Source organism: Xenopus laevis, chromosome 8S, assembly GCF_017654675.1.
Source record: "Xenopus laevis strain J_2021 chromosome 8S, Xenopus_laevis_v10.1, whole genome shotgun sequence".
NCBI lineage: Eukaryota > Metazoa > Chordata > Amphibia > Anura > Pipidae > Xenopus > Xenopus laevis.
This window is the reverse complement of record NC_054386.1, coordinates 75721190-75865368: the sequence shown is the minus strand read 5'-3', so window position 1 is coordinate 75865368 and position 144179 is coordinate 75721190. Positions and strand designations below refer to the sequence as shown.

General features: G+C 38.1%; 1 protein-coding gene and 1 pseudogene across 4 annotated transcripts; both read left to right on the top strand.

Moving 5' to 3' along the window:
- The first annotated feature begins 27427 nt into the window (after window positions 1–27427).
- Window positions 27428–83515, top strand: klhl13.S (kelch like family member 13 S homeolog). 4 transcript variants are annotated; one of them, XM_018233111.2, is made up of 7 exons: window positions 27428–27723; window positions 57028–57169; window positions 58468–58600; window positions 64920–65116; window positions 68193–68988; window positions 79067–79180; window positions 82013–83515. In XM_018233111.2, exons 1-7 carry the CDS (start codon window positions 27686–27688, stop codon window positions 82498–82500), a joined length of 1908 nt encoding a protein of 635 aa, XP_018088600.1. In that variant the 5' UTR covers window positions 27428–27685; the 3' UTR covers window positions 82501–83515. The 4 variants fall into 4 exon arrangements, with proteins under 4 accessions (XP_018088600.1, XP_041431033.1, XP_041431032.1 ...); XM_041575099.1 differs by having other exon boundaries at window positions 27428–27781; XM_041575098.1 differs by lacking the exon at window positions 27428–27723 and adding an exon at window positions 44358–45071.
- A 21548-nt stretch (window positions 83516–105063) lies between these two features.
- LOC121397628 lies at window positions 105064–105893 on the top strand (annotated as a pseudogene).
- Window positions 105894–144179: the final 38286 nt, after the last annotated feature.

The window sequence follows — 144179 nt, the reverse complement described above, 5'->3', positions numbered from 1 at the left end:
TTTTCATTAGCTGAAGTTACCCACGGGACTGTTTGTATGCGCTAACTTCATTTTGGGGCCTCTAAATGCCAGATACTTTGGTAAGCCTATGAACAATGGCCACCAAACTGTTCGGAGGAACCCTGGCAATCATATTTAGGGTGCTTTTTCTTGGTGCATAACGATACATGGGTGATATGGTGCTGAGAAGTTGAAGCTTTGAGGCAATTTTCAGATATTTCACCAAAACCGACAATTGTGGGAAAGCCTTGCGACTCAGTAGTTTGGAGCAGAAAGGCATGGGTACCCATTTTAGATTCTGTAGAATGTGTACTTTCCAAAAATATATGGGTTTTGGGGGGTAAACATATATTTCTGTGTTTTTACCCCACAAAAATGCAGTCAATGTGTTGATTTTTCATTAGCTGAAGTTACCCACGGGACTGTTTATATGCGCTAACATCATTTTGGGGCCTCTAAATGCCAGATACTTTGGTAAACTTATGAACAATGGCCACCAAAATGTTCAGAGGAACCCTGGCAATCATATTTAGGGTGCTTTTTCTTAGTACGTAATGACACATGGGTGATATGGTGCTGGGAAGTTGAAGCTTTGAGGCAATTTTCAGATATTTCACCAAAACCGACAACTTTGGGAAAGCCTTGCGACTCAGTAGTTTGGAGCAGAAAGGCATGGGTACCCATTTTAGATTCAGTAGAATGTGTACTTTCCAAAAATATATGGGTTTGGGGGGTAAACATATATTTCTGTGTTTTTACCCCACAAAAATGCAGTCAATGTGTTGATTTTTCATTAGATGAAGTTACCCACAGGACTATTTGTATGCGCTAACTTCATTTTGAGGCCTCTAAATGCCAGATACTTTGGTAAACCTATGAACAATGGCCACCAAACTGTTTGGAGGAACCCTGGCAATCATATTTAGGGTGCTTTTTCTTGGTGCGTAACGATACATGGGTGATATGGTGCTGGGAAGTTGAAGCTTTGAGGCAATTTTCAGATATTTCACCAAAACCGACAATTGTGGGAAAGCCTTGCGACTCAGTAGTTTGGAGCAGAAAGGCATGGGTACCCATTTTAGATTCGGTAGAATGTGTACTTTCCAAAAATATATGGGTTTTGGGGGGTAAACATATATTTCTGTGTTTTTACCCCACAAAAATGCAGTCAATGTGTTGATCTTTCATTAGCTGAAGTTACCCACGGGACTGCTTGTATGCGCTAACTTCATTTTGGGGCCTCTAAATGCCAGATACTTTGGTAAACTTATGAACAATGACCACCAAAATGTTCAGAGGAACCCTGGCAATCATATTTAGGGTGCTTTTTCTTAGTACGTAATGATACATGGGCGATATGGTGCTGGGAAGTTGAAGCTTTGAGGAAATTTTCAGATATTTCACCAAAACCGACAATTGTGGGAAAGCCTTGCGACTCAGTAGTTTGGAGCAGAAAGGCATGGGTACCCATTTTAGATTCAGTAGAATGTGTACTTTCCAAAAATATATGGGTTTGGGGGGTAAACATATATTTCTGTGTTTTTACCCCACAAAAAATGCAGTCAATGTGTTGATTTCTCAGTAGCTGAAGTAAAGTCCTGAACAATTTGGATGTGCTAACTTCATATTGGTGTCTCTAAATGCCAGATACTTTGGTAAACCTATGCATAATGGGTATCAAATTGTTCAGTGGACCCCTGGCAATCATATTTCAGGTGCTTTTTCTTGGTACCTAATATAGTTTGGGATATGCGGAGCAGCAAAATAAAACCTTTGAAATGATTTTTCAGAATTTTGAATTTTTTGTTGAAAAACCGCTATGTTCAGACAAGCTTTTATGTTTGGTAGTTGGGAGTAGAGAGACATAGTTACCCATTTTGTAATCGGCAGAATGTGTACTTTTCAAAAATGTATGGTTTTCTGGGGTAAACCTACGGTTTCAGGATTTTTTTGCCTTGGAATCTAAAGCATGCCGTTTTCTGCCTTAGTGCTTTCAAAATTCGGTAATATACTGCCGGGAGTTTTTGCTGTACAGAAATCCTAAATCTCCCTAAAACTATACATATCTGGTATTGGCACGTTCGAGAGACATAAGGCTTTCCAAATCAGTTGGATTTTCATCCGTAAAATGAAATATTTTTCTGGTATAAATTGATATACGATGAAAAATGGTAATTTTTCATTTTTTTTTGGTATTTAGCACTATAAATTTTTTTGCACAGGTGGAAATACATGAAAACTCAGGCAGATTTAGAAAGCTCAGTTTCTACCGAAAAAAACAATGTATAGTTTTCCTAGGTAAACTATAGGTTTCCCCTCAGAAAATGCCCCTAAAGTGAGAGAGCACAAAATGTTTCAAAAACGGCTGGCATTTCGCGTAACCAAAATGTGAAATTCTGCTGGCACTTAAAGGGTTAAAAAATAGTTATTGCAAAATGAACTTTCACTCTCTCTATTTTGAGTTCCATTTCATGTACGCCTGCTTAACATTCCTTACCGAGTGGACCCAAAATAAGTGGACCGGTTGTGTAGACAGAAGGCAAGTGTGATATTTCGAATACATAACAAACAGAAAAGCCAGCTGCAGACATATGACCTGAAATCAAATGATTTTCAGATGCCTTTGAGAAAGGAAACTTCTGCATATGACTTTCAGTTTGCAGAAACAATTAACCTTGTTACTTCTGCTAAAATCTTTTGCAGCATTTGTACTAACAAGATTTTACATAGCACAGAGACCACTTTAATTCCCAGGATCGTCTGTAAGCTTGGAAATAAACCTAATAATATCCAAGTTAATCAGGGACTTTATAAAAAAAGATCATTTATTGTGAGTACTCTGGTAAATATTGGCAGGTTGAAGAACTCTGTCAATTAACTTACACTGAAGTAAGGTCGGTGCTGCTGATCTTCCTAGTGCTCCATTTAAATATATACTTAAACTCATGGAGAACCTGTCAGGGTTGCTGGCTATTTGATTGGATGAGCAGACTGAGGAGGAAGTAGGAAGGCAGGACAGGTACAGGCAAACAGGTAATTATTTTAGTAGGCACAGTTATGGGATCCCATATCCAGAAAGCTCTGAAATATGGAAAAATCATCTCCCATAAAGTCAATTTTTAACAAATAATTCTAGTTTTTAAAAGTGATTTCCTATTTCTCTGTATTAATTATAAAACAGTACCTTGTACTTCATCCCAACTAATATATAATTGGTACAGGTATGGGATCCGTTATCTAGAAAGATCCAGATTTTCATAGCACTCCTGGCTCAATGGGACAAGATCCCCCAAAAGATATTATTGCAGATGCAATCTAATCACACTGACCCACAAAATCTTATCATGCAATAGCACAAGATTTTGTAGGATCCCACAAAATCTGATCCCCACAGCTGTAATGTAAGTTTGATCAGATAGAAGTCAGATGGTGTGTTTTTTTCTTTTGCATTGAAATCCAAAAGTCGGGGGCTGATTCACTAAGGGTCGAATATCGAGGGTTAATTAACCCTCGATATTCGACTAGGAATTGAAATCCTTCGACTTCGAATATCGAAGTCGAAGGATTTAGCGCAAATACTGCGATCGTACGATCGAAGGATTATTCCTTCGATCGAACGATTAAATCCTTCGAATCGAACAATTCGAAGGATTTAAATCCAATGATCGAAGGAATATCCTTCGAAGACACCTTCAGATTTTATTTTGTCAGATGCAGACATAGCGTTCCCATAGTATGTTGGATGGTGACTATCAGATGTTTCTATATATCCCATTATATTTTGACATGTGCAACTTTGACAGTTACAGAAGAGTTACGTCTTGATTACTGCTCTTATCTTATTGCAGAGACAACAACACACCTATTTGACTCTGATGCACAAGCCATGCAATGAAATGATTCCAAATCAATTGCTATGAGTAGCTGCACTAGTGTAGTAGTAAGTAAGCCCCTTTCACTTTTTGTTACCATCATTATGTATCCTATATATGTTAGGGCAGAGACACACACTCAGATTCGGGGGGGATTAGTCGCCCGGCGACAAATCTCCTCTTCTTCGGGGTGACTAATCCACCGAACTGCCTTCCACCGGCTAGAATGTAAATCGATGGCAGGATGGCACTCAAAACACTTCATTTTCCAAAGTTGCGTCACGAGAAAGCTGCGGGCGACTTCGGAAAAAGGAAGCGCCCCGAGTGCTATCCAGCCGGCGATTTACATTCTAGCCGGCGCCAGTTCGGAGAGATTAGTCGCCCCGAAGAAGAGGAGATTTGTCGCCGGGCAACTAATCTCCCCGAATCTGAGCATGTGTCTCTGCCTTTAAGGTAGGACTACATGGATGTTTTCAGCGCGATCCGATGCTCTGTAACAAAACGCCGGTGTCAAATCGCATGCGGCGGAAATAAGGTAAGTAATCGAAATGTCGGATGAAGTCTTGCCATTGATCCGACGTGACACGACTGTCGGATGCAAACACAGCTATTTTCGGGTACCTCGACTAGGGAATAGTCCAAATTCGACTCGAATTTGGAAAAAAATAGAAAATTTTACTATTTCAATTTATAATGTACTATCTCTTTAAAAATTTGACTTCGACCATTCACCATCTAAAACCTGCCGAATTGCTGTTCAGGCCTATGGGGGACCTCCTAGAACCTATTTGGAGTCAATTGGTGGACTTTGAAAAATCAAAGTTTTTTGGGGGGAAAAACTTTGAATCGAATTCGAACGAATGCGCTGTTAATTCGATTCGTACAATTCTAATTTGGCCGAACATGGACCTATTAGATCGAAAACAGACCTATTCAGCCAAAACAAACTTTGACTTAATTTCGGTTGGTCTTTTTGAATTCGAATTTTGAAGTTTTTAAAATTCAAAATTCGACCCTTGATAAATATGCCCCTTACTGTTGCATGGACTCACACAGTAAAATAACTTTTGCCAACTTTCTTTCCAGCAGTTTGTTTTCCCTCCAGGCTGTAGAGAGTGAGTATGTTCTCTCTCCCAGGCTGCCTTTGGGTGACGTCTAATGAGCTGCACCTGTGACTGTGCTACTAGAATCCCCTTAGCACCCCTCCTGTCACTTGTGATGCTATCATAGCTAGCAATTGAATATATTATGTATTATATTATGTACATAAAGGGACCTTTATCAAAGGTTTAAAATAGAGCTCACCACAGTCCAACAGAGGGATTTTTTTTAGCTCTATATTCACTTGTACAGACGTATTACTGACAAAATTGGTCATTTTATAGCTTAGTTTTTTTTGCTGGGGGATTCAGTGTACAGCTATTGGATCTATTATCCAGAATGCTTGGGACCTTGTATTTTCCAGATAAGGGTTTTTTCCATTATTTGAGTAACCATACATTAAAGGCAAACTATACCCTCAAAATGAATACCTAAGCAACAAATAGTTTATATCAAAGTAAGGGTCAGATTTATTAAGGTTCGAATTGTAAATTCGAATTTGAAAATTTTGTTTTGGTCAAAATTTACAAATTCGAATTTTAAATCACCAACTGGAATTTGAATACGAATGTGAGATTTATCACACCTCGACCCTGGAAGCAGTTCCAATTTGCCACCGAAAACCTGGAGAGTTCATTTACAAGTCAGGTCTGTTGAACCAATCGAAGATTTTAATTGGCTTCATGACATTCGAGTTTTTTTTTCAGAGGAAAACTCGATTCGAATTTTCAGGTCGTTCGTATTCGATTGAATATTAGGAGTTCAAGTTCACTCATAAATAACCTCCCATTAGTGTTGTTAGTATTGTTGTTAATTAAAGTTAAAAAAAATTCACATAACTTCAAATTCAACCTTTGATAAATCTGCCTCTATGTGGCATATTAAAGAATCTGGTATATATATTTAAGTAAATCTTGCCTTTTTAGATCTCTTGCTTTGAACCACCATTTTGTGATGGTCTGTGTGCTGTCTCAGAGATCACCTGACCAGAAATACTGCAGCTCTAACTGTAACAGGAAGAAGTGCTGAAGCAAAAGACACAACTCTGTTTGTTAACCTAACACTTATGTGACCTAACACTTATGGTTTGTTGGTATGTTTGTGTGCACAATGAATCCTAGGATCCCAGGGGGCGGCCCTTATTTTTTAAAATGACAGTTTTCTATTCAAGATTACCCAATAGCACATACTACTAAAAAAGTATATTATTATAAAAATGGTTTATTTACATGAAGCGGGGTTTTGCATATGAGCTGTTTTATGCAATATCTTTTTATAGAGACCTACACTGTCTCTAGAAGGAGGGTATCATTTTCATTTAAGTTTGGTAAAAATCATTTAAACAAGGGTTATTTATGAAAGTCCAATTTTTTTTTTTCAATGGTCCTTTTAAAGGGGAAAAAACATTTTTTTGGGAAAAACACTTGAATAGTCAGAATAAAAAAGTACTTCAGCTCAGACCTGCCAAGTTTATATAGAAGTCAGTGGGAGATGTCCCGAAGATATCCTGATCTGCGATGGGTTCCCAAAAATGTTGCGGTATTCCGGCGTCAAATCCAAAAAAGTCACAGTATTTAGATTTTTTTCATGATTGGTAAATAAGGGAAAAAAATCTGTGGATTTGTTCTGCGTAGTTGCCAGAAAATTGAGAAATTGTCCGATTTTGATAAATAACCCCTAAATAAACACAGTAGGATTGTTTTGCCACCATGATGATTTCCTGCAGCTTCATTACCATGCCTAAATGTTTATAAAAAGTAATCTGGAGCACAAAACACTGGGATAACACTGAAAAATCCATGCACATAAAATGCAGTGGTCAGAATTAACCCATGCCCCTAGGTCTATTAACCACTGGGTTAATTGTCTATCCACTGCAATTTCCACTTATCTAAAGAATAACCTGCTCCTATTTATATCTGTACAAACCCATTAAGTTTGTAATCTCCACTGGGAAGGCATCTCCTTCCGCTTGCGTTAGCTCAAAAAACTATCGCAAAGACCATTGGGAATGTTTGGAACCATGTTTTCATCCATTTGGACTGACCTCAACGACTTCCTTGCAACCAAATGAATTTTGCAAACATCTGTATGAGTGTATATAATAAAAGTTTGCAATCACAAAGCGTATTTTGCATCTAAATATTTAAGGAAACTCCAGGGCAGGTGGTAACGCTAACCTTTGCTTAGCCTTGTCATTTTACATTGCGTGTATCAATCGCATTCTTGCCATTTTTATACAATTTCCCTTGATGAGGCTTATTTATTAAAGGTCGGATTTTAGTGGTTTTTGTGGTTTTGGAAACCACCGCTTAACTCACAAACTCTAAAACCACGATTATCATCGGATTTATAAATAGTGCAAACAAAAAAATTGCTCAACGATGTGCTAAAAAATATGAATACCTCATAAACCTCTAAAAATTCGATCTTTTCAGACAATTCCTAACAAAAACAATCTGAAAACCTCTACAAGTCCGAATTGATTAAAAGCGACCTAATAAGGTAAGCTCAGCTCCCATTGACTTCTAAAGGACCTCAACAACTTTTACTTGGTAAAGTTTTCCATTAGCGGTTTTCATGGTTCTTACACTTCATAGATTTCTCATTTTTAGAAATATAGGAAAACCACAAATTTCTAAATTAAATTGTTAGTAAATGGGCCACCAGAGACTTGTGGAGGAATGTAATATAGGTGGCTAACAGAAACATTCTGAACAATGTTGCCTTTGTGCAAATGTAATGAACATTTTGCAACTCTTTGCCCCTCACGTGACAGTAGGAAAGTGATTGTGAATTTTATAGTTTGCAATGGTGCACCAACTTCCTACTGAAAAAGTTACTTTTGTGCCAAAAGTTTACGTCACATTCAAGCACCTTAAAAGCGCACAACGTGCAATTAAGATTCGCAATGCAGTAAAAGTCTAATGAAGCATATTACATTGCGCCATGCAAAGTTGTATTCTTATTTGTGCGCAAATCAGAAAAAAAGTAAATTTTTTAAATAAATTTCGGTTGGTCTTTTTTTTATTCGAATTTCGAAGTTATGGGAGTTCAAAAAACTCCCATTACTTCTAAATTCGACCCTTGATAAATCTGCCCCGATGTGTTACCATAAACATTTTTACCTCATTGGGTATAAAATACCCTATTATCCAACAGCATTTAAATGCAGGGTTTAAAAAATAAATTAATAAAAATATTTCTTCAAATTACAATTCACCACCTGTATTTTATTGCTTGTAGAAATAAAATTTACTGATACTAAGCATGAATAATATATGGCTATGCTCACAGCACAATGCTATTTACAGTTTCATATACGTTTTTCATTTCCAACCATATTAAAAGTGGAATGGAGAAAATACAAAAAGAATATTTATATTAAAAATGACAGCTTGCTGAGGGTTCCTGGTAAACTTTAGTGATGCTATATGCAGATGAGAGCTTGTTGCTTTATGATCAAACTACCAACTTACTTTGTTGTACAAAAGAAGTGTCCTGCCTTTATGATAATGTTGTCTGTTGATTGTAAATAATCCTTACTGCTAACACATGGCATTAGTGTCTCAAGAGCATGAACCTACATTCCCCAAAGCTAATTTCCCTTCTAATACAGCATATGTTTATACTGTATATAGTAACCTTTGGGGAAAATGGGATTATAGAGATAATGCTTGTGCACGTCTCAGTAATCGTAATGAGATTATATTCATATAATATAGGTATAGGACCTATTATCCAGAATGCTCGGGAGCTGGGGTTTTCCAAATAACTGTCTTTCCATAATTTGGAACTTCACACCTAAAAACTACTAGAAAATCATGTAAACATTAAAGGATTGTATTTACTTACCTGAAACCCCGGACCAGTGCTCCTATCAGCAGAAAACTGCACCGGCCCAGGTTTATACCAGTGAGCACCATGGATCGATCCTCTTCTGGCTTTTTCTTTCTTCAAATTTCCCAGGGCAGACACATGTGCAGTTATACGAAATTGCCTACTTTTTAGTTAAAGTTCGTCTTTTCGCTCTACTGCTCATGTGCAGTTGCGCAAAGGAAAGAGGAAGCCGGAAGAGGATCGCTCCGTGGTGCTCACTGGTATAACCCTGGTCCGGTGCAGTTTTCTGCTCATAGGAACACCGGCCCTGGGTTTCAGGTAAGTAAATACAAGATGTGGCACCCCCAAGTGCAAGAAGACTTTCCTTCTCCTTAAATAAACCCAATAAGATGCTTTTCTTTCCAATACGAATTAATGATATCTTAGTTTGGATCAAGTACAAAGTACAGTTTTATTATTACAGAGAAAAAGGAAATAATTTTTAAAAATGTGGATTATTTGATTATAATGGAGTCTATGGGAGATGGCCTTTCCGTAATTCGTAATGGGTTTCCGGATAACAGATCCCATACCTGTACACAAAAGCTACGATTATCCTGTAAATGATATCCTTATAAATGCTGTCTAGTGATGTCAACAGTTATAAATGGTGTGATGTCATTTTGGTCACATGACTCACTAAAACTTGTGTATTATATTAAATAAAGTACCCCTTGTTGGAAAATATGAGAATATTAGAAGTTACCTTGGAGTTCCATGATGTGTATAAAATGGTCATGTAACTGCTCAATGACTTTTAATAACCTTATATTTTACAATAAGGGGCACTTTATTCACTATATATAATTTCTGCTGTTCATTGAATTCAGCCTTAGCTAATTCACATGGATCCATTCATTTAGCTAATGGCAAACCAAGTGGAACTAAATTAAGTGAGGTATTTCCAGGTTTTTATGACCATAATTGCAGTGTTCAAATTGCAATTTTGGATGTAATCTGACATATTTTTTACCCATAATGCTGTGTTTTCCACATAATTGTGGCTGCATAAGAAGTTGTGCATTTTTGCAACTATAAAAAAAGGAAAGAATTTGAATATATGACTAGTGTCAATAATTTGCCTCGATTGTTGTATGAGCGCACTTGTGGTTGCATTTGAGCAAATGAGCCCTTTCTTATTTTCAAATAGTCTCATTCATGTGATGACCTCAAGAATCAGAAGATCAAAATTACTTGGATCTTAAAGCTGGCAATTTTGCTCTAAACAAGTCACACTCCAAGTATGCTACGTTCATTTCACTGCTATAAAGGGTGTAATGATCAGACACTGAAGTAAAACAATCAGATGGGAGCCTGTATGGTGGGAGAGTCATGGTGAAGTAAATACAGGATTTAATCAGACAAAGTAACTAAACAGGAGCACAATGCAAATATAAAGAAATATGCAAGCCAGAGACAGAAGGAATCGGCAGGCATAAACTCCAGTCCAGTGATCAGGCCAAAAAGTTGGGTCAGGGAGCAGGCAAACAGAGTCCAAGGACAGGCCAAAGGTCGCAACTGGGAAATTCAATAAGGCAGGCTAGGAGGGGACAGGAGCACAGGAACAAGGCTGGAAATCACGGACTGAGGGAGGGTCTCAGGAACAGGAATCAGAACAGCAAGATCTGGTATATGAAGCACATTGACCAAGTCATGAGCAATGGTTAGGGACAGGTTTCTAAAGGGTCTTGATTAGGAGATGAGGAACACATGGAACAAATGAGGTGGGTGGAGACAAAAGAGCAGATAAAAAGAACACAATGAAGACATGAGTAGGAGGACTGGTCAGAAGCAGGTGTGAGAGCTTCCAGTGACTTAATTGGTAAGTGCACAGTCCCAGGATTGCACAATCTCAGAGTTTGAATCTTGGCTGGTTTTCACCATGCATGCCATAAGTTATTATTATTATTATTTATTATTAACATGTATTTATATAGCGCCAACATATTGCGTAGCACTGTAAAGTAAATGTGATTATACAACTACATCACATGAATTACATACATAGAATATATGGAGTGACAAACATCACAATCAATACAGGTACAAAAAGGTGAGGAAGGCCCTATGCATAGGCATACAGTCTAAAGGGAAGGGAGTAATACACAAGGTGTGGGAGTGGGCAAGATCGAATTAAGTGGGTGAGAAATGTGGTATTGTATGTGATGTTGCGTTTGGTAGTTAAGCAGAGTGAGGGTAGGCTTCTCAAAAGAAGTGCATTTTCAGAGATTTTTTGAAAGCAGAAAGGTTGGGAGAAAGTCGGACAGACCGTGGGAGATAGTTTCATCAAATCTATCCAAACGTGTAGCTCCAATTTACTGATCCCCATAGCAAAAGGATTTTGGAGCTCCTACCTGTTTGAGAAATGTATATATTAATTACACACAGAGCATATACATAATAAAACTGAGCATCAGACTAGAACCCCCCTGTCACTGTTGTAATGCCTGGGCAGTATATAGAGATAAGTACATAGATGTGATATTATGTCAACATCTAAAAGCTGACAAGTCCATGTAGAATTCAATGTGAGCTGTCCTAGCAAAATGTTCTATTTTTCAACTTGAGTTTTCTATGTGACTCATTGCAAATGATCTATAGATCTATAGACCTGCTGTATTTTTTCATTTTTTTAATCAAGTTTTCAAAATTCCAGTTTTTAACTAAAAGTTTTCACGTTTTTATTTATTAAAAGGAAAACTATACCCCCAAACAATGTAGGTCTCTATAAAAATATATTGCATAAAACAGATCATATGTAAAACCCTTTTTCAAGTAAATAAACCATTTTTATAATAATGTTCTTTTTAGTAGTATGTGCCATTGGGTAATCTGAAATAGAAAATTGCCGTTTTAAAAAATAAGGATTCACGGTGTACACAAACAAACCATACATGTTAGGTCACATGAGCCAATTAACAGACAGAGTTGTGTCTTTTGCTTCCACACTTCTTCCTGTTACAGTTAGAGCTGCAGTATTTCTGGTCAGGTGATCTCTGAGGCAGCATACAGACCATCATAAAAAAGTGGTTCAAGGCAAGAGATGTAAAAGGACAATATTTACTTAAACATATATCCCAGTTTGGTAAGATTGTTTAATATGCCACTTAATATGATATAAAATGTCTGTAGCTTAAGTATTCATTCTGGGGGTATAGTTTTCCTTTAATAAAAATTCACAAATTCAAATTTTTACAAATGTGCGTCTAATGGGTTCACTAAGTAAGCACCGTATCGGAGAAAATTTACGTGAATATATAGAGCATTTCTTGCAACCTCTAGTACTAAGATTACCTAGTTATCTAAAAGATAGTGGCCATGTAATACATGCTTTAAGTACATTTCACTGGAATAGAAATTTTAAATGGGCATCTATTGATATTGTCTCCCTGTACTCATGCATTCCACATAATCTTGGTTTATGGGCTATTGAACACCATCTTGTACATTACAGCACTTATAACTCCAACTTTATTTTTTTCATATTGTAAGCCATTCACTTTTTGCTTACACATAATTTTTTTCTTTTTAATAATTAATATTATTTACAATGCTGTGGGACGGCTATGGGAGCCAAATTTGCACCCTCATATGCAAACATTTTTCTAGGTTGGTGGGAGGAGCTTTATATGTTTTCTGAATATATACAATATTATGGTTCTTTCATCAATGACATTTTAATTATTTGGTCAGGGACTCACGAACAATTTAAAGATTTTTTTCCCATTTAAATCTAAATAATCTTAACTTAAAAGTCACTTTTGAAATGAACGCACTATCCATACATTTTTTTAAATATCACTTTCTATATTGAAAATAATTTCATTATCACTACTATTTATAAGAAAAAATGTTCAGTCAATACAATACTTAATGTCAAATCTTGTCACACCAAACACTTAACTGAGAATATTCCTTATAGTCAATGTTTGTGACTACGTTGCATTTGCACAAAACATGATGGGGCCGATTCACCAAGGGTCGAATATCGAGGGTTAATTAACCCTCGATATTCGACTGGGAATTAAAATCCTTGGACTTTGAATCTCGAAGTCGAAGGATTTTAGCGCAAATAGATCGATAGTTCGATCAAAGGAATAATCCTTCGATCGAACGATTAAATCCTTCGAATCGAACGATTTGAAGGATTTTAATCCAACGATCGAAGGATTATCCTTCGACCAAAAAAATTTAGGCAAGCCAATGGGGACCTTCCCCAAAGGCTAACATTGAGTTCGATAGGTTTTAGATGGCGAACTAGGGGGTCGAAGTTTTTTCTTAAAGAGACAGTACTTCGACTATCGAATAGTCGAACGTTTTTTAGTTCGAATGCTTCGAAGTCGAAGGTCGAAGTAGCCCATTCGATGGTCGAAGTAGCCCAAAAAACACTTCGAAATTTGAAGTTTTTTTAATTCGAATCCTTCACTCGAGCTTAGTAAATGTGCCTCGATGAGTTTCTTGCCAAATCCAAGGAGTTACATAAAAATCTGCTACAGAGGGGATATGAATCCAGTATTTGGAATAGAGTATTTGAGAGGGCAGTAAAGATAGACAGAGGTGATCAGTTTAAAAGATATAGAACTAATTATGATAATGCTAATTCCCACAGAAATGGTTTTAAGAATAAGGATAGTAATATCCTGACTAAAAAGAATGACTCAGATATTGTATCTTGCATATTAACATATATGGTCCCCAGTTAAAACAAATAAAAAATATTATCAATAGGAATTTAGTTATCCTAGAAACAGATCCTACATTGAAGCAAGTCCTTAATAAAGGATATACATTTATCTCACAAACTTTGGGAAACCAACTTATACCCAGTTTTATTCAAAGTAAAGAAAAACAGGACACTTGGTTTCATGTAAAAGGCAATTTTCCAATGTGGTTCAAATACAGTAGGTGCATTACTTGCAGATATATGAAAAAAACAAGTCTTTTCTTCTAGTACCACCAATAAGACCCATCAAATTCTACACTACATTAATTGCAATACTAAAAATGTTATTTACCTACCAACAAATGTATGAAGCAATATGTAGGTCAAACTGGTTGTAAACTGAAAGATAGAATCAGGGAGCTTATATTGAACATTACAAAAGAAAACTCCAGTTGCTAAACACTTTGCAGAATGTAACAGTAGGACAGTATCTTTTCTGAGTGTAATAGGGATTGATAAAATTGTTCATACTATTAGAGGAGGCAATAGAACTACTGATTTGTTAAAAAAGAAGCTAGATGGATTTTTCACTTAGGGACCAGACAAGCACTCGGTTGGACTTTGAATTTGATGTCTCTAGCTTTACCCAATGAAATCTCTAAAATTAACTTGTAAAATGTTTTATAATTGTTGCAGTATTTTATGTATTACTATTCATTATGTATGTTTACATAGCATTTAAATAGAGGTAATGATAGAAGGCCATTGGTTAGTTGTATAAACTCACCCATCCAGTTGCCCGTCATTGGTTAGTTGTATAAACTCACCCATCCAGTTTCTAATTGGTGACACTAAGGGGCAAATTCACCAAGGGTCGAATATCGAGGGTTAATTAACCCTCGATATTCGACTGGGAATTAAAATCCTTCGACTTCGAAGTCGAAGGATTTTGCGCAAAATAGTTTGATCGAAGGAATAATCGTTCGATCGAACCATTAAATCCTTTGAATTGAATGATTCGAAGGATTTTAATCCAACGATCGAAGGAATATCCTTCGACCAAAAAAACGTAGCCAGGCCTAGGTGGACCTTCTCCATAGGCTAACATTGGGTTCGGTAGCTTTTAGGTGGCGAACTAGGGGGTCGAAGTTTTTTCTTAAAGAGACAGTACTTCGACTATCGAATGGTCGAATAGTCGAACGATTTTTAGTTTGAATCCTTCGATACGAAGTCGTGGTCGAAGTAGCCCATTCGATGGTCGAAGTAGCCCAAAAAACACTTTGAAATTCAAAGTTTTTTTACTTCGAATCCTTCACTCGAGCTTGGTGAATTGGCCCCTAAGCCTGTAAGGCTTTTTTTGCTTTTATAATGTAAAATATTTTGTATTATTTAAACTTTGGTTTCATGAATTCAACTCTCTGGTGTTCCTGATGATGGCTGCCTGTTACTACATTTTCTATTGTATGGGGATTCTTCAGAACTTATCTATCTACTGTTTATCCTGTGTTTGAATGGCTGCCCTCATGACTACATAGCAGCTTGTACATATAAACTATATTAGTCTTTCTACACCTTTTTTACCAGTGCAAGGAAACACTACATTATATTGACATTCCTTTAAAACACTTTCACTTTTTGGTGTTACTGTTCCTTTAGGGTCTGCCATTGAACATGACCCATCTGTCAGAAGGAAAAAAAAACAAATGTTGGACAGACTTTTGTTTCTCATTAAAATATATTGACTGTCCAACAGAAACAAGAAATGGCCCAGCTTTATCTGATCAGATTTTAGATCACCAACATACAGAATCAGATTTTGTAGCATCCCACAAAAAGATAAGATTTTTGGCATGACACAAGTCAATTCTATAAAAATATTTAATGTAGTTCAGTATAATAGTAAATCATGCTATGAATAAAATAGAGATAAAACTTTTTGCACAGGTTAAAATAATGTAATTTTGCAGACAACCAGTGTAATAACTTACTGCCCTGTTGGTCCAGCGGTGCGGCGGGGATGCCCTTCACGCTGCTCCTCTTCAGTATGCGGTAACTAGGGCGCGCGTGGCGCACCTCTTCTGTATTTATAGGCGCATGTGCGCTAGCGTGATGATGCCAGCGCGAAAGTTAAATGTATTTAAAGGGACACTTTGGATTTTTTTCACTGCCTGTTATAGGATCATTCTTTTGAGTTCCTGGTGCTTCTGATCTGTGATTCTGTCTGTTATCTGATACCTGTTGTGACCCTTGCCTGTTTTGACGATTCTGATCTCTGAAATCTTGACCATGCCTGGTAACCGACTCTTCTATATCCGTATCCCTCCTGATTGATCTCCTGGTTTGACCCTTGTCTGTCTGACTCCGCTTGTACTCTGCCTGTCCCGACCCAGCCTGATTTGACTACGCTTCTGCCTACGCCTTGTACTGTGACCTTCTGCTCAAAAGACTTTTGCTTTACCGTCGTGCCCCTTTGCTCGTCCAGAACCCTTCGTTTGACACCTCTCCTTATAAGACCTGGCAGAATCTGATTAGCCGAGGGCTCCTCCCGAGGTGAAAGGCGGCTGTTAAAAGCGGAAGCAAGAGCTGAGAACAGGGTGCTTAGCATTGGTTCTGGATTTAGGGTGCCGACTTTGACAACCAGGTATTACATGAGAAGCACTGAGGGAAAGAGAAGGGATCCGATGTATGCAAGGTCATGTCTTTAATATTGTTTTTTGCTTTTTAATCAGGCTCACTCTAGAGAAAACAAGAGTTTAAAGTTGTGCTATTTCTGCCATGCCTTTACTTTGCAGTTCTCCCCTTGCTACACTGTAAAGAAAGACAATTGCAATGTGTGAGCTAATAATGCTTTCCTGGTGTCCATTTTAAGTCATTGGTTTCTTCATTTAACCTCCTCCTTTTATCTCAAGCAGTGCATAGCTACCCATAAGAATAGCTACTTCCTTACACTTTTCAAACACTTAGGGGCAGATTTATCAATGGTCAAATTTCGAAGTGAAAAAAACTTCGAAATTCGACCATCGAATAGGGTAGTCCGACATTCGAAGTCGAAGGATTTTTAAGATCGTACGATCGTATTTCCATTTAACCGTACGATCATACCATTTTACAAAAAAATCCTTAGACTTCTCAAAACGTAGCCAAATGTTGGCTAACATAGCAATTCGGCAGGTTTAAGGTGTCGAAGTCGAAGTTTTTTAAAGAGACAGTACTTCGATTTTCAAATGGTCGAATTTTTGAAGTATTTTCAATTCAAATTGAAGTTGAAGTCGAATTTGGCCTATTCGATGGTCAAAGTACCCAAAAATTACTTCGAAATTCGAAGTTTTTTAATTCGAAAATTCACTTTGACCCTTAGGGGCCGATTCATCAAGGGTCGAATATCCAGGGTTAATTAACCCTCGATATTCGACTAGGAACTAAAATCCTTCGACTTCGAATATCAAAGTCGAAGGATTTAGCGCAAATGCTACGATCGAACGATCGAAGGATTATTCCTTCGATCGAACAATTCGAAGGATTTAAATCCAACGATCGAAGGAATATCCTTTGATCAAAAAAACTTAGGCAAGCCTATGGGGACCTTCCCCATAGGCTAACATTGACTTCGGTAGCTTTTAGCTGCCGAAGTAGGGGGTCGAATTTTTTTTAAAGAGGCAGTACTTCGACTATCGAATGGTCGAATAGTCGAACGATTTTTAGTTAGAATCCTTCGATTCGAAGTCGTAGTCGAAGGTCGAAGTAGCCCATTCGATGGTCGAAGTAGCCCAAAAAACACTTCGAAATTCGAAGTTTTTTTACTTCGAATCCTTCACTCGAGCTTGATGAATCGGCCCCTTAGTAAATGGGCCCCTTACACTTCCATTACACTTTCCATATTTAGCAGTGAATCATATTTGCTTTTAGATTATTATTGTCCATCACTAGCTTAGCCAAAACACCTTATTCAATAAGGACAGAATTATTTACATTGTTGACCAACCTGGTTTAGCTAACATACTTGGTTTCTCTGTCTGCAGCTCTCTTCATATGCTCATAGTTGTTTTCTATATTCCTCTCGCAGCCACCTTATTTTCCCATCTCTCACATCCACTGCCATCTCCAGTTATAAATGTTTCTCCAGCCGAGTTCCCCTGTGAGGAAACTAAACTCTAAACCTACCCCTTGGAGTACTAGCACAGTAGTTGAATCAGTCTTGGCACTTATGGGTCAATGCCTCCACAATTCTGAAAAGTAGTCTCCTCTGGAGAAAAAGTCTAATCATCTTAAAGCCTGATAAATACAGAATCTATTATCTAATAGGCCCAGTGAAACGATTGTATGCAAGAGCCATTGAATGTTCTTTCTTTCTGCTTCAAGGGAAAACACTGACATTAAATCCTGTTATTCTGCACAACAGAAAAAAAATCTTTTGGCACAGAATGCTTAAAACACAGACAATCGATATGCTTTTGAGCAAACTGTTAATTGGAACTCTGGACATATAAAGGAGGAACTGGCAGCAATCACAAGGAAAAAGCCCAGCTCAGGCAAGTCAACTGATGTAAAACTGTTACTGTGTCTAATATGACAGAATGTATGTGCTAGACATCGTTTTATGCTATTTTTCAGGGTTAGCCTGTGCTTAATATTACAGAAAAAAATATTCACTTGAAAATGTTATTTTATGAGTTTGAGAAGGCTTATATATGATGTCAGTATCCTGTTTAATTGCTGGCCCTTATGAAGAACTGTTGGAAGGCAGATCAGTAAATTGTGGATGCTTAACATCAGTACATGCCGTTGCTTTTTTAGGTGATGAGGCTTTGACTACATTGTTGATCAGCTGCCAGAACAAGCAAGAAATGGACCAGCTGCCTTACAGGAAACCAAATGCCATAATCCTATATCTGGGTGACAAATTACTCTGTAACCTGTGTCACAAAAACATTTCATAGATCATATAATTGTGAATTATAGACTGAATTAAACAGATGATTTTTTTGTCTTGGGGGCAGATTTATCAAAGGTCGAGGTGAATTTTCGAATGGAAAAAAAATTAGAATTTCGAGCTATTTTTTGTGTACTTCGACTAGGGAATAGTCCAAGTTCGATTTGAATTTGAAAAAAATTCGAAAATCGAAATTTATCATGTCTCTTTAAAAATTCGACCTCGACCATTCGCCATCTAATACCTGCTGAATTGCTGTTTTAGCCTATGAGGGACCTCCTAAAACCTATTTCGAATCAATTGGTGGACTTTGAAAAATGTAAGTTTTTTTGGGGGAAAACTTTGAATCGAATTCGATCGAATGCGCTATTTTTTCAATTCGTACGATTCGAATACGGACCTATTCGATCAAAAACGGACCTATTCAACCAAAAAAAACTTCGACTTAATTTCGGTTGGTCTTTTTGAATTCTAATTTCTACGTTTTCGAAATTCGACCCTTGATAAATATGCCCCTTAGTGTATAAATTCTCGCATACATTGAATTTTTCTGTGCCAAGTGTCAACTTGATACCTGGCTAGCAGCATAAGTACTCACTTACAGGTAGGCCACTGAATTATACAGCTGACAGTTTTCCTTAAAGGAAAACTATACCCCCAAAATTAATACTTAAACAACAGATAGTATCAAATTAAGTGGCCTATTAAATAATCTTACCAAACTAGTATATATATATTTAAATAAATATTGCCCTTTTACATCTCTTGCCTTGAACCACCATTTTGTGATGGTCTCTGTGCTGCCTCGGAGATCACCTGACCAGAAATACTACAACTCTAACTGTAACAAGAAGAAGAGTGGAAGCAAAAGACAGAACTCTGTCTGTAAATTGGCTCATGTGATCTAACATGTAGGTCTGTATGTGTGCACAGTGAATCGTACGATCTCAGGGGGCGGCCCTTATTTTTTAAAATGGCAATTTTCTTTTTATGATTACCCAATGGCACATACTACTAAAAACGTACATTATTATGAAAATTGTTAATTTAGATGAAGCAAGGTTTTACATATGAGCTGTTTTATTCAATATATTTTTATAGTTTTCCTTTAAGTACATAAATATGCGGTAAGCAATTATAATATGTAACACCTTATCTAGCGAAGTTTGAAAGTAGTGCAGAGAGCTAGACAACTGAGATATAAACGTTTTCACTGCAACGTATGAGTTTAAGTTAACAGAATACAACAAATAATTGAGGTAAGTACCATTCTTTTACTGAGAGTGATTGTTAGCTTACAGCTCACTGTCCCGCTGTTATTTTCAACCCCTTCTCTTCTGTTCATATTGGATAATCTAGAATTCGCATTGTGAATACATTTTTGCAAATAGCTCGCAAATGAGTTTGCGTGAGTGAGCCCACTGTGCAATGTTGTTGTGTACGCGAAAAAAGCATTGACGGAAGCTTAAATTAGCAATTCGCAAAACTGTTTAGCGAATATTTTCTCCGCCACCAAAGTTGTGGCACAATTCAAACGCCATTTGTGATTTTTGACATATTTAAAAAGCTCTTATAGACATTCGCAATGCGGAAAAAAAATTGCAATTCTGTTTGCACACTCTTATTCAGCTCTATAAATGTAACCATGCGGAAAGTTTATAAATGAGCCCCACTGTACTGTAGAATTATCAAGCTTTTGATAGTGTCAAGCAAAATCCTGGACCATTAGTTGGGATTGGTAATATTAGTGCCTGCATCTCGAAGGATGTGTATTGCAGTTATAGAGAAATTGTTCTCAGCTAAATTGCCCTGTAATATGCTGTTTTATAGCCAGTTTCAGAGACTACCTAGGATTGGTTTAAAAAACTTTTTCGTTATACTAGTTTCTTTTTATTGTTAAATTGTTAGAATTGTGGGGTTGAATTTTTGTTATAAAACTCAAGAGTGGGATCAAGGCTTTGCTTGGGTAACTGTTAATTTATATGTAAAAAATAACTTTCAAAATCTGCCCCATTGTCTTGTTTTTTTTAAGGCGTGTGGCCCCTGTTTCCTTGCACTGCTTTCTTAATTAACTCTGGCCCTGCTTTTGGATAGTTGATTTACAAATGAAGGTAAAAACTGTACAAATGCAGTTGCCAATAGCAAGGTGGTCATAATGTATTGCTGGCTTGTTATTTCTGACAACTTCACCTGTGCAGTTTAGCTATGTTTTTAAATCAGCCCTGCTATTCCTGATAGCAATTATATTAAGGATTTTCTTTTAGAACGCACCACTTACAATTCCAAACCAACAGCCTGCAATGCAAAAAATGTAAAGGCCCAGTGTAAAAGTTTTTTAAATGTTTTTTTCCCTCCATAACAGAAAGTAAAAAATGCAATAAATTACATATGCACTAGTTGCATGCACGTGTGTCCCTGGGTTTGATATGTGTCACTTAGTTAGGAATGGTGTCCGATGTGCTGGGACAGGCTTTGGAACCACAAGTGAAATAGGATTCTCCCTTGAAAACATTACAGTGTATCCTGTACTTGCTGTAACTATTTATATCTTCGTTTTTGGATGTACAGTTTGATACTGAATAGCCACTGGACAAGGTTTAAAGAATACCTTGTACGGAAGAGAGTTATTGATTTTTATGAAGAGTTACTTTATAGGCATTAAATAAACAGTACAGGGATTCCTTTTTAAGGAATCATTTTCATAGTTCTGTTTAAAGCATTTAGGGGCACATTTACTATTGTTCAAATATCGATGGTTAATTAACCCTCTATATTCGGCCATCGAAGTTAAATCCTTCGACTTCGAATATCGAAGTCGAAGGATTTACCGCAATTCGTTCGATCGAACGATCGAAGGAAAAATCATTCGATTAAATCGAACGATTCGAAGGATTTTAATCCATCGATCGAATGATTTTCCTTTGATCACAAATTGCCTAGAAAGCCTATGGGGACCTTCCCCATAGTCTAACAATGGTGCTCGGTAGGTTTTAGGTGGCGAAGTAGGCGGTCGAAGTTTTTTTTAAAGAAACAGTACTTCGACTATTGAATGGTCGAATAGTCGAAGGATTTTTAGTTCAAATCGTTATTTAAAAGAGACAAACATTGAAACAAACAGACTGCACTGACCCTGTCAGAACCATACATGAATAAAAGCTAAAAAATAAAAAAAAATCGAGAAACTTTTCTTGGAACGAAGAATGTTTAAATTACACAGGAGGAAAAGATGGGTAAATATAATATAGAGATGAACACAATCACGAATAATAGTCCAAAATGTATCTTTTAAAAACTTCCATATCTTTTAAAACTTTCCATATTTATCTTATGTGCAAGATATAGTGATTTGCACTTTAAAGATTATTTTAGCTTGACATTTAATTCACAGATGGTAAAAGGACATTAACAATTTAAAGTTGTGCTGGTACAATAAACTGTGGCTGCTCGTTATGCTAAGGGCCAGGGAAATGAGTTATTCGGCAGATAAATCAGGTGACAGTAACAGTACCTCTCAGCATGTGGGACTACTTTCTATATGCCACGCTGCATCTTCTACTAATGTGGCATCAATCAAATAGTTTACAGTTTACTATGCACCAGTAAGTGTATGCTACTTGTTCAAGTAAAAATGACACACATCTGCTAAAGCACGTCTTAATCTTTCATATAACACATCTTAGCAGGCATTTGTAAAAGGGATGCACCAAACAAATCCAGGATTCATTTCAGGATTTGGACCAACCACAGCACTTTTTGCAGGATTTGCATTTGGTCCAGTTAAAAAAGTCATGCTATCTGAAAGCTCCGAACAACCAAACACAACTGATGTATTTCACATAAATCACAAGTAGAGTAGAAACCGCTATTCTTTATTTCCTTCAATAGTGTCTACAACCAAAACAAATTAAAAATTGCTAAGACCAGATCACATTAAAACATACAAAAGTTATCTGAAAGGTGATCAAACTCTTTAAGCTCCATATCATTCCACATATTTACTAAAACATGAATGAGAAAAGCATGAGATTAACAAAAGTAAACCCATGCATGGAATATAAATGGATACAAATAATATATTAAAGAGGTCACATTGTTAACAAAACTTGTTTCTATTAAGAAAAATAAAAACCCTGTCGTGATTATGCCATTAAAACTAAGTGCATCCAAATGAGAAGTAAAATGGAAAGTGATCTTTGCTTATTTAGAAATTTTTTCACCCGATTTTGCTACATTTTTCACATTGATATAAATAGATCCTAGTTTTATATCCTGAGCTTAGCTTTGGTCAACATTTTTAAAAATTGTCTTGCTTGCTGCCCTAATACAAAAAACAGCTAAACTGAAGATGCCAATAATTGAATTGGAGAAGTTACAGAGAAGAGCAAGCTGGTAAAAGGTATGGAAAATCTGAGCTGTGAGGAAAGACTGGCCACATTGGGGTTGTTCACTCTGGAGAAGTAGCATAAGGGGTGATATGATAACTATGTATAAATATGTAAGGGGATCATAAAATAATCTCTCTAATGCTTTATTTACCAGTAGGTCTTTCCAACTGACACAAAGTCGCCCGTTCCCATTAGAAGAAAAGAGGTTCTGGCTAAATACCACTCTATGATGTCAATCTTGTTTGTCTGGAACCAAGATTTTGCACGTTACTGGTGTGTTTTGGGTCGTTGCCTTGTTGAAACACCCATTTCAAGGGCATTTCCTCTTCATTATAAGGCAACATGACCTCTTCAAATGTTTTTATGTATTGAAAGCGATCCATGATCCCTGGTATGTGATAAATAGGCCCAACACCATAGTATGAAAAACATCTCCATATCATGATGCTTGTGTCACCATGCTTCACATTGTACTGTGTCTTGAATTCAATGTTTGGGGGTCATTTGACAAACTGTCTGTGGCTCCTCGACCCAAAAAGAACAATCTAGCTTTTATCAGTCTACAAAATGTTGCACCATTTCTCTTTAGGCCAGTCAGTATGTTCCTTGGCAAATTGTTAGCTCTTCAGCACGTCTTTTTTCAACAATGGGACTTTGTGGGGGCTTCTTGCCGATAACAGTATTCACAAAACTTTAGACCTTCTTCGATCTTCCTGGAGCTGATCATCATTCAAATGGTAATTTCCTGTTTTCTTCCACATCTTTCAGGTTTTGGTTGCCATTTTAAAGCATTTGAGATTATTTTAGCTGAACAATCTATCATTTTCTGCACTTTATATGTTTTCATCTCTCCAATAACCTTTTTAGTTAAAGTATACTGTTATTCTGAACAATGTCTGGAACGACCCATTTTACTCAGATTTTCAGAGAGAAATGCACAATAACCAGCATGCACAATAACCAGCATGCACAATAAGCAGCATGCACAACTTTTTCTGTCTTCCTCCTTAAATAAGGAACATAATTGACACCTGTTTTTTCACAGAATGTATGCCTTCACTAATTGAACTCCGCACTGCTATTATTTGGGACAAGCAATTATTATTGTGAACACTGCTATTATTTTGAGCAAGCCTCAATTAATGGTTCAGTTATATAGAATCAGCAGCATGCATGTCATGACTGTTGGTTTTCTATTACTCTACTACACCTACTAGTAAATTATTTGCCATGTTATAAATGATATCAAATCCTATCCTAATCCAAAGCAATTCTGTAGTGCTTTATGGAATTTAAATAATTAAGTACTTGTACCATACCAATATGATCAACTTTATCAAGAACTTTTCCATATTAAGAGTGGGAGGTAACTGAAATCCCCAGAGGAAACCTACGCAAGCATTTATTAATTTAAGTTTAATAAAGCCCTAACTGACATCAGTATACTGGTTAATTCTGTGCAGCACTCTTCCTCTGAAAGATTACTATTTATGCTTTAAAGTAGAATGTGCCTGAAGCAAAGACACATCACACAGTAAGAAAAATATGTGTTTTTGTTTCATGAGAAGGAAACACTCCATCATTTGTCAGGGTAGTTGTATTTTTACAGTTATTCTGTAAATGCCTTAATTATTTCAGATTTGAAGGATTTGTGTATGTATAAACTTTACTGAAAAACAACAAATGACATCCCGTATCAAAGACAAAGATTAGGCGTAGGCGTCCATAAAGAGATGATAAAGACAATATAGCTAGTGTTGTTCTTAAAAAATTCTGGTGTTTCCATAGAAATATGAGTTGTTCTTGGATGGCATAATGTTTCTATTACAAACACCCAAGTAAAAAAAGCTGCCAAAGTGGGGGACACAAGAATCCAAACTAGGGAAGGTGACAGAAGAGTTATGTGCCTGGTGCCCCTACTCCTTTGCACCCTAGACACGTGCAGCTCTAGCTATGTCAGATGGGTTCAGCGCACGCCAGTGATGTCAGTGGATCTGCACGCATCAGGGAATACACATACACCTTGCCTTCTTCTGCTAGAAGGTGTGCCTAACGGGACCCAGCAGCACAGATAAATATTAACAGAAAATAGAATTAACCATTAAAAAAAAGCTAGATGAGACCCTTATCATACTGGGCCCTTGAACACACTGGGTCCCTAGGTTATAGCCTAGGGAAGCTTGGGCATTAATCTGTTCCTGGCCTACCTAATAACTGACCAATAATCACTCAGATATTGATCAAGCAGGTTTAGAATTCCCATTGGGTTGATGTGGTCCTCGACCTGATGTCCTGCATTTGCCCTTGTAATCTTATTGTTTGGTCTGGTTTGGATCTTTTAAAGGAAAACTATACCCCCAAAATGAATACTTAAGCAACAGATAGTTTATATCATATTAAGTGACATATTAAAGAATCTTACCAAACTGGTACATATATTTAAGTAAATATTGTCCTTTTACATCTCTTGCCTTGAGCCACCATTTTGTGATGTTCTCTGTGCTGCCTCAGAAATCACCTGACTAAAATACTGCAACTCTAACTGTAACAGGAAGAAGTGTTGAAGCAAAAGACACAACTCTGTCTTTTAATTGGCTTATGTGACCTAACAAGTATAGTTTGTTGGTATGCCTGTGTGCATAGTGAACCATACGATCCCAGGGGGCGGCCCTTATTTTTTAAAATGGCAACTTTCTGACCAATGGCACATACTACCAGAAAAATATATTATTATGAAAATGGTTTGTTTACATGAAGCAGGGTTTTAGATATGAGCTGTTTTATGCAATATCTTTTTATAGAGACCTACATTGTTTAGGGGTATAGTTTTCCTTTAAGGCCCCAAACACGGGCCGATAAAAGCTGCCGACAGCTGTAGGGCCCTTCAACAGGCTTTCTTGATCAATATCCTCAAACACGGGCCGATAAAAGCTGCCGAGAGCTGTAGGGCCCTTCAACTGGCTTTCCTGATCAATATCTGCCCAAAGTAGACCAGATGTCAATCGGGCAGGGTAAAAAATCCAGTCGGATCTGTTGATGCGGTCCCGCAATCTGACCGCCTGTATTGCATCCATTCTGTTGCGATCGTTGGGCCCTAGGGCCCACGATCGGATCAGCCCGATATCGCTCACCTCAATGTGGGCATATTGGGAGTAATCCGCTCTTTTGGCGACATCGCCAAACAAGTGGATCTCCCCGTGTATGGCCACCTTTATAGTGTATGGCCAGCTTCATTTTTATTTACCACAGTTGGTAATTGATGGCTTTTGGTTTGTAATCTGGTGAGACTGAATTATTTGTGGTGTTGCTGTAACCGAGTCTTCTGTCCACCCGGGACCACCCTCTTCCTGAAAGTGTAGGACAGTCTTTGCATATGGATTTGCAGGCCTGGACTGGCAATCTGTGGGTTCTGGCAAATGCCAGGGGGGCTGCTGTAAGTTGCCATAGACAGTCATTATATATTAGGCTGTTTGGGCTGCTGTGTGGCCGGTTTGGGCCTGAAATGCTAGGACCTATATTGAATCTCAGTCTGAGAACATGTGCATCGGTCATGGTAACAAGGGGTACCCACACTTAGCTTGGCTGCTGGATTTAGTCGCAGCGCAGGCTGAGGGGACATTTTTATTTTCAAAAGTTTTTTTCCTGTATAGGAACACAACGATTAGGGTTGCCACCTTTTCTGGAAAAAATTACCGGCCTTCCTATATATTTAGCTTTTTTCCCTATTAATAACATTGGGATCGACTATCATTTTTACCAGCCAGGCCGGTAAAATACCGGCCAGGTGGCAACCCTAACAACATACCTCCCAACATTTTGGAAGTAAAAAGAGGGACAAAAATTTTTTTTCCACACGTAGCGCAGCAATTTTTTGACCACACCCTTTCTGTGGCCACACACCCTAATTACCATGTTTTTTTTACAAAATTTGGCAGGTTATGAAAGTTTGAAAAAATTTCTCCTTATCTAAACTGTGTTTTTGTGTCTCAAAATTGTTACAAAGTATCTTATTTGCACCTGCTAGCTGTTCTGGACTCTCTGCTAAAAGCCAATTAAGTGAGAAACTTTGTTTCTTTTTCTGGCTGTTCAGTGCAGAGAAAAGAGGGACTTTCCAGTACAAATGAGGGACTGCGGGTTGAGCTGGCAAAAGAGGGACTGTCCCTCCGAAAAAGGGACAGTTGGGAGGTATGTCAACGATCCATTCCTCTGGCGCATGTCCTCCGGTATCCATCTAAAAAATACTACCGCAGCATTAGACCCAATTGTATCCGTGTTTTTAAACTAAAAACCTTCATTTGCTAGTTTTCTGGACTTTATTTAAATTCTGCCTGACACACGATGAAAGAATTGGGAATACTCAAATTCCATAACACTAGTATTGGCAACTTCAAACCCATTAGAACTGGTAATAAATGTATATTCTTTAGAATATTGGATATGATGCCCCATTATGAGATGATATTATTTTTTTGGCAGGCTAAAGAAATGTATTATAATTAGGTGGACAGACGAAGAGAAGCTAGATTCGTTGTTAGTGTGTGAGACTGTCGTTCACTGCTTATATACTGGGCAGCATCCACCCGCTGCGCCGCCCACACACTAGTTGGTCATGTGACTTGACGTCACTACGTGCTCGCGTCACATTCGCTTGCTTATGGGGGTAGTGTGGCTGCTATAGATGCAGCTTCTCCGAGCAGCTCTCCTCTGTCCGCCTATGAAAAAAGTTACTGGGACACCAAAACCTTCCCGGAGACCGTAACCCGGAGACGCAGTGTGATTTAACTCGCGATCGAGACCTGGTACAGCCTCCTACAGGCACCGTCACAGCTTTAGATCCGCTCCTGAAACCGCGATTATGCCGGGGACGCCCGCGGTAGCGGGAGAAACTGGCAGGTAAGGCCACACGAGTGTGTCATTGAGAAACACCACTGGGCACCTGCTTTATGTGCAGGTAATGTTAATTACTTTCCACGTCTGGCAAAGCAAGCGGAATTGTGGGAGTTGTAGTTCAGCTGCAGGGGCAGCAGGTTGGACCTCTCCAGTTTGTTATTATTGGAGTCTGGTGGAACTGTGGATCACTTCATGTTGTGCTTGTCATCCCCACAGTGCCCTGCTATGGACAATGCTTTGTATTTAATGGGACTTAAAGGGATACTGTCATGGGAAAACATGTTTTTTTCAAAATGAATCAGTTAATAGTGCTGCTCCAGCAGAATTCTGCACTGAAATCCATTTCTCAAAAGAGCGAACAGATTTTTTTATATTCAATTTTGAAATCTGACATGGGGCTAGACATATTGTCAATTTCCCAGCTGCCCCCAGTCATGTGACTTGTGCTCTGATAAACTTCAGTCACTCTTTACTGCTGTACTGCAAGTTGGAGTGATATCACCCCCCTCCCTTCCACCCCCCAGCAGCCTAACAACAGAACAATGGGAAGGTAACCAGATAACAGCTCCCTAACACAAGATAACAGCTGCCTGGTAGATCTAAAAACAACACTCAATAGAAAAGCCAAGTCCCACTTTAACTGATTCAGTTACATTAAGGAGAAATAACAGCCTGCCAGAAAGTAATTCCATCCTAATGTGCAGGCACAAGTCACATGACTGGGGCAGCTGGGAAACTGACAAAATGTCTAGCCCCATGTCAGATTTCAAAATTGAATATAAAAAAATCAGTTTGCTCTTTAGAGAAATGGATTTCAGTGCAGAATTCTGCTGGAGCAGCACTATTAACTGATGTGTTTTGAAAGAAACATGTTTTCCCATGACAGTATCCCTTTGAAATACTACAGGTTTCTGGTCCCCAGTCTGCTTCTTCAGAACTACCCCATCCTCTGCTCACTGCAGGCAGGCCTCTCGCTCACAACTGACACTGTTTAGTCTTTATAAGTGTTTTGCTTATAATATTCTAGTTCTTCTTAAATTACGTTTAACTTGTCACGACTACATTTTATTTTCTACGTTTTTGCTTCTGTAACAAGGGTGTTCTATCGGAATCAGTATTTTCTACTTAAACCCTAACCTTTCTGGAAAAACCCTAAACACTAGCGCTTCTGTTTTCAAAAAGAGACTAGAAAAACTACTTTAAGTTTTTAAGTCATTTTTCTATTCTCTTTTTGAAAACAGAAGCACTCATTTTTGGTTTTTTTCCAGAAAGGTTAGGGTTTAAGTAGAAAATACTGATTCTGATAGAACACCCATGTTACAGAAGCAAAAACTTGTACAAAAAAAACTTGAACAAAAAATGTAATAATAAAAACACTTAAAAAAAAAAAAGTTCCAGAAGATCAGTAGCTTGCTTCATTTTACTGGAAACATTGTTACAAAGGTTTAATACCTATTAAAATCTGAATACCTTCTGCAAATGAAACGTAAAGAATACATGAGGTGTTCTTTCTATATTGAAGCAGTTTGGGTTCATTATATCATGTGAAACAAACAGTAGTTAGTTGGGCTCTTAGATTTAAATCCAGCCAGCTCACTGCAAAGTGTTTGTATGTTCTCTCTGTGTCTGCATGGCTTTCTTCCCAAACTCCAAAGTTGTAAAGTAAGATTAAGGGGCAGATTTATCAAGGGTCGAATTTCGAAGTAGAAAACCCTTCGAAATTCGACCATCGAATTGGATTGGAATTGGAATACTTCGAATATCGAAGTTTTTTTACATCGAATTTGGCCATTTGCGGTTGAAGTAAAATCGTTTGATCGAAGGATTAAATCGTTCGAATCGAACAATTTGAAGGATTTCATCCATCGATTGAACGATTTTTCTTCGACTTCAAAAAACGTATACAAAATGTTCTAGAAGGTCCCCATAGGCTAATATAGCACTTCAGCAGGTTTAATATGGCGAAGTATTGAATTTGAAGTTTTTTTTAAAGAGACAGTACTTTGCTTATCGAATGGTCGAATATTCGAGAGAGAGAGAGAAATGCTGGTGCACACAGGGAGTTTTCTTCAGAATCTTTCTTTATTCAATCAACGTTTCGATCCACACCTGGGACCTTTATCTTGATAAAAGATGTGGATCGAAACGTCAATTGAAAAAAGATAGATTCTGAAGAAAACTCCCTGTGTGCACCAGCATTTACTTATCTATATTGTGGAACTTCTGAGAGCAACAGGGTATCTGGCTGAAGTGTGTGCAGTAGTCTTGGAATACACACACACACACACACACACACACACACACACACACACACACACACACACACACACACACACACACACACACACACACACACACACACACACACACACACACACACACACACACACACACACACACACACACACACACACACACACACACACACACTGAACTAAATTTTGTATATATATATATACTGAACTAAATTTTGTGTATATATATATATATATATATATATAGTCCTGCAGTGTGACAGCACTCCAAGGAATTACAAACAAAAAGAAGTTGATGCAAAGGAGGTTTTATTAAATCCGACGTTTTAGCTCCATCTTGGAGCTTTCATCGACTAGCACCCAGGTTAAGTTTTTGGCTGAAGGTGTGTGTCCATACGTAATATATATATATATATATATATATATATATATATATATATATATATATATTGGTGTGAAAAACTATTTGCCCCCTTCCTGATTTCTTATTCTTTTGCATGTTTGTCACACAAAATGTTTCTGATCATCAAACACATTTAACTATTAGTCAAAGATAACACAAGTAAACACAAAATGCAGTTTTTAAATGAGGGTTTTTATTATTTAGGGAGAAAAGAAATCCAAACCTGTGTGAGAAAGTAATTGCCCCCTGAACCTAATAACTGGTTGGGCCACCCTTAGCAGCAATAACTGCAATCAAGCGTTAGCAATAACTTGCAACGAGTCTTTTACAGCGCTCTGGAGGAATTTTGGCCCACTCATCTTTGCAGAATTGTTGTAATTCAGCTTTATTTGAGGGTTTTCTAGCATGATCCGCCTTTTTAAGGTCATGCCACAACATCTCAATAGGATTCAGGTCAGGACTTTGACTAGGCCACTCCAAAGTCTTCATTTTGTTTTTCTTCAGCCATTCAGAGGTGGATTTGCTGGTGTGTTTTGGGTCATTGTCCTGCAGCACCAAGATCGCTTCAGCTTGAGTTGACGAACAGATGGCCGGACATTCTCCTTCAGGATTTTTTGGTAGACAGTAGAATTCATGGTTCCATCTATCACAGCAAGTCTTCCAGGTCCTGAAGCAGCAAAACAAGCCAAGACCATCACACTACCACCACCATATTTTACTGTTGGTATGATGTTCTTTTTCTGAAATGCTGTGTTACTTTTACGCCAGATGTAACGGGACGCGCACCTTCCAAAAAGTTCACGGTCCACAAGGTATTTTCCCAAAAGTCTTGGCAATCATTGAGATGTTTTTTAGCAAAATTGAGACGAGCCTTAATGTTCTTTTTGCTTAAAAGTGGTTTGCGCCTTGGAAATCTGCCATGCAGGCCGTTTTTGCCCAGTCTCTTTCTTATGGTGGAGTCGTGAACACTGACCTTAATTGAGGCAAGTGAGGCCTGCAGTTCTTTAGATGTTGTCCTGGGGTCTTTTGTGGCCTCTCGGATGAGTTGTCTCTGCGCTCTTGGGGTAATTTTGGTCGGCCGGCCACTCCTGGGAAGGTTCACCACTGTTCCATGTTTTTGCCATTTGTGGATAATGGCTCTCACTGTGGTTCGCTGGAGTCCCAAAGCTTTAGAAATGGCTTTATAACCTTTGAAATTGAACTCAGGTGTGATAAACCACAGTTAAGTTATTTTTAACAAGGGGGGCAATCACTTTTTCACACAGGCCCATGTAGATTTGGAGTTTTTTTTCTCCCTTAATAAAGTAAACCTTCATTTAAAAACTGCATTTTGTGTTCAATTATGTTATCTTTGACTAATAGTTAACGGTTTTTGATGAGCAGAAACATTTAAGTGTGACAAACATGCAAAAGAATAAGAAATCAGGAAGGGGGCAAATAGTTTTTCACACCACTGTATATATATATATATATATATATATATATGTGTGTGTGTATGTAGTCCAAGTAGATGCCAGCACTCTCGAAAAAAAGCAAAATAAACTTCGAATACAGTCCACATTTTTAGGACTTAAAACTAAAACTTTTTTATTAATACAAGCTACTGACTGATGTTTCGGGCCCACTTTGAGAAAAGCCTCCTTTTAAGTCCTAAAAGTGTGGACTGTATTCAGAGTGTGTGTGTGTAAGAAAGTAAACTAATGTAAATATTCAAACATCTATACCTAATCATCTCGGTACACAGAAACAAAGTGCACAAGTGGCAATATTGTTGCCTCGTGTTGCCATACATGGTTTAACTGTGACATGTGACAAGACTAATGCAGGGTTTCTTAAGACTGAGTAGGTCTGTGAGATCATTACTGACTATATCCTGAGTCATTGCAGTGCTATACTTGCTTATTGGTGTGATTAGAGAGCATATAAAGTTATGATACCAAAAGTCCAAAGTTCTGTGTAAGATTCAATGTGGTGCTTAATCTGGAAACTCTGCTGCTATGAGTAACACTTATCGGCATAAAACAAAAAAAAGTCAGATGGCACTCAATATCATATGATAGCACATGTGCTAAATTCTTTCTGTTTTATTGAGATCTTCAAACAACGTTTCGGGAGTTCCGAAACGCGAGCACTTGAGAAAGGGAAGGAACCCCCGAAATATTGTTTGAAGATCTCCAAAAACCCCCAAAGAATTTAGCACATATGCCATCTGACTTTTTTTTTTGTTTTATGCAGATTGCATGTAAAGCCAATAAAGAAGATGTATTTGCGGCAACTTTGCACTATACATTCACTGAAAAGATTAAGTGCTTTTAAAGTTACTTGCATTGTAAAAGTAACTGGAATTGTACGTGTTTGTCTATCACTTGGAATCTGCACTTCTTCATTATTCCAAGTCAGAACCACCACTGCAGAGACTATTAAAAGAACAGTAACATCAAAAAAATGAAAAAGTGTTTGAAAGTAATACAAATATAATCCAGTGTTGCCCTGCACTGGTATATGCTTCAGAAACACTACTATTGTTTATCTAAATAAGCTGCTGTAGCAGTCATTCAAAGGAGAAAATGCTCAGGTTACACAGCAGATAAGCTCTGTAGAACAGAATGGTGTTATCTGTTATCCGCTATTTATCCTGTGCCATATAGACTTTTTTCAATTTCTGCCATTGCTACACAGCAGCTTGTTTGTATGAACTATAGTAGTGTTTCTAAAGCAAACACATCAGTTTTACCAGTGCAGGGCAACACTATATTTCCATTACTTTAAAACACTTTCATTTTTTGGTGTTACTGTTCCTTTAAGGGAGAGGCAGTGGTAATAGTTACTTTTAGTAATAATTGCACATGCTTGAGTGTTCATAACTGGCAGAAAATCACTGATGGATAAAACACCATTAATGCCCTGGTGTCCATTTAGCGAGGAACTCCACGGGCGATTTCAGCGTGATCGCTGCGCAAAAACACGGGCGTCAAGTCGGATATGACGGAAATAAGGTAAGCAACAGGAACGTCGGATAGTGTTGCAGCGTTCGTCCAACGCAACACGACTGTTGGATGCACTTGATTTGTAGAGAAATGAGGAGAGCACTCTGCAAGCAAATATGCTGTGGTTATCTTTTTATTGCTTGACTACTTGTACACGACATGTTTCGGGCCTATATGCCCTTTATCAAGTGTTACAAACAAACAGAACGTGCAGGCTTCTTAAAACACCCCCACCATCCCCCACCAGTCAGTGATTGGTCTTCAGAGAACCCAGGGAGGTGTGTGTGAAGGTCCATCTATCCAGTCCATATACAGTTAATTAATCAACAGGTGTGTGGATCTCTTGGAATGTAGATACAAAGTCTCTTAATGTGCATTTCTTCAAACTTTCCACGCAATTGAAACATGGTAACAACATTTATAATAACCTCAGTGTTCAAAAACATTTCGATACATTTTGATACACTGTTACGTTTACACTGTTAAAAAAAAAAGGAAAACATTATTTACAAGAGTTACCACCTGATATAAGGTAGCACTAGTACTGCACACTTCTGTGCCTACTAAGGACCGAAATATACATTTTATATCTACTATTAGTTATATGTTTAACACCAGCTTATAGATATCTTACCATTACTTTCTACTTGTTAACGCAGCTGGTGTAGTCTATAGTCAAATTCAAGACCTGCAAAAATAAAGAAAAATGTAGTTATAGGGATGGTTACAGGAATGGTTTTAAACTCCAAAAATCATTTAACCCTTCTGGGATTTGTGTGTTTAATTTTTTATCCATTTCCCTTCTGCTTGTAGTAATTTCTTATGTCTGTCACCACCTCTTCTATCCTCTTCGATTGTTTCTAGTACACACCATCTCAGTTGCATGGGGTTATGTTTATGTTCATAAAAATGTCTAGAAACTTGTGTGTCGTTCTGTGTATTTTCTTTAAAGTTTCTGATGTATCCCTTGTGTTCTTGTATCCTTTTTTTGACTTCTCTCTTTGTTTGTCCTACGTACCCCATGCCGCATGGGCACTTCAGCAAATATACCGCATATGTAGAATTACATGTAGCATGACTTTTAATGTTAATGTTATGTCCTTTAGTAGGATGGTTAATCGTTTTACCTTTTATTATTGAAGAGCAGCAATTGCATTCTAAACATGGGTACGTTCCATATTTAGGCTTCCCTTTAAATTTTCTCTTTTTACATCTTGTATCAGAGGGGCATAGCCTATCTTTTAGAGTACGGCCTCGCTTATAGCAAAACAGAGGTGGTTGTGTAAACAGGTGCCCAAACTTTTTATCTGATTGGATAAGGGGCCAGTATTTCTTAACAACTCTTTCTGCTATGTCGCTATATTGATTAAAAGTGGAAACAAATGGCATTTTCTGTTTAGCTTCAATTTTAGGTTTTGTAGTCAGTAAACTTTCTCTTGGAATGGTTTCAACTTCTTTTATAGCTTTATTAATCACAGTTTGTGTATAGCCCTTTTCAGTAAACCGTTTACTGAGGCTCTTTTTTGCCTCCATATAGCACTCTGGACTAGAGGAAATCCGTTTAGCTCTCACATATTGCCCCTTGGGTATGGCTCGTTTTACCTTAGAATTGTGGAAGCTTTTAGCATGAAGCAAGTTATTCCTGTCCACTGTTTTCCTGTATAGGCTGGTACATAGTTTACCATTGTTTAGGCTAATTTTTACATCTAAAAAGTTAATTTCTAGCTGTGAACATTCATATGTAAATTTTATAGTCTCGTGGTTCAAATTCGCATCCTTCATCATACTCTCTAGTTCTCCCATAGGGCCATTCCATAGTAAGAGGATGTCATCCACAAATCTAAAATATTTGAGTATGTATTTACAATACAGTTCATTTTTCAAAAAGAACCTCCTTTCCAGGCTATGTACAAACAGGTTGGCGAATGAGGGTGCGACCGTGGCTCCCATTGACGTGCCTTGTGTTTGCCAGTAGAATTCATTATCAAAGGTGAAGTAGTTTTTAGTTAGAACCATATTCAAACAGTCGAGAATGAAAAAAATTTTTTGGTTTGGTAAATTGGTTTCTAATAGCACTTCTTCTATACACAACATACCTTCATTTTGTGGGATAGACGTATATAGGCTTTGAATATCTATTCCACATAAGATAACATCGGTAGGTAATGCATTCAATTCATTCAGCCTGCATAAGAGATCTGTAGTGTCCCGTAAGCATACACTGATTTTTGATACTTCACTCTGTAGGAAGTGGTCTACGAATACAGACAGGGGTTCTAGCACTGAGCCTATGCCCGAGACAATGGGTCTCCCTGGGGGATTGACTAAAGTCTTATGTACTTTGGGTAGGGTGTATAAAACAGGAACCCTTGGATTATCAGTTATTAGGAATTTTTTCTCAGTATCGTTTACTATAGAGTTTAGCCATGCTTCTTCTACCATTAGGTCTACTTGTTTTTTAATCTTGGCGGTTGGATCATATCCAATTTTATTGTAGTGCCCGGGGGTGTTAAGCTGTCGTAATATTTCAGTATTGTATTGGTCCCTGCTTAGTACTACAATACTCCCCCCTTTGTCAGCCTTACGAATGATAATATCATTATTTTCTTGTAAGGTTTGCAAAGCTGCTTGTTCGGTACGGGTTAGATTAGGTTTAGATTTACCCTTTTTGTTGGCCCATACTTTTTTCATTTCTGTAATTACTACATGTTCAAATGCTTGTACGGATTCGTTCTCTAGGTCTGGTATAATAGTGCTTGGTTTTTTAAAACAACTTACAGATTCAAGTGTACTGTGGTCAGAGAAGCACATTTTCAATTTAATCTTACGAATAAATTTCAAAAAATCAATTTCCCAGTCCTCCATATTTGTAAAGTACGTGGGTACAAAGCCCAGTCCCTTATTTAAAAGGGAAAGTTCAGAGGATGATAGTTCGTACGAGGATAAGTTTATTACTAGGGTATTTACCTCTGTGTTTTCTTGTCCCTCCGTGGGTAATTGTCCCTGGGAATCGGGGTTCTCGAGTTGTTCCGTCGCTGCGGTCTTTCTGTGGCGTCTTCCCCTATGCGTGCGCCTAAAAAAGGCCGCTGTGTACTGCTTGTATGTGCTGCTTGTGGGAAATACGAGCTGCTAGGTAGATCCTCGTCGCTGCTGAACTGCACCACGGGGTTGCGCCTTTCTCTCCACACTCCTCTGTATTGCCGATGACCTGGCAGTCCGGCCCTCGGGGATCCCCCTTCAGAACGCTGCCTTGTTCGGTCCTGGCGCCAGGTGCAGCACGCGCTGCGTCGTGTCGCTTTGGATGAGCGCTGCAACTTTGTCCGACGTTTCCACCTCTTACCTTATTTCCGTCGCATCCGACTTGACACCTTTGTTTTTGCGCATCGGATTGTGCTGAAATCGTCCGTGGAGTTCCTCCCTTAGGCAAAATAGTGTTTTTGGCTTCACATTTCCAAATGTGCAATATCACATGCTGATATCATCATCTGATACTTGAATGTGGGGATGGTTTACAACCTTCGGGCACAGGATTCAAAAGACAATACAGATTTGGATAGTTTTACTTGTAATGTCAGTCTGTCTATTCATTTCTAATAATGAGCATGGTAAATAAGAAACAAGCTGCCCGTTTAAATGTCTACCCCTTCTTTTATAATTTCATGGGAAAAATTCTACCTGCCAGTAACATTTCAGGTTTGACTTTGCTTGCCAACGCAGAACTGTAAAGTCTAGCTTATACCTTACTTTCATCTTTCCATTTCAAGGCTTTTGGCTCAGAAATGCCGCTCATTGTCTGTGCAGTGCATTTATCTTTTAACTGCTTTCATTGCTCAAGCAAAAGAATATGTTCAACTCATTTGCAGCCAAGGGCTGCTTAGCACTGTGCTTATGCTACAATTTGTGAATGACTTCACCATAAGAAAATGTCAGTGCTCATGTTGCAGCTAGTCCTTTGAAATAGTATCACAGACCTAATCTGCTATTAACCAGACAATATTTTAAATGGCTTCATTTTAACAGATATGAACTAATCGCCTGTTTGGTTTTCACGCACTGTTATAACTCAAAACAACTTATTCTTAAAGTATAGTTGTTCTATGATATGTCTACCTAAAACACAAAGCCAATAGGCCTAGTTTATTTATGAATAGACTAGCACTGGGATGCCCAGCTGGAGTCATACAGGAGATTACGTCTCTCAGTCTACTCAGGTTGCTCTATAGACTTCTTTGCATGACTTTATTTGCATATGACATGCATACCCTAGTAATATGAACCTGCCCTTGAATTTCAGATAATTGTCCAACAATATGTAAAAAATGCACATCACTACGCCAGAAATTTAAACCGACTACTTTTTGTAGTTGAAGGGTAACACATAAACACACAAAGGTATACTGCAGATGCTCAAAACCCAGCCTGCCCATTAATGGAAAGGAATACAGGTGGATTACATGTTCAAACAGTCTTGTGTAACTGGTCCTTTTAAGGAAAACTTTGAGGAAAAATATTCCGGGTGCAGCGCATACTTTATACTGACGCGTTCCTATGATTTTTATAGGAACGTGTCCGTAATTGCTTTAAGTGGCATATTAAAGAATCTTACCAAGCCGGAATATATATTCCATATATATTCCAGTAAATATCGCCATTTTACATATTTTCCCTTGAGCCCCCATTTTATGATATTCTCTGCCCTGCCTCAGAGATCACCTGACCAGAAATACTGCAGCTCTAACTGTAACAGGAAGAAGCAAAAGTCAGAACTTTGTTTGTTAATTGGCTCATGTGACCTAACATATTTAGTTTGTGTGCACCCTGAATCGTAGGACCTCAGGGAGTGGCCCTTATTTCTTAAAATGGCAATTCTCTATTTGGGGCCCAATGCCACATTTTACTAAGAAAGTATGATATTATGAAAATGGTTTATTTACATGAAGCAGAGTTTTACATATGAGCTGTTTTATGCAATATACAGTACTTTTATAGAGCCCTACATTGTTTTGGGCTATAGTGGAGATGCTATTTGCACAAGTATTCATTCCCCACAATTCACTGTTATTTTTGCAAATTAAAATATAAAACCTAAAATATTGATAGGACAAGTAAACCCATTTATATATCATAGGTCACCTGCAGTGACCCCCTTCCAAACCACACACTCCGCACTCGCCAATACTGCCCTGTTTGTCCATATCTATTCCTCCACTTTGCTTCTAATATCATTGTAAAATGTTCTAAGAAAATATTCTTTGTTTATGTCAAATACAGTATATTCTGTAAGTTGCATTCAATATTTAATAGTAACATGATTAGGTAAGAACTATATTCTGGTCTTCCCTCATTAAAGGAAACGTTTGCATTACTTTGCTTTTTAACTGAACTCACTACACAAAGCCCATACTTGAGTTAGGATATATAACTTTATTTTAATCTGTAGCTTGGTTTTTAAACAAAAAGTGCTCTCCTAGGGGCAAATTCACTAACCTGCGGAGTTGCGCTAGCGCAGGCTTTGCCGCACTTCGCCAGGGCGCCGCTAATTCACTAAAATCCGGAGTTGCGCTCAGGGAGGCTAACGGTAGCGAAGTTGCGCTAGCGTTAATTCATCAAGGAAAGCGAAGTTACGCTAGCGATGCCTAATTTGCATACGGCGCCAAGTTAAAGTTGAATAGACATATATGTAGCAGCAAATACATTACACTATACACAAGCTGGGAAAGCTTCATAAAATAAAATAGAGTTGTTATTTTGCCCTATACATGTGCCCACTGTATAGTTTAGGTGCCATATGTTAGGAAATGTAGGGGTGAAGGATGGTACCCCCAAAAGAATGTACAATCTTTTTCAGCCTATCACCCTTAAAAAAGGAAAAGACGCCAGCGTTTTTTGGGACTTAGAAAAAATTTTATCTTTTTTTGAAGCAAGCCCTATCTACTCTATTGCACTTCACCTGGTCTCAGTTGGCGAAGGCAAGTCTGGCGCAAGAGTTAACGTTCATGAAAATCTGCAAGTTAGTGAATTTGCGTAGTTATGTCCCTTCGCCATAGCGCAACTTTGCCTGGTATAAGGGTGCGAAGTAGCGCTAGAGTAGGTCCACTTCACTAGCGAATTTACGCCAACGCCCGTTAGTAAATCGGCGAAGTAACGAAATGACGTCACGCTGGCGAATTTGCGCCAGCGTTAGTCACTTTGCCCTTTAGTGAATCTGCCCCTAGGGTCTAGTATCTATTACCGCTCTGAACTGATCATACCAAATTATCATACCTTTGTCCGGCATGGTAAACCAGGTGGTAGGATCACGACATTGGGGTATGCAGGTCTGACGGCTCTAACAATTTATATTGCTCTGTGTATCGATAGCTTTTACTTTTGGTTTTGCAGTGATGAATAATAGATCTCTGTACTGCAAGCTTCACAAAATTGTGTAATGTACCCAATGCAGCAATGCTGCCTGTCATTGATGCACTATCCTTATGTACGTCACTCCTGCAGGTCCACTGCATGCTTACCAAATGTATTACCTATTTATTTATAAACATGGGAGACAAACATCACGGGTGATGTTGCCCATAGCAACCAAGCAGACATTTGCCTTTGTTTTTGTAGATGACAATTTAAACCTTATAGCTGATTGGTTCCTATGAGCAACATCGCCTGTGGTGTGTGTGTGTCCCATGTTCATAAATATGCCCTACTAATGTTTCTTCCTAATGGCCACAGCTCATTCTCTTAACTGTGATGTTTCTGTCTGATGTGGCCTATTGAGCTGGCAATTAGTTTTCAGTGCTCTGTTTTTTTTGTGCACCAACAGCAGCAGACTCTTCATTGTTGAAGTTATTGGTACCCATTATCCGGAAAACCCGTTATCTAGAAAGCTCTGAATTACGGAGTGGTTGTCTCCCATAGACTCCATTTTATCCAAATAATCAATAAATTTTCTCTGTAATAATAGTAAAGTACCTTGTACTTGATCCAAACAAATATATAATTAATCTTTATTGAAGGCAAAACCAGCCTATTTGATTTATTTAATGTTTAAATGATTTTCTAGTAGACTTAAGGTATGAAGATCCGAATTACGTAAAGATTCGTTATCTGGAAAGCCCCAGGTGCTGAGCATTCTGCACAACAGATCCCATACCTGTATTTCAGTGAACTGATTTATGACATCAAAAGGGATGTAAACCTAAAAATTTTATTCTAAGCAACTTCCTAATGTACATTCTTTAAAGGAGAAGGAAAGTTTAAAACTTAATAAGCCTTATTAGTAAAGGTCCACCTAAATATACCAGTAAACCCTCAAAGTAATGCGCCTCCAAGTCCTCTGTCAAAAGAAACACTACATTTCTTTCCTTCTATTGTGTACTCATGGGCTTCTGTATCAGACTTCCTGTTTTCAGCTTAAACCTCCTTGCCCCGGGCGTGAGCATGCTCAGTTTGCTCCTCTTCCCCCCCCCCCCTTCTCTGCTGTAATCTGAGCCCAGAGCTAAAAGTGAGCGGCGAGAGACTCGGGCAGGAAGTGATGTCACACCAAGCTAATATGGCAGCTGCTATCCTAAACAAACAGAGACCTTCTAGAGCTTTTTACTTGGGTATGGTAAAACATTCTACAGAATAAATATAGCATTCTAGCTTGCACTATTGCAGCTAATCTATTGGCAATAAAATGTCTCTGTAGCTATCCTTCTCCTTTAAGTAATTTCATAGGTTTTTAAAGTTATTTTAGATATACCTGCAATATCTGCCTGTCCATTCTTTTCTCAGTCCTGGTTCTGACTTTTAAAACAATGTAATGAGAAGCTGTTGATACACATTCTAAGAGATACATCCGTGCAGAAAAGTACAGGCTTTCAGTTGCAATTCCATTCACTCATAACATTACAACCATTGAACATTGCTTAGAATTTCATTGTCTTTCATGAGAAAATAAATATTACTTTTAGAGTTGCATCCTTTTTAAAGGATAAGTAAACCTTTAAAACAAGTGAATGTAAAATTGTGTGTTATTCTAAGTACTTTTGTAATTTAGATTCATTATTTATTTTCTTTTTTTCCCCAAGATATTAAGGGAAATATGTACAGTTAATATGAATGAATTTTGTTACAACGCCAGCTGCTGGTCCAGTCTGACCACCAAGTAGTCAACAAAGTAGTAGAAAGACGCTGCTCTGATTGTTCTTCTGCTTATGGAAAAAAAAAAGTAGAAACCTTTCTCAAATCTTTCCTAAGCAGAAGAACATCAGAGCACCCTCTTTTTTCCCCTGACAACTTCCCTGACTACTTGGTGGTCAGACTGGTTGGAAACTGACCAGCAGGTGGCGCTGCTGTAACAAAATTCATTCATATTAACAGTACATTTTTCCCTTAATATCTTGGGAGGAAAAAAGAAAATAAATAATGAATGTAAATTGCAAACGTTCTTAGAATAGCACTTTCATCAATTTTACAATGTTACTTATTTTAAAGGTTTACTTATCTTTAAGAAAATTCTCTGTATAAGTTTTGAAGGTGCAGGCTAATTGAATGAATGCAGAGACAGGCAATGTAGTGTCTTGTATTGAACAGTTGTAGGATCAATGGACCCTTGCAGATATGCAGGTGTATTGGCAATATCCATCACTTCTGTATACACACAGACTGTGGCAGGTTTTGGTTATAAATGTATTCACATCCCTTGCATGATCGCCATAATTGCAATTACATCTCAGACGTGTTCATTTGCTTCCTCTAGGTGGCACTTTACTTCTATCATAGCAAACTTACTACAATAAAATGATTTACCATATTACATGGAGCTGCTCTTTGATTTAGATATTTATAAAAAGGCTTTGATGTCAAAAGGTAGGCTGTATTCTACCGAAAATACTAGAATTGAGTAGTCGCTGAATTACCACTTTTTTACCTAAGGGTAACATTGTGCAATGCTGTGCAGATCTGTTACCATTTTAAAATACATATTCATTAGAGCTGGGTATGTTTTGGGCCCATATTGCAGTTATTACTTTTTTTAACTGTTTCCCAGATAAACGGATTAACTTGATTGTCCCTGTTCACTGGTGAAAAGCTATCTAGTAACACACTAGTTCCATTTGCTACTGGTTTTAGGTAACACCCCATGAACTCCAGAATTGTGTCATGCATTTTTGGATATGACTTGTTGACTTTAAGTATAATAAACTATACATTTATCCTTGCATTTTCATCTGCATTAATTTGCAAAATTGTATATCTTCATTGTGACTATACATTTATAGAAACCAATAGCAAACACTTTAATGATGTGATATTTAGTTGCTTGGTGCGGCTATTTCATTTTTGCATTCCATAACTTAAAGGAACAGTAACACCAAGAAAGGAAAGTGCTTTAAAGGAATGACAATATAATGTACAGTTTGCCTGCACTTGTAAAATTGGTGGGTTTGCTCAACAAACACAACTATATTTTATATAAACTGCTGTGAAGCTGTGGGGGCAGCCATTCAAGCACAGGATACACAGTAGATAACAGATAAGTGCAGAAGGATCCTAATGTATACAACAGAGTTTATCTGTTATTTCCTGGGTATCCTGTGCCTTTTCAGCTTTGAATGGCTGCCCCTGTGGCTACACAGCAGCTATTGTAGAGTTTCAGAAGCAAACACACCAGTTGTACCAGTGCATCACAACCGTACATTTGGGGGCAGATTTATCAAGGGTTGAATTTCGAAGTGGAAAATACTTCGAAATTTGACCATCGAATAGAATCCTCCGACATTTGAAGTCGGAGGATTTTATTCATAGTACGATCGTACTCTGATCTGAATCGTATGTTTTAAACGATTTTATCGTACGATTTTCCTTAGAATATAAAAAGCATAGAAAATTGCTCTGGAAGGTCCCCATAGGCTAAGATAGCACTTCAGCAGATTTAAGTTGGCGAAGTATTGAAGTCGAAGTTTTTTTAAAGAGACAGTACTTCGATTATTGATTAGTGGAACGTTTTTTACTTCGAATCGAAGTAAATTCGAAGTCTTAGTATCCTATTTGATGGTCGAAGTATTCAAAAAATTACTTCGAATTTCGAATTTTTTAACTTCGAAAATTCCCTCTAATTCACTTCGACCCTTGATAAATCTGCCCCTAGATGTTCATTACTTTAAAAACAAATTTTTTGTGTTACCATTCCTTTAAACGACTAATCTCTTTTAAATTGTATCTTTTTATGTCATATTTTTGACTTTTCAGCATATCATTTTTGTTTAATCAATATTGCTTTATCTATCTTCCAGTGCCTGTAGGGTTAGAATGTTTGGTAACATAAGAATCTTTGTTCCTAAACCATATCAAGCACCAACTCAATATTGCAAGTTACCTGCGGGTTTCATTTCTTGCTGTGTTTCTCTTAAAGGGTTGGTTCACCTTTCAGTCAACTTTTAGTATATTATAAAATGCCCAATTCTAAGCAACTTTTCAGTTGGTCTGCATTATTTATTTTCTATAGTTTCTGGATTATATGCCGCTGCCTTCTCACTCTTTCCAGCTTTGAAATGGGGGTCACTGACCCCATCTTAAAAAACAAATGTTCTGTTATTGCTACTTTTTATTACTTATCTTTCTGTCCAGACCTCACCTATTCATATTCCAGTCTCTTATTCAAATCAATGCATGGTTGCTAGGGTAATTTGGATACTAGCAACCGGATTGCTGAAACTGCAAACTGGAGAGCTGCTGAATAAAAAACGAACTCAAAAACCACAAATAAGTGAAAACCAATTGCAAATTGTCTCAGAATATCGCTCTCTATACGTCATACCAAAAGCAAACTCAAAGGTGACAAACCCCTTGAAGTGTTATTATCCATTAACACTTCACAAGCCAAAGTGATATTGAGTTAAAATAATAATCATTAGAACAATAGTTTTATCAATTATTGCTCTTTCTAAACGTTATTTCCGTTCGCTTCAGCTTTTTCTGCTGCTTTATAAAGAGGCAGATTTTGTTGCAGCCGCTAATACAAAAATTATTGCAAATGATCAAGGTGTTCCTTTGTGTGTCTGTGTAATAGCCGAAGTGTTCACCTTCCATTCTGAATCCCTGTTTATCTTGTGTTCCCGGCTTGAAGTCTTCTTGTCAGGCAGCAGCCTCTTGAGGTCACACACAGAGCGGAGAAGCACAGACTTTTCCCAGATGGACACCTGCACGGCTGGCTTCTCTGTCAGTACTTTAGGCAATTTGTGATCTGTTCAGGGGGGGGGGAAAGCATTGAATTAGATTGTTGATAGCGTCCCTACAAGGACTGCTATTAGGAGCACGCGTCTCTGTGCTTCACTACTGCAGAAGACAGTGAGATATCCCTGAATCCACAGCATGTTTACCGTGCGAGATTTTCCTCTTCCGGCATGGGAAAATGAATAGGGAAATGGCAGCCAACACTATCTCGTTTTATTAAGGGGACATGCAGAAATGTGCAGCCATTCAGCTTTGTATTTTCCTATTCCAGTGAAGGATTAAATGGGACTGATTTTTTTTGGTATGCTTTTCTCCCTTTCATAATGGCAGTCTTGCATTGTTTGACCAGAGCTTGCTCCAGAGGAAGACAGGCTGCTGAATTTAGCCACTGATCACTAACTAGCCCTGGCCCAAGGCTATGCTGAGATTTATATCCCATTTGTATTGTTGCAGCTCAAAAGAAGACTGTTCAGAGGATGACAAGTGTATTCTGAGTAGGTATGTTTTATTCTCTGCAAATCCTCTTTATCGACCCCCTTGAATGGCAAGAAATTAGGCGAGTGCATTAGGTGCCGGATCAAAGTGCTGCAGTGTCCGTCGTAGAATAATAAGTGTTCCAATTGATCTCAGTGTATTTTCATTTGATATCATTTTAGCTGCTCAGAAATACAGCTGCATTGTCCTGCTATTTGCAGTGCACTTTTTTTCCCTCCTTCCCTGCCATCCACTGCAGTCAGTGCTTTTCTAACGAGGTGGCACTATTGTTGAGGTAGAACGATATAGACTCATCATACCGCTTTAGGGGACAGCAGGATTTAAAAGGCGATTCCTGGCAACCCTATTTTACAGATTGGAAGCATCAGTTCGAGGGCATTGGCAGAACCATTTGCTTGTTTGCTGAGCAGCAGCCTCCACTGCTATGTCAGTAGTGTGTGGGATGGAAGTCCTAGTTGGTAGTCTGTTATGGAAACGCTGTTTACTGTTATTGTAGTACCGTGGTGACAACATGCCACTGAAATGGAAAACGAGCTCTCCTGCTATCTGGAAATTCCCCGTTCCTGTGCTTAAAACATCCAGGTCATCGCTGCTTTCTCCAGCATACATGTAAGTGAGAGACATGCGGATGCCTAAGGTGGGCTTTTCATTCAAGAGAATACCCCAGCAGCGTTTTGTAACCCATTGCCATGCTTTCTTTGCAAGATCTTTCTTTATATAAAAGAACAAGCATAGCCTTTACCAAACATTACAGTTTTAATCCTTGCACACTCTAAATCTTAAATTACATCAAGCATCACAATATCCTTTATTCATTGCAGTTACTGGGTATTCTGTATTGGAAAAAGGTCCAGCCTTAAGATTAGTAGTCTATACATAAGTTTGCCTACATTGGTACGTTTAGTGTCTAACCTAATTGTATAAAATGGAACCCTTTCATGATCATGATGAAATATTATGGTTTCTTTTTTTTTTCCTTTTCTTTCATTTTCCTTTCGCAAACCATAATTCCAGTCTGTGTAGTGTGTAAGCAGCCATTATAAATCATGTTGAATCATGATTTATAAGATGTGACGAGGTTAAGGGATCTTTTCGACCTTCTATACAGCATGTTCATGTACATCATGGATTTTATATTATGCATGTTATCAGTTTGTTTGTATATTGTCAATACTTTTTGGAATTATATAAATGTATGTGTGTATATGAATGTGTGTGTGTGTATGTATGTATGTATGTATGTATATATGTATATATATATATATATATATATATATATATATATATATATATATATATATATATATATATATATATATATATATATATATATATATATATATATATATATTCATACACTGTTTTGCAATAGGTAATCTGCATGCTTAAGTGATTATTTTGGCTGTAGAATTTTGCACTGTTTTGTACTGAAATTGCTCTCCAGGATGAAAGCATTAATTCTTTATTACTATCATGCATCTGTAAAGAAATGCTTATTAGAAGACAGATATTATTATTAATCTGCCCAAAGATATTCTGCGTGGCAAAGACTTTCTTAATCTTTAATGTTGTGGCTGAATATTGCTATCTAAATATGATGCCGTAACAATATGCAGTAAAATAGATTTTCATTTCCATCTTAAAAGTAGAAAATGAACTCCTAGTAGTCTCACTAACAAGGCTCCATATTTAGTGTGCCCTAACCGTATCAACATGCTTACCTTTTCTACATTGGCTTACCTACAAACTACTGTCACTGAGCAGTTTCTTCAGACTAACTCCATGTCAACAATATTTGATTAAAAAGTAATAAAAATTACAGGCTATGAGTACCATGTGCTGAATGTGTTTTCTTTTGTACATTTAATTGATTGTCAATAAATTCCTGGTGGCTAACTAATTGTGCAGCATGGGTTATTACAAATGACATCACAAAAGTATTACTAAAATTAAGTCAAAATCATTTGACATGAGCCTAAGGTATTCATTGTGCACTGTCACAAGTAATTTTAGTCATTTGTCCTGGGCTACTATGCTTATGGCAAACAAATTTAATCAGCTTTTTCATTCTGGTGACTCCTCTTCCTTCATCAACCCTGGGTCTCCTTTTCTATAGCACTGCCAATGAAACCTTTATGAGCTACACTTTCATTATGTTTTTACTTTAGAAAGATGTATATACAGAAAACATGTTATTTCGCCTTAACTATACTGTACAAATATCTGTCTACTTTAGCTCTGCATAAGTATGGGGTATCTTCTTGAAAGAAGGCCTTTTTGTCATTAAATGTGACTGTTGAGCTGAGAAATGGCTCTGTACAGGTATTGGTCCTGGGGGTTTCCATAACAGATCTTTCTTTAATTTGGAACTTCATACTTGAAGTCTACTAGAAAATAAACACTATAGGCTGTTTTTTTTTCCAATCAGGATTCATTTTGTATTAGTTTGGATCAAGTATAAGGTACTTTCCCTTTTAAATGAAATCATATTAAAAAAATTGGATTATTTGGATAAGATGGAGTTCATGGGAAGACTGCCTTTCCATAATTCAGAGTTTTCTGGATAACGGATCCCATACCTGGAGTAACTAATTTTTTTTCATATAGAATTTTGAAGCTTAAAACGAAGATTATTAAATTCAGTTCTGCTCTATGCTAATATTGCAACCATAATGTGGAACTATTTTTTTTTTTTTGAGCATTAGGACTTCTAATCTAATACTTTTGAATTGTAGACTTTATAATAGTGATAAGTCACAAGTCATTTGTGTCACAAGCAGGCAGGGCCGGAACTAGGGGTAGACAGAGTATGCACGTGCCTAGGGCGCAAAACTTTGGGGGTGCCAGGCACGTACCTTGCACTGCTGCCTACCCCCTGTCCGGTCTGCAAAGTAAGGCAAATTTTGTTTGTTTGCGTACCTGCACACACGAACCAGAGATGAAGTGGCGATCCTACCGGGCAGCACGCATGCGCACGCTCACGTACAAGCGTGCTCTCGCGTACATGCACTTGTGCGCACACTTGTGTACGCGCGGCTGCAGAGGGGATGATGGTGCTGCCCAAGTTGCCTGTGGCACCCGTCTCGGTTGGCCCGGCCCTGCTTAGCTTCTGACAGATTTTGCTTTTTGTGTTTTTCTTTGTTTTGTCAGTCTGGGCTATTGTCCGTTACATTAGCGTAAATACTAGGTTCTGTGAATCAGCAAAAAAGAAGATTGGAAGCAACTTGGACTATCTTTGGAGGCAGAGATCTTCACTGTTAAAGTGTTCTAAAATAATTTCTAGCCATATATTTCGCTATATGGTAGTTCTCATTAATAATCATTTGAGATAATTAGAATTTAATTGGCTTCTGCTATGCACAAATGTGAGTTGTTTATGTGAATATGTGCAACCTGAATTGAAATGAGAGGGTTGGTGCAATCTATGTTTTGACCATATTAATATTCGACTGGATAGTCATATACAGGGCTTAGCAAAAATGTTGAGTCTTGAACAATTTGGTCTACATAACAAATAAAAAAACCCTACAATGAAAATTAATTCCTTGTGATATTTTGTTATTTCTGACCAGACCAATATTCTTGAGCCATTGAACTGTTACTTTAGCCTTGTGTTTGGGATCCTTGTCCTGCTGAAAGACAACAACATACCCAAAACAGGTTTTCTTGTAGTATTTCCTTTTTTTAAATCCTTTTATTAGATTATTTAATGAATGCATTCAAATACAAACAGTTTATCCTATCAGGCCAGGATTGGCAGGCTACGAATATATTTCTAAATGCAACAGTAGGATTTTACATACCTCTGGCAGAGTTTGATGTTAGGCATTTTTTTGGAACGTATCAGTGATACTGAAAAACACCTTAGTTTTATTTTAGTACAGTGGTCACTTTATTGTGTGTGTGTGTGTGCCCTTTATTAATTGTAATATTAACTAAAAACACACTCAGATTGCCCCAATTAGAAGTTTACATGTCATTGAATGTTTTGGCTGTTAATTCTAACTCGGATTGACACAGATTGAGATGGCAATGAAGTGCAAGTATCCACACCTTTCCCTTGTTTGATTTTAATAAATATCTGTATGTTCACCAAGTTTCTTTAGTCTTGTGAAACCGTTGTGCATTTTATCCAGGACTGAGTCTCAGTTTGTCAATAGCAGCAATGATCCAGGACTTCAAACTTGTCACAGGGGGTCACCATCTTGGAAAGTGTCTGCGACACTCATATGCTCAGTGGGCTCTGAGCTGTTGAGAAGCTAAGCGTAGGGCTCATCGCAAATTATCAATCAGAGAATTGAATTCTGATGCTAGTTGCACTGGGACCTGTGCTGCCATGTAGTAGTTATCTGTATTAATTACTAATCAGCCTTAAATTGAGACATTTATATTCTGTGTCTTCAGTATATTGTGAGTTGGTCCCTAAGCTCAGTAAAGGACAGCAGCACAGAGCATGTGCAGTGAATCAGCAGAAAGATGTGGAGCTACTGGGGCTTCTTTGGAGGCTCAGATATTTACTGCTAAAGGGCTGTGGTTGCCTTGGGCTGGTACAGAAACCCAAAACAGATTTTGGGGGCCCTTGATATCCTATACAAAATAGCTTACCCAAACTGAGTGGATAGTAGTCCTGCCAATAGGTATTTATGAGCTATAAGAAGGTAAAACCTTATAGCACTAGCATTATGGCTTACTACCCAAGATACAAAGATATTATCAAACTGTGCCACAAAATTCTATATGGTGAAAGAAAAGAACCTATGTACAATGTCATACCTAGATATATATGTATATGTATATTTTTTGTGTGTGTGTATTTTTTTATTTTTTATTTCCTAGCCCCTTACCCTACCCTTTTTGCATTTTGTACCCCCTTCCCTACTTAGTGTTGTTTTATTTATCCTAAATAAAGAATAGTAAGAAAAAAAAAGAGAAATCAATGTAAACATTAAATAAGCATTTCAATATTTCTTTAATAGTTATATCTTAGTTGGGATCACATACAAAGTGCAGTTTCATTACAGAGAAAAAGGAAACCATTAAAAAATGTAATTATGTAGATAAAATGGAGTCTATGGTGGTCACCTTTCCGTAATTCAGAGCTTTCTGGATAATTGGTTTCCAGATAACTGATCCAATGCTTGTACCAAGAAGAGCAATCAACAGATTAAATCTGTAGTCTGAACACACTGACAATTCATGTGCAATACATACCAAGATGGAGCGTAAATATGGGTCTTGAGCCAAAAGAACTTTGTCTAAGTGGGTTTAGGTAAATGGCTTTACCTTGCTTGAAGCAAAGCTATTTATTTAGCACAGTGCTGCTAATCTTGCTATTCAGGCTGCAGTGCTCCTAACATCGTATAAAACAGCTATTCTACAACTTGATTAATTTTCCAAATTTACAATATCTACATTTAGGACATTGAATTTGTACACATCCAGAGATGTAGCCAGCCTTTAGTAATAGGGTATTTAACCTGTCATTTTGTTTGAGATGTTCCCTACCATTTACTGTTAAAGGGATACTGTCAAAAATGAATCAGTTAATAGTGCTGCTCCAGCAGAATTCTGCATTGAAATCCATTTCTCAAAAGAGCAAACAGATTTTTTTATATGAAATTTTGAAATCTGACATGGGGCTAGACATATTGTCAATTTCACAGCTGCCCCAAGTCATGTGACTTGTGCTCTGATAAACTTCAATCACTCTTTACTGCTGTACTGCAAGTTGGAGTGATATCACCCCCCTCCCTTTTCCCCCCCAGCAGCCAAACAAAAGAACACTGGGAAGGTAACCAGATAACCGCTCCCTAACACAAGATAACAGCTGCCTGGTAGATCTAAGAACAACACTCAATAGTAAAAACCCATGGCCCACTGAGACACATTGAGAAGGAAAAACAGCAGCCTGCCAGAAAGCATTTCTCTCCTAAAGTGCAGGCACAAGTCACATGACCAGGGGCAGCTGGGGAATTGACAATGTCTAGCCCCATGTCAGATTTCAAAATTGAATATAAAAAAATCTGTTTGCTCTTTTGAGAAATGGATTTCAGTGCAGAATTCTGCTGGAGTAGCACTAATAACTGATGTGTTTTTGAATAAAACATGTTTTCCGATGATGGGATCCCTTTACGTTTTATAAATAAGTTATTATGTAGACTTATAGAACCATTATTTTATTTGTAACTCTGTAGTGACTAAAAAGCAGTATGCAGATCATTTGTATGATGGAATGTCACATTTTTGTTTTTGCTTCTGAACTTTTATTTGTCTTACCTGAATATTACTAGTGAATACATTCACAAACTGACTTGCTTTTGCACATAAAATTGCCTGAAATAAAAACTGCACTATTATTATTTTATAAATATACTTTCAGAGTGCATTGGCTAATTGAGATCTGCAGTTGCTTAATATTCAAGAGCAAATATATTTACCTGGATTATTAATTATGTTGATTAAACTGCAAACACATATTTGAAATCCTATCCATGAGAGTTTGATATTTGTTGTGTTCTTGTTCCGGTAAATGAGTTAATTTGCTTAATGGTGGCAATATACCAGCGAATATTGGCAATTTTATTTGGAGATCTTTGTATTATTATTATTAACATGTATTTATATAGCGCCAACATATTGCGTAGCACTGTAGAGTAAATGTGATTATACAACTACATCACATGAATTATATACATAGAATATATGGAGTAACAAACATCACAATCAATACAGGTGCAAAAAGGTGAGGAAGGCCCTATGCATAGGCATACAGTCTAAAGGGAAGGGAGTAATACACAAGGTGTGGTAGTGGGCAAGATCGAATTAAGTGGGTGAGAAATGTGGTATTGTATGTGGTGTTGCGTTTGGTAGTTAAGCAGAGTGAGGGTAGACCTTGTAGCCTGACTAATGACGACAAGTGGGAGTTGGTGTTGAACTGTTGCCTCCAGAAACTCTTGATTGATGACGTTTTAACACCTTATCACTCTTTTATCCAAAAGTATTTTGTCTATTCTTTTAATTTAAAAATATAGTCTATATTTTTCTAATTTTGTGCCTTTCTAAAGCACTAATCTAAAAGTCTAGAAGGGTCTGGGCTTGTGGCAAATATGGCCCACACCTGCCAAGGCCCACTGCAGGCGGTAATTGTGTTGAACTTGCTACTATACATAGAGTTTTACATACCATTACATTATAGCAGTGATCCCCAACCAGTAGCTTGTGAGCAACATGTTGCTCTCCAACCCCTTGGATGTTGCTCTCAGGGTCCTCAAAGCAGGTGCTTATTTTTGAATTCCAAACTTAAAAGCAAGTTTTAATTGCATAAAAACTATAGTGCCAAGTACTCTTGTAGGCTGCCAGTCCACACAGGGGCTACCAAAAAGCAAATCATAGCCTTTATTTGGCACGCCAAGGGACTTTTTCATGCTTGTGTTGCTCCCCAACTCTGTTTAGATTTAAATGTGGCTCACAGGTTAAAAAGGTTGGGGACTCCTGCATTATAGGGAGTGGGCAGAGTGAGAAAAGGAGCAGTGACCCCTCCCCCCGGAAGACTCAGGGCAGTGCATCTGTATCTCTCGGTATACTGCTGAGTATTCCTTGAATTACTTGTATGTCAAGTACAGTTAACTAAACAAGATGGTTGTGGAACCACAGCTCAACTAAGAATCATGGGAGTTGTGCTAGGAGACTGGACTTCCATGCTCTTAAAGGAATTGTTCAGGTAAACAATATAAGCCGGGTAAATAGATGTGCAAAAAAAAAAACGTTTTCAATATAGTTAGCCAAAAATGTAATCTTTATGGGCTGGAGTGTCTGGATGTCTAACATAATAGCCAAAACCCACATCCTGCTTTCCATCTCTCTTGGCTTCCCCTGATTGGTTACTGCCTGGTACCCAATCATTGACTTGAGGGGGGTCACATGGGTCATAACTGTTTGCATTTGATCCTCAGCATGCAGCTCAGATTCAAAGCAAACTCACTGATCAGTTATGTCCCATGTGGCTCCCCTTAAAGTCATTGACTAACTCAAAGTTAGAGAGCTGAAAAGCAGGAAGTTGGGTTCTGGTTATTATTTTAGACTTAGTCATTCCAGCCTTTACAGATTACATTTTTGGTAAACTAATTCTATTAGAAACATTTTTAATTTTGCACATCCTATCTATTTACCCAGGTTTTATTTTTACACTGAACTGTTCCGTTAATTGATCAACACAGTTGCTGGTGGACTTTAGCAATTGTAAAATTACCATAATTTTCAGACTGAAGGCTATATTTAATCAGATTATTATCCATAAATAGCAGTGCATTCAAGCTAACTGAGGACATATAACTGTTCCAAAAAGGCTAAGTATGTATTATGTCACATTTAATCTGATAGAGGTCCCTCAAGGGGGTGTGCCGTGGCTTCATTTTTAGCAACCCTATTCAACTGTCTTTGTCTGGCATTTTCATTGCTAAGAATACTTAAAGGAAGAGTAACACCAAAAAGCAAAAGTGTTCTATATGTAATAAACATGCAGATGCTACTTTATATAAAATATAAAGTTTTTTCATCTTTCTGTATGTCCTTTATGCAATCATTTGCGTGTACTTTTAAACTGAAATCAACTGAAATATAGTTCAGTCGTTATCTCTTAAGTTGTATGGAATATCCCTCTACAATATTCACAAGCTTCTGACTACAATGAGATTAAATCAAATGTATTTTAAGTGAATGCATCAGTATGATTAGCAATTATGTATTGGCTAAAGGGCTTTGTCACACTAGACACTTTCATTGCTGTTGATTACCAATAGTGATCAAAATACTGAGATGTTCTCCAGGTCAATTCCTTTTAAAATCATAATTCCCACTTATTTGAGGACCATTCTGTGATCTATGATAATGATTGCAATTGAGAATGTGTTTTTTTTTTAAATATTTTTCTTTAAATTAGTAAAATTTGTCATAACGCATAGCTTAACTTCTTGGGTTTAATGAAAGTAAACTGATTATTACTAGGTTAACTCCTATTAATATTGCAAAAAAAAAAAAGAAAAAATGAGGACAAAACTTTCCTCAGTCTTTACTGTTGCCTCCCATAGTGGCCATAAAAACACTTGTTGTAGCCAAAAGCCCCACATTGGTGATACCTAAATTCATACAAAGGTAAGATTGCCATTCGCTCAAATAGTGACTTTATATATCGGTGCCAAAATTAGGACTGGCATCCCAATAATAATGGCATGAATTTAGGGTGATTCTGCATGTATATAGAAGAATGGAGCTGCCCTTCCATAGCTCTAGGTACTTATGAAGATTAGATCTCATCAAACACGTATCCATGTGACGCTAAAAGTGTTGCTTCACTTCATCTGAACCCTCTTCGGTCTGAATGCTGACAGCGGTGGAGGCCCGCATAATGAAGTGGACCTATGTACCTCTGTATATTTGGAAGATGCACGTTTCCCTCCACTTACTGCAGAGCTTTTTCAGGGCTCAATCTTTCCTGCCATGCTCCGCAACAGTACTTGTACTTGCTGTTTGCATGACTTTGACAAAGTACACCAGGAATTGAAGGGGCAGTATACCCCCGACTTATTGAGGTTAAAGAATAGAGCTTGTGCTGAGCATACTTTGTCAATTGTTTTAGTCAAAATCCATGTTCCAGTGTTCTCTCCCTCACGCTCTGCTGATCTCTCCCTTTTGGCCCAGATTTGTTTTGCTTTCTCCTACTTTTAAGTACTGTGCACTAGAGTTCTGTGCGGGACCATTTTTTGTGTCCGTGCATTTACATATCAACACATTCATGTGTAATCGCTAGCTGCCCAGTATAAAGTCTCTGCTAACACATGAATGGTTCTGCCACAGTAGGTGGCTCATACAGTAGGTGGCTCTTTTATTGACACAGGTTTTTAAAGGATGGTGTGGCATCCTGAAGAAAAAAATGGAAGCACAGGTATGGGATCTGTTATCCAGAAACCCGTTATCCAGAAAGCTCTGAATTATGGAAAGGCCATCTCCCATAGACTCCATTTTATCTAAATAATCTAAATTCTTTTAAACTGATTTTCTTTTTCTCTGTAATAATAAAACAGTACCTTGTTCTTGATCCAAACCAGGGCGTAACTATAGAGGAAGCAGACCTTGCGGCTGCTGACGGGCCCAGGAGTTATAGGGGTCCCATGAGGTCCTAATTCATATATAGTTTAAATAAATATTGGTAAAACTGGTCAACCTGGCGTCCTGAAAAATAATCTGCTTTGTGGCCCAGTAATATCTAGTTACGTCACTAGGTATAGTCAATCCTTATTGGAAGGAAAACCAGCCTATTGTGTTAAAGAAACAGTAACATCAAAAAATAAAAATGTTTTAAAGTAATAAAAATATAATACAGTGTTGCCCTGCACTGGTAAAACTGCTGTGTTTGCTTCAGAGACACTACTATTGTTTATATAAACAAGCTGCTGTCTAACAACGGGGGCAGCCATTCAAAGGAGATAAGGCTAAGGGTACACATCAGATAAGCTCTGTAGAACATAATGGTGTTATCTGTTATACACTATAACCTGTGCCATATAGACTTTTTTCAATTTCCGCCATTGCTACACAGCAGCTTGTTTATATAAACTAAAGTAGTGTTTCTGAAGCAAACACGGCAGTTTTACCAGTGCATGGCAACAGTGCATGATATTTTCATTACTTTAAAACACTTTCATTTTTTGGTGCCTATGGAGACACGTAGTGGTATGGATGGAAGATTCAGAGAAGACTTTATTCAGAGAAGATTTGATTCAGAGAAGACTTTATTCATGAATGTGGGTCTTATGCATTCATTTCAGGCTGACAGAAGAGTCTATTTGTGTCAGATGTTTGAAGTCTGTTCTATATGTACCTTGGTAGATATATGTGTTGTGCTTTGCACATTACTGTTCTTTTATAAGTGTTCCTTAATTCCTCAGTTAAAGGTCTTTAGTGCAATAACTTTACAAGCCTCCCATTTAAAGTCATTGATAGGAATACACAGGCACGACACAACATTTTATTTGTGCAGCCTTGGGTAAATGCGTACAAAAGATTGTCCTTTATATCAGGTTCTTTTGAATTTTTATGCACTGACGAAATTAATAAAAAAAAAAAAATTCAAATTTTCTTGCTTGTTGTTTTATACAAGGGTGACCTTTACATTGGCATTCGTTTATATTTATACATATTTTGTTGTGTTTGTGATCATGAGAATGCTTGTAGGCGTGTCCTGTACTATATACACAACTTTCCATTGTAAGTGCTGCTTTTGTGGTTGTTAAAGCATATGTAGTTATTCTTTTCCTTAACGGGCTTTAAAATCAACATTTTTAAAAAGAGTTAACCCCATGTTGTGACATTGGCTCTTTGGCATATGTGTATTTTTTTTGGGGGGGGGGGCTGGTGGGTTGAAAAACTTTGCACCTGCAGCTTGTAACACTATATATACATACCTTTCACTGAATCCCTGCCACTTTATTAAGTCTGGCCCAGGACTGTCTAACGTAAGTCAGAACAATTGGTAGTTATGCAAAATCCAAGGTTTAAGTAAATCTCAGCACAGTTTGGGGAAGAATTCTTAATGTTAAGCTAAACCAAATCAAACCCTGTGATTGCTTTAAGCCACGGGACTGAAAGCCGCAATGGATATTTTACAATTTTTTCTTAAATTCTCATTTGCAAATTAGGGTTTTGATTCTGTTCAGTATTTGGGCAGATCTTTTGTGTAGGTTTTGGCCAAATGATGGATTATATACAGTATGGATTGTATTAATTATACGTTTCAAATGTAGCACTTGTCCCGGTTTGATACCCCCATCCACCGTTCCATTTTCTGATTGCTGTATTACTTATTCTTTAGACTGCAGAAGATCCTGTAGTTGATTAGAATTTGTGATTTCTAATGTCGAGCTGTTACTGCTTACAGCAAACGTTATCATTTTATCTTTCTCAGATCTTTGGTGGAAGAGGAGGACCCTCATTTGAAAGTCTCTCTTGGTAACAACGATATGGGTGTGTCTGCTCATCTCCAGTCCTCAAAAACAGGGGCCACTAGGTTTTTCACCAGCAATACTCACAGTTCAGTGGTGTTACAGGTATGACCTATCTTCAGTCTCTTGCTGTCATAGTACGGATATTGACTTGAAAATGATGTTAAATATACTCAGAGTGCTCTTCTGACCATTTTAAAAAACACGTTAAATTATTTTTTGCTTTCTTTGCTTTTCCTGTGTGTAGCATTAAGAAGTTAATAGCTGACTACTTAATTCATCTTTTGGCTTAAGGTGCATTACTATCTAAGGCCTATGGTATCTCTGGGCTAAAAGGAAAAGGACGTTTAAAAATACATAAAAAAAAAACACCTATAGATAATGATTTCAGGTATTCTGATGTATACCTGTATCCTTTTACTACTTGCAGATATGTTGTTTCTTGGATGTTGGGAATTTAAATTTCTTACTTGTCTCAGAGGTGCAAAATAGACATTCGGTACAGAGATGTTACCATATTTAATTAATAAGTCTGCATGAGATCATTTCTAATGTGTTCATTTTAAAAGGAAAATAGTAAATGCAAATTGTACCTGTGCATGACAAAAAACAAGTTATGTAAGTCTTGCAGTTTAAGGGGCACATTTACTTTGCTTGAGTGAAGGAATAGAATAAAAAAAAACTACGAATTTCTAATGCTTTTTTTGGCTACTTCGACCATCGAATTGGCTACTTCGACTTTCGACTACGACTTCGATTCGAACTAAAAATCATTTGAATATTCGACCATTCGATAGTCTAAGTACTGTCTCTTTAAAAAAAACTTTGACCCCCTACTTCGCCACTTAAAACCTACCGAGGTGCGATGTTAGCTTTCTAACAATTTTTTGGTAGAAAAAAAATCATTCAATCGATGGATTCAAATCCTTCGAATAGAACGATTCGAAGGATTTAATCGTTCGATCAAACTATTTGCGGTAAATCCTTCGACTTCGATATTCGAAGTCGAAGGATTTACATTCAGCAGTTGAATATCGAAGGGTTAATTAACCCTCGATATTCAACCATATGTAAATCTGACCTGAACTTTTCTCTTTCTCCTAACCTGTTAATTATTTGTGATTTTTATTTAAATTTAATTTACTTTTATTTTTTTAAATAAATTGGTTGAGAGGAAGGGGAAAATTTGTGCAGGGTTTTTTCACTTATTAGATCTGTCTGTGGTTCATTGCTGTACTATAGACTTGTGAATACATATGACATACAGATGACCTACTTATTCAAGAGTGAAAAATTAAAGAAGTGGCAATATAATTTATAATAATGATAGTTTCCTTTTAAATTTTAGAGCAGCATTGAGTACTATGACTTGGTTTACAATGCCATAACGTTTTTTTTTCCAGGGCTTTGACCAGCTACGAGTTGAAGGCTTGCTTTGTGACGTTACTTTAGTACCGGGTGATGGGGAGGAAACTTTTCCAGTTCACCGAGCTATGATGGCCTCCTCAAGTGATTACTTTAAAGCCATGTTTACAGGTGATTCTTATTTTATTAGTATGCATAAGTAAAAAACATGAGAACTTGGCAAGAGTATTTTGCTCTCTGTGAGGGTTCCGGTTTCTAAATGTCACATTTTTACTGAACTTGGTCTTGAACTGTAATCTGCATAAATATCTAAAGCTTGTGATTATCATTAGAGAACTCTGCCATCCATAAAAACAAGCAATAACTATGTCATGTGGCAACCACTGGGGAGTTTTTCAGTAGAAATGGTTGATTGGACAAAACAACCTGAAATCATGCTGATATTTTGCTTTATTCTGATGGACAATAAAAAACAGAAGTGATAAAGGAGAAACTTAGGGTCCATTCAAATTTTTTTTATATATATATATATATATATATATATATATATAGTCATATGATTCACCGGCACTCACCCTCACTGGATCAAATCCCGGGTGCTCCTCAGAGGGAAATAGATAAATGTAGTTAGGAGCACTCACAGGTGCTAAAGAAGTATCTTTTATTGGAGTATTACAAACTCTCCCACATCAACGCGTTTCGGTTCTCTCTGAACCGTCGTCAGGATGCACCCAGTGGTCATCACATGATACATAAATACAAGCATCCACCAATCAGTGTAAAGTGTCAATTAAATATGCATAACAGTGAACATGTTCCACATTAAAGTATTAGCAATGGCTATCACATTGATAAAACAATTCAAATGTATATTACAAAAAATCCCAATGTATGTTAACAATATGTATAAAAAAGTGTAAAACATTTGAACCGCAGTGTCAAAAAGACAATTATAAAAGTGCAAAGTTATAAGCCATCAGGCCATTATAAACATACAAAAATGTGCAAATTGCAGGACTGACAAACTGGGTTATCGTAGATGCCATTATAAAACCGCTCCGGCCAAGGGGTATTTTAAAAGTTGAAAAACAAAACATGGCAAGACTTGGTTGCGCTTAATTACTTATTCAAAACACTGCCTCCCCGGTGGTGTAAAGTTCATTGGGATATAGATCTGTCCTAGTCAAGCAAAATTCCAAACATGCCGTATATCAAAGTACATGGATATTTCCAACCCTTTGTTGCATCTACATGTCACAATAAGTCTATCAAATCTTTATTATTTAGGGGCAATGTTGATCCAATGTTATAACAAATATTTATTGAACATGCTTGCTCAACGAATCCTATTATTGTGGTCATCCTCAAAACCCAGTTTGTAGTTAAAAAACAGAGTGTAGTCTGTATGAATATTAAAAAGTTTACAGGCTGGTGTATCAATATGTCACTATTCCATTGCACACTTGTCCTGTGAACCAATCACATGTCTCTAACCCATAAAAAGTAAAAAAAGGATAAAAAAAAAAAAAAAGAATCAAAAAAAAAGAGGTGGTGTGCTGACAATCTTCTCAGGTATGTACAGCACTAATCGAATCTATAAAAAGGATGGACAAATATATCATTTAGGTGAAGCAAGCCAATGAATACATCTCATTGAGGCCCCTAGGAGCCACCGTGTCAAGAGTTTGGATCCACTTTGCCTCTTTTTGAAGTAATATTTTCCCCCTGTCCCCTCCACGTTTAAGTGGGGGGACATGATCAATTAGAACACATCGAATAGAGGGGAGCGAGTGTCCAAAGTTTACACAGTGTCTGGCAAGTGGGGTATCCGCTTTACCGGAGGTCAGAGCAGTACGTATAGTGGACCTATGATTGTTCATGCGGATCCGAAATGTTGTAGTACATTTCCCAATATAGTGTAAACCGCATGGGCAGATAATGCAGTACACCACAAATTCAGACAGGCAGGTTAGCCTATGTCTAATTTCGTATCTCTTACCGCTATGCGGATGGGAGAAATGAGAACCCGTTAATAGAAATCCACATGTAATACATCCACTACACCTGAAACACCCCATCTTGTTAAATTTCAGCCATGACTGTGGCACACTGTTTCCTCGTTCTGTTTGTATGTCAGTGACCATCAGTATATCACGCAAGGCCCAACCTTTACGATAAGCGCACCTCGGCGGTTTTGCTTTAATGAATGGTAAGTTGTTATCCATTTGCAGTATGGGCCAATTTTTCTTGATGGCTGCACCTATCTGTTTGCTTACCGGCGAAAAGTTGGAGACAAAAGTTAAGGGGTCTTCCCTATCTGGTTCTCCTGGAATCATTATGGGTGTGCCTGTATTCTCTTTTGTTAATGCTCTTTCCAGTTCACTGTCTAGAAATTCTCTTTGGTAGCCACGCTGCAAAAACCTCTCACGCATCTCATACGCCTGTCGCTTTGCTAGCCCTATATCAGAATTGTTCCGAAAAACTCTTAGAAACTGTGTGTATGGTATTGATCTCAAAATAGAGGGTGGATGAAAACTGTGCGCATGTAAAACCGTGTTTCTATCAGTGTCTTTACGGTATAGAGTAGTGCCCACGCCATTAGACGTACGAAAGATCCGAATATCTAGAAAATCCACTGTATCACGGTCAAAAGTTAACGTAAATTTGACCGGAATAGTTAGGGCATTCAATTCGGCAACAAATGTTTGGAGTCCAACGTGGAATATACATTTGAATTGTTTTATCAATGTGATAGCCATTGCTAATACTTTAATGTGGAACATGTTCACTGTTATGCATATTTAATTGACACTTTACACTGATTGGTGGATGCTTGTATTTATGTATCATGTGATGACCACTGGGTGCATCCTGAAGACGGTTCAGAGAGAACCGAAACGCGTTGATGTGGGAGAGTTTGTAATACTCCAATAAAAGATACTTCTTTATCACTACACCTGTGAGTGCTCCTAACTACATTTATTTATATAGATATAGATATAGATATATATATATATATATATATATATATATATATATATATATATATATATATATATATATATATATATATATATATATATATATATATATATATATATATTATAACAAACAAGGGAAAGTTGTGCTCACCACTATTTTTTAAAACGGCGGGGGTGCAATGAGGCTGTGACCACAAAATACATATAGTCAAATACAAGAGTCCTCTGCACTCAACCCATTATCAATATATTTAAGACAGCGACATTTTGTACATCCTGCTACTAAAGAATGCCTTACCCTTTAAACAAAACAGGGATTGTTGGTCCATATATTGCAATATATTTAAGCTGGCCAACTACATCAAAGTCATCCCATATCTGGCCAGTCCTATGCTCAATTTTATCTGATTCATTAAGAATTCTATTGCTTCATTATACATTTTACAAAGGGGCTAAGTTTTACCTGCAACTTACTTGCTGCTTTCAAAGTAAAACTCCATACTTGGCTGCCCTTTTATTAAACGTAGTTTATATTTATTAGACTTTTATATTAAATAAAAGTTAATTATTTTATTAGACTTTTATATTAAATAAAAGTTAAGTTTTTACTTTTCTAAAAATCCTTGTGTGCATCCGGAATTTATGAACACTTCTAAATATCTGACAAATGGATAGCACCTCGCTCTCGCGCTCTCTCGCTCTCTCTCTCATTTTTTTTTTTTTTGCAAATCTCAAAAAAAATTCAGTGATACTCTGAGAATTCGAGATTTATTAAGGATAAAAACACAAAAAACTCTACATAGTAACATAGTAAGTTAGGTTGAAAAAAGACAGACGTCCATCAAGTTCAACCTTTTAACTCTATTTTAACCTGCCTAACTGCTAGTTGATCCAGAGGAAGGCAAAAGACCCTATTTGAAGCCTCTCCAATTTGCCTCAGACGGGGGGAAAAAAATCCTTCCTGACTCCAAAATGGCAGTTGGACTAGTCCCTGGATCAACTTGTACTATGAGCTATCTCCCATAACCCTGCATTCCCTCACTTGCTAAAAAACCATCCAACCCCTTCTTAAAGGAACAGTTCGGTGTGAAAATAAAAACTGTGTAAATAGATAGGATGTGCAAAATAAAAAATGTTTCTAATATAGTTAGTTAGCCAAAAATGTAATATATAAAGGCTGGGGTGAACAGATGTCTAATAAAACAGCCAGAATCCAACTTCCTGCTTTTCAGCTCTATAACTCTGAGTTAGTCAGTGACTTGAAGGGGGGGCCACATGGTACATTTCTGTTCAGTGAGTTTGTAATTGATCCTCAGCATTCAGCTCAGATTCAAAAGCAACAGATATGACCCATGTGGCCCCCCCTCAAGTCTCTGATTGGTTATGCCTGGTAGCCAGGGTAACCAGTTCAGTGTAAACCAAGAGAGCTGAAAAGCAGGAAGTAGAGTCCTGACTGACATGTTATACATCAAATCACTCCAGCCTTTATACATTACATTTTTGGCTAACTAACTATATTAGAAACATTTTTTATTTTGCACATCTTATTTACCCAGTTTTTATTTTTACACTGAACAATTCCTTTAAAGCTATTTTATTTAATGTATCAGCCTGTACGACTGATTCAGGGAGAGAATTCCACATCTTCACAACTCTCACTGTAAAAAGGGGGAACCTCCTTTTTTTTAATCGAAATGGGTGACCTCATGTCAGCTGGAAAGACCTACTGGTAAATAAACATTAGAGAGATAATTATATGATCCCCTTATATATTTATACATGGTTATCATCCCTTAAAGGAATTGTTCAGTGTAAAAATAAAAACTGGGTAAATAGATAGGCTGTGCAAAATAAAAAATGTTTCTAATATAGTTAGTTAGCCAAAAATGTAATGTATAAAGGCTGGAGTGATTTGATGTATAACTTTTCAGTCAGACCCAACTTCCTGCTTTTCAGCTGTCTTGGTTTACACTGACTGGTTACCCTGGCTACTAGGCAGTAACCAATCAGAGACTTGAGGGGGGGGGCCACATGGGTCATATCTGTTGCTTTTAAATCTGAGCTGAATGCTGAGGATCAATTACAAACTCACTGAACAGAAATGTCCCATGTGGCCCCCCTTCAAGTCGCTGACTAACTCAGAGTAATAGAGCTGAAAAGCAGGAAGTTGGATTCTGGCTGTTTTATTAGACATCTGTTCACTTCAGCCTTTATACATTACATTTCTGGCTAACTAACTATATTAGAAACATTTTTTATTTTGCACAGCCTATCTATTTACACAGTTTTTATTTTCACACTGAACTGTTCCTTTAAGCGCCTCTTCTCCAGCGTGAACATCCCCAATTTGGCCAGTCTTTCCTCATAACTAAGATTTTCCATACGTTTTACCAGTTTAGTTGCCCTTCCCTGGACCCTCTCTAATTCAGTAATGTCCCAATTGAGCACTGGAGTTTTTAGAGAAAGAGTTTAATCATAGTTAGAAAAACCTTTATTACCAAAAAAAAAAAAAAAAAATCAACCTTTAATGAATGGGCCTCCTCCTGTCTGTAAAGCAATTATTTCTCATTGCGTGGAAAAAGGTGTTTGCATAATTTAAAAAAAAATGTAAAATTTGTTCATTGCTTTTGCTGCTAGAATTAGGAAAGAATTTGTCCTGATAATATTTGATATCTTTTTTTTCCTTTGCTATAGTTTTTGCATTATTTATAATGATACAGAATTACCTTTCATGAGGCAACAGTAAAGGTTTTAACATTTATGACATTGGGAACCTATTTGGTTTTCATGTGAGGTCTTTGTTAACTTGAAAGTAACTTTATCTCCCTGTGTCGAAGAAAGCTTTTTTGGCAGAGACTCTCTTGCCTAGATTATTTTGTATAGTCTTTGTGACTTATCTGTTGCTGCGTATGGTTTGTGTAATTTCGAATTATACAGATATAAAACTTATGCCTCATGTTGGGTTTGGCAAAACTCAGCCATGTTTTGGCTTATCTGAAAAAAAATATTTGTGGCATTTAAGGATGGCCATTAACACCTACTGAATTTCTTATTAGAGTGCCTATTTTTTTCTCATTATATTGAGTTTCTTACAGCAGGGCTGCGTGGGCATTTTATAAATACTTCTTTATAAATCCTAGCCACTTTGAGCTTCAAATAGTCCTTAGCTGAAACACTTGTGACTTGGCCTAAAAATCACAGTTGGACTTCCCTCCCACAATTAATTTTGCACAACTGTTACAATCATTGTGATCTATCCCTCCATTAATGTTACAATGTTTGAGTGGGTACTTAGAAACAATATGTTTCCTTTGTTCTGTGGATACATTTGAAAATCATATTTCCTACTTCAACTCTGTGGTACAGAATATGCAGTATAAACCTTCAAACCATTTTTGCTTCAACCTTACCTAACATTACCTACCATGAACGATATCTTATTCATAAAAGTTTAAGAATAATTGAAAATAATAAGAATAATTTAAAATGTTTATTGATTTCTTGCCTAGGTGGAATGAAGGAACAAGACTTAATGTGCATTAAATTGCATGGCGTGAACAAAATTGGATTGAAGAAGATTATTGATTTCATTTATACTGCAAAACTTTCCCTGAATATGGATAACCTTCAGGATACTCTAGAGGCAGCAAGTTTTCTACAGATTCTTCCTGTGCTAGACTTCTGTAAAGTGTTTCTTATATCTGGGGTAAGAACACGATATTAACAAAGCAACTTGGTACCCCACTGCAGCAAACAAGGAACAACACAATAGAACCAGTTAGGAAGGATTTTTTAGGTACAGAACTAAGACATGTGGCACTAAGATCTCTTGCTTGACTTATATAATGTATTAAGTAACCAAGCCAAAGAAACTTTGTTCTATCAGTTTACCAAAGTTAAAGTCAAAGTTTATAAAAGAAAAGAAAACTGCAGCTCAATGTAACGTTTTAGAATAAAAAGAAATCTTTGTGCTAATAGTACTGATAATATTCATCCAATCTTTAGTGCCATTCATTTAGTTGTGAGTTATGCGGAGTAAGTGCCACTGTTCCAAGCCCCAAGGCATCTCCGGTCCATTTTAAAGGGATACTGTCATGGGAAAACATGTTTTTTTCAAAACACATCAGTTAATAGTGCTGCAAAATTCTGCACTGAAATCCAATTCTCAAAAGAGCAAACAGATTTTTTGATATTCAATTTTGAAATCTGGCATAGGGCTAGACAAATTGTCAGTTTTCCCAGCGACTATCGAATGGTTGAATATTCAAACGATTTTTAGTTTAGTTTCGAAGTAGCCAATTCGATGGTCGAAGTAGCCAAAAAAAACATTGGAAATTCGACGTTTTGTTTTTTATTCTATTCCTTCACTCGAACTAAGTAAATGGGCCCCTTAATATTCGTACAATACAGAGAACAACTTTGAAAATCTATTTTCCCTTTAACACCCTTTCTACACCCTTCTACACCCAGTCTTTTAGTATTAAAACTAATGGGGAAAAACATTTATACAGGATCAAACTCCCTTTACCCTAGCTGAATTCCATTTTACTAGGACACTGTCCCTGTTGTGCAACATAGATCTTAATAACAGGGCCAGATAGGTATGAGAGCATTTTCAGTCTCTGCTGTACTGCTACAGCCAGCACATTAGTGTTTTATTTCAGGATTTTCTAACAGAAGCGATGGAGGATCAGTTCACAGCACAGGTGGGGTCTGTCAGTAGTGCCTACTCAATTATCCACTTCTTGTTTACTGAACATTTCAGTATAAACATACATTTTTCAAACTACTCTAAAGGAAATAAATATTTTTGTTGCAAGCTGTATTTTCTTTGTATTGTTTTCTGTATTAGTGTTCAAGTGTTCACTATATGTTTTTATTCATACATTCGTATTCCTCCGTTATACTCTTTATATGATGATGCTGTATCCTAATTTGTATGAAACCGCTTCCACAGTCCAAAATTTGATGATTCCAAAATTCACATGCTTCGCAAGCAATTAGTTGGTTTATATGTATTTTGTTCATAGTTGCTAAAGATAGCAGTGCAAAAAGGAACTTCTAAATTAACTGCGGCTTCTTTCAGAAACAAATCTGCATTGTGTTTTTTCGACACTTTATGTATCCTTTGTGTCTCATTCCGTTAAGAGATGACATTTATATATTTTTTGAAAACATTACTGCTGTAAAGGTTATTTTCTTGCTTCAAGTCATCTCTCATAGTTCTCAAGTACTGTCATAATCACATTACAAGAAGCCAACATGGGTGCCGCGTAGCAAACCAGGTGGCCTGGACTAATAAAATTGCAGGTATGTTGAGTCAGTAATTGCCAATAATAGCCTTCCATGGGAATAGCTAGGCAGACAGCATGTCTGTCCACAGGGCTATTACTATGCTACCAGAGGTTCTTAATAAGGCATTCAGCTTGAACATGTTGGTTTATATTGGTGTATAGTGGCCTATGGCTACAAAAAGTAGAAAAAAACATGGAGTTTGTGATAAAAGGTACATCTTGCAGTTAAAAACAGCCAGATGCTCTTTGTGGGTAGTTTATTTGCTGGGACCTCATCATACAGTTTGTTAGTTGATTCATTACTAATTGAAGTCTCAGCGACTTTTCAGGTCATGGTAATGGAGTACCAAGGAGATCTACTATTCTGCCGATCCTGTTATGCAACAAAACGAATACATACATCTGTCTTTTTTTATTTTATTTTATTTTTTTAAGTAAAGTTGACACAATTGCAAGCCTGTAAAGAACTTTTTTGCATGATGCAGTTTCCTTTTTAGGCTTAGAATAAACCTATTTTATGGGAGAAGCAAGCTATGTGCTGTATCACTGTCGGACTTGGATTTGATTGTTTTGTGATAATGTGTACACCATTTGGAGATGGGAAGTCAATATATTTAGAAGACCATGCATTTAATGGCAATATTGACATGCAGCATCGACCGTCTGTAGTAAACATGTATTTTAATTGGATTGCAGATTTATTGCTCTTACTTTTTTTCCACTTGCCATGAATGTTGACATTGAAAGATTTTTAATTGTACTGTATGATGTACAGATGAATTGCTAGTCATATCATAAAGATTCCCTTTTAGCATAGGATAAGATACTGCATTTATTTCGGTTTGATTGCTGTTCAGCGTCAAAGGTTTCTCTATGAACAAAAATCATTTTACAATACTGCCAGGCAAATGAATTTGTCAGAATAAATCACAGCATTTGCGATTCGTCACCCAATAATTTAAAATGAAATTGTATTGTAGTAAAACAAAAAAAAAAAAAAAAAAAAAAACGAATATAAGAATTCAGAAATGCCAAATACTGCAACTGAAATTTCCTTGGGATTTTTCAAATTCAACACTGCTTTTAAAGTACCAGTTGTAGACTATACTGGAATAATGGCAGTGATCGACTTAACTGCAGATAGGTTTCTTTTATTGGCCACTCTTTGATTAGAAAATCAGAAATCATGAATAAACATGTTTGTTACGATAAATGTAATAATTTGGCTTGTTCTAACATACGTTTACCTATTCTGTTTTTCTGCTCTTTGTCTATTTGCAAATATTAAATCTATTTCTTGCACTAAATGGCAAAATATAAAACTGAATTTCTATAATGAGCCAGCTCTTCTTAAGATTTGCCCAATGTACTAATGTTGAAATATTTTCCCTTTTTGTATTGGCGCTAACTAGTCTGTTTCTGTATCCAGCATTTTTATAACTGATCTTCTAAGCTGCTGCTGCAATTAATTGTATTTTTTGTTTTTAGGTGACGTTGGAAAACTGCGTTGAGGTTGGTCGAATAGCAAACACGTACAATCTTACGGAGGTTGATAAATATGTAAATAACTTTATCTTGAAGAATTTTCCATCATTATTAACAACGGGGGAATTTGTGAAACTCCCATTTGATCGTTTTGCCTTTGTGCTTTCCAGTAATAGCCTTAAGCACTGTACGGAACTGGAACTCTTCAAGGCTGCCTGTCGTTGGCTACGGTATGAGGACACTCGAATGGAACATGCTGCAAAAGTAATGAAGAACATTCGGTTCCCACTAATGACACCACAAGACCTTATAAACCATGTCCAGACTGTGGATTTCATGAGAACTGACAATACTTGTGTAAATCTACTTTTGGAAGCTAGCAATTACCAAATGATGCCATACATGCAACCTGTTATGCAGTCAGAAAGAACTGCCATTCGCTCTGACAACACCCACTTGGTAACACTGGGGGGAGTTTTAAGACAGCAACTTGTTGTTAGCAAAGAGTTACGGATATATGACGAGAAGGGACATGAGTGGAAATCCTTGGCACCCATGGATGCACCAAGATACCAGCATGGAATAGCAGTAATTGGAAATTTCCTATATGTGGTTGGTGGTCAAAGCAATTATGACACAAAAGGAAAAACGGCTGTTGATACGGTTTTCCGATTTGACCCTCGTTATAATAAATGGATGCAAGTGGCATCTTTGAATGAAAAGCGTACCTTTTTCCACCTAAGTGCCCTAATAGGTCATCTTTATGCAGTTGGTGGTCGGAATGCAGCAGGTGAACTTGGTAAGTTTAATTTTTAAATGGCTATTTTTGTTATAGAAGTTTGAGTGTTCTTAGGCACTTAAAGTACCTTATAATTGCCCAGTCTAAAAGTATTGATAACATGTGGTCCAGGGATGTGTTCACTTTTTGATTCAGACAGATTGTATTGCTTTTGATTGATCAGACATAGTAAATATGCAAGTTTGACTAAATTCTTGTGTAACTTTTTCCTTCCATGAAGGTTTAGTGTCACAGCTCAAACTGCTGTAATTAGCTATTCCTCTCTATGGCACAATGGTGGTTTGGTTAGCATTTCTGCTTTGAAGTGCTAAGGTCCTAGGTTCCGTTCTAACCACAGCACTAACTGCAAGAAATTTGTATCTTCCCCCCCCCCCCATTTCTGAAATCTTCCAGATACTACAGTTTCTTCCCACAGTGCACAACTGTACTGGAAGGCTAACTGGCTCCTAATAAAATAGAGTGTGTGCAGGCCTTAGTGTAAGCTCCTTTGGGACAAGGAAGATCACTGGGGGTGCCAATATGTATGTATGTATGCATGCATCCCTCCAGTGAGTTTCTAACTTTTTACCATAGCAAGGTGCTGCTTTTAGGGTAAAAAATGCCCTGTCCTGGGATTCTGTCTAACCAAACACCACGTGGTCATCATACCAGTATTCACAAAACTCTCCTGCACGGAGCTAGACTTGCTCATTTGCCGTATAGTAAGATCGGAAAATGTAATATTGTGCACTTGCATAAATTTACTGCACTTAGCTAGAAAGGTCTCCATGCCATTGTGTTTTTGTCTAAGGGTGGTGGCACACGTAGCGTTCCGGGCAGATTAGTCGGCCAGCGACAAATCTCCTCTTTGGGTGACTAATCTCCCCGAAATGCCTTCCTGCCGGCAAGAATGTGAATCCCTGGCGGGATGGCACTCAGAACTTTTAGTTTTCCAAAGTCGCCTGCAGTTGCCTCAAGAGGAGAGCTGTCTCGGTGGACACAGTTAGTAATTTTAATTTACTGGGGAATCTAACATATTACACCCCCCCAATGAATTAAACTTATCCTTATAATTATTTTTTTTACAAAATAAGGGTTTTATTTACTCAAAATACTATTATACAGTACTTCGATGAAAGCCATTTGATGTTCATGGTTATTTTAGGAATCTAATAACCTTTAAAGGGAGATTTCATCTGAAATGTTTTTACAAAGCTGTAGACAGTGGTATTCTAACAGTATACAACTGTCTTAATTGTTTTATAGCACCAGCAATCATATTGATTTAAATAGAAGATAAATACAGCATCAATAAAGAAAAATATATATTTCTGTAGCTTTTCCTGATGATGATAAAATATTGGTAAATCAGATAAAAAATAAAAATCAATTATTATTATATTATTATTTCACCACCCACAACAAAGTATTGAGTTATATAAGTAAACAGGTTTTGTTTTGTATTTTTGGCAGTTGCTTCAGTTATCTTGATTTTCCCCTGAAGACAAGTGAAATAAATGTTCTGGGGATAAATTTAAATATGCAGCAAAAAACTTGAAATCTGTAAAATAATGCTTACTGTAAATTATGTTCAATTCTTGTCGATTGCTCAGTGTTTTGTAAGGACTACAAAACAGGTAGTTTAATTCTAGTATCGCACCATGGACATAATCTTAAATTTTCTTGCAGCATGCACAGTAACTCAGGTGGCCCTACTGAGGAGGAGGTGGGCCTGGGTGCAGCCCCACCCACTGCTCCCATGGTAGCTATGCCTCTGGTCCCATAGTAGATAATGAGTAAATGATTATAATTATAGGTACATAAGCAACATATCACAGTGTGATATCATGTGATATAATACAATATTTTTGTAAAGCATGCTTTATCCAGAAACGGCAGTTGGAGAAATAGTTTGTGATGTATAAATGTTTGTGTATTTTAACATCCACCATGGCTTACCTAAAGATAATTTTACCAAGAGCAGGCAAATAAGGCAAGGATATCGTTATGGTGTAAATCAGGGTGGTATGAAATTATCCACAGTTTATATTACCAGAACCGTACACATTAGCCCCACCTTTTATAAAGATTTTAATTTTTGAATGATCGCCATAAGAGTATAATGTAGATCATTTTGTAGTGATCTTAGAAAGATAAATGTTGTGTTTAGGTTTTTAATGTATCAAAGATTTGTTTCATTTGCTGTTCACTATTTTCCAAATAAAATATGTTGATCAGCACTGCAAAAAAAAAAAAAAAAAAAAGCGTGAATAACTGACATCAATATACTGCATTCGGTTAGTATGTTTTTGCAGTTCTCAAGCTTGGAAAATGACATTGGTTCAATCATGCGAATAGAATGGTGTCTGTACTATTTAGGGAAATCATGTCAGTACGGGAAATTCAATCATGCTCACTTTGAGGGACGGAAGCCTGGTATGTGAGAAATTGGCTTTCCCATTTTTGTAGAAGGGAAGAGATTTAAGCTTTTATGTATCAAATAAGTTTTATCTCTGTGTATGTATAAACCTTTGCTCTGAATCTGCTGGACCTATATAAGTAGAAATTGTATGTGGAGATTGCTTTCCAGATACTGAAGTTTTAGTTTGACCCTGAGCACTAAAATATTCCGTGGGTTATTTCATTGTTGCAATGCTTGAGTAATGTCTTAAAGGGGACCCGTCACCCAAAAAAATTATTCAAAATCCTATTTTATCACATTAGTCAAGCAAAATGAACTTTAATTAGTCTGGGTACTCCTAATTATAACAAGCAGGCAGGAGCCATTTTGTGGACACTGTTATTAAGACAAGCCTTGCATCATCTCAAAATCTTGTTTGGGCATCAGAATGGGAGGGCCCGATGTCCAACCCCATGCCCTGGCTACACAATTAGATGATTAAGACAATGGGGAAATGTGGGGAGTGCAGTGACATCTAGCAAGCGCTGAATGGAAAGTGAAAGTAAATGCTTGCCCGCCTCTATACCTAAGGCATATGAGGAGGGGCAGACAATATTTGATTGACAGCTGAGATGTTTAAATGTTTATAATCACTTTAATAAAAAAAAAAAAAAAAGAATCTGGATTTCATGTTTAATTTGGAAAGGACTTTTCTTATACAGATTTTTATGTCTGGGTGACAGGTCCACTTTAATGTATGGTAATATAGACATGGAAGTAATTCAGGGTTGTCCTTGCTTAGATTCTGTATAGGGTTCATATCGCCATAGAATTAGCTTCCTCTACTCCGCATAAAAGGAGTTCTCCACCTTTTTCAGAAAGGCCTCACAAAAGCACCACAGCCAAGACCCCAGACCTCGTGTTTTTGCAATTTGATAGTGTTATATGCCTATATAATTATAACATTGCTTGCAGTGAGCAGTGTGAATGAGTTTTTTATCTTAGAAAACTATAACAAAGTTATCTAGTATAACCATCCATTTTTTCAGTTTTTTTTACATAAAAACCACAGCCTTTAGTTGATCTTCCTATAGTATGTAGCTTTTACTTGCTACTGACTTCATTTTTATTTAAATCCTCCTTTGCTAATCCTCCAAAGTTTACACCCAAGTCAAGTATGTGATTCTCATTCAATACCACCATATAAAGGCTAAGGTTAGTTGATGGAATACAGTGCCTACTGTCTCAGGGTTGTCTTCATTCATGGGGGGATGTAATAAAAGCCGGAAATATTTGCAATGTGAAAAGTTGTGCCTTTGCGCGAACAAACTTTCCTTTCTGCGAATATAATATAGCTTTTGCAAACCCAGAAACTGCTTAGCGACCTCTTCAGACAGTGGAAGAACGTTAACGAATTTTATAGTTTGTGCCAGTGTGCAGTGAATGTAATAAAGCTTTTTATTGCAGATGTTATGATTGCTCCAAATGATTACACCTTCAAGCACTTCTTAAAGGAGAAAGAAAGGCTAACATTAAGTAAGCTTTATCAGAAAGGTCTATATAAATACACCAGTAATCCCTCAAAGTAGTGCTGCTCTGAGTTCTCTGTCAAAAGGAACACCACCTTTTTCCTTCTATTGTATATACATGGGTTTCTGTATCAGACTTCCTGTTTTCATCTTAAACCTCCAGGGCCATGGGCTTGAGCATGCTCAGTTTACTCCTCTCTGCAGCTGCTATCCTAAACAAACAGAGAGCTTCTGGAGCTTTTTACTTGAGTATGGTAAAGCATTCTACAGAATAAATATAGTGTTCTAGCTTGTACTATTGTGGCTAATCTATTGGCAATAAACTCCATTGGTAGCTTCCCTTCTCCTTTAAAGCTGGCCATAGATGTAAAGATGTTTAAAAGATCTAAACATTATCGTGAGACCACAATTATCTTGAAATCATCATTTAAATGTGTCCATCAACTAAAAAGACCATTTCAGGCGATATTGCTGCCTGCTTGGCCCTTCAAACATAGATAGATTGCACTGGGACCGATAAAGATTTTTAAACCTGGCCGATCAATTTTCTGACAGATGTCGGCTGAAAAATTGAAAGATGTACGATCGTTCGAATCCCACTAACCGCACGATAATTTGACGGATTGGTTGGACTGCTCTGAAATCGGTCGTTCTCCAAAGACGAATCGTCGCGTCTATGGGGACCTTAAAAATGGGCAATGCACAATTAAAATAAGCAATGCAATATCAGTTCAAAATGAGACTTTTTATTCTCGTTTGTGCAAATTGTTTTGCTCTTTGAACGTTTATTACATTCCCCCGTTAGTGTTTAATATGTAGGCAAAGGCAATTAATATGTAGGCAAAAGCCAATTCTGAAATTTTCAGTAAATTGTGGGCTGCAACCTTTAAAGAAGAATGAAAGGTATAATCGCTTCGGGGAGCAAAAGGTTAGGCAGTGATTATAAACGCTTACCTAATACCCAGGCTAAAAACTGCACCGTCGTGGGGTACTTCTGTAGGAGTGCCATGGTGCAATATTCTGCTTATTCTTCTTAATTCTTGTCTGGCCATCTGCCAACACGTGTCCAGTAGAATGAAAAGGCCAGCCCTTTGCTTTGTTTGGTTTTTTACTTTACTGTACATGTGCATCTGAAAGGAGTGAAGAAGTGCGATGATCCTACAGATCCAGGCCAGTGCAGTTTTCAGTAAACCGGAGCCCTGGCCATTGGGTACATCATGGACCATCAGGAAAGCCCCCCCCCCAGCGATTAAAACTTACCTTCTTCTTTAAACTGTCCTTTGTCCCTTGTTAAATGGAAATGTTATATTTTTAGTCTTAAAGTGTACCTGTCACCTACACACAAAAAGCTGCACAATGAAAGTCCTTTGCAAATGAAACAATTATTTTTTTCATTAAAACATCCATACCTGTTATAAAGGTTTTTAAATATTTGAGCTGTCAATCAAATATTATATGCCCCACCTCTATTCCCCTTCGCTCCTCAGGCTCTAATTATTTAGGGCACTGAGCATAGGCCTTACGTTCCCCATTCTGGTGCATACACAAGATTTTGGGGTGATACGAAATTTATCTTAATAACAGTGTCCACAGAATGGCTCCTGCCTGCTTGCTGTGATAGTATAATTCTAAGACTGAAGAAAATAAAATTTTAAAAAAATACATATAGTGTAAGTAAAGTTTATTTTGCTCAGCTACCATGATAATAAAGAATTTGGAATTCTTTCTTAGGCAGACCGGCCCCCTTTAATTTGCAGGCAATGAAATATGAACTTTATTATGGGGAAAGATTGGTTTTAAGTAAATGGTACATCTTCAGACGTGTATCACTGGTCATTGATGATAATGTTAGATGTAATTTGAGTTTGCTTGAACCTAAGGGGTGTAGAGGGTGTACAAGTAGGAGGATTGTTGTTTAAGGGCACTATCTTGTTCTTTATTTTTGTAGAATGTTTAATTTATCACCTGCAAAGCTCAATTTCACTCTAATTTAGACCATTTTTTAAATTTGTTTTGAAATGCATGGTGTATCATAGGCAAGTATAATGATCCCAGCCAGACTTTTTATTCTCGTTTGTGCAAATTGTTTTGCTCTTTGAACGTTTATTACATTCCCCCGTTAGTGTTTAATATGTAGGCAAAGGCAATTAATATGTAGGCAAAAGCCAATTCTGAAATTTTCAGTAAATTGTGGGCTGCAACCTTTAAAGAAGAATGAAAGTTATAATCGCTTCGGGGATGCTCTGAATTCACTCACACACAGTCAGTCCATAGGGAGTTTGTTCTGCCACTCAGCTGGCAGTGTGCTAGTGTGACCTGCTGTGCATGTGGATCACTGTCATGAAAAAAATGGTGTAATATCTGGGACAATATAAAATCAGGGAAATACATTATGCATTATATGTTGGTGGAACCACAAACCGTGTAAAACAAGGAGACACTTAAAGTCAGGGGATGTAAAAGTGAGGTTTCAGTGTATAATATACCTGCACAACTGGTACCTAAAAAATGTAAAGAACAGTTTTGTGGAGGTGCTGTACAGGTGGTCTATTAATAGGCACCAATATTCCATCTAAAATGTCTACTCCTGTTATGTGTAAACACAAGGCCAATGCACATCCACTTCTGTGTGTGCACAGTTTTTAAAATGTTGATAAAAAGTCTTTTCAAATTAAGTTTTCCGTAATATCCCAAGAGAAGAGAAGAATAAGTGCAAAGTAGAACTCTTTAACGATATGAAAGGGTATAGTCACTGTGGGGTCACAGATTAGAATTTAAATTCTTCTTTAACTTCACTATAGCACAAGTACAGCACATGAGACTTTTTTTTCCAAGGTTAGTTTTTTTTTTATTTATATTTTCAAATTGCTTCAACAAATAATTTTGTTGCATTTGAAAGTTTATAGCGGAATGTGAATGTGCTAAATGCGATTTGGATGGTGGTGGGTACAAACAGGCAGAATAAAAGAGAATAAATTTGCTTGTGCCCCTAGATGCGCTCTAATCTGCATCCAAAATGCTTAAACTGTCTGTGGGTAAGAGCTGTGGTAAAATTTAATTTATTGTTGTGTAGATATGACCATCATACATGAGTAAAGCAAAGGGTAATATATTGTCTGTAAATGCTGACCCAAAATTTAACTTAAATGCAGTACTAAACTGAAAGGTCATCCCACTGTTGACTGTTGGCTGTCCTCCCTTGTTGATGTCACCAACTGCCTAAAAGTACCTGCACATATAGTAAGGCTTCTTACCTTAAAGGGGAACTATCATGAAAATGAAAATTTAATTATAAGCTTCAGCATACTGAAATAAGAAACTTTCTAAATACAATCAATTGAAAATTCTGTACTGTTTTTGAAATAATCAAGTTCATCCTTACTATTCCTCTCTCAGCATCTGTTTCTCTTCATTCAGGAGTTGGGTGTCAGATATTCATTGACAGTTAGATCCAATATGCCTAGAAGATGTATTAGAACTCCCTTTTAAAATCACATCATGTCTCTCTACATGCAGAATTTGTGCAAAAGACAGTTATTTTGTTAGATTTTTATTATACTGGAATCGGTTATTTGATTGAGCGCTAATACATCTGCTAGGAAAGGAGCCCCCATATAAGATATATTGGATCTAACTGTCAATGTCTGACACCCAACTTAAACTTGGTTATTTTAGAAACGATGCAGAATATTTAATTGATTGTATCTTATTTCAGTATGCTGACGCTTATATTACATTTTCTTTTTCGCACAGCATAAAGCAGTGATCCCCAACCAGTAGCTCGTGAGCAACATGTTGCTCTCCAACCCCTTGGATGTTGCTCCCAGTGGCCTCAAAGCAGGTGCTTATTATCGCATTCCAGGCTTGGAAGCGAGTTTTAATTGCATAAAAACTAATTATAGTGCCAAGTAGAGCATCCTGTAGGCTGCCAGTCCACATAGGGGCTACCAAATAGCCAAGCACAGCCCTTATTTGGCAACCCAAGTTTTCCATGCTTGTGTTGCTTCCCAACTCTTTTTACATTTGAATGTGGCTCACAGGTAAAAAAGGGCGGGGACCCCTGGCATAGAGGATCTTAATAACATGAGTTTCCATGGGGTTTCCATAGTAAAATGATCATTTAAATACAAGCAATATGCATTTTCCCAACATATATTATCGTGAGTCACAGTATCACCGTAATGAAATGTGTTTGAGGTATGAAGATGATTTGAAGAGCACTCATCTCCTAGTATAATATCCTCCATTTCTTAGAAAGTAATGGCGCAGAGACATGGGCCGGCTTGGTGCTCCAAACTTTCATCACTAGAAGCCCACATCTGTCCACCCGTCTCTTAACACCACAACTTTGGGGAAACAAATTGAAAAATTCTGGCAGCACCACAGAGGAGCGTGCAATTGGAAATAAACATAAGGACTGGTCCAAAACCAGTTTGGGGTGGGGGTGGTGGTGGTGGTGTGTGTTTTTTTTTTTTTTTTTTTTTTTTTTTAAAAGGTGGTCTGAAAGGTATACTAAAATGCCAGTTCCTTCTAATTCAGGCTAAATTCTATCTCTGGTTGAAATAAAAAAAACTGATGGTATACGTCTCTTTATAATTATTTTGCTTAAGCCCTGACATCACCAAGTTTTATAGGAGGACTAGTTCACAGGTTACTGCACCTGAGAAGCTGAATTGCATCTGTGTGACTTCTATTAGCAACACTCGCATAATATTCACTAGAATAACAAAAGTGCCTGCCCAACATCTCATTTCAAAAGTTGATCTCCTGCTGCTGTAACCATCTCTACTCTTCTGGGAAAGTGTTCCACTAAATATAGGAATATCTGTTTGGATGTTGCTTTGTCCATTGGGTCATTGTGTTCAAATAGATAAGGCACTTCTCTAAACTTCTGCAAAAAGGCCAAACTATGGCTTTGTCTGGAAGTTTTGTTAATGGAAATAATGCTATAGTTGCTTTCAGTGGAACCAGGAGCTCTGGCTCAGATTATGAAAAACAGATCCTACATGTTTTTTCCTCCATAAAACGTTCGGCAGAATAACATATACAAGATGTAGAGTTCTCCTGGCATATGCCAAACCTGGAATCTTCCAATAGTGAAGGTCTATTTGTTAATTCAGAGAAAACTATTTTGCTTTCTGCTGTCCTCAACACCAGCCAGAACTTGGCATTGTACATGGTGACGGGCTAGTTTGTAGCTACTTACCCATAAAAAACATGCATCCAATGAATAGTGCTTGCTTCCAGAAACAGTTTAGATCTCTACAGTGAGTGTTTCAGCAGTGCATGCAATTTTTGAAGGTACATTATGATACATTTGGCCACGCTTAATCAGAAAATACAAGGTGTACCTCTACCCTGCTAAAGCATCCAGGCATTTCTGCCATTTCTAATTAATTCTGCAGAAAAATGTTGGTAACTAAACAGAATAAGGCATCAGACCTCAGTTGCCATCAACTGAAAATGTTTTTCTCATTTGATTGAATTTGATTGTGCTTGAGAGTTGTCATTATGTAATGGAATTTTAAAGAAACAAATCTGTCTGCTTGCCTATTGGCTTGCCTTCATCATGCCAGGTGTATATATCTGCACAGTTTGTGGATATGCATGTTGCACTGTTTTTTCTCATTCTCAAGTCATTGTCTAGTTTTTTTTTTTTGCCTTCCTGTGTTGTCAATTATAAAAGTAGAAAGGGTCAATCCAAAAAATGTTTAAGCTGCAAGCCTAGCTTTATTTGTGTAACTGATAGACTTAATATTTGCTTCTGCCCCCATTTTTGCATGATCTCTTCTTTGCTCCTTTTGTCTCTGTATTTGGCAGAATGTGTAATAGATTTAGTTTTTGGTTAGCAGCTAAGTGGCATCAAGCCATGTCTCTAATTGTGTTTGCTAAGAAAAAATCAAAAGGGAAAGAAAAATCAACTTTCTCAGCAGACTGCTTGCTGACCTATAGATTTTGTAGCTATGGGCCTAGACATATTCTTCACGTTTTAATATGCCAGATTTTAGACAAAATTTGCAATCTTGCATGACGAGTTATAAGGCAGATAGAAATGCAGACATGCCTGGAATCTATGTTCATTTTACAAGTCATAATATTTAATACAATTTTCATAGGCTACTACTATGAAATTAGATTTTATTTTTGTAATTTATTCTTTCTTCAACAGCTACTGTGGAATGTTACAATCCAAGGACAAATGAATGGAGTTATGTTGCAAAAATGAACGAGCCTCACTATGGTCATGCTGGCACTGTATTTGGGGGATTGATGTATATTTCAGGTAAGATATATTTTAGATAAATTCTACCAAAGCTGCTTGATTTTTTTTTTTAAACACACAATGAAAACACAATCCATTTTGCTGTGGTAATCCACAGATGCAGACATGCAAAATTATTCTTTCTCTTATTTCTCTTTACCTCTGTGTTAATATTTTTCATATAAATTCAATAGCGCTTGATTGTAAATGGTAAGATTACAGTAAACATGGTTACCTCTGATTAAATAGACCAGTAATTTTTTTTTTTAGTATGTATTTAAATTATTACAACCCAGTGTTTCTGAAAAAGTTGAAACACTGTGCAGAATGTAAATGGAAAGAAAATAGAATTATTTGCAAACATTTCAAAGGCAATATAAATGTTGAAACTGAGAAATGCTATTGTATTCGGAAGACTGTGCTTTGACACCAACAACCCGTTTCAGAAAAGTTGGGTCAGTGACGTTTCCCACCATGTTGCATCACCTTTGTAACCGTGGAATTGTGGAATTTTGAAAGTGAAATGTTGTCCCATTCTTTCCTGATCTAGGATTCCAGCTGTTCAACAGTTTGAGGTCACTTTTGTCATATTTATTCTTTTAAATATTGCACTAAATGTTTTCAGTGGGTCATAGGGCGAGGATAGTTTACGTGGTGTTTTTAAAAACGTGCGGTTGAGCGTAAATACGCCAGTGAAACTACATGCGCATCAGCCAGTAGTTTTCTTTTCCCAGCATGCATTTCTGGTGTTTCCCCTCCCTCATAATTCTGCTCTGAAGAATTTTATTAATCTTTTGTGGGGGGAAAAAAGCCAAGCGGAAAAGCAATTTACATGCAAAATGTAAGGGGACTGATCGTTCATACATAGTGTTATTAAGTAACCAGCAGACAACTCTGCAAATGCGAGATGGAATACACATATACGTAAGAGTTTGGCTGCCATATTGAAAATACAGTGTATTTCAGAGAAGTGTATTTGCAAAATAATATAGTGTTTCTTTGGAGTATTTGCGTTTCTGCGGAAAAACACATACTGGCATCTTGTGGCGGATGTTGGCTCGAAAACGCCCAGTGGGCTATAGTGCTATGACATTTATTAATTTTTTACTAAAACAATCCTGTTTTTAAAGATATGCTTCATGGCTTTCAGATTTACATTTATATAAAAAGTGGCCCTTCTTTATATCAAGCTGGAATGCTCATCACAGGAAGAATGTTCATCTCACAATGAGAGTCAATAGAGCACATCTGCAGCTGTAGTGCTTGCTTTATAGTGGCATTATCACAGTGAGATGGATGCCCTTCCCGTGCTGAGCATTCCCTTCCTGGATAAGAGGGAAACAGGTTTTTAGTTCTGCATTAAAGATGTTGTAGATATTCTTATGTTAATTATGTCCCTCCAAAACAGAAGACTCCTTTCGTTTGGCTGTATAATACCATAATTACGGTCTTTGCACAGATCTTTACAGCAAAGTCCTCTCTTTTTAACTGCAAATGTTCATCGATTTATTTTACATGTCCACCCAAATAGATATTTGTCTACTGGGACATTGAGCATGTTATGGGCATGCTGTACTCCCTCTACATATTGTTTTATATTTTTGTCCACATGTATTCAAAAAATTGTCAGCATTCATTTTTTTTCATATCTTTCGTCACATATTATGAAAAGTACAGTTCAGATTGATCCCATTTATGTATTCCAATGGGTTTCTGTAGAAGAGGAAAGAATTGATTTCCATTTTGCAGTAGTAAGCACATGATTTATAAGCCATTGTTCTTATCCTTACGAAGGAGAGGCCAAGGACCAGAGATTTAAAGGCCCTGCATACAATCAGTCAGTTCTTAGGAAGCTAGCTACCAATGCCAAAAACAAGGGGGCAATCACAGTGAGCGATACTCATTCCTCAATTTCTATTTTTGTTTTGAATTAAAAGATAAAATGGTACAGCGATGCCTATACAAATAAAGTAGTACTATATAATTAAACATACAACTACATTTGTTTATTTTACATTGGTGTTTACTATACCAACATACCAACAGCCACCACCAGAAAATTGAAAATACCATTGGCGCAAATTGTCCTCAACCTTTAACTTCCAGAAACATGGACTGTATGTTTAAAATTAATGGAAAAATGTGATACTGGGCAAGATCTATTGCTGGGGCAGCTATGCAGTCTTGCAATTAAATGGTTGATCACATGTTGGTCTGATCACTATAGTTTTGCCATGCACATCTGAAAACCAGTTTCTGGTAGATCTAGGCTTAGTTCGCTGGCAGTGAATGATGACATTGGTTTCCACTATCCATAACAAAACTGGCAATACCTACACCTGTAGAAAACCTTTGGAATGCAAAAACTATTGAAGTGGGAATTCTGCCACATGCAGTCAAGCCTTAGTGGGGCCATCATACTAATGGCAAGTGGCAACAAGATATTATTTCAAAATACACATACAGCCTGATAAATGATCACAAATTACAGAAGGCATAGTCAACACCAAGACTTCTTCCATGCAAAATGTCACTTCTGAAATTACAATCAGGAATAGAGAAATATATGTTGTACATATATTAACACCAACTTCACAGGAAACAGAAAAAAATATTAGGAGTCATATATATATATATATTGGGTCCAAAAAGCCACTCAGGCCTCATCAGAACTGTGATTGTTCCTCATAAGTGAGGATTTGAAAAGACAGAAGAAATAATAAGTGCTGCACTTTGCCTTGATGGACATTTTAAAATTAATTTGACATTTACAATGCTGTTACCATTCTGAAATATTTAACAAATGATTGTTTAAACAGACTTCTGATCTTTTTTCATGTTTACTTTGAACAGGAGGAATTACTCATGATACCTTCCAGAAAGAATTAATGTGCTTTGATCCAGACACTGATAAATGGACCCAGAAAGCACCAATGACAACAGTTCGAGGGCTGCACTGCATGTGTACAGTTGGAGATAAACTTTATGTCATAGGTGGAAATCACTTTAGAGGAACTAGTGATTATGATGATGTTCTCAGCTGCGAGTACTACTCTGCGTCATTAGATCAATGGACTCCAATAGCTGCCATGTTACGAGGACAAAGTGACGTTGGGGTGGCTGTCTTTGAAAACAAAATTTATGTGGTTGGAGGCTACTCTTGGAACAACAGATGTATGGTTGAAATAGTCCAGAAATATGACCCTGAGAAAGATGAGTGGCATAAAGTATTTGATCTGCCAGAATCCCTTGGGGGTATTCGAGCTTGTACTATTACTGTTTTTCCACCAGAGGACAACAGTTGTTCACCTTCTCGAGAATCTCCTCTTTCTGCTCCTTGAAGATAAAAGACCATCTTGGGTTTCTTCATTTTTCTTCAATAGCATCAAACAAGCTTTGCCAGCCGGAATTGGCAAGCCTGCTTCAACAACAAACGAAAAGACTCCTCTGTCCAGATTATTTGTGCTATTCATTTGGCTTAGGTTATTTATCAGAAGTATTACCTTGTAAAATCTATTTAAAATTGCCAAATGTTTAGTGAGGAAACCACAAAAAGTGATCAAATATTTCAAATAGGTACTTATTTAATACTGTTCAATGGGTTTATAAAACCCACTTGTGATTCAAAGGTTGCAGACTTATCTTTCAAAAACTGCCATATGTTAGAATTCTTTTTCTAATGGCCCCACATAATTAATTCCTTTGTATCCTTGAGGAGGATGGAAAAAAAATACCACCAGGTATTGGCTTATCTTTCTCATTAAGCACTTCTGAAGTGAATCCTTTTTAAGTTAATTAGAAAAATATTTACATTTTTTTTTTTTTTTATTAACATTTGATGGAATTTAAAACATGGCACTTTATGACCCCACCCTCCTAAATCAATTGTGTGTATTGAATTTGGCCTTTAAGTTGTAATGATTAATATTTTTCACTCTTAATTAGAAGCCAAACTAATATATATATATATATATATATATATATATATATATATATATATATATATATATATATATATATATATATATATATATATATATATATATAAACTGAGCTTGCAGCTTCCTATGGTCCCTTTTAATTATATTAGATAAGGGCTAGACAAATGAACCAAAAAAAAAAATTGATTTGTCATGAACAATAACTTTCCTTTTCATCCTGGAATAACTTGCATCTCATTCGGTCAATATACATTCTCCTTTAAGGTTATTTAGCACAAACTGCGGCTACAGCGGGAGTAGCTACTTTTGCTCAGTGAACGGACTCCAATGTTTTATCTTCCGTTGTTCAATAAAACACTTTTAACTGCAACTGTTTAACGTTAAATGCCTTATTAAAGTATCTTTATATTATGTAGAACTATATTCCTCTTCCTTGCTGTTGCCTGGATACCTCTGTGCCTGTATGTTTGTGGGTTAGCTGCCTTTATTTGCTAGGAAACCAATGCACAAATGGGTAGAATGACCTACATTTCAGATCCTACCCCCCCTTTCAGAAACACTACAGTATGTAAAACACAGACATTGCTATAACTGCAACAACAAAACCTGATCTTCTAGCCAGGTAGAAACATCAAAATGTTAAAGGGTAACATTTTGAAATGAAAATGAAGGATTGTTGGTGATAACTTAAATAAGATGATAGCCATAGCAAGCTTTCAGAATATCCCAGTTCCTTTGTCAAGCTGATGGATGGAGCTGGAGTAGCTTTACATCACTTTTGTTATATTTCTGGTGAAGGTGTAACTTTATTACCTTGTAACAGATCTGCTTGCCAAACAGATAAAAATGGCAGCCTTTGCAGTGTGTTTTGAGTTCGATTTTGTGAAAGGATTTATGTGTAGTCATAAAAGATGCAGATAAATTGCCCTTATCATTATTGAAATAGTTTTTGTGGCATATTTAAAGATTGTTTTTAAATTTATCAAACCAGATTACCAGCTAACACACAGACCACTGAAAACCGATTGAAATCAATAAGGAGGTTTAGAATTAAATAACATACACTTGTTACAGGGGAAAATGCTTGTTTAAAAGGTGTGGGGTGTTGAAGAGAGAAGAATGGGGGGTCGGTGAGTGTGAAGCGCTAAATAATGCTGCTCCAGAAGGCAAACCACTTTACCTACTGATCCAATGCAAAATCAAGGCAGAATTTGGATTATTCTATATACATTAATACTAATATTACAACCTCTTTTCTTTGTGTGAACAAATTTTCCTTTGCGTTAATTTAACTTTTCCAACTGGAAACGGTTTAGGGGCCACTTCCAACAGTGAAAGATTGCGAATTTTCCAGTTTGCACCAGTGTACAATAATGTATGTAATAAAACTTCTTACTGAAAAGTTCTTTTAAAAAGTGTGCGATGCAATTAAAATTGCAATGCAAAAACAGACATTGGGAACAAATTGTACAAATTGTTTTTTCTCTCTGCAACTTTTATTACATTTCCCCCTAAGTGTTTATTTTTTTTTGTTAATAACAGTGAGCAGTGTTCTGTACAACATAAAGCAGAGAAGCTTTGGAATATCATTATTTACGTATGAAAAATATGTATTTGTGTGATTGGATTCTAATTCCTTTCTTGAAGCATTTGCAGGAATAATTGTTCACTCAAGATAAGCAGGAGCAATTACTCTATATCTAAAAGGTTCATTTACTGATAATTCATTTGGCTGGCTCTATAGGGTGTGTATGGAAGAGGTAAGGAAACATATACCGGCTGTAGAGCAAGCTAAAATACCGAAAAACATATTAAAGGTTATGTTGTATATTCATTTGTTTTTGTTAAGGGTGTAAAATATTTTAGTGCCCCTTTTTATTTTCTGATTTGATTAAAAAAGTCAGACCAAGCTAAAATCCATGATTTGACCTTATTTATTATTAAAAAAAGCTTGGTTTAATCTGATAGGGGGAAATCGATAAAATCAAGCAAAAACACAAATCGTATGATTTTTTTTTTTTTTCCTCAAATTTCTCAATTTTTGGGGGGAGCTTTTTCCAGAAAAGTCAGAATCTTTTGGATATTTGACCAAAAATCCCAAAATAGCCAGATTTTCAAGCTAGTTCCAGCGAAGTCTACAGAAACTTCCAAATAGAATAGGGACCTTTCCGATTGACTTGTATACAACCTCGGTGGGTCTGAGTTCGGATTTGGACTATTTCCATCCGGGTATACTAAATCGAAAAAATTCAAGTTTTTTTCCCACTAAAAATTTGGATTTCATAGTAAAAAAACAAACCTTGTTTAATTGATTTAGCATTCAGACTTTAAGAAATAACTCCCTTGATATTTTAATCAGGTTTGGAATCCACAGACAGCTGGCATGTATTAAAAAAAAAAAAAAATCAGTAATTGTTTGCTACTTGCCTTATCACCTGCAGTAACCAATCAATAGGAAACGTAATGGTTACCTGTTTAAAAGCACAATTTTATTAATTGCTATTTTCAAACTTTTATTGCATTTGAGTTTTTCCAGATGAAAGCCACTTTACATTCTTGCTGGTAACACTGTACATTCACTGGTCATACATAATAAAGTTACCTGCTACCCTTGACTTCAGTATTTTGCTAAGACTGCTAAAATGATAAGGTATTACCTGCAACCATAACTGTATTTGTTTTATCCTTTAAGAAGACTTTATTCAGTTCAATACATAATCTTTCAGTGAAGGCTAATACCTCCAACATAGCCCCTCCACTCTTACCCAGAGCCACTGCAACTGTCTGGGTACAGACACATAAAGGGGATTTCAATGCCACAACACATTCTGGTTTACATACCCTGGCCAACACAGTGGGGCTCATTTATAAACACTGGACAAAATTGCCCCTGAGCAGTACCCCTTGGAAACCAATCAAATGCTTGCATCCAATGTTTAACCAGCAGCTGGCTGAAAAAAGCTAATCGCTGATTGGTTGCTAGGGGTTACTGCCCATGGGCAAATTTGCCCAGTGTTTATAAATGTGGTCCAGTGTCTCTGGGTGCAGACACAAAATACAGGAGATATGAGAGGAGACGCTGTTTCTTGTCCTGTGATTATGAACAACCAAGAAAAGCCAGTTTGGCATTCGCCTGAAGTTTAGCATTTATTGGCACAGATGAGGTTCTACGTGGTAGTAAAAAGCCAGTTGGGATTGAGAGATCTCCTCCAGGTAAATGTAGAGCCGTATATAGTAATGAATTGAGTATTCTTACTTTCTAAAATTTTTACTTTTATCCAAAATATCTAATTCACAGGATTTTATTTTCTGTACTGTACAATTGAGTAGAATGCTTAAAGAACACAGGATTTCCAGTTATTACGTTCCAGTTGGTTCAAAAAAATATTTTTGCTCATGCAATTACGAAGTGCCCACTGTACAGACAGAGTAAAAAAAAAAAAAGTGTGAAAGCCAAAGAGCTGTACTTTTTAACTGCCACCCTTTATTGGTCAAAGTCACAAACTGAAAAACCTTATCAAGTGTCAAAGTATGTCTAGGAAGATTCTCATTTATCCAAGTCATGATAAATAGTATCTAGTTGAATTAAGTCAAAGACAAATGGACATTTAGACTTTGATTTGACAATGTTTCACCATTCATCTGAGTTGCTTCTTCAGTTCAACTGAAGTGGTAAGGAAGTACCCTGCATTTAATACCACTTATTTCAAGCACCGGGAAGTCTTTTATAGACATAAACGTGGCTGTGCCATAGGTTCGCCTGTATCGCCAAATGTTTAGATGGAAGAAGTGGAAAAGAAAGGCCTGAATTCCTTCAAGGGAGCAGCACTTTGGTTCAGATATGTGGACGACAACTTTGTCAAAATTAACTCCATTATCCACAAATGGCAAAAACATGGAACAGTGGTGAACAGCCGGCCGACCAAAATTACCCCAAGAGCGCAGAGACAACTCATCCGAGAGGCCACAAAAGACCCCAGGACAACATCTAAAGAACTGCAGGCCTCACTTTCCTCAATTAAGGTCAGTGTTCACGACTCCACCATAAGAAAGAGACTGGGCAAAAACGGCCTGCATGGCAGATTTCCAAGGCGCAAACCACTTTTAAGCAAAAAGAACATTAAGGCTCGTCTCAATTTTGCTAAAAAACATCTCAATGATTGCCAAGACTTTTGGGAAAATACCTTGTGGACCGACGAGACAAAAGTTGAACTTTTTGGAAGGTGCGCGTCCCGTTACATGTGGCGTAAAAGTAACACAGCATTTCAGAAAAAGAACATCATACCAACAGTAAAATATGGTGGTGGTAGTGTGATGGTCTGGGGTTGTTTTGCTGCTTCAGGACCTGGAAGACTTGCTGTGATAGATGGAACCATGAGTTCTACTGTCTACCAAAAAATCCTGAAGGAGAATGTCCGGCCATCTGTTCGTCAACTCAAGCTGAAGCGATCTTGGGTGCTGCAGCAGGACAATGACCCAAAACACACCAGCAAATCCACCTCTGAATGGCTGAAGAAAAACAAAATGAAGACTTTGGAGTGGCCTAGTCAAAGTCCTGACCTGAATCCTATTGAGATGTTGTGGCATGACCTTAAAAAGGCGGTTCATGCTAGAAAACCCTCAAATAAAGCTGAATTACAACAATTCTGCAAGGATGAGTGGGCCAAAATTCCTCCAGAGCGCTGTAAAAGACTCGTTGCAAGTTATCGCAAACGCTTGATTGCAGTTATTGCTGCTAAGGGTGGCCCAACCAGTTATTAGGTTCAGGGGGCAATTACTTTTTCACACAGGTTTGGATTTCTTTTCTCCCTAAATAATAAAAACCCTCATTTAAAAACTGCATTTTGTGTTTACTTGTGTTATCTTTGACTAATAGTTAAATGTGTTTGATGATCAGAAACATTTTGTGTGACAAACATGCAAAAGAATAAGAAATCAGGAAGGGGGCAAATAGTTTTTCACACCACTGTATGTTGCTCTTAAGCTGAAAGTAGGCATGCACTGAATCCAGGATTTTTTGGCTTTCTGGTGAATCCAAGTGCCTGGTCAAACTGAATCGGAATTTACAGATTTTTTTTCCTTTTCTTGGCCCTTCCTTGACTTGCACATGCAGATTAGGGTTCAGATTTGTTTTGGAATTCAGCCAAATCCTTTGTGAACGATTTGGGATTCGGCTGAAGTAGATTTGGTGCTTCCCTAAATGAAAGTCGATTTCTGCAATAACATTTGATCTATGAAATGTCATGTGTTGTCTGGCAGTGTGGCATGGTTAAAATCAAAGCAACCCTGCAAACAAGGAGTTGAAAAATAATTGTGCTGCATCTTTTGGATATTTGACCAAAAATCCCAAAATAGCCAGATTTTCAAGATAGTTCCAGCGAAGTCTACAGAAACTTCCAAATAGAATAGGGACCTTTCCGATTGACTTGTATACAACCTCGGTGGGTCTGAGTTCGGATTTGGACTATTTCCATCCGGGTATACTAAATCGAAAAAATTCAAGTTTTTTTCCCACTAAAAATTTGGATTTCATAGTAAAAAAACAAACCTTGTTTAATTGATTTAGCATTCAGACTTTAAGAAATAACTCCCTTGATATTTTAATCAGGTTTGGAATCCACAGACAGCTGGCATGTATTAAAAAAAAAAAAAAATCAGTAATTGTTTGCTACTTGCCTTATCACCTGCAGTAACCAATCAATAGGAAACGTAATGGTTACCTGTTTAAAAGCACAATTTTATTAATTGCTATTTTCAAACTTATTGCATTTGAGTTTTTCCAGATGAAAGCCACTTTACATTCTTGCTGGTAACACTGTACATTCACTGGTCATACATAATAAAGTTACCTGCTACCCTTGACTTCAGTATTTTGCTAAGACTGCTAAAATGATAAGGTATTACCTGCAACCATAACTGTATTTGTTTTATCCTTTAAGAAGACTTTATTCAGTTCAATACATAATCTTTCAGTGAAGGCTAATACCTCCAACATAGCCCCTCCACTCTTACCCAGAGCCACTGCAACTGTCTGGGTACAGACACATAAAGGGGATTTCAATGCCACAACACATTCTGGTTTACATACCCTGGCCAACACAGTGGGGCTCATTTATAAACACTGGACAAAATTGCCCCTGAGCAGTACCCCTTGGAAACCAATCAAATGCTTGCATCCAATGTTTAACCAGATGTTGTGGCATGACCTTAAAAAGGCGGTTCATGCTAGAAAACCCTCAAATAAAGCTGAATTACAACAATTCTGCAAGGATGAGTGGGCCAAAATTCCTCCAGAGCGCTGTAAAAGACTCGTTGCAAGTTATCGCAAACGCTTGATTGCAGTTATTGCTGCTAAGGGTGGCCCAACCAGTTATTAGGTTCAGGGGGCAATTACTTTTTCACACAGGTTTGGATTTCTTTTCTCCCTAAATAATAAAAACCCTCATTTAAAAACTGCATTTTGTGTTTACTTATGTTATCTTTGACTAATAGTTAAATGTGTTTGATGATCAGAAACATTTTGTGTGACAAACATGCAAAAGAATAAGAAATCAGGAAGGGGGCAAATAGTTTTTCACACCACTGTATGTTGCTCTTAAGCTGAAAGTAGGCATGCACTGAATCCAGGATTTTTTGGCTTTCTGGTGAATCCAAGTGCCTGGTCAAACTGAATCGGAATTTACAGATTTTTTTTCCTTTTCTTGGCCCTTCCTTGACTTGCACATGCAGATTAGGGTTCAGATTTGTTTTGGAATTTTGGTCTGAAGAAGGCTGATGGTTACTTGCCCAGAGTGGTGTGTGAGAGAAGGGATGTGGGATCTGGAAGAAAATGTGTGTTTCTGTAGATTTATTGTTTATGTAAGAACATTCGGGAAAGATGTAATTAAGATTCACTTCTAGGGAGAGAAAAATAACACCCACACCATCTTCAAAAGCTGGCTAAGCACCCAGTGCTTTAATTCATAGCATAATTGAATTATTCTGCTTACTTGACTAAGCAAAGGTTTATTGTTTGTTATGGGTTACTGCACTGTAGCTAAGGAAGACCTTCAAGAGGAATACAGATATAAATTATTAACCAAAATATGAGTTAATATCTCCATAGAATAAATTGATTTCCTGTCCTACAGATTCCTTCCTTCCCAGACAAAGTGACATTTCTTGCTTACAATGACCCAGTGCAGTCCATTTTAATGACTTTTATTCATAACTATAGAAATGGGAAATCATTTGTTAGCTGAAGGAATAAAAGCAGGAAGAGGCAGCAGTGGAGCATCTATATATTTATACAGTTGTGTTCAGAATAATGGTGATTAAAGTTCAAAATCCTTATAATAGCTTTTATTTCCATTCATGCAAATAAAGTACATTCTTTTCCAAATCAAAACATGAAGAAACATTTATCAAAATGGTGTTATTCCTTTACAGAGAGTAAAGAAAATGGAATAATACTGTTCCAAAAAAATAGAAGTGTCTGCATTCTTCTTACAAACTCAAACATTCACTGTATAAACTGAAAATGTTTCAAGATTTGGCTTTTCTTTGAATTACTAAACAAATATTTTGTTGTATAACCAGTGTTTCTGGGAACTGCTGCACATCTGTGTTGCGTGGAGTTGACCAACTTCTGGCACCGGTTACATTCCGCAATTATTCTGCATTTCTTGGTTTTGCCTCAGAAACGGCATTTTTGATGTCACACCACAAGTTTTCTATTGGATTAAAGTCCAGGGATTTGGCTGGTCACTCCATAATATCAATCTTGTTGGTCTGGAATCAAGACGTTGCTCATTTACTGGTGTTTTTGGGGTCATTGTCTTGTTAAAACTCCAATTTCAAGGGCAATTTCAGGCAACATGACCTCTTCGAGTATTTTGATGTATTGAAACTGATCCATGATCCTTGGTATGTGATTAATAGGCCCAACATGATAGTATGAGAAACCCCCCATATCATGGTGCTTGTTTCACCATGCTTCACACTGTACTGTGGCTTGAATTCAATGTTTGACTTCCTTTGATCTTTTGTATTCATCAAAGTTAATTATTCTTCTGAACAATTTCTGGAACGACCCATTTTACTCAGATTTTCAAAGAGAAATGCACTATAAGCAGCATGCACAACATTTGCTGCCATCCTTCCTTAAAAAAAGCCTGTAATTGACACCTGTTTTTTCACAGAATGAATGATCTCACTTATTTAACTCCACACTGCTATTATTTGGAACAAGCGATTATTTTTTTGAACAAGCCGCAATTAATGATTCAGTTACATAGAATCAGCAGCCTGCATGTCATGACTGTTGGGTCTGTTGGTTTTCTATTACTCTACTACACCTACTAGGAAATTATTTGCCATGTAGAAATATAATTTCTACCAAAAAAAATGATTGATCAGGTTAGTGATGTCGGACTGCTATTATTCTGAACACAACTGTACTTTTACTGTAATAAAATAATCCCTGTGCCACTTTGTTTCTGGGTTCAGTGCTATCCATTTTACAATGTTTTTCATAAACCAAATGCAGAATCTACTTGTTGGAAACTACATCAAGACGTATTAGAATCTACCTCTTACATTTTTCTACACCACATCTAAAATATAGGTTTGAAAGCTTGGGAGGAAGCAGATCTGTTTCCGTTAGTGCTCAGGAAACCACATGGTGAGATGCAGATTCTAGAATGAACTCATTAGTAACCCAGGCATTAAAATAAACAATGCATCTTTAATGTATTTCAGAAGGCTTCACTTTGCATGTAAATGCATGTGAAGGGCTTTTTGGCTCCTTTTTGCCCATCTCACCAGGTTCAGTTTTCTATTTCATCTGCCACCTCATCCGCGTGCCGCTCCTATATGACGCATAGTTGCGTGCTTCTAGGTTTTGATGCTCACATCTTGTGATGTCATCATGCTTGGCGCAAAATTTCAAATTTTTAAATGAGCCTCATCTAAACACTCATTGCCCAACATAGGTCTATGTTCTATAGTTTATGGCTATGTTAATCCTGTCTGTTCCTGTTATTGACCACTGCCTGTTCCAAACTCTGCCTGTCCTGACCATTCTCTCAAATCTCGTTATCGTACTGCTCTACTGTTGGTTTTGACTCCTGCCTGTGACCCGACTACGCTCCTGTCTTCTGATTTGGTACTGCCCTGCCTGATTGGTATTGACCCTCGACCACGTTCCTTGTTCTTCATTATTCTTGCACACATTTGGTTCCCATGCCTGCCTCCTTGCTCCTCTCACTATATGTTTCAGACCACAGGGGTCCTTCTTCTGGTGCAGTTTTGAGAAGAAGGAACCCTGTGGTCCTCAACATGTAGTACTATCTCTGAATAAACTAACAAATACACTTTCCAGTGAATCTTTATTATTTATATGTTACATTTATTCTGGAGTTGTTAAAACCAGACCACTGTTTGATTGAGCAGCAGATGACATTAGAACACTTCTGTGGCTGCAAAGAATTATCTACTTTATCTTACTGTAAGACCTGGCAGCATCCCAGCAGCGGAGGGCTCTTCCCGAAGTAAAAGGTGGCAAAAGCATGAGCTGAAGCAGGGACCTAGAGGTTTGTTCTGGGTTTGGGATACTTTACGTTAGTTATTTTCTAGTACCAATCTTTCTTTTCAGACTTACTCGATTCATATTCCAGTTTCTCATTCACACCACTTTCTGGTTGCTAGGGTAATTTGAACCAGATAGCTGCTAAACTTGAGACCTGTGAACAAAAATATAAATCATTTTAAAAAAATACACAATTAATACAAAATGAAGACCATTTGCAAATTGTCTCAGACTTCATTATAAATCATACTTATATGATATTTTAGAGGTAAACAACTTCTTATCAACCTCCGTTAACAACAACCAGAGGACTAAAGACGTGTCAGACTTGTTTAGGGCAACACTATTGCAAGCACATAATGCATAGAGCAGAGATGGACCTGCTGCAACCAACACCATTCTAGAGGGAATGCGTGCCATAACATAAAGAAACTGTGCAACGGCTTATGATAGTACTAAAATAAAACTGTCCTTCATGTTACAGGCACTTGGTAACAAGCCGCTCTGAGCCTAAAGCCATCAAATGTTGCTTGCATTCTACTTGTCTGAAGTTTATCATGCAGTTAAGGGTGAATTTTCTAATTGACAGTAACAGAATTAAAATTAATCACGCCTACACAGTAATGAAGCAGTCTGATTGCTGCAAATTACAAATGAGCTCACCAGGGTTTCATGAATACAATTATACAAAAACTAATTGTAATCATATTACTCATGTACTGCTAGTAAAAGCATTGGGGTAATTTAGCATTTTATTTCGGCTTGTTCAAAAAGCTTCCATACAAAGGTTGCAAATAAACTCATTCCATTTCTACTGTCCTCATGTCTTCTATTTTTGCCAGGCACAAGGTGCAGCACTGAGGGTTTATGCAGTTGGTAGCTGTATTTGATCTACTGCTAATTGCAGCATTGTAATGTTCAATTTATTTTTATTGTTCATTTGCCCATTTATTCATGAACATTTCTAAATTTTGCAAAATGAATATTCATAATTTTTCACGGATTCTAAAAATATTTAGTGGATCGTTACTCATTTTTTGAGGTCCCAGTTGGGTAAGAGTGCTTCAAAATGTCAAAGAAGAATTTTGCCAAACACAAAAGGCTAGTGTAGTGGGGAAATCCCCTGCACGTTTATTTAGTCATATGATGTAACGTTTCGGGGGCGTGCCCCTTCCTCAGACATGCAGAAGCTCTCTCAGTTAGTGTTTAAAAACCCCATAGTGATTTGCATAATTAATACAATTAACCAGTATTTAAGTGAAAAGTGCTTGCATAAACAAATACATAGTAAGCATTTTTTTTAAAAAAAACCTTAAAACCTTGTAAAAGCTTGATAAAAAAGCTTCATAAAAAATTAGAAAACTTAGAAAATTAGAAAAAAATTCAGACAGTGTTAGTCACAATCTCCAAATGGTAAAGTCCTCTTAGCTGTGCAAATCCAATCTGTATGTAAATTCCATAATGTGCAAATATTCCAATGTGTGCTAACATTTTTTAGATATTAAGTTAGTAAATCCAAATATGTAAGGTCCATAAACCTAGTGCATAGATTCACGGGATGAGGGGGGTCATTCTTCCACTGTACAGAGCACTGGTAAGGACCCATCTAGAATATGCCGTACAGTTTTGGTCTCTGGTGCTCAAACAGGACATTATTGAACTAGAGAGGGTACAGAAAAGGGCAACTAAGCTGGTAAAAGGAATGGAAAATCTTAGCTATGAGGAAAGACTGACCAAGTTGGCATTGTCCGCGTTGGATGAGGCACTTAAGGGGTGATATGATAACTATGTAGAAATATATAAGGGTATCATATAATAATCTTTCTAATGCTTTATTTATTTGTTACTGTATGTTACAATGGGGTTGGGGTTGTTTTCTCTGGAAAAGACGTGCTTGCGAGGGGACATGATTACACTTTACAAGTACATTAGAGGACATTATAGACAAATAGCAGGGGACCTTTTTACCCATAAAGTGGATCACCGTACCAGAGGCCTCCCTTCTTCACAGTCAGAACAGTGTGGTTGTGGAATGCACTGATACTAAACTCTATAGTTAGTATAGGTATGGTTATATATAATTTGTGTGGATGCTGGGTTTTCATTTGGAGGGTTTGGACTTGATGGACTTTGTCTTTTTTCAACCCAATTTAACTTTGTAACTAACTATGTAACTATGTTGCTCTTCTTGGAAGGCTTTTCACTAAATGTTGGAACATTATTGGTGAGGTTTGGTTTGATTCAGCCACATAAGCATTAGTGAGGTTGGGCACTGATTCTTAGGGATCAGGTTGGCCTCACTTCAGATTGTCCCATAGTTATTCAATTGGGTTGCAGACAAGGATCAGTGGAGATTAGTCAGTTTCTTCCTCTCCCATCTCAGTAAACCTATATAGACCTCACTTGTGCATGGGGGTTATATTGTGCTGAAACAAGAAAAGGCATCAAATAGGAAGCAACAATTTTAGTAATATCATGCTAGGCTGTGGCCTTAATCTGTGCTTTCACTGGTACCCAGGAATCCTAGTCTAAAGGAAAATGATATCACACTTATTTAGTCAGGTAGTGTGCCACTGGTATCTGTCAGTTTGTTTAATCCATAAAGATCCCAAAGCTCTCTGAATAGTTCTTGCGCTGATATACTGGTCTCAGAGATGTTATAAACTAAGGGTGTCCTGACAATAAGTTTATCCTTGAGGAGGGCCAGAATCTAGAATATTAGAGGTTATACACCAATCACGTTAGTCCTTGCTCCAATTAAATTTACAATTTATGGGCACTTTTTTTCTTCTTGATTAGATAAATTCCATCAATCTTGTGTCTGAGATAACAGTTCTTTGTGTTTAGCTTTAAGGACTTTACTGATCTCTGATATCCTCTGCAGGATTTTGTAGAATGTAACTACATTCTTGTTGCCTTAATGCAAATAGCCATAGCTCTTGATTAAGTCTTAAACCAGAGGAGCAACTGTGGCAGAGGTTGCTCACTTGTGGTTGGGTTTCTGTGTTATATGGGCCTCTATCAAAAATCACAATTACCTGTTACTTCAAAAAGTATGAATAAATGCCATTTTTTATGCTGAAATCCAGCTGTTTAACAGTTCTTCTTTCTGCATCATTTGAAATCCTGGCAGGGAAGGAGGGACTAAAACACGGATTTTACAAATTGTAACAACTACTCAACAGCTTACAGACAACATGCAGGAACTACATAACCCACAATGCATTGCACTGTGATGTTCCTTTCCTTATTGAAATCACGTGTGCAGGGAATTGTGGGGTTTGGAGGATGCAGTCTAAGGACAGCTGGCTGTTGATACAAAGTAACAGTAGTCAGCCAGCTCAGCAAAGTAGTCAGAGAGATCAGCAGAAGAGCAGGGAACTGTCAGAAACCATTAAAAATCAGGGAAAGTCTGCATATTTTTTGAATGATGTATATTGCAAAGTTGCTTAAAATTATGTTTACTTTTCAAAAAGCTAAAGTTATGTTTTTGTGCAGTTCCCCTGTAACAAAAGAATATTTCTCTTTGTATATTGTCAATAATATATAATAATATTGTCCAGCATTTTTTAACAACCAAATATGCAATCTATACAGTATGTACTCAGTTCAGTCATTTTTTTAATCTAAGTTTGCTATGCTCTTTTTCTCTTGGTGGTTACGCCTGCTTACAGAGCCAGACTGCCATCAATAATTATTTTTTGTACTACATTAATATGTTAAACATAATTGACGATTACCCAATTAGTTTTCGCCTCTTACTGGCTTAGTACAGCTGAAAATTGAAGCATACTGTATTTTTAATTCATGTATTTTTATTTTATCATAACTGAAGCTTTAAATTCAATTATTAGACTCTAATCCTCTTTTAAATGCTAGTTATTACCACAATTAATATTTATACCCTGTTACTAGGGTTTGAATTTACCTTTACGCTTGTGCTTTTGCTTGTTGATTTTTCTATTCCAAATCCTGACATACTAGTAAATATTAGATGTTGCTTTATACTATAGCATGAATAATCTAGTGGTATTTAAGACATCTGCAGGCTATACAATTTAATGAGCCATGAAGCAGAAGTGATCATTGTGCTGTTCTTAGCATACAGAACACATGCAAAATTATTTGTATAGTTCTGTACAGCCAGGGGAATGCCGAAGAGGGATGGTGCAGAAGAATTGATATTTTACTACTAGGAGGGGATATTTTATCTGTATCCTTAAAGACTTTCTCTAAAGAAAAAAGAAATTGTAAAATAACTTTTATTTGGGAGCAAGATCGCAGCAGAGAAAATGACCTGGAAAGTTTGTGTGGTTGTGTAGTAGTGGCACCTCAATAGATTTGGCTGGCCGTAACCAGGGGTGCTGCACCAATGTGGCAATATTAAGTTAAAAAACTCACCTCAAGCAGCAGAGCTCCACTTGTTACCAGGGGTGTCAAAAATGTTCCTCCTGGTAATTTTAAGAGCCGAATTTCTGCAATTGCGCTAGCATCCTGGACCCCTCCACCGACATTGTGGCCCCCCTCGATCCCTAATTCTATGTTATTTCCCTCAATTAATTAAATAGTGTCAACACATTTGCTCCTTGCTTTACATACATTATACATCAATTACATCAGTCCCTGCCCCCAGAAGAGCTTCCAGTTTAAGGTTCCCAAGTACATACATTGAGAACGTACAAATTCCTTGCAGATAGCGCCCAGTCTGAGACTGAATTTAAGACTATGCACAGTAAGGCATGAGTGCTATACATTGAGCCACCATGAATGATATAACTAATTCATTTATAAATTACCATGCTATTTTAGAATGTTTAATAAGTGGCTGCTCATCCAATTTATATTTATAGGTTATTTGTACATTACCACAGGTAAATAATAACTGTATGAATTGTTCGAAAAACATATTGACCTGCTGGAGTATTATGTAACATACACCAAGTAATGGATTGGAAGGGTCATTTAAGCAGTGTTCAGTTTTTGGACACAAATTGTCAATCATCTCCAGTGCAGTGTTTTTCCCAGAATTCTGGCTTTAGTTCATGGAGTATCAATACAGAAGAACGTTTGCATCTGAGTTGATGTATGATGCATGATATTTCCGCTGCATTTGCATTGGAAAGATGTCACTTCTGTCATATTGTGTTAATAACTTTGTGCAAATGTGTCTCTGCAAATGTGTCTCAGTGAGGGCTCAGTGCATGGTGCAGTCACGCTCACTATTTAAAGGTTTGGGTACAAGATACTTTCTGAAGAGCATCAGGACCTAAACTAGGGGTAGGCAGAAGAGGCAAGTGCCTAAAACTGGCCTCAGACGCAAAGATCCGATCGTACGAATCAATGTGCGATCGGACTTTCCAATCTTCCGACTTGCCACTAATAGTGATGGGCGAATTTGCTCCGTTTCGCTTCGCCGAAAAATTCGCGAATTTTGCGCGAAATTCGCGAAACAGCGAAAAATTCGCGAAACGCCGCCGGCGTCCCGTTTTTGACGCTGGCGCCTGTTTTTTACGCGGGCGTCCGTTTTTCGGCAAATTTTTTTTGACTCCGGCGAATTTTTTCCGCGAATTTTCACGGGCGTTTCGTGAATTTATTCGCTGGCGGCGAATCACGCAAATTCGCCGCGAATTCGCGCCTGGCGAATAAATTCGCCCATCACTAGCCACTAACAAAAGTTCTGTCTTGCATAAAAAGGGCATTAACTCAAGAGATGAAAACATAATTATGCCTCTTTATAGGTCCCTGGTGAGGCCTCATCTGGAGTATGCAGTGCAGTTTTGGACTCCAGTCCTTAAGAGGGATATAAATGAGCTGGAGAGAGTGCAGAGACTAAGTGCAAATAAATTGGTTAGAGGGACGGAAGACTTAAATTATGAGGGGAGACTGTCAAGGTTGGGGTTGTTTTCTCTGAAAAAAAGGCGCTTGCGAGGGGACATGATTACACTTTACAAGTACATTAGAGGACATTATAGACAAATAGCAGGGGACCTTTTTACCCATAAAGAGGATCACCACACCAGAGCCACCCCTTTAGACTAGAAGAAAAGAACTTTCATTTGAAGCAACGTAGGTGGTTCTTCACAGTCAGGACAGTGAGGTTGTGGAATGCACTGCCGGGTGATGTTGTGATGGCTGATTCTGTTAATGCCTTTAAGAATGGCTTGGATGATTTTTTGGACAGACATAATATCAAAGGCTATTGTGATACTAAGCTCTATAGTTAGTATAGGTATGGGTATATAGAATTTAATTAAAAGTAGGGAGGGGTGTATGTATGGATGCTGGGTTTTCATTTGGAGGGGTTGAACTTGATGGACTTTGTCTTTTTTCAACCCAATTTAACTATGTAACTATGAAACCATTCAGATCAAAGTCTTACCATTCCGACCAAATAAGTAGTTAAAGGGGACCTATCATCCTAAGAAATAATTTCAAATTATTTTCTATCATGTTAGTTGAGCAAAATAAACTTTACTTACACTGTATTTATTATTTAAATTTTGTTTCCTTCTGTTTTGAATTTATAAAATCACAGCAAGCAGGCAGCTGCCATTTTGTGGATACGGTTATTAAGGGAAATTGTGTATCACCCCAAAATCTTGTGTATGCACCAGAATGTGGGACCTAAAGTCCATGTGCAGTGCCCTACACAAATTAATAGAGTCTAAGGAGGGAAGGGGGAATGTGAGGAGAGCAGTGACATGTAGGAAGTGCTGAATGGATAGTGAAAGTAATTGACTGCCCCTCCTCTATGCCACGGGCATAGAGGTAGGGCAGGTAAAACTGATTGACAGTTTAGATATTAAAACACCTTTATAACAGGTATGGATGTTTTAACGAAAAAAAATTTTGGGGTTCCATATTTACTTTGGAGAGGACTTTCATTATGCAGTTTTTTATGTGTAGGTGACAGGTCCACTTTAAAGAACAGATCAGCCGATGTTCTGCCCCTGACAGCAATCGTACGATAGACAAAGCTAGTGACAGTCTCCCACTGAAAATCATGCGATCGGCAATACACGCAGAGATATTACCTGCAGCCGACAGAAATTTTCAAACCTGTCCGATCGACCAAACGACCGATCTCTGCCAGACGTAAATGAATGAATCCTCGATTCGTATGATGAGATCTTTGTGTCTATGGCCAACTTAAGACCCAACACTGGGAAGACCCGCTTCTCTATCCACCCACTCACCGCTTACCTCCCTCCCCACCCTGTGAACACCATAGGCTCATTCAAACTGGGAGGGGTTGAGGTGACTGTCAGGGTTGCCCATGGCACTTGGATGGCTTGGCCCAGCACTGGTCAACCAGTTTATATTTTGACCCTATATTTATATAATATTTTCATCTTGTCATTGTTGTAAAACCATTAGGCAGCAGTATATTGAGGTTGTGAATTCATATTATTTTGTGCATTAATCTTCTAAAGAATGTCCTCCAGTTAAAGAAAACAGGGGTTTTTTGTCCATATATTGCAATATATTCAAACTAACCAAATGTGCCAAACTTATTGCTGGTCTGGCCTGTTCTATAGTCATTTTCATCTGATTCATTAAGAATTCTACTACAGGTATGGGATCCGTTATCCAGAAACCCATTATCCAGAAAGCTCAGAATTACGCAAAGATCTCCCATAGACTCCATTATAATCAAATAATCGAAATCTTAAAAATGATTTCCTTTTTCTCTGTAATAATAAAACAGTACCTTTCACTTGATCCGAACTAAGATTTAATCAATCCTTATTGGAAGCAAAACCAGGTTATTGGGTTTATTAAATGTTTACATGATTTTCTAGAAGACTTAAGATATGAAGATCCAAATTACGGAAAGATCCGTTATGCGGTAAACCCCAGGTCCTGAGCATTCTGGATAACCGGTCCCATACCTGTATTTTATTATACATTTAAACAGGGACTAAGTTTTACCTTCAATTTACTTGCATTCAAGCACAGCTAATGTAATCAAAGAAAGGAAATTATGAGAATACACTCACTTACTTTGAGAGCTCAGCTGAGTTTGGGCCAGGTCATTATATGTGATTTTCTTAGAGTCTTTTTAATCTGCTACGGTGCTAATGGACTGAAGGAAAGCCAATATAAATTGAACTAGAGTTCTAAGTGGTGTGTTACTGGATTCTGTTTTGCATCCACTTTAATGATTTTATTAATGACTCAAGAAGGGAATTAAAAACAATGTGTTTATTTGTGAGATACAATTATGGAGTATAATCACATACATCTTGGTGGCAAATAAAGTGGCAGATGAGGTTCAATGTTAATAGGTATGAGGTTATGCACATGGAATATTAAGCAGGATACTAATACCCTTAAGGTGGACCCGTCACCCAGACACAAAAATCTGTATAATAAAAGTCCTTTTCAAATTAAACATGAAATCCAATTTCTATTTTTTATTAAAGCATTCATAGCTGTTGTAAACTCATTTAAAAATCTCAGCTGTCAATCAAATATTGTTTGCCCCGCCTCTATGCCTAGGCAATTACTTTCACTTTCCATTCAGCACTTCCTACATGTCACTGCTCTCCCCACATTCCCCGTTCTCTTCACCATTTAATTGTGTAGCCAGTACATGGGGATGGACATCAGGTCCCCCATTCTGGTGCACAAACAAGATTCTGAGATGATACAAGACTTGTCTTAATAACAGTGTGCACAAAATGGCTCCTGCCTGCTTGATATAATTATGAATTCTCAGACTGATGGAAACAAGATTCAAATAATTTATATAGTGTAATTAAAGTTCATTTTGCTTGACTAATGCGATAAAATAAGATTTTGAATAATCCACTTTAATAGTGATGAATGTTGGTGGGAAAGGACCAGGCAGTATTTGTGAACAATAAACTGTCCAGTAGCAATCAATGTCAGTCAGTGGCAGCAGGGGCTATCAACAGGGTTGTATTTATATATAGGCACTTGTGGGCATGTGCCTAGGGCAGCAGTTTAGGTTGGCAATCCTGAGTGCCTATATATTAAAAAATAAAAACCTTGACCATCAAATGCAATGCAGTTTTGGTCTCCACAGTGACATTGATGAAATAAAGCCCAGAGAAAAGGGTTATAAAAAAGGCTACTCTTGCAATACCATTGCAATACTATGTATAATTTAATACTATGTATAATGAATAATTATATAGTAGTGTAATTGGGCCATACAATAAGCTCTATGATAGATTATTCACCTGCAAACCCTTTGGGGCAAATTCACTATGCTCCAAAGCACCTAATGCTGGCGTAACTTCGCTAGTGTTACTTCGCACCCTTACGCCTGGGGAATTTGCGCAACGGACGTAACTACGCAAATTCACTAACGTGCGCATTGTACTGAACGCTACCTTTTACGCTAGACTTCCTTCGCCACCTCAGACCAGGCGAATCGCAATAGAGTAGATAGGGATTGCTTCAAAAAAAAAGTTCAATTTTTTTCTAAGTCCCAAAAAACGCTGGCGTTTTTTCTATATTATGGGTGATAGGCTGAAAAAGATTGAATATTTTTTTGGGGCTCCTCTCCTTCCCCCCTACATTTCCTAACTCATGGCAACTTAACTATACAGTGGGCACATGTGTAGGGCAAAAAAAAAATTTTATTTGATGTTTTGAAGGTTTCCCAGGCATTTGTAGTGATTCTACGTATTCCTCCATTGAAATTTGAATTTGGCGCCGTATGCAAATTAACCATCGCTAGCGTAACTTCGCTTCGCTTAGTGAATCAACGCTAGCGCAACTTCGCAACCTTACGCTACCCCTGAGCGCAACTACGAATCTTTGTGAATTTGCCCATTTGACTTTAAAGTGGACCTGTCACCCAGACACAAAAAGCTGTATAATAAAAGTCCTTTTTAAATTAAACATGAGATACATGTTTAATGTTATTAATTTTATTATTTATTACAGCATTAATAGCTGTTGTAAACTCATTTAAAAATCTCAGCTGTCAATCAAATATTGTCTGCCCCTCCTCTATGACTTAGGCATAGAGGCGGGGCAGACAATTACTTTCACTTTCCATTCAGCACTTCCTACATGTCACTGCACTCTCCACATTCCCCATTCTCTTCACCATTTAATTGTGTAGCCAGGGCATGGGGATGGACATCAGGTCCCCCATTCTGGTGCACAAACAAGATTTTGAGATGATACAAGGCTTGTCTTAATAACAGTGTCCACAAAATAGCGCCTGCCTGCTTGTTGTAAATATGAATTCCCAGACTGAAGGAAACAAGATTCAAATATTTTATATAGTGTGATTAAAGTTCATTTTGCTTGACCAATGTGATAAAATAGGATTTTGAAAGTTAGGTAGGAGCTACAAAGTATTGCCCTTGATGGATGTATGACGTTTGCGGCTAAAGGAAGGCCTTTACACATCTGGCTCAGGTGTGTGTGGTTTGGATTCAGGGAAGTATAATACTATCACAATACAGAATGATCGATCTAAAAATTAAACAAATAAATGATTGATTGGATAGTGATGCTAGAAGGCTCAGCCACTACATATCTACATATCTGCAATGTGAGCAGCATTTCCTCATTAGTTTTAAAGTCTTTTGACACTTGCAGATATTTTAAAAAAACAGAAGTCCGTTTTATTTTAGCTGTTGTGACTCGCCTCCATGGTTACTCACAAATATTAACATTTCAAATTTACTACATCTGTTTTGATAAATATTTCAAGCATCTCTTTGCTGATTTTATGCTGAAATACTCAAAGTTGATACCAATTACACCGTTACTTGCCTGCGCCACTGCTTCTGTCCCACTTAGAAGCCAATAAACTGCAATTTCTGTAAAGGTTGTGGACAAAACAGGCTCAAAACCGCAGAAGCTTTGCTGCAAGGTTTATTCAACACAACGGGGCAGATGTATGAAGGGTCGAATATCGAGGGTTAATTCACCCTCGATATTCGACTAGGAACTAAAATCCTTCGACTTCGAATATCGAAGTCGAAGGATTTAGCGCAAATCCTACGATCGAAGGATTATTCCTTCGATCGAATGATTAAATCCTTCGAATCGAACGATTCGAAGGATTTTAATCCAACGATCGAAGGAATATCCTTCGATCAAAAAAACTTATGCAAGCCTATGGGGACCTTCCCCATAGGCTAACATTGACTTCGGTAGCTTTTAGCTGCCGAACTAGGGGGTCGAAGTTTTTTTTAAAGAGGCAGTACTTCGACTATCGAATGGTCGAATAGTCGAACAATTTTTAGTTCGAATCCTTCGATTCGTAGTCGTAGTCGTAGTCGAAGGTCGAAGTAGCCCATTCGATGGTCGAAGTAGCCCAAAAAACACTTCGAAATTCGAAGTTTTTTTACTTCGAATCCTTCACTCGAGCTTCATGAATCGGCCCCAACATGTTTCGAGCATTGTGGCTCTTTAATAAGTGTTGATTTTATGCTGACCTTTTTTCAAAACATCAAATCCGTCGATAAATGCCTTTACATGGGCCTTTACAGGCAGGACCAAGGCTACAGCTGAGCTAAGCAAAACACTCTCTAATACAGTTTCTAATTGTATACAGAGGTAAAAAAAGACAATAGGAGATATGTAGAAGAATCTGTATAAGCATTCCTCTGGGGCTGCTAAAAGGAGGAAGCAAAAGACAGAGGAAAAAGAAACAGTAAAATAAAACTTACTTTTTTAGTACCAAAGCATCAGCTTCTTCAGTCTGATGGTGATGAACAAGGAATAAGTTCCACCATAAGTGTAGATAGTACTGCAGCACATCCTGATGTTGCCAATACATATGATGTCTCCATCTCCAATTTGGAGCAAGGAGTAATTCCTTCATTTTATGATAACTTTAGTGAAAGCCCTGTAGATTCTAATACACCTCAGTCTGATGAACAAGAAAGAAGTTGCTCCATAAGGCAAGACGCTGACAACGATCAAACTATAGTTTTGATTCCTGCGTCACATACAAGTGATGATGAAGCCTTCATCCAGCCATCCTGTTTGCAATAGAATTACAAAAAGCACTAGAGATATAGAAGTAGCTACTATGGTGCAAAGCCCACTGACATGGACTATGACCATGGGCTATGAAGAAACTGGAGATTATGCTATTTCTGAAGACTTGTGTGAATATTTTTCTAAGAATCCAATTCATAATACGTATTTAGACTTTTCAGCAGCTAAAAGAAAATATACTGATATTAAAAGGTATCGACTAAAGAACTAATCATATGGAAAATAAATAATGCTGAATGTATTATTCGTGATTGGATGATCTACTCGCCCTCAACAGGAACTACTCTGTGTGCCGTGTAAACTTTATAGCAGTTTGTCTCATGCTCTGGCAACATCAAGTTTTAACGACTAGAAAAATGCTGCTGCAAGGTTAAGGGAGCATAAGAAAACCCTGATTGCTGAATAGTGCTCTTTTTGAACAACAAGTTAATGAACAGAAGTACTGGCGGGAAGTTTTAAGAAGGGTTGTCGATGCTGTAGAGTTCTTTGATGAACATGGCTTACCATTCAGGGGAAATTATAAGATATTTGGATCCCCACAGAATGGAACATTTCTGGGAATACTAGAGCTTATTGCTAAATATGACCCATTTCTTGAGCAGAATATAAAGAAGTATGGTGGATCTTTCATAGAGCTAATGGGAAATAAAGTTGTTCATGCAATAGTGCAAGAGCTATACATTGCCAAATATTTTTCTCTTATTGTAGCTTCCACACCAGATGTCATTCATGTTGACGAGCTAGCAAATGTACTACGATATGTTAACAAAGATGGGTCTGTGGAACAGTGGTTGGAATTACTGTGTTATCTTACCTGTCTATATTGAAAATTAATATTCAGGATTGTTGAGGCCAAAGCTACGATAATGTCAGCAATATGTCTGGTAGATACAATGGATTGCAAGCTAGAATTCATGCAATCAATCAGTTGGCACATTATGTGCCTTGTTCTACATAGTCACTGAATTTAGTGGGGACATGCGCTGAAGAATCCTGTCTTAAAGCAGCTACAGTTTTTTAATTTATTGGAATCCATCTGTGTTTTTTTTCTTCATCCACTCATCGATGGAACATACTTAAAAATGAGCTTTCCAAAGCTCCTGGAAATCTTTCAGTAAAAAGTTTATCTGGCACAAGATGGGCTGCTCGTTCTGATGCTACTAAAGATTTTCACAATATGAAAAATGCCCTCAAAAAAAGTAGAGTCTTCAGATCACCAAGTTAGAATCCAACATGAGGCAAAGTCCTTTTTAGGAAAATTCAACCACTTTGAAAACATCCTAGAACATCCTAGAAAAGCTAAATGCAACAAGTAAAAGTTTGCAGAAGACCAAAATCTGTAGTAGTAGTCACACTTTATAACTAATTGACTGAATATGTGCAAAAAGTTAGGGATTCATTTGACACATATGAACTAGAAGCTAAAGAGCTTATTAACGACCATGCATATGCAGGAGAAAGAAAAAAGGTTTAAAAAATTAATATAAATCATTTGCTGATGAAACACAAAGTAATAATCAACATACGTCATCAAGAAACAAATTTATCGCTGGACATTCTATGTACTAACAGATTCTCAGTGCTATGAAAGTTTGAATAACCAGTTTGACATTTGAATACAAACTTGCCAATGTCACTTATAGAGATACGCAGCTCTGCCGACAAACTTCAAATAGACTACCCAGAGGATCTCGAAGACTGTTAAACAGAAGAATTTTTAAAATTTTCTGCATTGATACCTGAGGAATCCATGGAGTGCCCAATGGCAAAGAGGCAATATATAATTGCTAGGGATTTTGCAAAAAAACATTTCCAAATACTGAAACCCTGCCACATATTTTTTTATGCATGCCTGTAACCAATGCCAATCGAGAAGGATAATTTTCCTGTTTGAAAAAAATAAAAAATGAAACTACCATGGGCAAGAAAGGTTGTCAGTCCTTTCTTTTCTAGCTGTGGAATCAGCCTTAGTCCGACAACTTGACATTGATTGTGTTGTAGATTCTTTTGCCAAGCAAAAAAGACATGAAGTTAAATTGTAATTGTTAGCTACTCAGCACACAATACATGGCTTGGTACATAGAAGTTATGAAGTCCCTCCACCAGTTCTTCATAACAGTATCTCTTCAATTCTAAAATTTTAAATTCTATTCCATCGTCTCGTCTGGCTGCAAAACAATTCTAATACTCTAGTTACCTCATCTGGCTTTAAATCATTCTGAGGGTCATCTAAGGTCACTTGTATGAGGCCTGATCTGCCTACATTGCACAAGTGTTAATGCTACCGATTCCCAATTCCTGGCAGATGTTTTCCAATTCCTGGCAGATATCTAAGTGCACTAAGTCATTGAAAGCTATTTAAGTTTACCCTATTTTACAATGTTTCTTATAATCTCTGGCTCCACTGATTCTGTAACTTCTGTGGTCATATTTTCATCATAATGCTGCTATTTTTGTAATAATAATGGACTCTGTTTATTTTATGGGCAATTGAGGGTGAGTGCAACAAAATGCGAATGCAGAGTATATTCTTCAGACAATGAACAGAAGGAATACCTTCAGTCAGTTTCCTAACAATGTTGCTACTGCACTTTTAAAAGAACTGTGCATAGCAGTTATAAAGGTGCTCTAGCACGGCTTCTTTTACAACTGTAACTGTAGGTTGTTGGAGCCTCAAAAGCACTACCCTGCCAAGGGCCCTGTTTAGTCTTAATCCAGCTCTGCATAAACATCAAGAAGATAAACTATATGAGACAACCTGCTTACAATCAGGGTCGGACTGGAGCCTTGGGGGCTCACCGGGGCTCCAAAACGAAGGTCCACCTAGCAGTCCCCGGGGCCCCCTCCCGACTTTTAAATGCCATGCACATGCGCAGAAAACAGCTGGGCAGCCGGGGGAGCAGGTCTGGGCTTGAGGACCCATGAGGGCCGGGGCCCAGTGTCGGACAGGGGCCCACCACAAAACCTTAGACCAGGGGCCCACTTTCCAAACTATTATTCCTCTTCTCCTCACTCAACCTATTTTTTTTCTATTCTGTTATTTCTATATACTATACTCTATTCTTTCATTATTAAGCCCCTTTAAGAAATAGGGAATGACCATAAAATAGGTGAAATGGTTAGAAGCAAGAGGGCCCACTGACACCTGGGCCCACCGGCAGTTTTCCTGGTATCCCAGTGGGTCTACCGAGTTTTTTCCGGGTGTCCCGCCGGCACAGTCCGACCCTGATCACAATTAGAAAAGGCCATTGCAGTGCAGGCCTAATCCCATAGAAAGAGGTAATATATTGTTTAGAGGCTCTCTTGTTTCATTTGCTTCTTACAGAAGAACATGTAATAACAAAATTAACCCATTCTTTATTACAAGACTGTAATAATAAAGCTGATTAATTGTCCATAAGTAAACAAGCTTCCCATCCACCTTCCCACCTGACTCCTTGTGCTCACAGCCTCCCAACAGGCCTCACTGTTTGAGGGGGGGTGAAGGGTTCTGGTGCATTTGCCCTCCCTGCCCCCCACTAGTAGTTAAGCCACTGTTACTCCTAATAAATAGTTGCATAAGAATTCAATGCTCAAGGTGCTATTTTGAAGTCATCCCAGCTTCCTCTAGACACTTTCCTTGCTGGCTGTGCAAAATAAATCAATATTGTGTCAAATTGTCCCTTGTGACACAATCAATAAAATCTTCAAGGTTAATTCCCGGCTGATATGACTCTATATTGACCCAGAGAAATAAATATCTCTATAATTTACCTAGAAGGTGTAACAAGATCTGGGTCTGCTTTGCCTGAAACACTATTTATTTGTATTTGAGTGTGCTGACCAGCATAATTCATTTCAGTGACTTATTGAAAGATTAGTCATTATTTATTATGTCAGTCATATAAATAATTGCACTAGTTGCATTTTTATCTGAGTCTATTCAAAACACAAGGCTGGCAGCACATCAAGTTTTAGGTTCTAATTAAGAAGAAACAAGTTCAGAGCACAAATCAGAATTTCCAACTACAGTAGAACCTCAATTTTACATCCCCTGATTTCAAGTTTTCCCTCATTTTACATTGTTGTTTTGTGGTCCCACCTATATATTATAAATAATACATTTCCCTGATTTTACATTTTCCTGGATTTTACACCATTTTTTTCTGGTCCCCTGAAAAACATAAAATGTGGGTTCTACTGTATACAAAATATTTAAGTTTCACAAAAACCTACTTAGGACTGTGGTTCTGAGAAAAAAAATAATTTTTTTCAGGCTTTATTAAAGTTTGATGGTGTTAAAAGTCCAATGAAAAATCCAACTCAGACCTGCCGCAAACATGTAAAAATCAATGGCAGATGTCCCGTTAACAAATGGAAGATTTTCTGAGTAGCACTGGGTTTCCCAAAAAATCGTAGCTTTATGGGTGATTTTGAGCACAAAATCCAGAAAAAATCTTAGGATTTGGATTTTTACAATTTTATCATACTTAAAAATGTATTGATAAATAGGGGGGGGGGGGAAGTCAGTGCGGATTTGGTCTGAGTAGTTTTCGGAAAATAGTGAGAACTTTTCAGATTTTGATAACCCCCTTACTGTCCATTATATTGTGTGGACAGTGCTCAGCCAGCCTAACTCTTATGCACTGACTTCTAAGCTTAAAATTGGGTATTCATTAAATGAACAGCAATATATTAACTGTATTCATGTTACAATATTTCTCAAATGTCTGTAAATATGTTATTTCTAAATTATCCCTACGATTTCGATGTTTTTTTGTCCTGTTCCCTTAATTCTCATTTCCTCCAAAGTCCTCCTAGTTTGATTATTCTTCTTCAAGATCCCAGGCACAAGCCTCATAGGCTTGGATGGAGACATATGAAAGCAGCCAGACAAGACAGAAAGTACTGCAGTCAATGTTGCAAGCTATCTGTAATAATTATAATACAATAATTTGGGAGTATGACCTTATGTTGAGGTCTGAACTGACATGATCTGGCAACTAATGTAATAGCAGTAACATGAAAGGCAAGCTATTGTACCATCATTTTCCTCTTATTCTTTACTGGGAGAAAACAGAAAGGTATGTATGGATATTATATGGATTCTCCTGTAATGTAAGGCTGTGTGACCTTGATGGGAGGACAAGATGGCAGTGAAGCTGCAAGTAGTAGCAAATCCAAAGGGCAGGAATAGGACAACTGGAACATTATTAAGGAAATACTGTATATGTTTCTTTGGGTAAATTCTTTAAACTATATATACACTATAGACTATATATAACTGATTGATTGGTTGCTATTATGTACCTCTAGTTTGACTGATGTTTCCAAGAACTCTTAAGGATCTCTTAAAGAAAGAAGTCAGCAAAAGATAACTATTGAGTTTTTTTTCTATTTTTGACCTTACTGCAACTTATTTTATCATATGACTATCAAACTGGTGATTCACAGGAAACAAAGCTTTAACCTTAAACCACAAAGAACTTTATTTTGATCAAAATCATATTAGGCCCCTAAACACACACACACACATATATATATATATATATATATATATATATATATATATATATATATATATATCTATATATATATATATATATATATATATATAGTTTGAAAAAGGCTAGAGTGCTAGCCAAAACGTTAGTTGTTTTTTTGATCCAATAAACACTTCCCCTTCTGCGCAGGTCCAGTCCAGGGAGTTCACAGACGACATCTTCTTCCATGCGATCTTCTTCCTCCTTTGACCGGCGTTTTGGCGCATGCGCAGTAGGATCTTTTCGCCGGTACGGATCTACTGCGCATGCGCCAAAAGTCACGCGCATGCGCAGTAGATCGTACCGGCGAAACGATCCTACTGCGCATGCGCCGGTCAAAGGAGGAAGAAGATCGCGTGGAAGAAGATGTCGCCTGTGAACTCCCTGGACTGGACCTGCGCAGAAGGGTAAGTAACAAGTTAGGGGCATTTGCCCAGCGGGAGGGGTAGGCCAGGGGGGAGGAGGGAGGGGGGGCAATACACGGGAGGGGGGGAGGGGGGTAAGCGCCGACGAGGTTTCCTTCCCCTTTAAGAGGGATATAAATGAGCTGGAGAGAGTGCAGAGACGTGCAACTAAATTGGTTAGAGGGACGGAAGACTTAAATTATGAGGGGAGACTGTCAAGGTTGGGGTTGTTTTCTCTGGAAAAAAGGCGCTTGCGAGGGGACATGATTACACTTTACAAGTACATTAGAAGACATTATAGACAAATAGCAGTGGACCTTTTTACCCATAAAGTGGATCACCGTACCAGAGGCCACCCCTTTAGACTAGAAGAAAAGAACTTTCATTTGAAGCAACGTAGGGGGTTCTTCACAATCAGGACAGTGAGGTTGTGGAATGCACTGCCGGGTGATGTTGTGATGGCTGATTCAGTTAATGCCTTTAAGAATGGCTTCTTGGACAGACATAATATCAAAGGCTATTGTGATATTAAATTCTATATTTAATATAGATATGGATATATAGAATTTATTTGAGAGTAGGGAGGGGTGTGTGTATGGATGCTGGGTTTTCATTTGGAGAGGTTGAACTGCACATGGACTTTAGGTCCCCCATTCTGGTGCATACACAAGATTTTGGGGTGATACACAATTTCCCTTAATAACCGTGTCCACAAAATGGCAGCTGCCTGCTTGCTGTGATTGTATAAATTCAAAACAGAAGGAAACAACATTTAAATAATAAATACAGTGTAAGTAAAGTTAAATTGGGTTGAAAAAAGACAAAGTCCATCAAGTTCAACCCCTCCAAATGAAAACCCAGCATCCATACAAACACCCCTCCCTACTTTTAATTAAATTCTATATACCCATACCTATACTAACTTTAGAGTTTACTATCACAACAGCCTTTGATATTATGTCTGTCCAAAAAATCATCCAAGCCATTCTTAAAGGCATTAACTAAATCAGCCATCACAACATCACCCGGCAGTACATTCCACAACCTCACTGTCCTGACTGTGAAGAACCCCCTACGTTGCTTCAAATGAAAGTTCTTTTCTTCTAGTCTAAAGGGGTGGCCTCTGGTACGGTGATCCACTTTATGGGTAAAAAGGTCCCCTGCTATTTGTCTATAATGTCCTCTAATGTACTTGTAAAGTGTAATCATGTCCCCTCGCAAGCGCCTTTTTTCCAGAGAAAACAACCCAACCTTGACAGTCTCCCCTCATGATATAAGTCTTCCGTCCCTCTAACCAATTTAGTTGCACGTCTCTGCACTCTCTTCAGCTCATTTATATCCCTCTTAAGGACTGGAGTCCAAAACTGCACTGCATACTCCAGATGAGAACTAATTCGATGCTCAAGGGAGAAACAAAAAAACGGAGTACGTGGCGTCGCACAATCTAATGGTAACCTTGTATTAATAATGTGTCTTTCAGTCTTGAAGTGATCAACTATTCATCATGATTGTACATGTACAAAATAAATACTGTGATTTTTGTGAGCGTTTCCTTTGTATTCATTGAGTGTAAAATAAAGTGAAAATCTTGTGAATTCATGGTGAGTTAAAATTATTAAAGTGCATGGTGCTTATTGTGAGCATAGAAACGTGCTAGAACCCACGACTTAGACTCCAATTTCGAAACCAGATAAAAAATAACTTTTATTTACTCCTTTAAAATTCATGGACTGTGAAGGGAATTAATTGATGAAACCACTAAAAACAATTAAAAGAAAGGGTGGAGATTCGATCCAGTATATGAGTGAGATAGGGGTAACAGTGTAAAATTCATTAGACTGTTCCCATATGGATCTTACATCAACCCAGTTTCCCTATAATAGCTGAATGGTGATTGGGGGTACCCTGAGGACTTGATTGGCGATAGGCAGTGATATCCCGAGAGGGTGGGTGCGAAAACTCGCTCGGGAAAAAAGGTATAATAGTGGAGCGGTTCAGTATAGTATCCTTGAGCGCAGCAAAAGCCAATAGTATTGCAGGTAAGTTTAGAACATATGGCCCCTCTGTTAGAAGGGTGAGCTGGTCAGCCACTGTACAGTATGGTGTGCACGGCGTTTTTAACTAACACTGTGTCCTCTCAGAGGCACCTATGATGTATGGCCTATTCCCTAGACACTAAAAAGGCAACACCTACTGACAAGTCGGCTAGACACTGCGCATGTGAAATCTGCACCTTCACGAGATGGTTGTACCCTCCGTTCTCCCCCCTATAAATTCTCTGTCCCACTGCAAGCTGCCTTTAGATTCCTCTTCTACCCCTGTCTAAGACCGCTAAACGAGCGGCGGAGCTACAGTGCCTGATCGCACGTTTCGCCGATTATAGCCTTTTTCAAAGGCAATAGCGGCATGTTCTCGCGATATTAGACAATTAGACAACGTGTTATCTACAAAGACCCCTAGATCCTTCTCATTTAAGTAAACTCCCAACACACTGCCATTTAGTGTATAACTTGCATTTATATTATTTTTGCCAAAGTGCATAACCTTGAACCTTATTTTCCAGTTTGCTGCCCAGTTTTCCAGTTTAGACAAATCACTCTGCAAAGTGGCAGCGTCCTGCATGGAACCTATAGTTCTGCACAATTTAGTATCATCTGCAAAAATAGAAACAGTACTTTCAATGCCCACCTCCAGGTCATTAATAAACAAGTTGAAAAGCAAGGGACCTAGTACAGAGCCCTGCGGTACTCCACTAACAACACTGGTCCAATTAGAAAATGTTCCATTTACCACCACTCTTTGTAGTCTATCTTTTAGCCAGTTCTCTATCCAGGTACAAATACTATGTTCCAGGCCAACATTCCTTAATTTAACCAGTAACCTTTTGTGTGGCACTGTATCAAATGCTTTAGCAAAGTCTAAGTAAATCACATCCACTGCCATCCCAGAATCAAGGTCTCTACTTACATTCTCATAAAAAGAAATTAAGTTATTCTGGCAAGATCTATTACGCATAAAACCATGCTGGCACAAACTTATAGTATTATGATTTGCTATGAAGTCCAGTATCTTATCCTTTATTAACCCTTCGAAAAGCTTTCCTACCACTGACGTCAGACTAACTGGCCTATAGTTTTGAGGCTGAGAACGGGATCCTTTTTTGAATAGAGGCACCACATTAGCAATTCGCCAGTCTCTCGGCACTATGCCAGATCTCAATGAATCCTGAAAAATTAAGTAAAGAGGTTTGGCAATCACAGAGCTATGTTCGCTAATTATCCTGTGATGCATGTACTATGAGGGCAAATCAAAAAGGGATTCCCTGTTTGAGGGTGTAAAAAGGAAACACCAGGTGTCATATAGTGACACAATGTGCAATTCAGACGACAAAAACACCCAAGCTTTAACTCAGTTAGCCATATTTTTCTCCTTTATATATATATATATATATATATATATATATATATATATATATATATATTTATATATATATATATATATATATATATATATATACTTCTTTTTTTCTTCTACTATTGTAGCATAAAGTTCAGTAGCAGTTCAGAAAATTACTGTATTTAACTTTCCGTTGAAAGCAGCCAATCCAGGTATCATTATAGCGTATACAACAATACAGCTTACTAACTTGATGGCTTTCCCTGCTGCTCTGCTGCATTGCGTGCTTACCTAATTCATTTGAAATAATGACTCTCAGCTCCCTTGCCTTGGTTGTTGTTAAGCAATATGGAACTATTAATCCTACATTCTGCCTTGGGCTAAGTCTCTCTGCCAATCTGTATTTAATGGAATGGAGTGCTAAAATAGAAGTTTCTGTTCCATTGCTATACAGTACAGAATACAGTGAGTATGTAGTGTAAGCTTGCGGGACCCACCATAGACAGTTTCTTCACTTTAAGGCGGAATTTTTATACACGGGGGGACCATTTCAGCATTCACAACAGAAATCATAAAAATAAGTCCTACCCCCTGGACGCTACCTTAATATATTTGATGAGTTCCCTTACTAAATTACCAGTGCGAAAACATGTCTTAAAGGAGAAACAAACCATTGCTACTAAAATCCCCTACCTTACATAGACCCCCCTGCTCCCCCCCAGCCTAGGTGGTACCTTTGCTAAATGCCCCTAACTCTTTACTTACCCTTCGGTGCAGATTCTGTCCAGGGGAGTTCACGGGCACATCCTTCAGCCGATTCGATAATATTTGGGTCTTCATCCAGCATTTTGACAATATCTGTGAGTTTCGGCGCATTTGCAGTTGCCACATTGCAGAAAATTGCTCCAACTGCGCATGCGCCGATACAGCACTTACTTCCTGAAGATTATTGAAGAGAAGAAGATGGCTGCTGTGAACTCAACTGGACAGAATCTGCACCGAGAAATAAGCAAAGAGTTAGGGGCATTTAGCAGAGGTACCACATGAGGGGGGGGAGCAGGGAGGGGTCTATGTAGGGTAGGGGAGTAGGGGATTTTAGTAGCAAGGGTTTACTTCTCCTTTCCGGTCACCCCTGTACACACAGTTCTTTTTGTAGGATTGTTCATTACTGGCTTTCTGAAATCAGACAGACTCTCAGTCACTTGGTCACAGGCTCCCTCTGCTCCTTGTAGTGACATTCAGCATCTCCAGCCCCTCTGGGAGTTCCAAACACACGCAGGTGGCCTTCCTGCTCGGTGTCCTGCTATGAGAGACCTTCCTAACAGTCCTGTTAGAATTAAATAACTTATTGGAAGATAGTGGATCGGATTATCTGGATTGCCTGTTCCTTCCAGACTACTCCAGCTTCCAAGATATGGCAAATAAAGTCTTTGAACAGAGAAATGAGGGAACCCATACCTTTTCCCACATTGCTTTGATCATTCTACCACAATATGTATATTTATTTATTTAGGGGTATATTTATTATGTTGTGTAAAATACACCAGACATCACCAGGCAAACGGTATAATTTTCTATGCGTTTTTTCTTTGAATGACTTCCACCGGAAGCAATGTAAAATAACGGTGGCAAATCTGACGTTCGCATGGCATAAAATAAAACGCAGCTTGATAAATTTGTCATTTATTTTACACCATTTTTTTGGTGAATTTAATTTTACACAGCATAATAAATATGCCCTAAGGCTTCTATGCACAATAAGGCTAAAGGTAGAACCCACTTGCATTCTGTCCTATTTAGTTCCATTTACATTAAAATGAAATCTGTGTATAGTATCCATTATTTTTTTCACGCCTATTACATGTGAAAGATTTATCATGCAGTCAGAAGTCAAATTTTGTATAAATCAAAAAATCATTGTGATCTCACCAGTGAGAATTCCTCGTTCCGTTTCTTGTCTTGGAACAAGTGCATTCATTCCTCATGTCAGGTTTGTCATGTGTAAAAGCTCCAGAGAAAAATGTTCTTAATTGGCATGAGGTTTCCAATGGTTTCTGTGGGGACACAATGTAGAAATTCTTCAGAACCCTTCTTCAGGGTGAGTGGAGTGATTAGTGATGGGTGAATAAATTTGCGGTGAATTTCGGCATTTTGCGTCAAAAATGTTTGCATACATCATGCAAGGGATGTTACTAAAATTAAGAGACAACATTTGCGGTACAGAAAAAAAGGTAGCAGAGCTGTAACAAAAAATAGAAACAATCCTAGAAGAATGCCAATTACTCGGTTATTATTATATTCATTTAAAATTACATTAAATTATATTGCACTACTGTTCACTTAAGAGGTGAAAACATTAAAAATATATACATTTGTGGGGCTTTGTCCTACATACTGTATTCAAAACAGTATACATTAGATGAGACCAAGCATGCATTTAATAAATGAAGACTGACAATTTATTCTACAATACCTTTTGTTTTAGAAAGCATCTCTGTGGGTTACTATGGTGCTGTACCCTTTATTAATTGTAATAATGTTCCAATTTTAGGGGCAGATTTATCAATGGTTGAAGTGAAAACTTGAATTAGTTAATTAGTTAATTTATGTGTACTCCGACTAGGGAATGGTCCAAATTCAATACAAATTTGAAAAAATGTGAACATTTTAATTTCGAAGTTTATCAACGAATCGTACGATTTGAATTTGATCAAATATGGACTATTCACTTGAAGAAAAAAACGTTTTTAATACGTCGGTAGGTCTTTTTTATTCAAATTTCGAAGTTCAAAAAAAACTCCCATTACTTCGAAATTCGACCCTTGATAAACCTGCCCCTTCCGACTAGGGAATAGTCCAAATTCATTTCAAATCTGAAAAAAAAATCGACATCGACTATTCGGCATCTAAAACCCGACAAATTGCTGTTTTAGTCTATGGGGAACCTCCTAGAACCTATTTAAAATCTCAATAATAGAGAAATGAGGAGAGCACTCTTTAAAGGCATACTGTCATGGGAAAATTTTTTGTTTTCAAAATGAATCAGTTAATAGTGCTGCTCCAGGAGAATTCTGCACTGAAATCCATTTCTCAAAAGAGCAAACAGATTTTTTTTATATTCAGTTTTGAAATGTGACATGGGGCTAGACATATTGTCTGTTTCCCAGCTGCCCCCAGTCCTGTGACTTGTTCTCTGATAGACTTCAGTCACTCTTTACTGCTGTACTGCACATTGGAGTGATATCACCCCCCTCCCTTTTCCCCCCCAGCAGCCTAACAAAAGAACAAAGGGAAGGTAACCGGATAACACCTCCCTAACATAAGATAACAGCTGCCTGGTAGATCTAAGAACAACACTCAATAGTAAAAACCCATGTCCCACTGAGACACATTCAGTTACATTGAGAAGGAAAAACATCAGCCTACCAGAAAGCATTTCTCTCCTAAAGTGCAGGCACAAGTCACATGACCAGGGGCAGCTGGGAAATTGACAAAATATCTAGCCCCATGTCAGATTTCGAAATTCAATATAATAAAATCTGTTTGCTCTTTTGAGAAATAGATTTCAGTGCAGAAGTCTGCTGGAGTAGCACTATTAACTGATGTGTTTTGAAAAAAACATGTTTTTCCATGACAGTATCCCTTTAAGTATATTAATGCTGTGGTTATTTGTTTATTTGCCAACCACCAGTACACGACATGTTTCAGGTCTGTGTGCCCTTTATCAATTGGAACCTATTTGAAATCATTTGGTGGACTTTGTAAAACCAAAGTTTTTTTTAAAAATGGTTTGAATACCATCCGGATTCAAATCAAACCATCGAATACAGCCTATTCATATGAAGTTAAAAAAATGCAATTTTTTTTATAACATTTTCCTAGGTCTTTTTTTTTTGAATTTCGAGTTGATGCCCCCTCCCCAAGTCAGGTTTATGCTGAGTCCAGGATGTCTTCAAATTATTCACACAACATTCATTATTCATTCATTATGTTAAGGGAAAAAGCATATTTAGCACTTCTTGCCAGTGATCCCAATCAGTGGCGTAACTAGAAGTAACAGGGCCCCCCTGCAAAAGAAAAATTATGGGCCCCCCAACTTATCCTGGACTTGTTATAAATAGGGAATAAAGATAAATATATATGAAGGCCAGTGATATGATCCCAATTTTATTAATAGGAAACCAGTTATTAATGATAATAATGATTTTCTCTCCCTTTCTATAAAACCCCTTTACCTGTTTAATCTCAGTTCCTTTTCTGTTAAAATATCTTATAGCACTTTTTATACTGCTCCCCTTTTGTGTTCTATCTGGTCTCTTCTTAGTTCTTTCCTTATGATTTATTTCAATTTTTTTTTTTTTACAATTTTCCATTCCCCAATTCTCTCCTCCTGTCCCCCATCTGTAGTTTTCACACTTTCAAATCCCCTCAAAACGTTTGACCCCCCTGTCCCTGCAGCATCATTCGTATTCCTTTCCCAGTTCCCACACATTGATTTTAGGTCGACTCTGCAGACAGACAGTGAGTCACTACACACACAGGCAGCCAGGCGGGCCTCTCCCTGCCTCACCTGCACCGTCAGACTCCCAACGTGCGCACTGCGTCCACACGGCACATGCGATTATACAGAGGAAGAGGGAGGGCCTGGCTAGACTCAGACAAGCAGAGAGAGGGCGGAAGTAACATGCGGCTTAGTGGCGCAGTACGGAGCAGGGAGGGCGGAAGCCGGAAGGAAGAACACAGTATGGAGTATGCCTGGAGGAGGTAGGGCCCGGCCAGTGGCAGTGGGGAGGACTGGGGACGGATCCGACGGAATATGTCATCATGTCACAGTCACGTCTGAGTCTGACTGACACGGACAGATCGATGCGATGCTGGCCTAGCTGCATTCATCAGCCAAGAGCCAGGAGGTCAGGAGGACATCAATTTCGGCCGGGCCCCTTCTCCTCCCGGGCCCCCCCGCAGCTGCGGGGTCTGCTTCCTCCCTAGTTACGCCACTGATCCCAATCTGTAATACACTTTTTCAGAAGAAATATCATAAACACCCTTACATTACCCTCAAAAACACTCAAGTAAAATCATCAAATGATGACCCTACAGCTACAGTTTCTTCCAATAGGCTGCACCTTTGGATATCCCTTACATAACCAATTAATTGAAATGGCTATCCATAGGTACCTCTTCCCACCCGCACACATATACGTAAGTAGAAAGGGAAAAGAATAACCATGGTGACAGTCCAACCATGGCGACAACTGGATGATTATTTTCCTAATTCAAAGAGATGGTACATGAGCATTGGACAAGGGTCATCTCCATGGTAGTCCAACTAAAAGTGACATGTGCACCTAGAGGAATGTGCAACAATGTTAACAAACACCACATCCTCAATAAATAACAGTTACAGTTACATATATAAAAGAAGGATGAAACATAAAGCAGAGAATAAAAAAGATAAAATCTACATATGAAAGTAAAATACAAATGAAAAAACTGCCATGTCTAAAACTGTTTAAAACGGGTTGGTTGTTTACAAATCCAGGAGGTCCTTCATCACCTTCTTTGAAACTAGCAGGTATTTGTTCTAGTGCTACAAACACGGAATCCTTGGGATCACTGTTATGGCTTTACAGGGTCTAGAAATGCCGTGATTTATTTGGGCTATCTTCATGTTAAGAATAAGCTAAGAAATTTGGATTTAAGAATAAGCTAAGAATAAGCTAAGAAATTTCCTACAGTTCTTTTACATCTAAATATGCCACAACATTGAAAGAGGAGCAAGTAACAAAAATGTTTATGGCTAGGAATCCTATTTATTAGAAATGTATAATATATGACACCACACCTTTATGGCATTTAAAGGTGCCGTTATAGCCGCTCTCTTCAGTTTTAGCTTATTTTGAATCATGATATTACTGCTGTTTCATATCATTGCTTTAAACGATCGCTCCCCTTGCTTTGTTTTCTACAAGCACTCTCCAGAGACAACACAGTGAAAGTAAATATCTTTTTTGCCTAAACGAAAATTCAGTTATACTCCATTTAGTAGTACAGGTATGGGATCCATTATCCAGAAACCTGTTATCCAGAAAGCTCCGAATTACAGAAAGGCCATCTCCCATAGGTGCAAATTCACTAAGATTCGTAGTTGCGCCAGCGTCCGCTTCGCCGCGCTTTGCCGCACTTCGCCAGGCATATTTTCGCCAGCGCTACGCAAATTCACTAAAATCCGAAGTTGCGCTCAAGGCAAGCGTAAGGTTGCGAAGTTGCGCTAGCGTTAATTCGCCAAGCAAATGCTTAATTTGCATACAGCGCCAAATTGAAGTTACAATGGAGGTATATGTAGCACCACTACACAAGCTTGGGAAACCTTCAAAACAGCAAATAAAATTTTTATTTTGCCCTACACATGTGACCATTGTATAGTTAAGGTGCCATGAGTTAGGAAATGTAGGGGGGAAGAAGGGAAGCCCCAAAAAAAATTTCGATCTTTTTCACCCATAAAAAAAGACTTAGAAAAATGTTTAACTTTTTTTGAAGCAATCCCTATCTACTCTATTGCACTTCCCCTGGTCTGAGGTGGCGAAGGAAGTCTGGCGTAAAAGGTAGCGTTCAGAAAAATTTGCGCGTCAGTGAATTTGCGTAGTTACGTCCGTTGCGCAAACTCCTAAGGGTGCCAAGTAACACTAGCGAATTTACGCCAGCGTCTGTTAGTGAATTGGCGAATTAATGAAAATGCTCTACACTAGCGAATTAACGCTAGTGTTAGGCGCTTCGCCCTTTAGTGAATTTGCCCCATAGACTCCCATAGACTCCATTTTATCCAAATAATCCAAATTCTCTGTAGTAATAGACCAGTACCTTGTAATTGATCCAAACTAAGATATAATGAATAAATATAATGAATAAATAATGAGTGCAGTGGGGAACAAACACACTCTTCTTGGCACTATACTTCCAGGGCATGGTCATTACACTTTAAAGATCATGTACCGGGTATTATGTTTCACCTAAAACATAGTATAGGCTTAGCAGACCTAACTACCTAACTGTCTAAAGTGCAACCACTTGGATGGCAATTTGTGGATTCTGGCAAATAGCAGCCTGGCTCCTGTAAGATGCATATACTCAAATTCTGAGTTTTGTCACTAATCTAAAGGTTTATGGAGCAGATTTAAGGAGTATGTTTCTAAGAACATTTGAACATCAGAAACAATACAAATTACTATCCCATTTTGCTACACCAAGTGGTAGGCAGAAGCTTCTCTCTAAGGGGATCTTACTTCTTCATCAATGGATTAATCATGAATGCAAATACCCCTCCTCTAAATATGAATATGTTTTAGGTAACTCAAGAACCCAGCATACATTATTACTATATCCTATGGCAGTTTGCCAATCGTGTTAAAAAAATATCATCTTTAAATTCTTCCCCCTCCCTTTCCCTCTTGTTTACTTTGTTCCACCTATTATTTCTGGGTCATTTCTACCTACATACTCATATCATTATAATTGAAATTGCTACAGCTTTATGACATTTGCCTGGGAATTTAGTATAGACACTGGGGATACTCTGAGATTGGAATACTGTGACATTGCTAAGAATTAAGTCTTAACTATCCATAGTATTGCCAATCTCTCAACTGACATTTCATCTGTTCTTTAAAAAAAAAAAAAAAAAGGGTAGGGGGGGAGCATTCTGGTACCCAACTACCTAAATTGGCCTAAATTAGTAACTGTGAAGCGTTCATATCAGCAAAACTTCATGTACCATTCTTCACAAGGCTTTCCAATGTAAACCCAGTGACAATTGGTTAAAGGGGAACCAAACCCTTTTTATTAAAATCCCCTACTCCCCTACTCTACAAATACCCCCCTCCATGCTCCCCCAGCCTAAGTGTTAGCTTGGGTAAATGACCCTAACTCTTTATTTAACCCTCATTGCAGATTTAGGGCATCGGAGTTCATGGGCACCATTTACTTGTACTTGAATCTTCGGGTCTTCTTCCAGCGCTTCTGCAATTTCCGTAGCTTTCGGTGCATGCACAGTTGTTCGAGACCAGACGATTGCGCCAACTGCGCATGCACCGAAACATCACTCTCTTCCCTACATGGGTCTATGTAGGATAGGGGATTTTAATGAAAAGGGTTTGGTTCTCCTTTAAGTCCATGCTATAAGTCAGTGGTCCCCAACCAGTAGCTCGTGAGCAACATGTTGCTCCCCAACCCCTTGGATGTTGCTCTCATTGGCCTCAAAGCAGGTGCTTATTTTTTAATTCCTGACTTTATTATACAACCAAAACTTGCCTAAACAGATGTACTGCCAAATGGAGCCTCCTGTAGGCTGCCAGTCCCTTTAGGGCTACGAATAGCCAATCACAGCACTAATTTGGCACCTCCAAGGAACATTTTACATGCTTGTGTTGCTCCCCAACTCTTTATACATCTGAATGTTGCTCACTGTTGAAAAAGGTTGGGGACCCCTGCTATAAGTAATAGCCCTTACTGGCTTTCTGTAGAATGTCTTCATGGTTTCCATCAGGAGGCCCTCACTGTTTCTAACCTTTACCTGCCTGGATACAGCAACTAGATAAAGACCACCCACCTTAAAAAAACTTAAATAGGATTCTAAAAATGCACAAACAACAATAAAACATCTTTCAATTATAATAAATAATATTTGTTGAGATGCCTTTCTATGTGCTTTAAAGACATTAAATTACTCTCACGACATTCTCTCTACTACATTAACTGTAACAAAGTGGACTGTGTTCCATTAGAGATGAGTGAATAGTTTAATTTGAAACTTGATAAGTAGAGATTGTAGTGATTAGAGATGGACAAATCATTCCTTCGATTTCTGTGTCATTAATTCACAACCCACTTTATACTGATTCACATTTGTGTCTGCTTATTATTTAGCCACTGAATCCCAGACTCAGAAACAAATTATAGGTAAATCAAAGGAAATCAAATGGTTTACATTTACAGTTTATAGTATACATTGTATCAGAATAGTTGTTAACGTATAAGTAGAATGGTGAATTGTTGCTGGGCAGCTGCATCACATGAAACCTGCTGTTAAATATGGCCGAATTTATTCGTCAGTCGCAAATTCATGGCGAATTCCCTCTATTCATTAAATTATCGAAACCGCAGTGAAAATTCGCCGGAATCCGTTTTTTTGGGCACCGGCGCATTTTTGCCGGCATAAAAAAAGAGATGCTGGCGCCGTTTCGCAAATTTCGTGGGAAATTCGCAAAGTTTTCGTCAAATTGAAATGCCCCAAATTCGCCCATCACTACTGTTAAACATTAGGGAGGGTATGTAGGTACCATGCAAAATAACCACATTTATTTTGTTAGTAGAGGCCCATACACCTTAGATTAGGAATTTACCCTGGTGGTCTAGAGGCAGCGGGGTCCACGCCGCGTCCTCGGCGTGGACCACCATCGCGCAGCTCCCTTCTCCTGTGCCGGCTTCTTCATTATTTAAAGGCGCAATTGGCGCGAAATTCAAAGGTATATAAAGCCCATTTAGATTACAGGACCTTGCCCGTTGTTAGGTTCAATTAGCTTGTTCCTGGGTGTTATCAGGGGTGCTTCGCCAATGAGGCAAGTTGAGGCTGTTGCCTCAGGCGGCAGTACCCCACTAGGTACCAGGGGCTGATACATGCTGCTTCTGGTACTTTAAGAGCGAATTTCAGGGGGAGGGGGGGGGGCAGCAGCAACTGCTGCTGCCTCAGGCGCCGGAGGGGCCAGGATCGCCCCTGGGCGTTATTACTGTGATTCCTGTCTTGATCTACTGTGTTTGACCCTTGCCTGCCTGCTACTACTCTGACCTCTCCAATCCTGACCTTGCCTGCCTGAAACTACGTTGTTCTCTCCAATCCAGAAACTTTTCCTGTTCTCCGACTATTCTACGATCTCTAATCCTGATTCTGGCCTGTCTGACTACTCTAACTGCTTGTGCTGGCCCGGCCTGTCTGTTCCTGGTGGCTTCCTATCTCCCAGCATCCTTGTAAACAGTCGTGCCCCATTGCCTGCCAGAACTTACGCCTTGCACCTCTCGTTAAGTCCAGTTGGCATCTGAGTAAGCCGAGGGCTCCTCCCGAGGCCAAAGGCGGTCACTTAACTGGGGAAGTATGAGCCGAGACCAAGGTGCTTGGCATCTGTTCTGGTGTAGGGTGCCGACCGTGACAATTAGCTTGTCTTAAAACATATGGAATGATTCTCAGCTGGAAATCCAGTGTGTCCAGCATTAACTTTGTTAATATACAGATGTCCAGTAAGCGAGATTAGTCCTTCAAAAACCAATTGAAATGCCAGACAGTGAGATTTCTTTTTTTTTAAATAGGGCATTTAAAAGGTACCATTGCACTTAATATAAAACTAATTAAAGGTAGTAGATTAGACAAAAAAATAAGAAAAATAAAGACTTTCTTGGACCAGACAATTATTATTCCAGGCAGTGGTGGTGTAAGTCCTATTAACTGCATAATTCTGCCATTTTAATTCTTCCCATAACAATGGTTAAACTATTGGAACCCAGAACTGAAGCAATATGTAAATCTTTCCATTTTTTTAAAAATTTTTATTTAAAATTGCTGCATATAGTACTTCAAATCTCGTTTAAGAGTGAAGATTGTTGGATCAGCAGTTCCCTGTCATGTTTCCATGAATAATTTATCCACTTGATGTAGAGAGACAAATCTAAAGTTATGGACTATTTATGCAGTGTCCCAAGGCAGTGTATTTGTTACCCTGTCCCTACAGGAGCAAGCAATACAATCTCACTGCACTGAAAACGAATTAAGGAAACTGTGTCTTTATGAGATAATAGCACAAGAAATACCATTCATATTTTATTCTTTTTAACAGATATTTTAAGCTTCAAATGCCAGTGACTTGTTTGATTTTTGTTCATGTTAAACATTAGAAAAGTAACCTGCCGTGACCGTAAAAAGCTGATATTTTTAATTCCATTGACATATGGGAAACCTTTCTGTTTCTAGTTCAGAAAGACTAACCTCATACATGGTTGTACCACTGGCAGGACCCAATTACCTAGACTCTCTCTATGCCTTTGTCATGCTGTTTAAGTTTGAGTTTGTATCAAAAGGTGCCTAACACATAACTGTAAATGAATGCAGAATAGACAGCCTCTACCCAAGTCTGCTTCCTACAGTGCCATTTTCTCCAGGAGGTAATGCTAAACAGATCTTTAAAAGGTTTGATGGAAGTTAATTGTGCTGTTGGAATTGACAGGTTAACAATATGGAGTAGCATTAAATGGGTCCAATGCTCGCTTGTGGAAGTGTGTTTTACTCTCATCTTGCCCAAAAGGAATATTAAGAGATCAATATATTTTTATTGTACTGTTTGCTTCATTCTCCCCTTGCATAACATATTTCTCAGGTTCAGTTTTCCTTAGCACCTTCCCTAACCCTCCTGTGGTGTCACAATCTTACAAAAAGTCAGCACAGGGCATTAGCTGGTTACCAAATGAATGCAGTTTAATGTCCTTGGGATTTCGGTTGGGGAAAAATATTTAGCAGTGTATAAAAGGCAGAGTATTAACAACAATACACCATATTTGACAACAGCTTTGTCTGTATCCACTTGATACATACTTTATATTTATAAATACAGACACACTGTTTTTTAAATCCTATAATCACCTGATTTTATTTGGTATAAGCATGCTTTATAAGTTCTCCAGCTTAAGAAGTTTTTTTTTATATTTTTTCTGCTGAACTAGTTGTGTGCCCTGCATCTGCGCTGCTCTTATTCACCCATATTAGTAACAGCGTCATAAACTGAACACACCAATGCATTGTACTTGGCTTTAGTGGTGCCCAAACCTCTTCACATGGTGCCGCCAGTTTATATGCCTCTAGTAGGGGACAAGGTCAGATTCTTTTAGTTATGTATTTATTTCATTTTTTTAGCATTTCCTGAGTTTAGATGCGTATTGTTCTAAGAACCTCCCATTATTGTACAAAATGTGTGCACCAAATTACTGAAATCCCATCACCCCCCATCAGCAGAGTTTTTAAAGAATGCAGTGTGAAATTGTGGTAATTATAGTTTATTGTTGGGCAGTATTTATGCCACTCTCCCCTTTAAAAGCAAAGACAATTGTATCCAAAGACATTTTGTATCTAGTCATATGTAAATCTTTGCAAAAGTGCAAAAAACAGGTACCATGAATTTTACACTGTAAGATCTGCCCTGAGTGTAGGAAACTGCAGAGTCCCAAACAGAGCACAGAGACCTGCATTCCCCAGTGAGTACAGTCTTGTCTGCATTCAGTAGGGCTGTATTCATAAAGGAGAGGGTGGAGGGGAGGCATGTAAGTGTAACTTGCAAAAGTGTCAGCACACTATGTCATTAAATTCCTGAATGATTGGCAAAATAATATTAAATACATTAAAAACAGTTAACGCAGTAGATGTTTATTATAAAAATATAAAGGATATTAAGGTCACCATGGACTTCTGTGACCTGAACAATATCATCCTGCCTGTGGCGCAGGCCTATATAGAACTTGGCATGGGATATATCATTTTGTCTCAGATGCTTAGACTTTTGAAAAAGAAAGACAAGCCGGGAAAGCTGAAGGTTTGTGTGCACATTCCTCCATTTTGTATATTCAATGCCTAATTGGCATGCCTTTACTTTTTAATTGGTAACCCAGGGGCATATGTCACAACGTTGAATGTTTAACTCATCACATCACTTTTATATGCTCTGCTGCATATGGGAAAAATGCAGGTGTCCTCTGTGTATTGCATTCATTCCATAAACTGTGCTGAGCGGAAGAGGAGCAGCTGTGTCCCTCCTGCTATCAGCGCGGCACTTAAATCCAAAGCAGATTCAAATAGAAGCCTCTAGAGTGGAATCTATTCTAAATTCTGCCTCAATAGACAGTTAACCCAAGGGTTGCTAGAACAGCACCTCCAAATAAGACCTGTTGAGCATTAAACCTAATGTTAGCATCCCAAAAGCTAACCCCTGAAAATACAATAATAATAATAATTTAAAGGGATACTGTCATGGGAAAAAAAAAATTTTTCAAAATGAATCAGTTAATAGTGCTGCTCCAGCAGAGTTCTGCACTGAAATCCATTTCTCAAAAGAGCAAACAGATTTTTTTATATTCAATTTTGAAATCTGACACGGGGCTAGACATTTTGTCAATTTCCCAGCTGCCCCATGTCATGTGACTTGTGCCTGCACTTCAGGAGAGTAATGCTTTTTGGCAGGCTGCTGTTTCTCCTTCTCAATGTAACTGAAGGAGTCTCAGTGGGACATGGGTTTTTATGATTGAGTGTTGTTCTTAGATCTACCAGGCAGCTGTTATCTTGTCTTAGGGAGCTGTTATCTGGTTACCTTCCCATTGTTCTTTTGTTTGGCTGCCGGGGGGAAAAGGGAGGGGGATGATAATCATTCCAACTTGCAGTACAGCAGTAAAGAGTGATTGAAGTTTATCAGAGCACAAGTCACATGACATGGGGCAGCTGGGAAATTGACAAAATGTCTAGCCCCATGTCAGATTTCAAAATTGAATATAAAAAAATCTGTTTGCTCTTTTGAGAAATGGATTTCAGTGCAGAATTCTGCTGGAGCAGCACTATTAACTGATTCATTTTGAAAAAAATTTTTTTTCCCATGACAGTATCCCTTTAAGCTGCAGAACACAGAACTCTTCTGTTTTTCTTTAGGTCCCTCTTAAATTGTGTCATATTTAGATTGTGTTACTTTGCAGCAATGATACTTTAATAGCACATCCAAGTGTAAGGCTGTGATAAATGGAATTACCCAGCAGGACCGGCCGCCCGCCCTAGGCAACCCAGCCGGCAAGCCCCACCCCTGGCCAACAAGCCCTGCCCCCAGGATGCGAGATCGATGGACAGTGAAGAGAAGGACAGGAAGGGCGGGGTGAGTGATGGAGGGAGGGGACAACAATGGAGGGGGGAGGGAGAGTGACAAGAGAGGTGAGGGTGTCAAGAGGGACTAGGGGTAGTCAGAAGACAGAGGTAGCTTCCCAGTGCCTGACTATTATTGCGCCCTAGGAAGCTGCCTCTTCTGCCTACCCCTAGTTTCGGCCCTGTACCTGGGGCTCCCAAAACCAGATCCTTTACCAATAATTGTCCGGGATGGGATCCTCTTTCCCGGTATGTTGGAAGCCAGAGTGTAGTTTAACTATATCTCTTAGGTTGAAATAGAAACAATGGCTGACAGAGGTTCTTTAACTTATAGGGGTTGTAACCTTTAACTTTCAGTATGAGGTAGAGAGTGATATTCTGAGACAATTTGCAATGGTTGTTATTTTTTTATTATTTGTGGTTTTTGAGTTACTGTATTTAGATTTCTATTCAGCAGCTCTTCAGTTTTCCACTTCAGCAATCTGGTTTCTAAGTTCCAAAATACCCTAGCAACTCTGCGCCAATTTAAGAAGACAATGGCAATTTATTAAAAAAAACTATAATAAAAGAAATTGTGAAATGTGAAAAGTTGCTTAGAATTGGCAATTCTATAACACACTAAAAGTTAAATTAAAGGTGAACCACCCCTTTAAACAGCAACATATTTATTTAACTTGATCCACAGAGGAGTCATCAGTAGCAATGCAGGAGAGCAAGGCATATAATTATGATACAGCCAATATAGCCAGTGTATATCCCTGCAGAATTAATCAGAAAACAACGATCAGCTCAATAATGAAGTGCCCCCCCCCTCATTTTCAAAATCTTCCTTAAAGTGGAACCTAGATGAAATCTAGTCCCAGCATTTATACACTTAAACACTATGATGGACAATAGTGCTTCTAATTCTCCTCAGTGGAGCTTCAGGCTGCTAAGATAACTAGCCATACTACAATAGAATTCAACCTGTATCTGACGATTCAGCACTAACAATGGCCGATGTTTGGGTGCCTTCAAAGGCACCCAATCAAAATTTTCTGTCCAGCCCGATCGATGAGCCGACCCATATCCAAGTCTTCTCCTGATATCGGTCCGCTCTTTTCCCACCATACACACACCGAATATCATACGAAAATTCGTTTTGTGCATCTATGGCCACCTTTACTCCTAGATTAATCTAAGACAGACCATTTACTAGATCAGAGGTTCCACTCTGGTCCTACCTGCCTGCTCAGTTTAGGAATACTTTAAAAGGACCCAGAGCACATGTGCCCTCCATCTAATCTTCTATAGAACAGTGGCACCTTATGGCTAACTATGGAACTGCAAAGATCATACTTTGACACAGGAAGAGAATGTATCTCCCCGCTATGCAAAGCACCCTCTTGTGTAGCTGTTTTAACTAAAAGCCAACACAGCTGGCCAAACCATAAGGGAAGAATCGAGTTAAAGGGGAAGCTATTTTACCAGTCCCCTGCACAAGCATAATAGTATAGAAACTAACAGTGGTAGTTTGAAAAGATGAAACCTGATTAACAAGCAGTATTATTACATGTAATAAACTGTGAAAATATTATTTTACAGCAAACTTTAAAGGAGTCTATGTCATAAAGGATCTATTTATCTGAAAAAATTTTAAACTTGCAAGTTTGTATTTTGTTGGATAACCAGCCTCATTTACTGAAAATATTTCCACTGGGAAAAGTATATGTTAATGTTGCTTTGAATAAATGATCTGAGCTCCCTCACAGACTGCATTTCTGCTTCTTGCTGTTTAAGTGGAGTTAAAACAAAAAAATGTTTACTTAAAACAGCACCATGTTTGTTTGATAATTTGCTCTGCGTTTTAAGAATAAAACAGCAAGTATCGGCAGCCCCATAATCTATAATCCTCACACCTGCACAGTGGTGGTGCAGAGCCCACATAAGTGGCAGGAACATGTCACATGCAAAATTTTAAAACCTTTTATCCAGAATGCTCAGGACCTGGGGCTTGCCATAGAAGTGATCTTTCTATAATATGGATCTCCGTAACTTATGTCTACTAAAAATAATTTAAACATTACACCCAATCGAATTCTTTTGCCTTTTATAAGGATTAATTATATTTTAGTTGGGATTAATTACAAGGTACTCTCGTCTTATTACAGGGAAAATGGACACCTTTTAAAAAATTTAATTATTAGATTAAAATGGAGTCTATGGAAGACGGCCTCTTCATAATTTGGAGCTTTCTGGACAGTGGGTTTCTGATAACAGCTCCTATACCTGTATAACATGCTGGCAGTGAGCTTGCCCCATTTTTTTGTGACCACCTATGCATAAATGTTGCAGTGCATGCGATGAGCCTGCTGTCTAGGTGGGGTCCAGGGCTGGATTTACATAGTGGGCGCCCCATTCGTTGCCCCTGTCTCCTCCAGGGGGACAGGAGGAATGGAGATTAGCGCACGGGAAATTTAAAGAATTATTGTATCTCCAGTGCATCCTCAGTGTTTTTGAACCAATGTTGTTGTGGTTGGGCAGCATGCCGCCCCCTAAAATCCTGCCTAGGTCTAGTTGGCCTTTCCACAAATCCGGGCTTGGTGGGGTCTATACCACCATTGCAGGAGTGTGTTTGTTGTAGGTTTGGCAGCTGGAGTGTTTACTTAAACTGGAATCAATGGGAAAGGGCAATGCTGTATTTCCGAGTTTTTTAGGTAATATCTTTCCAGATCTATCTATTTTTTTAACATTTTGTGCAGGTTTCTGTGTCATGAAACTGTTGTTTTTCCCTTTTACTTGAATAGGAAGTTATATTTTGTGTAACAGAGGGTCATAGCTTGAATATGCTGAGGTTTGTTTGTTTGCATGCAGTTGTGGTTTATATAATGTAAGCCAAACCAAGAGGGCATTAAAATGCTTTAGGGAACATTGCCTCACTATAATTAATGGGAAAATTCAATATGAAAACACTTTTCAGCTTGTCATGATAATGATTCTTTGTGCCTAAGGGAAAGAGGGCTTGAAAGCTTATCACCCCATTTGCCTGAGGCTAAGTGGTCAGATTTCTGCAATCGAGGGAAGACTTTGGGGTTTTAACACTGAACAGCCTAAATGCTACAGAATAAGACAAAGAGGCTGAATGAACAAAATATACATGGCAATGGGTTTTTTTTTGTGTTGTTTTGCACTCTCTAAATAAGTGTGAATGGTCATGGGATTTTCTGTTTTCAGACATAACACATAAAAAAAGTGGCAAGATTACTTTTGGTTTCGTGTACTCAATGTAACTGAATGTGTCGCAGTGGGACCTGGATTTTACTATTGAGTGCTGTTCTTATATCTACCAATCAGCTGTTATCTTGTGTTAGGGAGCTGCTATCTCGTTACCTTCCTGTTGTTCTGTTGTTAGGCTGCTGATGAAAAAATGGAGGGGAGATACTCCAACTTGCAGCACAGCAGTAAAGTGTGAAACTAGATCTGCATTTACCATGGAAAGTGGAAGAACTTCTGTTAAAATGCTTGTGTATCTCTGGCAGGGGGTGCTATTCTAAAAGGGTTTCCATATATTTTTGGCAACCAACGTGTTAAGAATGGGAGTCGCATTTGTTATTATAGTTATAGGTAAAAAAATACATGTTTAGGTGTGATTGTAGGACTATATTTTCCAGTTTTAATTATGTGTGTTTTTCTTTTGTGTGCTAATAAGGCAAATTAGCTCTGTTTAGGTTGTAAGTTTTAACACCAAGGGGAAATTCTGAATGGCAGTTTTAATGTTTTACACAAACTCCATGGATTTGTTTCCTTGTTGTTGACTTGTGACTCAATTTCTGCTAAATTAAGAGCCAGGAAAGACTCATAAGGGAATGTGGGAGTTTATTAGAAGTCTTTATTGAATTTGTAAAAAGCTAAATCTGGTAGAGATATTTTTAAAAAAATCAGCAATCATGTGATGATCTTACTTGGCAGGGGTATATTAATGTGCGCATTGAAACTATTACTTGAAACTATTAATTGAAACTATATTATAAATATCTGAATTCCAAAAGGATGCTAATGCTATTTATAGATCTCATAAATATTAATTAGAACAAGGATTTTAACCTACTTGCTTGATTGTATAGAGGAAGGCTGCAGCAACGAGCAAGTGCTCTGCAACTAAATAAAATGGCAAGTAAGTCAGTAAGTGACAGCAGCACAGAGCACGTGCAGTGAATCAGCAGAAAAGAAGATGAGGAGCTACTGGGGCATCTTTGGAGGATGGTCACTGCTAATTTGCTGTGGTTGCTTGGGTTAAAATACAAGCCCAAAATATAATATACAATATTTCTGCCATACTTCTTTAGTGAAGCATTAGTTTTAAAGGTTAAAGGTTTGTAGACATTAAATAGGTAGTTCACCTTCACATACTTTTTTCAGTTCAGTTGTTTTTGAATAGTTTACCAATTTCTATTTTTCTAATACTGAAGCTTAAAGATTATTTTATGTCTTTTCTTCTTATGTCTTTCTTCTTATGTGTTTATTTTATTTCAATTTGAGGGGGTACAGAAAGAAAATAAAGGGGGGAGGGTTATCTGGTACATCTTTCGCTCATCGTTCATTATTTCATTAATTATCATTTACAGTGGTTCCAGATCCGGTACACATTACACTTTATACAGAGGTACACATTTATACAGGTGCATATAGATACCTTAGGGGCCGGTTCCCCCCTAGTTTTCTCTAGTCAGGAATCTTAATACCTCCCTATTAGGCCCTTACCTTATTAAGAATTGGCCTCCGTCCTCTAATCCCATATTTTCTCATATTTGTCCGGGCAACCTCTGGCTAGGTATGTCATCTGTATCATCAGAAAGTTTTTACTGATTAAGTCCAGCCAGAACTGTAGGGAAGGTGCTTACGGGTTCATCCACTTCATAAGAAGTGCTTTCCAGGCATAAAACAGCAGGGCCCGCCACAAGTCTCTTTTTGCATTTAAGGGGACGATCTTGTCTATTATACCTGGGATACAAACTTGTGGAGATATTATTTTGTGGAAGGTGTTTTTTTTCCTGGACGTGAGTCATCACTCTGTCCCAGTACTTATGGATCTTGGGGCATTCGCACATCATATAGAGATACCCCACCTCCTGTTGTTGGCATTTAGGAGAGTCTTGTCTGTATCACCCTTGTGACTAAGTCTTAGAGGTATAATGTGGAGCTGATGTATCACCTTAAAATTGATGAGTCTATCTCTTGTTGAAATAAGGTATTGATATGCTTTGGAGGTGCTTTCCTTCCACTCCTCTATTGTTAGGTTTGTGATTTCCGTCTGCCAGGACATGTACGCCTTATTGAATGAGTGAGGGGATTGTGGAGAGCAGGTTTCCATATTGTTTAGTTACCATTTTTTTTTGAGTCAGTGAGTTGATGGTCTTTAGCAAGGGAGGTACGACTAGTTCCACTTTGGTGCACCACTCTGCTGCCCATCTCCCTATGTGCAGCCAGGATATCGGTATATACCTTGTATTGATTTCTGTTGACCTCTCTGGCATAAACCCTGATTGGTCTGCATGAACTATTTCAGTTATAACTTGTTTTAGTCTGTTTGCAAGTATTTTCGCCATGATTTTTGTGTCGACATTCAGTAGAGATATTGGCCTATATGATCCCGGTGAGAGCGGGTCTTTCCCCTCCTTGGGAATAACCACTATTGTGGCTTCCTGGTAGGAGTGTGGGAGGGTTCCCTGTTCTATTGCGTTTGTAATTGTCTTATGCATATGTGGTATTATTTCATCTGCATATTTCTTGTACCATTCTGCTGGGTAGCCATCAGGCCCTGGTGGCTTGTTCGCTGGCATTGAGTTTATGGCTAGTGAGACTTTATTCCCAGTTATTGGGGTGTTAAGCAGCTGCCTTAGTTCCCTTGGTAACATTTATGTCTTTCTTAAACAGATTGGGTAGGGGTGGGGGAGGGGCACAGATTCTGTAAACTGCTGTAAATCTTTAACCATGCTGAGAAACCCTGGGTTTCATTAAAGGCAGCTGTTAGAACTGATCTGCTGATGAGAAATGTACCAAGTAATGGAACAAAATGGAACAATATCTACACCTGGATTACTGAGCTGCCAGACTGAAACAACAGAGACAGGAACATTACTTTAAATTAACTTTAAATTTAAATTTTGGAAAAATGGTAAAAGATAAAACATGGAACGTATTTGAAAAAAACTTTCTTTACTTCTGGTAAATAATCTGAAAACAACTGAACTGAAAAAAGTGTTCAGGAGGCGAACAACCCCTTTTTAAATTAACAGATTGTACACAGATTCAATACAATTCATCTTTGTTTCTCAAACTTTCAGTCCAGTGACCTGGATTTTGGTCCTAAAATAAGGAAGAAGGGAATCCCATGCTATAGTTGTTTTGTCACAGGATCTACAGGGGCATACTAGTAAAAGAGTGAAAGTCTAGTTAACCACAATTTCAGAAAACTCTATTTTTTTGCTTTCTATTCATTTGTATGAGGTTTTTAGAGTTATAAAAAAGGTGTCCACCCCCCCCCCCCAAAAAACCCTATACAACTCCTGCACTGGTACTTCTACTACTTTCTTACATACAGCTGCAACAGGAGTATTTTTAAGATCCCCATAAGATCAAAGTTTCAAGACCGCCTGGAGCGCGAAGAGGCGCGTCTGCTCCCGGCGGCGTAGAATCCAAGATGGTAGCGCCCAGGAGGCCGACGTGGGCGCTGGGACGCCGGCGTAAGGAGGCTGCGCAAACATGCCGGCATGAGGACGCAGGTGATGACGTCACTGTGGCGCCAAATTCCACTATAAAAGGACGCCCAGGACGCCAGATTGGCGCCCAAGAATAGGATTCGTCTGCCAAGATCCTGGGTTCCTGTTTCCTGCTCCTAGCCTGTTCCTGTTCCCCGCCTGATTCCTGCTTCCCGCTTGTTTCCTGCTCCTGCCTTGGTTTTGACCCTCTGCCTGAACTCTTGATATTTGATCTTGACCTGCCTGCCATTGAACTCTTGCCTGGACTCTGACCATCCGCTTGCTTAACCCTTTGGACATGCACGACTGTGCTCCCTCAAGAGGGCTTCCTCCTTGATCCTGACTACCTCCCTGGAGGGAGCGCCCGGCTCCCTGACACAAAGCAGCTACTGTATTTGCACCACTAAGTTGTACTACTTACACTTTCCTTCAACTTTGACAATGAACCAATGAAGTGTTGCAAAACCACTTGTGTAATGTTGTTCCATTTTGTTTCTTCCCATATACAAACTATTTGACTATATACTTCATGTTTTGGTGCAACATTTTGTAATCTGTTGTGCACTGTTTTACTTTTTTTTTATGAGTACAGAACAAAGAGTACATAAAGGGAGTTAAAAAGCTGACTCAAGATCCCTAGCTGATTATGTTTATGTAACTGGGAAATTTTAAGCAAGAATTTTGCTGAGAACAACCAGACGCCAGTAGCAAAATCTCCTTTATTTAATTAAATGGCCACAAATACAAAAGTTTTTGTTCAGTGAATCTTTAATTATTGAATGACACAATTTACATTTAACATTCTGTAAAATAATGAAAGGGCTTACATATCTTGGGGCCAACTAATTAAAAATGAATAACACTGTTTAGTCATATGTTTTGGATTTCTCAGAATCACTTTTTATTGGTCTCAGAATCACTTTTTATTGGTGTCAATATATCCCATGCAAAAATATCCACAGGTGGAGAAAATTTCCTACAGACTTTTTCCACCCAGCTGAAATTGTCACGTATGGTATCCCAAAACCCAGAACAAACCCCAATGTCCCAGTCTCGGCTTACACATCTGTGAACCGCCTTTCGCTTCAGGAGGAGCCCTCTGCTACTCAGATGCAGCCAGGTCTTACAGTGAAAGGACCAAGTGGGAAGTTCTGGGCAGACAAGGGAAATAAAAACTGGTGACTTTTTGAGTTAATAATGTGACATTTGACAATTGTGAAACAAATATTGCTCTAGGTTATAACAATTTGGTTTCGGTTGATTGGCTACAGGCTGCCTGTATTACATACAATATTTAAGAAGATCAGTGATGGGGTAGGCAAAAGCAATCTGGGTCGGGAACTGTCTTTAGAATTTTTACGTTCATGTAAAGGATCATCTGTGCCTTCTTATTGACTCTGAATTGTTTTAGTCTTCTAAAGAGATGAAGGTGATAATATTTTTGGGTTAAGGCCTTGGTGTTGATATTCCAACTTAAAGAATTGGATATTTGTTGGGCTATAAAGGTGATTTGTTTGCCTGTTTGATTAGCTTACCTTCAATGTGCAATGCTTGGTGCCATCTTAAAGGACCAGTAACACCAAAAAATTTTACTTAAAAATCCCATTCTAAAAGCTAAAAATAATAGGTATGCCCCAATACATTCATATAAATTACACAGGGTTTTTTTGAAAAAAAATTCAAAATAGCCTTGCTACATTACCATGTAGAACGGCGAAAAGGCGACCAGTTCCCCCTGCGTGCGCGTTCCCGTCTTGTTCCTGCACAGAAAACCGGAAGTGACGAACCGGAAGTCAGTACGGCGCGCAGAACACAGAGGAGAAGCCAGGAGGTAAGGTCGTGCCTTACTGAGTCCACGAGCGAGGAGGGAGAGACGCTAGCGATAAACAACAAGGAGGTAGGTAAAGGCTGTTGGGGAGGCAGACGGGGAGGCAGACTGGGAGGGTGGGAGGGAACAGAAGAGCGGGGTGAGGTGAGAGGCTGCGATGTGAGGAAAAAAAAATGCTGCGTGTAAGTAAGTGAGCTCATCCCCCAAGGGCGACCGATGCAGAGCATTGTTGTAGCTTCCAAAGAGAAGCACATAAGAGAAGCATTACAGGATTATGTTGCATAAGCATTTACTACCACACAGGCATATCGTCAATTGGCCCCTCTGTAGCGTTTTATAACTTATACAACATACAACAACTTGAGAGGGAGGGAGGGAACAGAAGAGTGGGTCAAGAGGCTGCTGTGTGGGAAAAAAAATGCTGCATGTGAGTAAACTGAACGCCTTGGCAAAAGAGCAACAGAAAGGGGGGAACAGATTCTGGATGGAAAAGAAATGTTTGGGCAAGAGAGTCTGCGGGTGAGAGAGAGAAATGCTGTGGGGGGAAGGGAACAGAATGGCTGGACAAAAGAGCTGGGAGAGGGACAGAAAGGCTGGGGGGAGAGAGACTGGGTGAGAAAAATAGTGAGACTGCTGGCTGAGAGAGAGACTGCTGGAGGAGAGACTGGGTAAGAGACAAATGCTGTGGGGAAAGAGACTACTGTGGGGGGGCAGAGACTGCTGTGGGTGAGAGACTGCTGGCTGAGAGAGAGACTGCTGGAGGAGAGACTGGGTAAGAGACAAATGCTGTGGGGAAAGAGACTACTGTGGGGGGGCAGAGGCTGCTGTGGGTGAGAGAGACTGGGTGAGAGACTGCTGGCTGAGAAGACTGGGGAAGACTGTATATTGGGGGGGCTAAAGACTGTGTATGAGGGGCTGAAGGCTCTATATTGGGGGGGGGGGGAAGAAAGCAGAGTATTTGTTCTGTCTTGTTGTTCATATTATATACTTTTACATTTTTAGATTATGGCACCAAAGAAACTAATTCTATTGAATGAAAAGGAACCTGAAGCACAAAGAACTAACATGGTTAGTATATAATATATGATTGGAAACGGATTCCTCCCTTTTCATACATTTGAATTTGTTCTGACTAACCTGTGTTCTATTTTTTGTACAGCAATCCCATGGGCAAGGTGATCCGACATGTTTTGGCAATGAGCCAGTGCGAGACACACCAAGTGTGCGCGACAGACCAAGTGTGCGCGACAGACCAAGTGGACATCAACATCAAACAGCAGATAATCGAATTGGGACAACTGAGTGGTGTAGGTGTGGCAATTGTGTGCCCATGAAAACTGTGGAGGAATCCTCTTGTTGCATGGAAGTATCATCTGTGGAAAAGAAATATCTATAACATGGGTGCATCTGCCATAGCAGGAAATTTTACCTGAGGTGTTTACGTAAATCCCACCTGGAATACTTGCAAATATTTTGGAACATGCAACGCCCCACAGGTGGAATAAGCAGCCACAACAGGCAAGTTCATCTGACTTTTACCTATAGATTGAGGATTATGGGAATCATTTCCGTGTGTTTTCCTTATGTCAAGCAGAAAGAATCCCAAGGCACACAGGATAAATGCAAGCAAGCTGCCTTGCGTGTTTTTTGCGAAGTGCAACGTTTCGTAGTCACGCCCCTTTCTCAAGCATGCATGAGAAAGGGGCGTCCCGAAAAGTTGCACTTCGCAATAAACCTTGGGATTCTTTCTGCTAGATTGTTTGTGAGGCGAGGCGGCCCATCCTCTACCTTTGTGCACCGGGTGTGCTGGAGCCAAAGTTGAACTTCCTTATGTGAAGAACATGTGTTCTAGACAAAACTGCTTTGTAAATGACACAATTGGTCATGGTTTTTTTTATCCACTTTAGCTCCAACAACGGTTTGCTCCATAAAGTCCTGCCAGTGTTAGCCCTATATAAAATAATGTCACATGACCTATCCCTTTGGCGTGTGATGACTAGTGCAGAGAAACATTTTTGTACAGATCACTTATCCTCTCTTTCTTCTACAGAAAATTACGACAGACTTCCTATCGGTCATTCATCGCCTGGATTTATGGCTTCTTAGGGCCCAAGAAACGTGTGCCTATTCCAGCCTGTGTCGTTCAAAAAGTCCGCAGCACTTATCCAGACCCCAAAGGCCGGTACAGAGGATTTCTACAGGCATTTGACTATAATGCTTTTGATATGGCTCTGGACTGATGACTTTTGTGATTGTTTATTTGTCATTGATGTTTGAATTTGTAGTATTTATTATTCTTTATGATTTTTTTTCAATAAAAAACGTACAAACATTAGTTCTTTGTTCTTCTTTTACTCAAACAACATGATAAAGTGAACATAGATACACACAAGTATTTGTAACAGAAGTTTCCTAAAATGCAGTTGGGAACATAGGGGTCTACATTTTATCATATAGGGGGTGCTTAGATCGTTACAAGACAGGTTTCATAAAGTACACTGGAACACATTACAAACATCGCTTAGCAACAATTACATTTCACAAGTACTGTTCATTTACCATTAGCGGCAGAGGTTGGGGGGGGGTCAGCTGTTACTATAAGTGCACAGACCGTTGGGGGGGGGTCAGCTGTTACTAAGTCTGCAAAGTGCTTTGGGCTACAGGGTCTGCTAATTTTATTAGTGCATACAGCTGGCATATACAGGGTCAGGGGTCTACATTTTATCATACAGTTTTTTTACAACAGGGGGTGCTTAGATCGTTACAAGACAGGTTTCATAAAGTACACTGGAACACATTACAAACATCGCTTAGCAACAATTACAATTCACGAGTAATGTTACATTCACTAGAACATGCATCAGTTTTGAAATCTTGACAAATGATGCTGAACAGTCAAACTTTTATCTGGTCTCTCTTCTGTTGCAATGTTGACCGGCATGGTGCTGTTTCTGGGATCCCAACTATGGGTCAATTTGCCCTCCAGTAATCTGAGCACATCCACCAACATTGGAAATACATGTGCATTGGTTGTGGGCTCATATAGTGCTTTAGCAACCCATTTCTTTTTGAATTTGGGAAACACAAGTCTATGTCGAAGTGAACCTACAGTGTCCCCTCCCTCACTGGGCAATCGGACACGAGCTTGCGGTCTATGCACATTTGCATTATGGGCTAGAGCTGCAAGCTTCGTGCGGGCCTCCATTCCATCCATTGTAAAATGGATTCTTTTAGACCGGTACTTTAGGGAAAAGCTGTTATATACTTCCAATGCTCCAGTGTGGCGAAATTTTGTCATGTGCTCAAAGTCCTTTGTCATTGTCTTTGACAGGACTACTTCAGCCAGGGATAAATAGGCTTGAGAGTCTTTTTCTATCCATGGTCGCAGACTTCGCTCCTCATCTGTGTATTCTTTATGTGAGCATGCATGGTACTTTCTTCCATGATCCCATACATGCTGATCTGTTATGTGCAGAACAACCGATTGCCACCTTTCGCGCATCATACATAAGTCACCATCACATTTGCTGGATGACCACCACAGATGGTTTGTTATTGCTGGGATCCATTCAGCTATAGCAGAACAGTTTCTCTTTCTGCTTGCAGCAACCAAGCGTTTCTTCAAACTCTTGGCATAATGCCACATATCAAACTCATGTGCGATGCCTTTGTCTTTGTAGATCTCACGCATTATTTTAATAATTCCTGAATGACGGTCTGTTGCTATTGCAGTAACTTTATATGATTGAGCCAATAACCTGTTCAAGCACCTTGTGAATGCAAGTTTTTCCATAGCTGCAGAAGTCTTGGCTTCTGTTACCTGAACAACCTCGAAGTCCACTATTCTCTTTGTGTCCACTTCCATAAAACTGTACACACAATACTTGGCACTGTAACCAGGGCTGTCACATTGTCCATCACCAGCAAGGCACAACTTTATGCCACTGAATGCATCATGTAATCTCCTTTGTTCTTGCTGCCAGTGCACATCAATAACTGGAAAAAGTAACTCACGCTGGTATCTGTAGTATGTATTATGGGATATAAATCCAAGCCCCAATAAATCAAACATTTCTCTGACTTTATAAAAATTGCAGCCACTGTATAATATTGCAGCTGAACTTAAAACATTTCCAACTGCAATTCTTCCGATGCAAGGTTGACTTTTCCACAAGGTGTAGGTGTGTCCATTCAGGCAAACGACTGACACTGAAACAAATGTGCCTTGTGAATGTTTTTTAATTTCTATGAACGGAGCATTGCAAATATCTTGATTGTTGCACACAACACTGCAGGATATCTTTCTGATCAAAGAATCAAGACAAGACTCAAAAACAATAAATTTCCGTTCTTTCACAAAGCTCTGCTCATCTTCTTCAATAACAGTTGATGTGTCAGTTACTGAAAATTCATTACACTCATCTGTGTCTGGAACATATTCTGGGTCAGAAGCTGTGGAGCACTTTGATGTTACTGTACAACTTAGGTCTTCGTGTACAGAGCTGTGAAGGTTTGGTGACATTGCAGTGTCATGCAAGGAGCCAACATTCACTAATGGCTGGGAATTTCTAAACCTTTTCATTGGGGTTGATTGTAGTATTCTTGGACGTGTGTCATAGATATGATCATGTTCAACCTTCCACTCCTCTCCTTCTGTGTTGAACTCATATTCTGGCCATTGTACCGCTTTATCGATTTGGAAAAGATGTGCTTCGGTGCCTGTGCTGGCATCAACCATTTTAACTTGTGTGGAGGTTAGTAGCGGTTGTTCGCAAACTGAAGTAGAGTGCGTGGCTGATAGTGAGCGTTGATCACAAACTGAAGAAGAGTGTGTGGCTGATAGTGAGGGTTGATCACAAACTGAAGAGGAGTTATTCTTTTGGTGCTTATTGTAACTTGATATTTTGAAAATGCTTGGTACGGCATCAGGTTTTAGTTACATAGTTACATAGTTACATAGTTAAATTGGGTTGAAAAAAGACAAAGTCCATCAAGTTCAACCCCTCCAAATGAAAACCCAGCATCCATACACACACCCCTCCCTACTTTTAATTAAAATTCTATATACCCATACCTATATTAACTATAGAGTTTAGTATCACAATAGCCTTTAATATTATGTCTGTCCAAAAAATCATCCAAGCCATTCTTAAAGGCATTAACTGAATCAGCCATCACAACATCACCCGGCAGTGCATTCCACAACCTCACTGTCCTGACTGTGAAGAACCCTCTACGTTGCTTCAAATGAAAGTTCTTTTCTTCTAGTCTAAAGGGGTGGCCTCTGGTACGGTGATCCACTTTATGGGTAAAAAGGTCCCCTGCCATTTGTCTATAATGTCCTCTAATGTACTTGTAAAGTGTAATCATGTCCCCTCGCAAGCGCCTTTTTTCCAGAGAAAACAACCCCAACCTTGACAGTCTACCCTCATAATTTAAGTCTTCCGTCCCTCTAACCAATTTAGTTGCACGTCTCTGCACTCTCTCCAGCTCATTTATATCCCTCTTAAGGACTGGAGTCCAAAACTGAACTGCATACTCCAGATGAGGCCTTACCAGGGACCTATAAAGAGGCATAATTATGTTTTCATCCCTTGAGTTAATGCCCTTTTTTATGCAAGACAGAACTTTATTTGCTTTAGTAGCCACAGAATGACACTGCCCAGAATTAGACAACGTGTTATCTACAAAGACCCCTAGATCCTTTTCATTTAAGGAAACTCCCAACACATTGCCATTTAGTGTATAACTTGCATTTATATTATTTTTGCCAAAGTGCATAACCTTGCATTTATCAACATTGAACCTCATTTTCCAGTTTGCTGCCCAGTTTTCCAGTTTAGACAGATCACTTTGCAAAGTGGCAGCATCCTGCATGGAACCTATAGTTCTGCACAATTTAGTATCATCTGCAAAAATAGAAACAGTACTTTCAATGCCCACCTCCAGGTCATTAATAAACAAGTTGAAAAGCAAGGGACCTAGTACAGAGCCCTGCGGTACTCCACTAACAACACTGGTCCAATTAGAAAATGTTCCATTTACCACCACTCTTTGTAGTCTATCTTTAGCCAGTTCGCTATCCAGGTACAAATACTATGTTCCAGGCCAACATTCCTTAATTTAACCAGTAACCTTTTGTGTGGCACTGTATCAAATGCTTTAGCAAAGTCTAAGTAAATCACATCCACTGCCATCCCAGAATCGAGGTCTCTACTTACATTCTCGTAAAAAGAAATTAAGTTAGTCTGGCAAGATCTATTACGCATAAAACCATGCTGGCACAAACTCATAGTATTATGATTTGCTATGAAGTCCAGTATCTTATCCTTTATTAACCCTTCGAAAAGCTTTCCTAATACTGACGTCAGACTAACTGGCCTATAGTTTTTGAGGCTGAGAACGGGATCCTTTTTTGAATAGAGGCACCACATTAGCAATTCGCCAGTCTCTTGGCACAATACCAGATCTCAATGAATCCTGAAAAATTAAGTAAAGAGGTTTGGCAATCACAGAGCTAAGCTCGCTATTACCCTGGGATGAATACCATCTGGCCCTGGACCTTTGTTAATCTTAACCTGTTCAAGTCTCTTTTGAATTTCTTCTTGTGTGAACCATGCATCATTAGTTGTATTACTAGAATTGGGAGTGTTAAGAAGGAAACCTTCACTTACTGGTTCTTCATTTGTGTAAACAGATGAAAAATACGAGTTCAGAATCTGCGCTTTTATTTTGTTTTCATCAACCAGCTGATCCCCCTCTGATAGTAAGGGTCCCACCCCTTCCTGCTTCATTTTTTTACTATTGACATATTTAAAAAATAATTTGGGATTTTTTTTACTGCTTGCTGCAATATAGTGATCTTCTCTTGCCTATCACTTTATAGCTTTCATTACTAAAGTGATCACTGCATACACGATAAGAACTCACTTTCTTGTTATCCAATATCGTTTGGGCAAATCCGTCAATCTCACCAAAATCTTGATTTGTATGTAGTGCGATCTGACGAAGCCACCTTTTAATCTTCATTAGACATACTGGAAAGGTGTGCATTATGATGCCTTTAGAGGACTTTTTGCCACTGCAGTGAGAGCAGCCACTCACAATGCAGCTGGGCATGATTTCTACTAAGGAAAAAAAAAAATCTATATAAGCATGTACCCAAAATCAGCATTGTTATAGTATACACCTACAACGGTGTACCCATGCACTTGCACCATGTGGAAGTGACCCCGATAATCTCTGCCTTGACTCCTCCCTTGTGTTGATAATAAAACACTAGTAAAACACATTATACTGTATATTTACAAGAAAATGTGTAAAGAACAATAACATTTATCAGTAATATTTTTACATCAGTGATGTACTTATTGTTATAGCAGACCCCAGACCATGGGTCCCACCCATGTATGAAATAATAATAATTGTAGCAGACCCCAGACCTTTGGCCCCATTACAGTAATAACAGATCCCAGACTATGTTCCACCCCCTCCAAAGAATGTAAGTAGTAGCAGCCCCTCCCCCAAAAAACACACTAGTAAAACGCAGTTCATTGTGTCTTTTATAACATTTTATTGATATATTTACCACAAAATATGTAAAGAACAATATAATTTATTATTTGTAAGTGAAGCCTTTAGTTACAGCAGACCCCCCCCAGTATATTTTATAATAGCAGCGGCTGACACCAGAC

Excerpts from the sequence above, each read along its gene's own strand:
- klhl13.S (XM_018233112.2), top strand. The coding sequence starts at position 45,580 with ATGCCACTGAAATGGAAAACGAGCTCTCCTGCTATCTGGAAATTCCCC. Across the intron at positions 57,170-58,467 it reads ACAGTTCAGTGGTGTTACAG|GGCTTTGACCAGCTACGAGT; the intron begins GTATGACCTATC and ends TTTTTTTTCCAG. Across the intron at positions 68,989-79,066 it reads GAATGCAGCAGGTGAACTTG|CTACTGTGGAATGTTACAAT; the intron begins GTAAGTTTAATT and ends TTTCTTCAACAG.